The 139,826-nt window shown below is 42.7% G+C and overlaps 12 protein-coding genes and 2 long non-coding RNA genes across 20 annotated transcripts; 4 read left to right on the plus strand and 10 right to left on the minus strand.

Annotated features, from left to right (window-relative positions):
* The first annotated feature begins 807 nt into the window (after window positions 1-807).
* On the plus strand, window positions 808-2,138 carry LOC144384530 (uncharacterized). Its single transcript, XR_013451319.1, has 2 exons — window positions 808-916; window positions 1,518-2,138. It is a non-coding gene; the product is annotated as an uncharacterized LOC144384530 (long non-coding RNA).
* A 1,375-nt stretch (window positions 2,139-3,513) lies between these two features.
* On the minus strand, window positions 3,514-7,445 carry LOC120818460 (uncharacterized). Of its 3 annotated transcripts, XM_078083761.1 has the most exons (6): window positions 6,953-7,445; window positions 6,125-6,195; window positions 5,869-6,031; window positions 5,511-5,666; window positions 5,331-5,423; window positions 3,514-5,190 (listed from the first exon to the last, which is right to left on the minus strand). In XM_078083761.1, exons 3-6 carry the CDS (start codon window positions 6,019-6,021, stop codon window positions 4,927-4,929), a joined length of 666 nt encoding a protein of 221 aa, XP_077939887.1. In that variant the 5' UTR covers window positions 6,022-6,031; window positions 6,125-6,195; window positions 6,953-7,445; the 3' UTR covers window positions 3,514-4,926. The 3 variants fall into 3 exon arrangements, with proteins under 3 accessions (XP_077939887.1, XP_077939889.1, XP_077939888.1); XM_078083763.1 differs by lacking the exon at window positions 5,869-6,031 and having other exon boundaries at window positions 6,953-7,091; XM_078083762.1 differs by lacking the exons at window positions 5,869-6,031; window positions 6,953-7,445 and having other exon boundaries at window positions 6,125-6,789.
* LOC144384529 (uncharacterized) lies at window positions 7,366-10,911 on the minus strand. Of its 2 annotated transcripts, XR_013451318.1 has the most exons (2): window positions 8,480-10,911; window positions 7,733-7,949 (listed from the first exon to the last, which is right to left on the minus strand). XR_013451318.1 is itself a non-coding variant. In XM_078083760.1 (1 exon), the coding sequence occupies exon 1, from the start codon at window positions 9,977-9,979 to the stop codon at window positions 8,711-8,713; it is 1,269 nt and encodes a 422-aa protein (XP_077939886.1). In that variant the 5' UTR covers window positions 9,980-10,911; the 3' UTR covers window positions 7,366-8,710. The 2 variants fall into 2 exon arrangements, 1 of the variants encoding a protein (XP_077939886.1); XM_078083760.1 differs by having other exon boundaries at window positions 7,366-10,911.
* An 11,675-nt stretch (window positions 10,912-22,586) lies between these two features.
* Window positions 22,587-27,458, minus strand: LOC144384528 (cytochrome P450 2K1-like). Its single transcript, XM_078083759.1, has 9 exons — window positions 27,204-27,458; window positions 25,998-26,160; window positions 25,025-25,180; window positions 24,786-24,946; window positions 24,460-24,639; window positions 24,227-24,368; window positions 23,571-23,755; window positions 23,330-23,471; window positions 22,587-23,252 (listed from the first exon to the last, which is right to left on the minus strand). Exons 1-9 carry the CDS (start codon window positions 27,393-27,395, stop codon window positions 23,065-23,067), a joined length of 1,509 nt encoding a protein of 502 aa, XP_077939885.1. The 5' UTR covers window positions 27,396-27,458; the 3' UTR covers window positions 22,587-23,064.
* A 7,856-nt stretch (window positions 27,459-35,314) lies between these two features.
* Window positions 35,315-38,871, minus strand: LOC120827637 (cytochrome P450 2K1-like). Its single transcript, XM_078083764.1, has 8 exons — window positions 38,713-38,871; window positions 37,710-37,865; window positions 37,471-37,627; window positions 37,163-37,346; window positions 36,928-37,069; window positions 36,294-36,478; window positions 36,052-36,193; window positions 35,315-35,974 (listed from the first exon to the last, which is right to left on the minus strand). The coding sequence occupies exons 2-8, from the start codon at window positions 37,822-37,824 to the stop codon at window positions 35,772-35,774; spliced, it is 1,128 nt and encodes a 375-aa protein (XP_077939890.1). The 5' UTR covers window positions 37,825-37,865; window positions 38,713-38,871; the 3' UTR covers window positions 35,315-35,771.
* An 8,494-nt stretch (window positions 38,872-47,365) lies between these two features.
* LOC120827644 (cytochrome P450 2K1) lies at window positions 47,366-58,272 on the minus strand. The gene is given in 8 exon segments (XM_040190708.2): window positions 47,366-47,703; window positions 47,781-47,922; window positions 47,991-48,175; window positions 48,286-48,336; window positions 57,227-57,379; window positions 57,643-57,805; window positions 57,994-58,110; window positions 58,112-58,272. Coding segments are annotated over 8 exon segments (1,086 nt in total). The 5' UTR covers window positions 58,187-58,272; the 3' UTR covers window positions 47,366-47,503.
* On the minus strand, window positions 53,380-55,962 carry LOC144384531 (uncharacterized). Its single transcript, XR_013451320.1, has 3 exons — window positions 55,832-55,962; window positions 55,547-55,609; window positions 53,380-53,469 (listed from the first exon to the last, which is right to left on the minus strand). It is a non-coding gene; the product is annotated as an uncharacterized LOC144384531 (long non-coding RNA).
* Window positions 58,273-59,021: 749 nt separating the features above from the next.
* Window positions 59,022-63,302, minus strand: LOC120827649 (cytochrome P450 2K1). Its single transcript, XM_078083772.1, has 9 exons — window positions 62,937-63,302; window positions 62,566-62,728; window positions 61,840-61,995; window positions 61,594-61,754; window positions 61,208-61,387; window positions 60,794-60,935; window positions 60,499-60,683; window positions 60,289-60,430; window positions 59,022-60,211 (listed from the first exon to the last, which is right to left on the minus strand). The coding sequence occupies exons 1-9, from the start codon at window positions 63,126-63,128 to the stop codon at window positions 60,009-60,011; spliced, it is 1,524 nt and encodes a 507-aa protein (XP_077939898.1). The 5' UTR covers window positions 63,129-63,302; the 3' UTR covers window positions 59,022-60,008.
* Window positions 63,303-66,296: 2,994 nt separating this feature from the next.
* LOC144384532 (cytochrome P450 2K1-like) lies at window positions 66,297-70,217 on the minus strand. Of its 2 annotated transcripts, none has more exons than XM_078083770.1 (9): window positions 69,866-70,217; window positions 69,393-69,555; window positions 68,535-68,690; window positions 68,296-68,456; window positions 67,947-68,126; window positions 67,678-67,819; window positions 67,322-67,506; window positions 67,111-67,252; window positions 66,297-67,033 (listed from the first exon to the last, which is right to left on the minus strand). In XM_078083770.1, the coding sequence occupies exons 1-9, from the start codon at window positions 70,052-70,054 to the stop codon at window positions 66,831-66,833; spliced, it is 1,521 nt and encodes a 506-aa protein (XP_077939896.1). In that variant the 5' UTR covers window positions 70,055-70,217; the 3' UTR covers window positions 66,297-66,830. The 2 variants fall into 2 exon arrangements, with proteins under 2 accessions (XP_077939896.1, XP_077939895.1); XM_078083769.1 differs by having other exon boundaries at window positions 69,851-70,164.
* A 6,846-nt stretch (window positions 70,218-77,063) lies between these two features.
* LOC120827634 (cytochrome P450 2K1) lies at window positions 77,064-80,966 on the plus strand. Of its 3 annotated transcripts, none has more exons than XM_040190699.2 (9): window positions 77,064-77,417; window positions 77,718-77,886; window positions 78,582-78,737; window positions 78,816-78,976; window positions 79,126-79,305; window positions 79,480-79,621; window positions 79,795-79,979; window positions 80,049-80,190; window positions 80,268-80,966. In XM_040190699.2, the coding sequence occupies exons 1-9, from the start codon at window positions 77,226-77,228 to the stop codon at window positions 80,468-80,470; spliced, it is 1,530 nt and encodes a 509-aa protein (XP_040046633.2). In that variant the 5' UTR covers window positions 77,064-77,225; the 3' UTR covers window positions 80,471-80,966. The 3 variants fall into 3 exon arrangements, with proteins under 3 accessions (XP_040046633.2, XP_077939891.1, XP_040046632.2); XM_078083765.1 differs by having other exon boundaries at window positions 77,090-77,417; window positions 77,718-77,848; window positions 78,559-78,737; window positions 80,268-80,598; XM_040190698.2 differs by having other exon boundaries at window positions 77,090-77,417; window positions 78,582-78,976.
* A 9,459-nt stretch (window positions 80,967-90,425) lies between these two features.
* LOC120827648 (cytochrome P450 2K1) lies at window positions 90,426-95,443 on the minus strand. The gene is made up of 5 exons (XM_078084734.1): window positions 95,263-95,443; window positions 93,329-93,396; window positions 91,020-91,208; window positions 90,832-90,973; window positions 90,426-90,754 (listed from the first exon to the last, which is right to left on the minus strand). The coding sequence occupies exons 1-5, from the start codon at window positions 95,441-95,443 to the stop codon at window positions 90,543-90,545; spliced, it is 792 nt and encodes a 263-aa protein (XP_077940860.1). The 3' UTR covers window positions 90,426-90,542.
* A 4,294-nt stretch (window positions 95,444-99,737) lies between these two features.
* Window positions 99,738-103,249, plus strand: LOC120827646 (cytochrome P450 2K1-like). The gene is made up of 9 exons (XM_078083773.1): window positions 99,738-100,045; window positions 100,518-100,680; window positions 101,358-101,513; window positions 101,597-101,757; window positions 101,924-102,103; window positions 102,236-102,377; window positions 102,544-102,728; window positions 102,798-102,939; window positions 103,017-103,249. The coding sequence occupies exons 1-9, from the start codon at window positions 99,854-99,856 to the stop codon at window positions 103,232-103,234; spliced, it is 1,539 nt and encodes a 512-aa protein (XP_077939899.1). The 5' UTR covers window positions 99,738-99,853; the 3' UTR covers window positions 103,235-103,249.
* Window positions 103,250-114,533: 11,284 nt separating this feature from the next.
* Window positions 114,534-122,197, plus strand: LOC120827639 (cytochrome P450 2K1-like). The gene is made up of 9 exons (XM_078083771.1): window positions 114,534-114,874; window positions 115,217-115,379; window positions 116,246-116,401; window positions 116,496-116,656; window positions 116,795-116,974; window positions 117,070-117,211; window positions 119,816-120,000; window positions 120,104-120,245; window positions 120,720-122,197. The coding sequence occupies exons 1-9, from the start codon at window positions 114,683-114,685 to the stop codon at window positions 120,920-120,922; spliced, it is 1,524 nt and encodes a 507-aa protein (XP_077939897.1). The 5' UTR covers window positions 114,534-114,682; the 3' UTR covers window positions 120,923-122,197.
* A 13,394-nt stretch (window positions 122,198-135,591) lies between these two features.
* LOC120827638 (cytochrome P450 2K1) lies at window positions 135,592-139,525 on the minus strand. The gene is made up of 9 exons (XM_040190702.2): window positions 139,205-139,525; window positions 138,964-139,126; window positions 138,616-138,765; window positions 138,164-138,324; window positions 137,297-137,476; window positions 137,063-137,204; window positions 136,634-136,818; window positions 136,150-136,291; window positions 135,592-136,056 (listed from the first exon to the last, which is right to left on the minus strand). The coding sequence occupies exons 1-9, from the start codon at window positions 139,394-139,396 to the stop codon at window positions 135,854-135,856; spliced, it is 1,518 nt and encodes a 505-aa protein (XP_040046636.2). The 5' UTR covers window positions 139,397-139,525; the 3' UTR covers window positions 135,592-135,853.
* Window positions 139,526-139,826: the final 301 nt, after the last annotated feature.

Here is a 139,826-nt window from a genome sequence, read left to right on the forward strand (position 1 = left end):
ATCATAGGGATCAAAATCGTTTAATTAAAGAAAATACACACTATTAAATGTGCATAATTTTAAGGATTTTTTTTTTAATTTTAGACGCATGCGTTTAAAGAAGGATATATGACGTCAACGGTGAACATTCAGGGTGTACTGATACATGAGGTGATTATTAACAGCAATCAAAGGAAACCCTTGATGAAAGCACAATACTTGAGAATGATCAACCTTTACACAGGTCAATCAATTATGCATGAGTTAATCTATATATGCACCGCCCAGTCTAGGTTTGTAATCACAATTTACCACACTCAGTAATTTTGACAAGTACAAAGTGCAAACTCCTCAAATAAGGACGGTTACTCAGTGTCACTTGGCACCTGATAGCAATGCACTAAGCTTTCCCAGTGAGCACAAGACGTAATTTCAACGTTGAAATATGGTTGAAATCGGGTTGAAATGAGGTCTGAACGTCTAGGACCTCATTTCAACGTCTTTTCAACTGGCTAAAAATGGGATAAAACATCAACGTGCGAGAAAACGTCAATTTGTTGACAAATGTGTCATGATGTAACGTTAGGTTGAAAGATAGACAATATTAACGTTAAGATTTTCATAATAATTAATGAACTGGTCGGCGAAATTTGGTCTACGCGAAGACGTAATTTCAACGTATTTACTATTTCGCTTAAAACTTCATAAATATGAAACTACGGAATGCGTGCTGTCAATAAGATGCGTTTAAGACATAATAATGCGGGCAGGTTCAAACATTACTTGTAAACACGTGACTCCGCTCACATCTGTAACGCGCATGCGCGAGTTCTTAGACGCCTGCAGAGCTCCGACCGGGTGCAGCACGAGGCGAAGTTACGGCAGCAGAGGGACATGAACGGGCTGATAGAACCACGACTACCGGCTCCAATGCTCTGTAAGTACGCGAGTGTTTGAATGAAGCACACATGGAACTATAACCGGGTGTTTTACTTGTGCTGCCGACTCGATACAGGAAAGACGGCCCTTTTTGTTACGCTAGTTAGCGTTAGCGCAGGTAGTTTGCTAGTTAGCATGCTAGCTTGCAGCATGCTAGCGCGCAGCATGATGACCTGGACCAAAAGTAAACATTCCAGACATTTTTGTGCGTGTTTGGTGTTACTAATGCGTTAGATTGTTGCTGTACCCATAAATATTATTGCATTTCACATTGAAAAAAATACGTTTTTAAAGCAATGGTGGCTAAGTTGCATTGCAAGGGTGAAGGGCTGAATTCAACAAGTTGTGCTCTGTAAACAAGAGGCCGAAACATTGTAAGTTACTGCTGCTTAAAGCATGATACTGTGTAATATACCTGAAAATGTTACTCCAGAAATACCATAAGTTGCAGATGAATTGTTATCTTGTTTATAATGTAATAAGTAAACCATCTATAAATGAGTGTTCTAACACAACTGCTGCTGTTATTATTATTAGTTTATTACTGTCATCATAAACCCAAATGACCAACTTTGCCTTTGTGCTTTCCCTCCTCACAGGTTTCTGCGGGTGGTGGTTGCATCTGATGGAGGTTACGTCTGATGATGGTTGTCCCTGCACTGGTCCTGCCTTACCCCTGGCTTAATAATCCACAATATTAGAATCATTTATGTTGTAGGAATCGGATGTACTGTACATCTTTTAAGTTGTTCACACCTTCTTCCCTACTGTTTTCCCCTCAGGTTTCTCCAGGTTGAAGGTTTTTTACATTTTGGGGTTTAGGGGATAGGGTGTTGCATGTTTACAGATTGCAAAGCTGAACAAAATAAAATGATTTGAATTGAATAAACACGTTGACCAGAAGAATCTGCTCCGTGCACTCTGACTCCCTTTACACAAAGAATCCTCAAGTGAGGATGAGGGAGATGCAGCTGATTTCAGGTATACTATCCTAACTCAAGTGAGCCACATCTTGTTACAGAATCTATAATGAAGTTACAATGATTCAGAAAAATGGTCTACAAACACAGAATTGTTGAACACAGAAATGTTGTTTCTGCACTTTTTATTCCATAATTTATTTTCCTGAAAAATATATTTTATTTCTGTATTGTTTATAATTAGCAAAAGTGCTGTTATATGTATAGTGTTATATTTATAATAAATACAAATCAATAAAATAATGTGTTTGTCCTTGTTAAGGGATGTTAACATGACAACTGTGACTAAGTATGTAACTTGTCCGTTTCCAGCGAGCAATTTATCCGTTGAAACAACGTTTAAAAGACGTCTATGGCCCGACGTTGAAAACGCGTTGCAAAATGGTTTAAAAGTGAAAGTTGTTTCAACGTCTATTCGTAGACGTTGAAAAGACGTTCGCGTATAGACCCGTTTTCAACGTGATTTATAATATCGGTGGTAAACTTACAAATGTGGACGTAGTTTCTTTTTAAACCTCTAAAATAATGATATAGCACACAAGAGAGGACGAAATATTACCGTATTAAAAAATCACGTTGAAATGTGGTCTAAACATAGACGTCTTTTCAACGTCTACAAATAGACGTTGAAACAACTTTCACTTTTAAACCATTTTGCAACGTCTTTTCAACGTTGGGCATAGACGTCTTTTAAACGTCTTTTCAACCAAAAAATGCTCACTGGGGTGTGGTGGAAATTGTGGATTTAGCCCGTGTGAGAAATCTAAAGTATCTAACACGTTTGTGATTAACTATTTATTACTAACTAGAATAAAGAGAAATCATGAAAAATACAGAAATCATCAACACAAGTTGTAACAATTAAAAACTGACAGGCTTGCTTTGCCACTAACAAAAGTGACAATAGAGGGAAACTTGAAGCTTCTGACCATTGACAAAGGCTGACGATTTTGAGCATTAGTTTTTGTTGAGTTGTGCATTAATCAATGGTTAATTGCTTATTGTAAGTTCCTCAGTGTTTCCCGGCTCCTAAAAATCTAGACGGTTGATAAGAATTAAGTTAATCAACTCTATAAGTTTGAAAAAGTTGATCCACGCTAGATGTTGATTAAATCAAGCTTGAGCAAGATGTCAATCAAGTAGGTGAGCAGAACAATCCTGTTCACTGAGCTGGGTTAAATGAGTGTCTGCACAGTTTTCATGAGGTCACATCAGTCTCAATAATTGCAAATGCACGCAGAATGACTCACAAATGCAAACCGGAAATGTGCCCTCATTTCCAACCAGTCACAAGAACGCGTTGTGAAATTACGTGCCAAATAATATGACTCCTGACCCATGTGGAGGCCTGTTCTCTATTTTATCAGGCCTTAACACACAATCAAAAAATATTCTTCTTTATTACTGATTCATGATTGGAATTAAGTTAAATTCAGTGCCGGGTAGAGCAGTGAAATTAAAGCACTGGAGGATGGAGGTGAAGAAGAGAAAGAGCCAAATAAAAGTACATTTTTGGGTCTGAATTCACAATTTGGGGTTTGTTGTGGAATATTTCAATAAACGCTCGGTAGAAGAGAATGATTTGTCTGATAAAACAGAGTCTTGATGAATGATCAAAGATGCAAAAAGTCCATTTATTGCTTGCAAGCACGAGGTCAAATACACAGGCACGTATCACGGTGCTCTGTGGAAATGGCGTCTCCGAGCACTAAAGACGCTGAGTTTTTATACACATGTGAAGAACATTCTCCGTGCCAGCTACGAGAAGCTGCAAAGCAGGTTGAGATAAGAACCCAGGTCTAGCTGAGGGTAGCACACACACACAAGATCCTTCTCAGTGGCCGCTGCAAATCATTATTACTTGACATGAAAGTAAAACTTGGATCCAGAACTTTCGTACCGAATAAGATATCAACCAAGGCCATGAACAGGAGTCCTTTGTTTTGAAGCTTCTATGAGATCGAGTCAACCGTCGTCCCTTCTCGGGGCACAGCTGCAAACTAACATTTTGTATCATGCTGCTCTTTGCACATCGGGGTCAAATACAGGACACTTGAGACACGGCTTTAGCACAAGACAACACTGAAAAAAATCTAACATTGGCTCAAATTAGAAAAATTGAGGTAATCAATCACAACTAATATTCTAGTGTTATACAATATAAATAATTCATTTGATTTGACCTGAAATATTTAACTTCGTGTAAACCCATTTCTGAAGGTTGAACCAAAGCAATTATTTCAGATTTTCCTAAATTAAAATAAATACATTGGTTTTATTGCTTAATGTAAATAATCTACTTTGTTAAACCTGAATATTTTAAATTCATTTAAACAACTTTTGAATATCGGAGAAAACTATTTTTTTAAGTTGTCTCAAATAAAAATTTAAAGTGATACTTTAATATTTATAGACCTGAATAAAAAAAAAGATATTATAATACATTTTGATTTAAACTCAGAAGCCATTCCTTTTCAACACATTTATTGTTGAATGAACATTTTTTTCAACATAGTCCCACCTTAAAAACAGTCCTTCTCAATGATGTCTTTTCCCCTCAAATACAACAGCAACATCTCATTGTATTAACATAAACCAGTGCTTCTCAACCATCACATCTCAAACACAAACAGTAATGAAGACATGCATTTTCAAGTAAACCAACAGCATTTGGGAACATTTTTCTCACTGAACAGTGACCATTTGAAAATGCAATGTAATACAGTCAGAGAGGAATTATTCCTTAAAATCAAAAGTGATGTGTGTGAACGTCCTCAGTTCCATAACTTGCAAACGAGTGAGGTAGCTCCTGATCCTCTTGGTCAGAAAATGCTGCAATAAACAAATCAGTGCTCTCCAGCACAATACCCACTTGTGCCTGTGAAACCTTAGGCAGATTATTTTGTCCATACTGTAGCAGAAATGTAGTTGTGCAAGTGTTTCAAACACCAACCCCAGATAAAACGGTACAAAGTCTTGGTTGTAGAAATGCCATTAAATCAGGCCTAACAGTGGAACTCTACTGTGCCTACTCTTGGCTGCCAAGCTGGGTACTCAGCCTATGAATTTTTGGGGACATATTTTTTCCACCAAGCTTCATCAGGACCTTTTGCACAAACTCAAGGGTATAGTGCAGATTTTTGGGATATTTTATGTTGAGAACATAGGTGAGCCCGAAGAACATAGCAACAGCCGTTGCTATTGTGGGCACCTCTCTGAGGACCTCTGTTCCGTCAATGACGATTTTAATGTCCTCGTTTCCACTGACGATTACCATGGCTGCTTCATTTTCCTGCACACACAAAAAAACAAGAAATGAGGACAATTGGAAAGAATTTTTCCTGAAGACAATGCATGTCAATGCTGAACATCATTGTTGAAGCAAAGTTGGTATATAGATATTGTTTGTGTTAGTGAGGGAGATGCCCTTACCTGGCAGTCTTTAATGAGATGATGAACAGGTTCACCCAGGTAGATCATCAAAGATTTGAAGATGCACTCTCTTCTAATTGTGATGTCCACGGTCTGAGGAAATATAGGTATTAATAAAAGCACATACACACCAACTATTCAACTATGGATCGCATTAAGAACCAATTCATAAATAGATACCTCATCTAAAACCTGCAAAGTTGCCTTGGTCAGCTCTTTCACACGCCCTCCCTTGCTCCTGATGACCTCCAGCAGTTTTGACGTGTGCTTGTCCAACTGCGCTAAGAACTTTGTCTCCAAGGGTACTGTTGTCACCCGCATGAACTCAGCATTAATCTGGAGAAACAATAACAGAGCACGCAGAAAGAACTTTTAAAAAGTGTATTAAATAAATTCTCCTCTGAAAAGACCTAAGTTTTTAAGGTTAAAAAAAAATCATCTTTCAAGAATGCTCATGAACACCATTGGCATTAACAAATATATTAAGTCCCTCTCCTCTCAAAAATAGGCTTACAGTGCCTTGCATCTGAAAACATACCTCTTCCATCTGAAAAAGTGCTGGCCATCTTGTCAACATGTCTTCAATGCTCGGCTGCTTATGCACTATTTCTTGTCTACGGTATCCAAACGTCTTTGCCATCTTTTCTTTTATTGTTTGACGGTTGTTTTTCTGTAGTTTACATTTCCACATACATGGATAACTGAGGAAAAATAAAAAGGCAGAGGAAAGGACGGTTTTAGGAGAGTGATCTAATTATCACAAATACACTCATGATATTGTACTCAGAACTTACTACAATAAGATGAGGGACTTCCAAACTGGTGGTTGCACAGCAGGAACACAGTGGATCTTGTGGCAGCTTTCCTTAAATTAAGAGAAAAAAACGTTTTAATGATGGATATTCTCAATGTTACATGAACTACATCTTAATACAGTTTAAAAATGACAAAACATTATTATGCCTTCTGTTCTTTTTAAATCGGATTTACTATGCCTATGAAATAAAATACCTGACAAAACATTATTTAAGTTGCTTCATTATTACACAGGTCAGTTTAGCTTTACCAAAACGAGAAAATACAGCACAGTAAGCAATAACACACAGTACAATAGCACAGTAAACACCACAGTACCAGTAATATTTATTCCACTATCCAAAAGTCACAAGAACATTTTTTTATTTTTACACCGGGAGTTTTAACTAACGTTAGCCCGTTAGCTACGTGCTAACGCCGTGTATAGTGTTAGCTAGCTAGTTAGCCACGTGCTAACGCCGTGTATAGTGTTAGCTAGCTAGTTAGCCACGTGCTAACGCCATGTATAGTGTTAGCTAGCTAGTTAGCCACGTGCTAACGCCATGTATAGTGTTAGCTAGGTAGTTAGCTACGCGCTAACGCCGTATATACGCTTTTCAGAATGTAAACGTCGACTGGAACACTGCCGCCATCTGCTCCCACCTCACTCGCCTCCCTCCCGAACGGCGAACCCCCTCCCCCCAGCGCCAACCCTAGCTGCACGATTAATTGCCCGCAAAAGCAAACACTTAAGACACTTAAGACAGACACTTTGTCTGCGGGCTAACATTTTCGCCCAGTCATCTTTAAAAATCGTAATGACTTACCTTAACGTTACCAAAATGCCGTGGGGTCTGATATTTTTCACAACGTCCTCTGCAATGAAAGATTGAGGTGGAAATAAGTTTCCGCCAGAACTTTTAAAAAATGCGCATGCGCGAATCACTCAATCTAATAAAAATGCTTTGATTAAAATAAAAAAAATCAGTTTGGTGCCTTGCAATCAGTTTACATTGTAGTAAAGTAAAAAATTCGATTAAACCCTAACCCATAAATAAAAAAGTTTAGTTTAATAGAGCAAAGTATTTTTTTTAATTCATTGGAATGAAAAAAAACACATTAAATGAACAACAGCTTTGTTACGCTTTTTTCAGTGAATGTTATAACATTTTTACCATTACATTCCACTCTTTTGATTATTCTTTAATCACACATAATATTGCAAAAAAAAAAAAAAATGTTTGTGAAACCATGTCTCGTGTTTAGCAAGCAAATGTAAACCACTCTTTAGATAGCTGATTACAAAAATCACAAAAAGATACTTAGATAATGAAACCGAAGCAAGCAATAATATGAATAAAACCATAGTGACACAAACGACTACTGTGTCTATGTGGAGGGGTCCTGGCCGTGTTCTTCTTGTGTTGGTCCGCAGGTACACGTTGGGATGTGGAGTCTGCCAACCTTCTTTCTTGTGAGGCATCCGCGTTGTAGACAGTCAACACAGATCACAATGCACTGTGTGTCTGTCGGTCAACTGCCCGTCCGTGGTCACTGGATCGGTGGTTGGTTGACACTTGTTGTGGGGGTAGGGTCGCCTGAGCCCACTGATGGTACTGGAACCTTCTTGCAATGGGACACGTGGACCCAAGTTGCCTTCTCAGCTACTTTGACAGCTGTTTGGGTGACAAGGAGGATCTGGAATGGTCCCTGCCAGCGTCGTGCTTTCCAGTTTTTTCTTCTGAAGTCTTTCACCACCACAAAGTCACCAGGTTTCAGCTTGTGGAGTGGTCCTTCAGCTGGTTTTGGGAGGGCGGCTGCAAACTGTTGTCGTATGTTAGACAGAGCAGAAGAGCGTTGTGCACAATATTTTAACATTTCATGTTCGCATAATGCGGTTGAAGGGGGTGGTGCCGTCGGTGCCTCGGTTCCTACGTGAGGAGGAAAACCAAACAATATCTCAAAGGGACTCAGGTTGCTTCGTGTTCATTTTCTCATGTGCATGTACATCGACACTAGAGGCAGGGCTTTTGTCCAGGGCAGACCTGTGTCTGCACAGCATTTTGCCAATTTGGTTTTGAGTGTGCCATTTTCTCGTTCCACAGCCCCTCCACTGGCTGGATGGTATGTGCAGTGTGTTTTTAAATCAATACCCAGGTATGCGCCTAATTCTGTAATGGCCTGGTTGACAAAATGAGAACCATTGTCACTTGATATTTTAGAAGGAATGCCCCATCGAGGAATGATTTCAGAAATCAGGGCCTTGGCTACTGTTGTAGTGGTTTGTTTGCTTGATGGAAAAACCTCCACCCACTTGGAAAACATGTCCACCATCACTTGACAGTGTTTCTTACCTTGTGATGGAGACAACTCCACAAGATCCATCATAATGTGCTCAAACGGGCGGGTTGGTCGTGGGTGTGCAGCCTGGCTGGACACGCCCACGGGCCTGCCTACATTGTGAGTAGAACAGGTGACACATGCAGAACAAAATTTTTGTGCATATGCTGTGAACCCTTTTGTAAACCACGTCTCATTAAGTGCACGTAACATTCCCCCTTTTGACACATGGTCTAACCCATGAGTCAACTTAGCATAATGAGCAAAATAGTGTTTAGGTAAACACGGCTTGCCGTCGGGTCCAGTCCAGATACCATTGGTGTAAACACAGCCAGATGTGGACCAAAGCCGTCTTTCATCAGGGGTAGAGAGTGACTGCATCGCTGTAAGAGAGGAGGGAACTGACTCCTCAGAGCACATGAGAGCACAGGTAGTGGGAAGCGGAAGCAGAGCACCAGCTTTTGCAGCCGAGTCTGCTCGAGCAGCATATATACATCATCCGTATTGGACGTGTGGGCTGCACATTTACAGACAGCAGTAGCTGTGGGTAGCAAGATGGATTCCAACGGTTCAGCAATAAGAGTGTGGTGTAGGATGGGCTTACCGTCCGATTTAAGGAAGTTCCTGTGTTTCCACAGCACCACAAAATCATGTACTACACCAAACGCAAAGCGAGAGTCAGTGTGAACTGTGACTGTTTTACCCGTAGCCAGTTTACAGGCCTCGGTCAGAGCGATGAGCTCGGCTGCCTGGGCTGAGAGGTGACATGGCAGAGGACCTGAACACAGCACACCAGAAACAACAGCAAAACCAACACGATTTTCACCAGACTGAGGATCGCGGGAGGCGGATCCATCCACATACATTACCATGTCGCTGTTAGTTAATGGAGTGTCCACTAGGTCAGGGCGAGGAGTGCACTGAGCTTGGAGCTCAGCCAAACAGTTGTGGTCCTCCCCATCCCCAGGAATAGGAAGTAATGATGCAGGGTTAAGGTTAGTACAACGTTTATAGTGACATTCGGCATGTCCAGGAGACACGTGTGGTAACGCAAATAGCGAGCCGCAGAGAGGTGAGATGATTTCTGTTCGAGGAGAATCAAAGAAACCGCGTGCGGAAGGAGCAGAGTGAGTGGTGCGTAACCCACTGTCACGTGAGGCAGTGAGCGCCTTTTCAGCCGCGGCCACAGCGCGCAAACATTGTGGCAGTCCTGCAGCGACAGGGTCGAGTTTAGCGGAGAAATACGCAACAGTGTACACAGTGAGTTCTGTGAAACCCTGTAGAGGCGGAGCGCAGAACGAGCGGATCGATTGTCTCCTCCCAGTCAGTGAGAGATTCACACTGAGCCACAAATGGTCCCAAATCCCTCCATTGGTCAAGGCGTCCTTTAGACAGTGAGACATGGGGATAGGAGCCGGGAACTTGAAACAGTTCTTTCTGTGTGGGAGACAGAGAAATAGAGACAGCAGATTTACAAGTTGACCAGTACAAAGTAGAACAGGCAATTGCATCATTGAGGGCCTCAAAAAATGTCTCTTCAAAAGAGCCGTCTGGACCCTCTGAGACACATGTTGTGCAATGCAGGTGTTCAGGGTTCATACGTCTGCATGAGGAGAAACCCGTGCTTCACCAGCCTGGCTCAGCCTCCGAGCATCATCGATCGGGATCCACCACTGATACACAAAAAGAGGATTAGAGGGAGCCTTTTGCACCATTTGGAGTGCGGCTCTACGCCTAACCACTTTAAGGCCGTCTGGAGATGACGTCAAACAAATACCACATGTACACATCAAGTCTCTGCCCATCAGATTTATGGGACAGAGTGAAGAGAGTAAAAAAAAAAAGTTTTACTTTTATGTCAGGGTTTAGGTCAGCCTCGTCAGAGTGTACACTCGTCATAGGTGCAGTAAATTTTTCTGTCACAGTCAAACCAGAAGCCCCTTGAGAATATACATATCGCCCACTCATTTTTTGATTTGGAAAAGGTTTTTCTTAAATTACTGAATGAGTAGCTCCGGACTCAACTAAAAACGTCAATTCTTTCCCTTCCACAATTACTCTTGTAGTTGGCATATCTTTGTATGCATCTGATGAAAACATAGCATACGTGAGTGGTGGTGGTGTGGATGTATTCTGTTGCTGTTGCTCTAAGTGAGAAATGATGCTGAGCAAAACAGCATGTTGTTCTGCAGTGTGTGTGCGAGGAAGCAGGTCTTCATTGCAGCATTGTGTGTGCATGTGTATGTGGGTGTGCGTGCGAGGAAGCAGATCTTCGTTGCAGCATTGTGTGTGTGTGTGTATGTGGGTGTGCGTGCGAGGAAGCAGGTCTTCGTTGCAGCATTGTGTGTGTGTGTGTGTGGTGTGTTTCACTTCCCTGTTTTGGAGAGGCAGCAGTAGTCATCCCTTCACAAGTGCAATCTCCATCCCACACACACCGTCAGTCTGAAGTGCCGAATTGTTGACCCCCTCTGTCAGTCCCGGAGTGGCGCTGTCGTCCACGTGGCTGACGTACCAGGTTTGAACGGGAGGGGCAGTCTTTGTACCAATGTCCTGTTTTGCCACAGAGGAAGCATTCATCGGGTTGCACTTCTCGTGGGGCCACTCCTTGAAAACGCCCTCTTCTCCCATGATTTATTCCATACGCTCGTCCTCTCTGTTGGTCCCTCCCATAAGAATTTCCAGATGGGTGGGGGTCTCGTCCTCCTTCACTTCTGTGAGCCTTGCATCTTCCAGACCCACGACAGAGTGTTCAGTGGCAGTTTTGACGTCTGGCAGAAGCCCGTTCATGAAGGCGTTCTTGAGATGAGTTTCCCACATAGTCATGTTGGTTATGTCTGTGGGCTCCTTGAGGCCGCTGTGAATTTGAAAGGCAGCCACAAGACGCTGATAGTAAAATGTTACATCTTCGGCTTTACCTTGTTTCGTGCTGTTGATGAGTGCCATGTTGACTGGGAAGGCCGCAACCACAGCAGCACAGATGGCTATTATGTCTTTGCATAACGTCAGGAACTCTTTTCCAAAAGCCACGCCATTTTTATGGTGGGCAGATGGGAGGCAGGTAGTCCATCCTGTGGTCCTGGAACTTGAAACATGGGGGCTTGAATATAAGATCCATCCAGTTTACTGTCCATGGTGGTGTTAGGACTAAGATTCTGCCGGCTGTGCCCCTCCAGGAGGATGGGTCGTGGATTGACCATGCAGAGTCCGGGGTGGACTGGGCTGTGGGGTCAGGTCTGAATGGGTTGAGGGGTGAATTGGATAACACGTGTTCAGGAGAGGACCGCCTGCCCCTGTCAGGGATGGATACAATGGAGAAGACACACATGGATTATTCTGTGTTTCAATGTCAGATTTTTCAGTTTTTAAACACGTCATTTTCTTCATCATTCGTTTTCTCTCCCTGCATTCACATTCCATTTCCCATTGTGCCAGACATGTCTGCTTTTTCTCTATTATTTCCAGGTCTTTAACTTTGATCTTTTTACCACTTTTCAATTTTTTTTATTTTTTTTTTAACCTTTCTTCCAAATCCCCTCTTAACATTTTAAGTTTAGCGGCACTCAACGAGCCGTTTTCTGGAAACCCAAACTCTTTTGTCCAGTATGGGAGACACTCTGTACATGTTTTCCCGTATTTCTGCTGCATCATTGCCACAATCGGACCCGACGTTCCGTGTGTTTTGCGGACTGGCCACCCATCTTTTACTGGTGGACCCTACCGGTTTACTTATTACAATAAGTCGTCACCGTAAGGCTTGGTTTCTTTACTCAAGGAAAAACTTTGCAAAAACCCCACTCAAAACTCACGCTTCGATTTTGCCACGATCTTGTTCTAAAGGTAATTCAGTAGAACTCACGTTTGGTTAACAATAACAGTGATATCGTTTTACCTGCTTCAGCATAAAATTCACGTAGGCCATTTCCACGATCTTATTCCACAGGAGGAATTCACGTTTGGTCAATAGCAACGGTCTTATTTTACCCGGGTAGTCAAGCGATCTGCGTCACGATCTCGGAGAATTTGTTCCGAGTGAAATCTTTACCGTAAGCAATCCTGTCTTCTACTTGTAGTTTAGCAATGTTACGATCTCGGAGAATTTGTTCCGAGTGAAATCGTATACGATCCTATCTACCTTCGCATAAAATGATGCATTAGAAATATCCCGGAATCATGTACTAAACAATAAAATAAAATAAAACCCCAAAATGTTAAAAAAAAAAAATAATGATAATAATTGTATTCCCCAGACTATAACAACCACTTGATCAGTCATCCGTTTCCGTTATGTTCAACTCTTTACTGTTACTTTATAATCGGAATTTCAACTTCTTACCCGAGTCTGTAGAAATTAATTCTTTTTCGCTGGATACACGTGACGTCAATCAGGACTCCTCTGGTTTCCGCCGGTCCTTTCTCTCTTGTCTAAGGAGGTATGAGGCAGGATCATCAGCTGGTGATCCTGGAAAGGGCCCTTTCCCCGGACGGTCCCCTGGAGCCTGACGGACGGTCAGTCAGGCCTGTTCGTGACGCCAAATTGTTGTGGAATATTTCAATAAAAGCTCGGTAGAAGAGAATGATATGTCTGATAAAACAGAGTCTTGATGAATGATCAAAGATGCAAAAAGTCCATTTATTGCTTGCAAGCAGGAGGTCAAATACACAGGCACGTATCACGGTGCTCTGTGGAAATGGCGTCTCCGAGCACTAAAGACGCTGAGTTTTTATACACATGTGAAGAACATTCTCCGTGCCAGCTACGAGAAGCTGCAAAGCAGGTTGAGATAAGAACCCAGGTGAAGCTGAGGGTAGCACACACACACAAGATCCTCCTCAATGGCCGCTGCAAATCATTATTACTTGACATGAAAGTAAAACTTGGATCCAGAACTTTCGTACAGAATAAGATATCAACCAAGGCCATGAACAGGAGTCCTTTGTTTTGAAGCTTCTATGAGATCGAGTCAACCGTCCTCCCTTCTCGGGGCACAGCTGCAAACTAACATTTTGTATCATGCTGCTCTTTGCACATCAGGGTCAAATACAGGACACTTGAGACACGGCTTTAGCACAAGACAATGTTATAACATATTTTTACCATTACGGGTTCTATCCGACAATAGCTATATTTTACTTATTGTTTAAACTAACTCTCAGACACATGCTCACAGACACAAAAACACACACACACACACACACACACACAAAAAACAAGAACGATCTACGAGCTCTTGTTTCAGATTTTGTGGACCAGGTGCGAGACAAAACAGGGGATCACCCCACGGAAGCCTGGGTCCTCCTGAGGGTCATTAAGAGAAAGTGGTCGGAGCCGCGGTGGACAGGACCATACCAGGTGAAGGAGAGAACTTCACATGCAGCGAGGCTGAGAGGGAAAGGTAATACCTGGTACCACTGGAGCCAGTGTGCCACTGCAGAGGAACCAGCTCGCACTCTCCAGGACGTCCTGAAGGATCAGGAGAAAGAGGCGGCAACGGGCACCGGAGGGTCCCCAAACGCACTCTTAACGGGCAGTTGACCGACAGACACCCAGAGCCTGGTGATCTGTGTTGACTGTCTACAAACAAGAAGACCAAGAATAAGTGTATAACTATCCTCACCTCTGTTCTATCTTTCTCAATTCTCCGCATTAGTTTAGCAAAAAAAAACAAGAACAAGACACAATCCCGTTATCGGCCTGGAAAGGAGGCAAGATGAGGAGGCTGATCCGGCAGATGTTCTCCAGTAGCTGGGGTGATCTCTGAAGAGATCAAAAGGGGGAATTGTGAGATGCATGTACTGGTAAAATATATTATAACATTGTTTTGTGCTAAGGCCGTGTCTCAAGTGTCCCGTATTTGACCCTGAAGTGCAAGGAGCAGCATGATACAAAATGTTGCTTTGCAGCTGCGCACTGAGATGGGAGAGCGGTTAACTCGATCGTAGAAGCTTCAAAACAAAAGTCTTCTGTTCATGGCCTTGGTTCATATCTTATTCGGTACGAAAGTTCCGGATCCACGTTTTTGCTCTTTGTCAATTAATAATGATTTGCACCGGCCACTGAGGAGGATCTTGTGTGTGTGTGTGTGTGTGCTACCCTCAGCTTCACCTGGGTTCTTATCTCAACCTGCTTTGTAGCTTCTCGTAACTGGCACGGAGAATGTTCTTCACATGTGTATAAAAACTCAGCGTTTTCACTGCTCGGAGACGTCATTCCGCCGAGCGCTGAGATACGTGCTGGTGTGTTTGACCTCCTGCTTGCAAGCAATAGTTAGAGCCAGATATCTGCGGAGAATTGCTCATGTAATCTTTTACTCTTCTAAATAAATGTTAACTTTTTGACTTTAATTGATCAACGTGCTGCGATTCTTCTCATCAACCAACTCGGGGGGATTGGAGATCCTGACAATTTGGGGGCTCGTCCGGGATGAAAGGTTTTCCTGCACAGGCGAATTTGATCCAAAACGCTTACACCTGCTGAACGCGACGTACTCCCAGGTCGGCCTCAAAATAAGGTAAGCAGAAACCTGTTACATCTAATTCTGCATATTGAATAAGCTAAAGTAAGGAGTACGTTGTGGATTGGTGGTGTACGAGCCAAAGTAATACTTGAGCAATTCTCTAAAAAGAAAAAAGAAAAGACATAGCTGTCTGCTCCGGTAAAATACATACGAACTGGTTGACTGCTGTTAAATGGAAGGTGAATTTGATGGAGAAGTGGAGGACGGCGGCTGGGAGCCAGCGCCGGGGTATCGATGGAAAATAATAAATGACCAACTGAGGATGTGTTGGTGGCGGTGAGCGGAGACACCACTGAGAAAAAGAAACATGATGTTGTGGAGCACACGGGACGCGCGGTGAGAAAGTTGTTAGAGGAGAAAGGTATTAGTTTGGCAGATAGAGCGTCACTGACGCACATATTGTGGGAGAAGGGAGACTAGAGATTATAGACTGCTGAGAGTGTCATCTGAAATTAGACTTAAAACCGTAGGAAAAGATTGATTTACTAAAAAGAGGGGAAACAGTCATTGAAAATTAAGAGATGAGAAATAAGGAGAATTGTTCTGTATAGTGTCTGTTTTTTGTATTGATGTTTGTAGTTTTTTGAGTATTTTCCTGAACCCAGAGATAGGCTGTAAATTGTTGAGTGCTGCTTATTGAGTGTATAGTGCACGATACACTTGATACAGTATCTTGATAATGGAAGCAAATGTCTGATCAAAGGAACATTGATAGCAAAATGTGAGAAGGTGAATGTTTGGGGAAAAAGGAAACTTCACAAAGAAATTGACAAAATAGAGGACTTGAGGTCCGTATGGTTTTCGTTTTGGATAAAAAGTAAAGCCGTAGACAAAAACAACCCAGAACGGTGTAATTCGGAAAAACCACCTCCATACGAGGGTAGAGAAAAAAAAAAAAAAAAGGAGAGACTGATTCTCAACCAACAAGCCTGCTGCTGCAGAGCCATTTTTTTTTTTAAGATCTCCAAGCTATTACTACAATTTTGATTTAAAATTGTAGAATTGTAGACATGCATTGAAGAAAGAAAAAGAAGATTTAAAGTCTTTAAAGCAACAACGGCTAGAATAAGCGTAATAAATCTCTGTTGAAGCAGCGGGGGTTTATGGGAGTAAAAAGGTCACAGCAGTGAGAAGATGTGTGGGAGCAACGGTGGAGGCCAATAAGGCTGGACGAAGGTTTTATACCTCCTCACTTTAAGAAGCACACACACATACTGTTGAATAAAGTTAATCCTGAGTGCCATCATTTAGTGATATAATTAGGTTTATGCATCTTTCTTGAATACCATGATATATAAAGAATAGAGAGGATAAATGGTCCTTTTGCTTTTCAGTTTAGAACAATAAGCTCATCATTACTAGGCTTTCAAAGGTCTGCCAAAAAACCTTTACATGAACAAGCGGGTTGTAGAGGGGATTTTATGAAATCAACTAACAGGTTGATAAGACATTGCAACTTTTAGTTTCGCTGAACTACTTTCTTTTTAAGTGTAACACTTGAATCAAGGATTTAAAATATGCTGAAAAAATTATTAGAACAAATAGAAATAAACATGAAAACTAATTCAGTACAGCAAATTTTTTTGGGAGGGGAATAACACTACGCGCTTGTTTGGACGAATGTAAGGAAACATCGGTGAAACACACAGGTCATCACCCAGGGACTGCGGGAGGAGACGTCGTATGGGACAGCCCAAGGGGGTGGTTACAGGGGAGGCTATGGAGGTAACTGCTGTGGAGGAGCGTGTTGAGGAGGTCCATATGCAGGGGGAGGAGTAAGAGGCGGACGCAGATGGGGAAGAGTTTTTTTCCACTGTGGTATGGAGGGGCACCAGGTTAAAGAGTGTCCTGGTAAAGGAAGACAAGGGAGGGGTAGGTGTCCCACCCCAAGAAGCATGGGCTCCCAACGCACATGCTGCACCGCCCCCTAGAGGACAGTACCCCACACTGCAGGACTGGGGCTATGAGGCAGATGCCTCTCAGTGACACACCACCAGGAGAGACCTGGACAGCAGGGCCAGGGCGGACCCCATGCTGTCACTCACGGTACTACAACAACAATTGCCGTTTCTCGTTGACACCGGGGCCACAAACTCCACCATACAGGCAGCGGGCTCGTCTGCTATGTCCAGAGATAGCGTCAGAGCTGTGGGGTTCTCTCTGGTGTCACAGAAACTGCCTCAAACAGTCCCCCTACTGGTGAAAGTGGGCAATCGGACATTGACTCATTCTTTTGTTGTTTCGCCTCAAGTTCCAGTGAATCTTGAGTGATGGGAAGGGATCTTCTCATTAAGACGGGGGCTCCGATCTTGTGCAGCCCAGACGGACTAAGCGTCACCATGATGGATGGAACGGTTCTGCATTGCAATGACAATGGACAAATGAATGGTCAGTGGGTGGTGCAGCCACTGCAGCAACAACAACAATATGCTGACATTTATTGGGGCCTCTTGAAGCCTGAGTGTTCTGAAGTCCACTTCAGCGGAATCCTGTTTGGAGGCAACAGACACCGTCCTATGCCGGTTGGCCGAAACAGGTTTTAAGGTCAGTAAGTCTAAGTTGCAGGTCGCCAGAAGACAGGTTTCATTTTTGGGCAGAGTACTGTCGGGAAGCGGCTCAGGGCTCTCGGCCGCTCTCAGGGCTCAGTATTCTCCATCATCCACGTCCACAAAAACGTAAAAGAAATGCTTTCGTTTTGGGGCCTCGCAGGGTTCAGTAGACAATTCATTCCGCGCTATTCAACTCTCACCCAAATTCTGCGTGCAAAGGTAAACGAAAAAGGGATGCGAAATCTCACTGCTAATCTCGAATGGGACCAAGGGGCGGAGGAGGCGTTTATCAAGCTAAAAACAGAACTGGCACAGTACCGGATTACAGCGCACCGTTTTACCTGGATGTTTCCGAAACAACAGGGGTTGTAAATGGGGTTTTGTTTCAGAAAAAGTGGGGTGGTAAAAGGAAGGTGCTTCTGTATAACAGTATCATGTTGGATAACATGGAAAAACAACATCATGAATGCACACAACACGCAGCAAGGGTCGCAAAGCTTGTAACGAAAACAGCACACCACTGATTGGCAATTGTTCACTGATGGCAGCTGCTTTTGACATCCACAGAAGGGGTTGCAGTCGGGATACGCGGTAGTCAGAAGCCATGGAGCTGGGACAATGGTTAAGAGCAGGTTTTCTGACGGCTGGAGGAAAACCAATTGAACAGGAACAAGAAATGAAAGATTTGGCGGCAGCCTTGGCTCTACCGAGCACCGTGGCTATTATTAAGTGCAAAGGACATGAGAACTCCAACAGTATGGTGGCCAAGGGAAACCAGGCAGCGGACCAAGCTGCAAAACAGGCTGTAGGTTACCAAAGTGGGCTTCAAATGGTAAGTGCAGAAGATGAGGGACAGTTGGGGCCACAACTTAATGAGGAACGAATTAAGGAAGCCCAAAAGGGGGCGTCTCCTCAGGAGAAAACGGTGTGGAAGCAAAGAGGGGCTACAGAGGTTGGAGGCCTCTGGAGGTCCCCTGATGGTCGCCCAGTACTGCCGCCGGGCATCAGAAACAAGTGTTTACAGGAGTTACATGGGATGGCTGATTTGGGGCTGAAACACACGTTTGGTACAGTATATTATCCACAATCTCAAGGCAAAGTAGAACACATGAACCAAAACTTGAAACAAAAATTGGCTAAAATCTGTGCACAGACAAATTTAACCTGGGTTCAAGCGCTCCCACTCGCGTTAATGGCCATTAGAAGCTCAGTAAATCAGGGTACCAACTGACCAACGGGAGACAGTTCCCTGGATCCAGGGCCGGCCTGAAGGTTAGGCCCAACCCGGAAGCTCCGCCAGGTGAGTATGCATGTCGTATAACGATCTACGAGCTCTTGTTTCAGATTTTGCGGACCAGGTGCGAGACAAAACAGGGGATCAGAACACCCACAACCCCCCCACGGAAGCCTGGGTCCTCCTGAGGGTCATTAAGAGAAAGTGGTCGGAGCCGCGGTGGACAGGACCATACCAGGTGGAGGAGAGAACTTCACTTGCAGCGAGGCTGAGAGGGAAAGGTAATACCTGGTACCACTGGAGCCAGTGTGCCACTGCAGAGGAACCAGCTCGCACTCTCCAGGACGTCCTGAAGGATCAGGGGAAAGAGGCGGCAACGGGCACCGGAGGGTCCCCAAACGCACTCTTAACGGGCAGTTGACCGTCAGACACCCAGAGCGTGGTGATCTGTGTCGACTGTCTACAACCAAGAAGACCAAGAATAAGTGTATAACTATCCTCTCCTCTGTTCTATCTTTCTCAATTCTCCGCATTAGTTTAGCAAAAAAAAACAAGAACAAGACACAATCCCGTTATCGGCCTGGAAAGGAGGCAAGATGAGGAGGCTGATCCGGCAGACGTTCTCCAGTAGCTGGGGTGATCTCTGAAGAGATCAAAAGGGGGAATTGTGAGATGCATGCACTGGTAAAATATATTATAGCATTGTTTTGTCTCAAGTGTCCTGTATTTGACCCTGAAGTGCAAGGAGCAGCATGATACAAAATGTTGCTTTGCAGCTGCGCACTGAGAAGGGAGAGCGGTTAACTCGATCTCGTAGAAGCTTCAAAACAAAGGACTTCTGTTCATGGCCTTGGTTCATATCTTATTCGGTACGAAAGTCCCGGATCCACGTTTTTGCTCTATGTCAATTAATAATGATTTGCACCGGCCACTGAGGAGGATCTTGTGTATGTGTGTGTGTGTGCTACCCTCAGCTTCACCTGGGTTCTTATCTCAACCTGCTTTGTAGCTTCTCGTAACTGGCACGGAGAATGTTCTTCACATGTGTATAAAAACTCAGCGTTTTCACTGCTCGGAGACGTCATTCCGCCGAGCGCTGAGATACGTGCTGGTGTGTTTGACCTCCTGCTTGCAAGCAATAGTTAGAGCCAGATATCTGCGGAGAATTGCTCATGTAATCTTTTTCTCTTCTAAATAAATGTTAACTTTTTGACTTTAATTGATCAACGTGCTGCAATTCTTCTCATCAACCAACTCGGGGGGATTGGAGATCCTGACACTATCCAGCCAGTGATGGACTCTCACCACTCAAGAGATCAATATTGTCAAAGTGGAAGGAAAGTAGAGGCTGTCAGATACCACGGAGTGTTCTGTGACCATTAAGGCTCGGATATGATTTTTTTAGAGCCACTTTGGAATATTACATATTGGGATGTGATAATTATTTAATCAATCGACACTCTTGACAAGGTGAGCTCTTCAAACCTTCATGAAGCTGTGCTAGCTGTTATCTAGCTCGGCTAACGTTAACATCTGTTTGGCACAGATTAATTTACAATACGGACTCTTATAATTTTATCTATCCACGAAGTAGAGCAAATTGTTACATGTAGGAATTTAAACGTTTTTTCACAATTATTAATTAAACTAGAATAAAATGTGCAGTACAGTTCATAAAATAAAGAGTACAAAGTATCCACTTCCCCGTTGAATCTGCTTTAAATAATACTTAATCTGAAGCGTGTCAACAGACCTGGGTTGAATAAATGTTATGACCTGAACTGACAGGGTTAAAGTCTAAGAGCTGTAATTTTATCTACAACCGGTTTTCCTCAATTTGACCACTCATGACCCACTGTACCTTCTGGGTACCTCTGTGTCAAATATCACTAATTTAGTCTGTCTGGTGTGTCTAATTTACAATGGAGGTGGATCCAATTATTTTGGAAACCAATCTCCTTTCTAAATGGCAATGATGATCCTGTATCGCACTCTTGACACAAAAAATGGACTTCATAATTACTTTAGTTTAGAGTTTAGAATCTGTAATCTGTTGAAATCTATACACTATGGCTGGGAACAATGAACACAGTTTATTCAAGCGTCACATTATTTCTATTCGTTTTTAATAGCCAACCAATGATGGTCACACACAGTGTTTTGAGAAGCCTTATATTCTATGTAATGCGGGTTGGTATCAGATTAAACAATATTGTTTTGAATTGTCCCTTTATCAGAAACCATGGAAAAGTTTTCAAATAACTGGATTCCACCCCGAGTTGTTGGTTATATCTGCTGTTGTCATTACTGAGCTCAATCTCTTCTTCAAACTCTCCCAATTTGACTGTGATAATAGTGTATGTTATGTATTTTGGGATGTGAGCTGGAGTTAAATGCTCATATTTTGGTGGTTAGATACATCATATTGTCTTGCTCATTGGAATTTGGGTCTAAAACCACTACAGTGGATCCCAATGACTAAAGCACAACTTTCCTCACCAAACCACGTCAGCACACTCAATCTCTTCTTCAAACTCTCCCAATTTGACTCTGTCATAATAGTGTATGTTATGTTGTGGGTCGTCGTGGCGCAGGGGTTAGAGAAGGTGTGAGCACAAGGTTGGTGGTTCGATTCCAGGCTGCCCCATGTTCCATGTCGAAATGTCCCTGAGCAAGACACCTAACCCCTAATTGCTCCCCAGGCAAAATGTGAAAAAAGCCATGGGTTTAAAGTGTAATGTAAGTCGCTTTGGATAAAAGCGTCTGCTAAATGACATGTAATGTAATGTTATGTATTTTGGGATGTGAGCTGGAGTTAAATGCTCATATTTTGGTGGTTAGATACATCATATTGTCTTGCTCATTGGAATTTGGGTCTAAAACCACTACAGTGGATCCCAATGACTAAAGCACAACTTTCCTCACCAAACCACGTCAGCGGGATGCACACAGGCCCACTTCCATCAGTTCCTCCCCACATTCCATTCCATTTACCTTCCTAATTCCCCCACCTTTGATTCTCTTTGATTCACTATATAATACAATTACAATCCCTGTACTGGCCAATTGACCACACTTTCTCACAGCTAATGAATCAAAAGTATTAAAATAGCTTTTCTAGCAGTTTGATTGGTGCAGCTGTAAATTAGCCAAACGTGAGAGAGTAGTGAATTCATGGCTCAAGAGAAACTTTCTGTGATTAATTTGGGCAAGTGTATTGTGATGATATCTCAATGTTTTAGTCGGTGCTTGAATTCTAACTATTACTGTTTGCTCTTAACGTGGAAAAGTACCATTTGACACTTTGGAGGTAAGACCAATTTTGAGACCTACTTCATAGTTTGACCATTGTTCACTGATCTCAAGACGGTAAGAAGCTGATGGAGTGGAAAGAAAATCAATAGACAAATAAAAATAGTTTGTCGATACATGTAAAGGCCTTGGTAAGGTCTCTAAAACTAAACCACAATTGTTAATATTCTAAAATGACTGCCTCCATCGTGACGCACATTCCATTTTTTTTAAAAAAAAGCTTATCAACGAAGATTGAGACAAATTATTAAAATTTTCTATTAAAGTTCTTATCTTCTCATCCCACTGGAAGGAATCTGGGCAGCACAGGTGCGGGATCGACGTGTTCAAAGATAACAAAGAAAAGTGGCAACTAAAGGACCTGATATAATATTCATAAGAAATGTTTGGGAGGGATTGACCACATAAGTGCAACTTTGAAACCCTACGATGTGATTGTATTTAGCTCATTCGCTTTATTATCTTAAAGTAAAAGGAACAGTGATACAATTATCAATGAACCAGAAAAAAGTTTACAGAGTTTCACATTTTATTAATAGTCATAGTCAATAACAGCATATAGGTGACAGCAGTAAATGAAAAATTGAATCAATTGCATAACACAATATAGACAACATATGTAACAAGACTAAATAGATAAAAAGTGTTTTTTTTAGATTACGGCTGGGATAGCTTTTTGAATAGCCAATATTCTTCTAGCTACAGTTTTATTGCAATTACTTAGTGGTTTTCCCTTATAAGGGCTGAATGGACCCCCAACAGCCAATCAGAATCAGTGATCTTGCAGAGCATGGCAATACAGTAGTCAATACATTAATAAAGATAACATACAATATGTAAAATGAATCAATAGCAATCTCTACCCTGTGGTGACTTCTTTTGCAAACACATTGATGTTTTGCCAAATTATTCAAAGTAGAGTAAAGCTTTTCTTACAGCTTGAATTGTGCAGCTGTAGTTACTTTTTAAATAATCTACTCATTTAGAATTCACTCACGACTGACGGCACACAGCTCATGAGGTGAAGGGGCGAGGTTGAAGCCCACAACTGGAGTCAGATCCAGATCATCCTCTTTAACTCCAGGTGGAGGAGTGAAACGGAAGCGCTGAAGGAAGGAAGTGAAGAAGAGGAAGAGCTCCATCCTGGCCAGACTTTCTCCAGGACATGCCCTGCGTCCTGTGAGAGAACAGGCTTTAGACAATCTGAAAAGTGTAAATTGGTATTGGAAAGAAGGGTTAGCCTGGCTCACTAACCTGCACCGAAGGGCATCAAGGAGTCTCTCTTGACAAATTTCCCGTCCTTGTCCAAGAAATGAGCAGGATTAAAGGTGCGCGGGGTCTCCCACTCACTCTCATCCCACAAAACCGATGTCATTAGAGGAAACACGGTGGTCCCCTTGAGAAAGACACGTTAATCATGATTACAATGTTTTAAAATGAAGTATAAATTATTATTTTTAGATGCAGAATCCAGCATAAGCTTTAAGACTGTTACCTTTTTTATAAAATAGCCCTGGAAAGTCACATCTGTGCTGGTCTTGTGAGCAAGAGTGACGGGAAGTACATTAGCAAATCTCTGCGTCTCATGGATGACGGCGTCAGCGAAGGGCAGGTTCATCCGGTCCTTTGCCCTCACCTGACGGTTCCCAACCACCCTGCTCAGCTCCTCCTGGACCTGGTCTGGAAATGACAAAATAAAAAAAAGACAGTGACTACAAGCAAAGCAGCAGTGAAGCATTCTTTTCTCGCCAATTCTGCAGAAAGCCTAATTTTTTTGACCAAACTCCTAAATAACCAAGTCCTTTGAGTGAACACAGTTCACAACACGTTGCTATGGCTACATCCAAATACTTTTCTCATGGTGGATAATTACTGCACCAATGGTATTGTGTAACTGTCAGACCAGCTGATAGAACATTTCACTTTGGTAGTAGTAGCAACCTAAAGTTAGCATTTGGCCAAACATTCTAGAGTTAATTGTAGTTTCATGTTACTGTTTGGGAGTAAAAGGCAGGGTTGCAATCTTGAGAAACTGTAGAACTATTTTCCTGCGATCGTAGCTAGCAGTAGCCTACTAACTAAATCGAGCAGGGCCTCCCCGCGAAGCTGTATATATATATATATATATATATATATATATATATTACTTACCTTGAATATGGGGATATTTGGCCATGAGCAACAGACCCCATCTCAGTGTAGTTCCTGACGTATCAGTACCAGCCGCAAAGAGGTTGCTAACAGTCGACACCAGGTTCTCCATGTTGTAGTGTGAATCCGTAATCTTTAAATCCTTATCAACAGGAAAGAGAAATAATAGAGATATAATGAAAAACGTTTAAGAGTTAAACCTTTTATCAAGATACCATGATTGATTTTAATACCTCCAGCTTCTGTTTGTGTGCTAGAAACGAGTCCACAAATCCTCTGCACATGTGAACATTCAAGGTTTCCTGTAGACGTCCGATCAGCAGTTTTATTTGATTTCGGTTTTCAGCAACATTCCTTGTGAGACGCTTCCTGTTGCTCGTCCATTGAAATAACCACGGGTACATATCGAACAACTGTTGGAATTTAAAAGAGATTTTAAGCATGTTATTTGTTATCTTTATATTATGCATGCCCATGAACCCATGAGTCTGTAATTCTCATCATAACCCCAAAAAGGTACATCTTATAGTTTATTTAGTGAAAGGAAGCAAAGTGTTACCTTTACTGAAGGAGAACCTGCAAGCCGAATGTTGTCATTCACTCTGTCTACCATGAGTCTAAACTCTTCATCACTGTATTCAAATCTGCTGCCATAGACAATTGAACAGATGATGTTGGAGACTGCATAGTTCATTGACTGGCCAGTATTGAAGGGTTGACCTATAAACAAAAAAAATGAAAAAAAACACCAATAGGAAATACTTGTAAAGACATAATGCAATAAAGGAGACGAGTCACCTTGGTGTCTATCAAACACTTCGAACAGATACTGAATCTCCTCAATGATTTTATCCTCTGCTGCTTTCTTGCCCATCCCAAAGTCTCTCAGGTTGGTCAGAGCAAAATGCCTCATTTCTTTCCACGATTCCCCATTGCCAAAAGCTATTCCATTACCTAAAGAAAAAATGGTAACAATTTTTAATGCAAGATATTATTCCAACTATATTAAATAAAATCAACTTACAATATTCAGAGGTCCAGAGCGTCTGTTGCAATACAGTGAGCAAACATCTTGGTCTACTAGTCTACCATCATGTCTACTGTTGCTACTGCCTTTGTCCAGATAAAGATGTCCCCACAACCATTGTAAAAAATGAAATGATATTCTATTACAGCTGCTAGGGTCCCTATCAGCGTATCTCCCCCCCCCCCCCCTCTCTCGGGGGCCCAGCTACGGCTCATCCCGGGAATCACCAGTAGCTGGCATGAGGGCGTCACAGTCCCCAGGCCCGTCGCCAGTCCGTCCCAGTTCCCAGGCTGGTCTCAGGCACGTGTAGTCTATATTTTTGTAGTGAGTACACTGTGACTGCCGGCTATAGTTTATGTCATCTCCCGCGGTAGACCGCGCATGCGTGACGTCACTGCCTTCAGACGTGAATTTATGAATGACAGTTAGAACATTTTGTCACAACGATGTTGTTACGTATCATCTAGTTACACGGAAATCCTTGACTTTTCCCTCTGTGTATCCATCGTATACCTGCGCGTCACGTAGACTACACCACTGCTTCCCACGTCTTTTGGGAAATAAAGTCATTGTTTAAAAATCGAACTGCTGTGCGCGTGCGTTTGGGTCCACTAACTACATCACTTAACAATATCTGTATACTTTGAGCTGACGTCAACATTGTGATTTAATCAAGGTTGGGCGCCGCCTAAATCATCTTATAGTATGAGTGAGTATTACTAAAATCATCTCCGTTATACTTACTTAGTGAACCACTTAAGTCATGGCCAGTTGGACTGACATATCTCTCTCCAAACTCCACAGCATGGTTGACCAGTGCCTGCTTCACGGTCTTGTATCCAGCCAGAACCACCACTTTCTGGGGTCCAAGATGCACTGAGAACACGGATCCATATTTCTTGGAAAGCTATGAAACACAAGAAGCAGCATAGCAATTAAAAAAGACATGATAGTTACATCGCCACGACATTACTTTGTAAAATAAAATACTACAATAATTGTATGAATATGAATGCGCACAATTGTTATTAAATAACCTAATGGTATCTGCTACACCCGATCAGACAATTGTTACCAATACATGTGCAGTAACGGACCAATATCCAATATCAGTATTGGCGCATGTTTTTTTTCCTCTTAATTTAAGAAAGTTATAACACATTCATTTGTCAGCCCTGTGAGGCGGGGGACTTAAAATCTAACAAAAAAATAAGATACATTTATAAAAAAGGTACCAGCAACGCCAGAAAAGTTGCGGAGTCTAGGTCTCCATAAAACAGGTTCTTGTTCACCAGAGGAAGAACAGCATGGATCACAAGACTTAAAAGCGTGGTTTAAAAGGAGGATTTTATTATTAACTAAAAACCCATAAATAACTACAATATTAAAAGTCCAGCTGGAACAAAGTACTAAAAGGATTTAAGAATTCGACCAGCCACTGCTGCTGATCAGTCTTGCCCTTTCTTCTGGTTTCCGGTTCCGTTCCTTTCCTGGGTGAGGTGTCCAGTCGGTTTCGTTACTCTCCTCGTTGCACCCTGTCTGCTTGTCCGCTGTCCTGCCGTCCTCTTGCTTGATTTCCCGTGGCGTTTTTAGTGTCCTTTATAGCAGCTGTGTTAATTGGAGAGGGGAGGTCCTTTCATTGTGTAATGTGGCTGGCCAGGCCGCTCTGTAATTGATTAGTCCCTCCAGGTGCATGTAGTTTACTGAAAGGTGGGTTAATATGTAAAAAAACAAGCCACGCTAAAATGTAAAAGCAAGCCATGCTAAAATGCAAAACCAATAATTTACAGAAACCACAATGTCCCCCTGGTGACACATTAAGTTACTGAGCTTTTAAATTTTTTATAAATGTTGAAATGGAAAAAAATCCTAAATCCTAAATCCAAGGGCGATTCCTCACTTTCAACAGCAGTTATACATTACATAGCCAATTTAATATTGCTTGCTTACCTCATAAAGTGTCATGTGAAATGACTTCAGATTTAGCTGCAGCAAATTGCCAAACAGGGGCAGTGGTCTCGGTCCCGGAGGCTCCTTTCTCTTATGATCAAAGTTGGTCAAAAATACATACAGGAGAAGTAGGATCCCAACAGTTCCCAGTAGAATAGTTGTACTGTTAAGCTGCAGAAAAAGGTTTTCCATCACAGCCAGTAAGCCACACTTGCAACAAAGAGACGTTAGAGTGTTAGGCTGAAGCTTTGTCCTGATGTGGCTTGACACATCAACCTATATATCCCCCGAGCTGGCTAGTCAATCTTCAACTGTGCAATTGATTGGATTACAGGTCAGCAGACCTACTAGGTTTACATTAGCTTGAAGCTGTGACCTTTGAGTCTGGCTGCTAGCCCAAAAAGGGATATATATATATATATATATATATATATATATATATATATATATATATATATATATATATATATATATATATATATATTGTATACATATTTATATTTATTTCAGTTTTCGCGCAAATTTCCTCATTAATTAGTTAAAATCATAGGGATCAAAATCGTTTAATTAAAGAAAATACACACTATTAAATGTGCATAATTTTAAGGATTGTTTTTTTTAATTTTAGACGCATTCGTTTAAAGAAGGATATATGACGTCAACGGTGAACATTCAAGGTGTACTGATACATGAGGTGATTATCAACAGCAATCAAAGTAAACCCTTGATGAAAGCACAATACTTGAGAATAATCAACAGTTACACAGGTCAATCAATTATGCATGAGTTAATCTATATATGCACTGCCCAGTCTAGGTTTGTATTCACAATTTACCACACTGAGTAATTTTGACAAGTACAAAGTGGAAACTCCTCAAATAAGGACGGTTACTCAGTGTTACTTGGCACCTGATAGTAATGCACTAAGCTTTACATCAACGGACACCGTGAAAAAAACAATGTGTCATTAGTCAGAGCAACTGCATAGTTTAAAAAGCCAGTTAGTTAATGAGGAAACACGGGGCACGTACATTTCAAGTGAGAGCTAGTAACAAAATTAACGTTTAGTATATATATATATACATATATATATATATACATTATTTCCTTTAAGAAACACATATATTCGAACATATTCAAATATCTGGTTGCGCATTACACACGTCAATAACAGGAAAAATTGATACAACGAGACGTAACTACTTTTATAGGTAATTTATTTAAGTTTAAACATATTTAACAACAAATTATCTACATAAAAAATAAGTAAATGAACTAATGGCCAAAACCGCAGCTTTCTCTCTCTCTCTCTCTCTCTCTCTCTCTCTCTCTCTCTCGCGTCTCTCTAGCGTTAGCGTGTTTCATGTCGGTTTTTCGCAAATAATTGGCAGCTAAAGTCAACGTTGTGTACGCGTTGTGGGAATGTGCACTTTGAATGTATCTGCAGCGTTTCGGAGTTTGCAGGACGGCGTGCTGCACGCCGCCATGGATTTCGGCAGGCTGACGCGGAAGCACGGCGTGAGGATCGCGCTAAGCCCCTCGTACTCGGTGGAGGACTGCAGTCTGGCCGTGGGGAAGCTGGTGGGCCACCGCAGCGTGAAGTCCGCAGCGCGCATGAACAACGCGGTGGTCATCTTCCTCGACAGTGTGGAAAAAGCGGACGCGGTGGTGGTCAGCGGGATTGCGGTGCACGGCGCGCTCGTGCCCGTTCTGCCTCTCTCCACGCCGGCGGTGAGAGTGACGGTGTCGAACGTCCCCCCGTTCATCGGGGACGAGGCTCTGGTCAAGGAGCTGTCAAAGCACGGGAAGGTGGTGTCTCCCGTAAAGAAGGTCTCTTCGGGGTGCAAGTCCCCGCTGCTGAGACACGTGGTGTCACACAAAAGGCAACTCCTCATGGTCCTCAACGACAAGACCAAGGAGCTCAACCTGATGTTTGGAGTCGAAGTGGAGGACTTTGTGTATGTGGTGTTTGCCACTTCTGACAATATGAATTGTTTCAGGTGTGGCAGGAAAGGACATCTCGCCAGAACATGTCCGGGAAAGGACTCTGCCGAGAGTGCAGAAGAACGAGGTGTGGAGGATCGGGACGGTCAGGGAAGACAGGAGAAGACAAGTGGGGTACAACAGGAGGGAAAGGAGGCACAGGAAGAGACAGGTGGGATCAAGCAGGCGGCTGAGAACGGACAGCAGGGGACTGGTGGGATCCAGCAGGTTGGGGAGGCGAGTGATGGGGGCCAGGAAGGGACAAGACTGTATGGGGAGGGGACAAGTGAAGTCCATTGGGAGAGTGAGGTGTGTGAGAGGGGAGAAGATGGGGGGGTGTGGTGGAGTCCAGACGGCCTGCCAGGGGGGCGACAGAGTGACTGAGGGGCTGATTGAGGCCCAACAGGTGGGCCAGGTGAGTGTGGGGGTGAATGAAGAGACAGGTGGTGTCCGACAGCTCAGCCAAGAGAGAAGGGAAGGTGTGAGTGGGGTTCAACAGGTGGTTCTGGGGGGTGAGGAAGGGCAGGAGGAGCTGGAAAAAAGTCAGGAGACACGTGCTGAGGAAATGCGGTCTGAAAACAGCGCCGACGACATGGAGGGGGAGGAGGAGGAACGTAAAGCCCCTCTGAAGAGAAGGAAGACGAGGAGCAGCGGAGGAGCCTCTCGAGCCAAGAAAGGGTCAGAAAACAGAAGGAGAACAAGAGGGAAAGCGGGTGAACCCGGGTCCTCTGCTGACTGGGATTCCACTGACAGCGCCTCTTCTGGTGGGACAGTGACCAGCAGGTACGGGGTGGGGAGAGTGAAGCTCTTCCTAAAGGTAACAAAGAACATGAAGGGGGTGGACATGGAGGAGTATTTTTCTGACCTAGAGAAGTTCTCTCGCACTGCTCGGAACGGTGTGAGCAAAAAGGGTAGTGGGAGATACACCCAGCAGGAAGTCTTCCGCATGGGGAAGATCCTCCTGAAGATAAACAGGGGAAGCGAAGGTGCTTCTGTGGACTGAGAGCGGCGTCCATCCGGTGGAGGAGGTTCCTGGCCGGCTGACGCAAGAGGAGATGCTGGTGGGGAACGACTGAGGAGTGGAGCCAGCGTCCAAATCGACGGGCAGCTCAAGCTTTTGAATTTTTCAGCGTTGTCGTGTATGTGACATGTTTGTGCGTTTTAAAAGAAAATAAAGGTTTTTCAAAAATCTAAAAAAAATCTCTCTCTTTCTCTACTATACAGTTAGTAGTCAGGCGCGCGCCCGCCCGCAAAGCCGACGGTCGCTGCCGCTGTTGTTGTTGTTGTTTATTTTACATTCGAATATTAATTTTCTCATTCAAAATTGTGTTTTTAACAACTATAATATATATTCGAATTTAGAATATTCGTTCGACAGCCCTACTAAGTAGTGAAGAGTGTGGTGGAAATTGTGGATTTAGCCCTTGTGAGAAATCTAAAGTATCTAACACGTTTGTGATTAACTATTTATTACTAACTAGAATGAAGACAAATCATGAAGAATACAGAAATCTTCAACACAAGTTGTAAGTACAGACAGAAGTCAAATGACTACAATTCAGCTGAAAAGGGGCAGATGGTTCTTTCTCCATTCAGACCCTCCCTTAATGGGACCCAGTCAATCAATAACATTTATAAGGTCAGTCAGGACACGTATAGGTTCCAATGTGTCTTATCTCACCCTGACTGCCTTAGGTCACAGGCTCACATAAAAGGTCACATTCCTGAGAGCCTCATCCTACCAGGCTCAACAATTCCCCCCCAACAAAGAGAAATGTTCATTCAGTCATGTTAACGTCAACGCATGTTTAAATATTGATGTGCATTTGTTTCCCACGCCTAACTTCCTGTAAAGACGCGAGTTTAATTTGAAAAGATTATAAACATGACCATTGACGAAGGCTGACGATTTTGAGCATTAGTTTTTGTTGAGTTGTGCATTAATCAATGGTTAATTGCTTTTTGTAAGTTCCTCAGTGTTTCCCGGCTCCTAAAAATCTAGACGGTTGATAAGAATTAAGTTAATCAACTCTATAAGTTCGAAAAAGTTGATCCACGCTAGATGTTGATTAAATCAAGCTTGAGCAAGATGTCAATCAAGTAGGTGAGCAGAACAATCCTGTTCACTGAGCTGGGTTAAATGAGTGTCTGCACAGTTTTCATGAGGTCACATCAGTCTCAATAATTGCAAATGCACGCAGAATGACTCACAAATGCAAACCGGAAATGTGCCCTCATTTCCAACCAGTCACAAGAACGCGTTGTGAAATTACGTGCCAAATAATATGACTCCCGGCCCATGTGGAGGCCTGTTCTCTATTTTATCAGGCCTTAATACACAATCAAAAGATATTCTTCTTTATTACTGATTCATGATTGGAATTAAGTTAAATTCAGTGCCGGGTAGAGCAGTGAAATTAAAGCACTGGAGGATGGAGGTGAAGAAGAGAAAGAGACAAATAAAAGTACATTTTTGGGTCTGAATTCACAATTTGGGGTTCTATCCGACAATAGCTATATTTTACTTATTGTTTAAACTAACTCTCAGACACATGCTCACAGACACAAAAACACACACACACACACACACAAATAAACAAGAACGATCTACGAGCTCTTGTTTCAGATTTTGCGGACCAGGTGCGAGACAAAACAGGGGATCAGAACACCCACAACCCCCCCACGGAAGCCTGGGTCCTCCTGAGGGTCATTAAGAGAAAGTGGTCGGAGCCGCGGTGGACAGGACCATACCAGGTGGAGGAGAGAACTTCACATGCAGCGAGGCTGAGAGGGAAAGGTAATACCTGGTACCACTGGAGCCAGTGTGCCACTGCAGAGGAACCAGCTCGCACTCTCCAGGACGTCCTGAAGGATCAGGAGAAAGAGGCGGCAACGGGCACCGGAGGGTCCCCAAACGCACTCTTAACGGGCAGTTGACCGACAGACACCCAGAGCATGGTGATCTGTGTCGACTGTCTACAACCAAGAAGACCAAGAATAAGTGTATAACTATCCTCTCCTCTGTTCTATCTTTCTCAATTCTCCGCATTAGTTTAGCAAAAAAAACCAAGAACAAGACACAATCCCGTTATCGGCCTGGAAAGGAGGCAAGATGAGGAGGCTGATCCGGCAGACGTTCTCCAGTAGCTGGGGTGATCTCTGAAGAGATCAAAAGGGGGAATTGTGAGATGCATGTACTGGTAAAATATATTATAACATTGTTTTGTGCTAAGGCCGTGTCTCAAGTGTCCTGTATTTGACCCTGAAGTGCAAGGAGCAGCATGATACAAAATGTTGCTTTGCAACTGCGCACTGAGAAGGGAGAGCGGTTAACTCGATCTCGTAGAAGCTTCAAAACAAAGGACTTCTGTTCATGGCCTTGGTTCATATCTTATTCGGTACGAAAGTCCCGGATCCACGTTTTTGCTCTTTGTCAATTAATAATGATTTGCAGCGGCCATTGAGGAGGATCTTGTGTGTGTGTGCTACCCGCAGCTTCACCTGGGTTCTTATCTCAACCTGCTTTGTAGCTTCTCGTAACTGGCACGGAGAATGTTCTTCACATGTGTATAAAAACTCAACGTTTTCACTGCTCGGAGATGTCATTACGCCGAGCGCTGAGATACGTGCTGGTGTGTTTGACCTCCTGCTTGCAAGCAATAGTTAGAGCCAGATATCTGTGGAGAATTGCTCATGTAATCTTTTTCTCTTCTAAATAAATGTTAACTTTTTGACTTTAATTGATCAACATGCTGCAATTCTTCTCATCAACCAACTCGGGGGGATTGGAGATCCTGACACTATCCAGCCAGTGATGGACTCTCACCACTCAAGAGATCAATATTGTCAAAGTGGAAGGAAAGTAGAGGCTGTCAGATACCACGGAGTGTTCTGTGACCATTAAGGCTCGGATATGATTTTTTTAGAGCCACTTTGGAATATTACATATTGGGATGTGATAATTATTTAATCAATCGACACTCTTGACAAGGTGAGCTCTTCAAACCTTCATGAAGCTGTGCTAGCTGTTATCTAGCTCGGCTAACGTTAACATCTATTTGGTACAGATTAATTTACAATACGGACTCTTATAATTTTATCTATCCACGAAGTAGAGCAAATTGTTACATGTAGGAATTTAAACGTTTTTTCACAATTATTAATTAAACTAGAATAAAATGTGCAGTACAGTTCATAAAATAAAGAGTACACTTCCCCGTTGAATCTGCTTCAAATAATACTTAATCTGAAGCGTGTCAACAGCCCTGGGTTGAATAAATGTCATGACCTGAACTGACAGGGTGAAAGTCTAAGAGCTGTAATTTAATCTACAACCGGTTTTCCTCAATTTGACCACTCATGACCCACTGTACCTTCTGGGTACCTCTGTGTCAAATATCACTCATTTAGTCAGTCTGGTGTGTCTAATTTACAATGGAGGTGGATCCAATTATTTTGGAAACAAATCTCCTTTCTAGATGGCAATGATGATCCTCACTCTTAACACAAAAAATGGACTTCATAATTACTTTCGTTTAGAGTTTAGAATCTGTAATCTGTTGAAATCTATGCACTATGGCTGGGAACAATGAACACAGTTTATTCAAGCGTCACATTATTTCTATTCGTTTTTAATAGCCAACCAATGATGGTCACACACAGTGTTTTGAGAAGCCTTATATTCTATGTAATGCGGGTTGGTATCAGATTAAACAATATTGTTTTGAATTGTCCCTTTATCAGAAACCATGGAAAAGTTTTCAAATAACTGGATTCCATCCCGAGTTGTTGGTTATATCTGCTGTTGTCATTACTGAGCTCAATCTCTTCTTCAAACTCTCCCAATTTGACTCTGTCATAATAGTGTATGTTATGTTGGGGGTCGTCGTGGCGCATTGGGTTAGAGAAGGTGTGAGCACAAGGTTGGTGGTTCGATTCCAGGCTGCCCCATGTTCCATGTCGAAATGTCCCTGAGCAAGACACCTAACCCCTAATTGCTCCCCAGGCAAAATGTGAAAAAAGCCATGGGTTTAAAGTCCAATGTAAGTTGCTTTGGATAAAAGCGTCTGCTAAATGACATGTAATGTAATGTTATGTATTTTGGGATGTGAGCTGGAGTTAAATGCTCATATTTTGGTGGTTAGATACATCATATTGTCTTGCTCATTGGAATTTGGGTCTAAAACCACTACAGTGGATCCCAATGACTAAAGCACAACTTTCCTCACCAAACCACGTCAGCGGGATGCACACAGGCCCACTTCCATCAGTTCCTCCCCACATTCCATTCCATTTACCTTCCTAATTCCCCCACCTTTGATTCTCTTTGATTCACTATATAATACAATTACAATCCCTGTACTGGCCAATTGACCACACTTTCTCACAGCTAATGAATCAAAAGTATTAAAATAGCTTTTCTAGCAGTTTGATTGGTGCAGCTGTAAATTAGCCAAACGTGAGAGAGTAGTGAATTCATGGCTTAAGAGAAACTTTCTGTGATTAATTTGGGCAAGTGTATTGTGATAATATCTCAATGTTTTAGTCGGTGCTTGAATTCTAACTATTACTGTTTGCTCTTAACGTGGAAAAGTACCATTTGACACTTTGAGGTAAGACCAATTTTGAGACCTACTTCATAGTTTGACCATTGTTCACTGATCTCAAGACGGTAAGAAGCTGATGGAGTGGAAAGAAAATCAATGGACAAATAAAAATAGTTTGTCGATACATGTAAAGGCCTTGGTAAGGTCTCTAAAACTAAACCACAATTGTTAATATTCTAAAATGACTGCCTCCATCGTGACGCACATTCCATTTATTTAAAAAAAAACCTTTCAAGGAAGATTGAGACAAATTATTAAAATGTTTCTATTAAAGTTCTTATCTTCTCATCCCACTGGAAGGAATCTGGGCAGCACAGGTGCGGGATCGACGTGTTCAAAGACAACAAAGACAAGTGGCAACACTTGATATAATATTCATGAAAAATGTTTGGGAGGGATTGACCACAAAAGTGCAACTTTGAAACCCTATGATGTGATTGTATTTAGCTGATTCACTATATTTTCTTAAAGTAAAAGGAACAGTGCTACAATTATCAATGAACCAGAAAAAAGTTTTTACAGAGTTTCACAATTTATTAATAGTCATAGTCAATAACAGCATATAGGTGACAGCAGTAAATTAAAAAATGAAAAATTGAACCAATTGCATCACACAATATAGACAACATATGTAACAAGACTAAATAGATAACAAAACTGTTTTTTTTTTTAGATTACTGCTGGGATAGCTTTTTGAATAGCCAATATTCTTCTAGCTACAGTTTTATTGCAATTACTTAGTTGTTTTCCCTTATAAGGGCTGAATGGACCCCCAACAGCCAATCATAATCAGTGATCTTGCAGAGCATGGCAATAGTCAATATATTAATAAAGATAACATACAATATGTATAATGAATCAATAACAATCTCTACTAACTTCTTCTGCAAACACATTGATGTTTTGCCAAATTAATCAAAGTAGAGTAAAGCTTTTCTTACAGCTTGAATTGTGCAGCTGTAGTTACTTTTTAAATAATCTACTCATTTTGAATTCCCTCACGACTGACAGCACACAGCTCATGAGGTGAAGGGGCGAGGGTGAGGCCCACAGCTGGAGTCAGATCCAGATCATCCTCTTTAATTCCAGGTGGAGGAGTGAAACGGAAGCGCTGAAGGAAGGAAGTGAAGAAGAGGAAGAGCTCCATCCTGGCCAGACTTTCTCCAGGACACGCCCTGCGTCCTGTGAGGGAACAGGCTTTAGACAATCTGAAAAGTGTAAGTTGGTATTGGAAAGAAGGGTTAGCTTGGCTCACTAACCTGCACCGAAGGGCATCAAGGCGTCTCTCTTGAAAAATTTCCCGTCCTTGTCCAAGAAATGAGCAGGATTAAAGGTGCGCGGGGTCTCCCACTCACTCTCATCCCACAAAACCGATGTCATTAGAGAAAACACGGTGGTCCCCTTGAGAAAGACACGTTAATCATGATTACAATGTTTTAAAATGCAGTATAAATGATTATTTTTAGATGGAGAATTCAGCATAAGCTTTAAGACTGTTTACCTTTTTTATAAAATAGCCCTGGAAAGTCACATCTGTGCTGGTCTTGTGAGCAAGAGTGACGGGAAGTACATTAGCAAATCTCTGCGTCTCATGGATGACGGCGTCAGCGAAGGGCAGGTTCATCCGGTCCTTTGCCCTCACCTGACGGTTCCCAACCACCCTGCTCAGCTCCTCCTGGACCTGGTCTGGAAATGACAAAATAAAAAAAAGAAGGTGACTACAAGCAAAGCAGCAGTGAAGCATTCTTTTCTTGCCAATTCTGCAGAAAGACTAATTTTTTTTGACCAAACTCCTAAATAACCAAGTCCTTTGAGTGAACACAGTTCACAACACGTTGCTATGGCTACATCCAAATACTTTTCTCATGGTGGATAATTACTGCATCAATGGTATTGTGTAACTCTCAGAAGAGCTGGTAGAACATTTCACTTTGGTAGTAGTACCAACCTAAAGAAGTTAGCATTTGGCCAAACATTCTAGAGTTAATTGTAGTTTCATGTTACTGTTTGGGAGTAAAAGGCAGGGTTGCAATCTTGAGAAACTGTAAAACTATTTTCCTGCGATTGTAGCTATCAGTACTAGCTAAATCGAGCAGGGCCTCCCCGTGAAGCTGTATATTATATGTATTACTTACCTTGAATATGGGGATATTTGGCCATGAGCAACAGACCCCATCTCAGTGTAGTTCCTGACGTATCAGTACCAGCCGCAAAGAGGTTGCTAACAGTCGACACCAGGTTCTCCATGTTGTAGTGTGAATCCGTAATCTTTAAATCCTTATCAACAGGAAAGAGAAATAAAATAGAGATATAATGAAAAACGTTTAAGAGTTAAACCTTTTATCAAGATACCATGATTGATTTTAATACCTCCAGCTTCTGTTTGTGTGCTAGAAACGAGTCCACAAATCTTCTGCACATGTGAACATTCAAGGTCTCCTGTAGACGTCCGATCAGCCGTTTTATTTGATTTCGGTTTTCAGTAACATTCCTCGTGAGACGCTTCCTGTTGCTCGTCCATTGAAATAACCACGGGTACATATCGAACAACTGTTGGAATTTAAAAGAGATTTTCAGCATGTTATTTGTTATCTTTAGATTATGCATGCCCATGAACCCATGAGTCTGTAATTCTCATCATAACCCCAAAAAGGTACATCTTATAGTTTATTTAGTGAAAGGAAGCAAAGCCTGCGAGCCGAATGTTGTCATTTACTCGGTCTACCATGAGTCTAAACTCTTCATCACTGTATTCAAATCTGCTGCCATAGACAATTGAACAGATGATGTTGGAGACTGCATAGTTCATTGACTGGCCAGTATTGAAGGGTCGACCTATAAACAAAAAATTAATGATGAAAAAAACACCAATAGGAAATACTTGTAAAGACATAATGCAATAAAGGAGACGAGTCACCTTGGTGTCTATCAAACACTTCGAACAGATACTGAATCTCCTCAATGATTTTATCCACTGCTGCTTTTTTGCCCATCCCAAAGTCTCTCAGGTTGGTGAGAGCAAAACGCCTCATTTCTTTCCACGATTCCCCATTGCCAAAAACTATTCCATTACCTAAAGAAAAAATGGTAACAATTTTTAATGCAAGATATTATTCCAACTATATTAAATAAAATCAACTTACAATATTCAGAGGTCCAGAGCGTCTGTTGCAATACAGTGAGCAAACATCTTGGTCTACCAGTCTACTATCTACCATCATGTCTACTGTTGCTACTGCCTTTGTCCAGATAAACAACTATCTACAACTATCTCTACAACTATTGTAAAAAATAAAATGATATTCTATTAGAGCTGCTAGGGTCCCTATCAGCGTATCCCCCCCCACCCATGTACTGCCTTCGCCCCCCCCCTCTCGGGGGCCCAGCTGCGGCTCATCCCGGGAATCACCAGTAGCTGGCATGAGGGCTTCACAGTCCCCAGGCCCGTCGCCAGTCCGTCCCAGTTCCCAGGCTGGTCTCAGGCACGTGTAGTCTATATTTTTGTAGTTAGTACACTGTGACTGCCGGCTATAGTTTATGTCATCTCCCGCGGTAGACCGCGCATGCGTGACGTCACTGCCTTCAGACGTGAATTTATGAATGACGGTTAGAACGTTTTGTCACAATGATGTTGTTACGTATCATCTTGTTACACAGAAATCCTTGACTTTTCCCTCTGTGTATCCATCGTATACCTGCGCATCACGTAGACTACACCACTGCTTCCCACGTCTTTTGGGAAATAAAGTCATTGTTTAAAAATCGAACTGCTGTGCGTTTGTGTCCACTAACTACATCACTTAAAAATATCTGTTTACTTTGAGCTGACGTCAACATTCTGATTAAATCAAGGTTGGGCGCCGCCTAAATCATCTTATAGTATGAGTGAGTATTACTAAAATCATCTGCGTTATACTTACTTAGTGAACCACTTAAGTCATGGCCAGTTGGACTGACATATCTCTCTCCAAACTCCACAGCATGGTTGACCAGTGCCTGCTTCACGGTCTTGTATCCAGCCAGAACCACCACTTTCTGGGGTCCAAGATGCACTGAGAACACGGATCCATATTTCTTGGAAAGCTATGAAACACAAGGAGCAGCATAGCATAGGAATTAAAAAAGACATGATATTTACATCGCCACGACATTACTTTGTAAAATAAAATACTTAAATAATTGTATGGATATGAATGCGCACCATTGTTATTAAATAACCTAATGGTATCTGCCACACCCGATCAGACAATTGTTACCAATACATGTGCAGTAATGGACCAATATTCAATATCAGTATTGGCGCATGTTTTTTTCTCTTAATTTAAGAAAGTTATAACACATTCATTAAGTTACTGAGCTCTTACATTTTTTATAAATGTTAAATTTATGGCAAAAAATCATTAAATCCACGGGCGATTCCTCACTTTCACGGTGAACATTCAAAGTGTACTGATACATGAGGTGATTATCAACAGCAATCAAAGTAAACCCTTGATGAAAGCACAATACTTGAGAATGATCAACAGTTACACAGGTCAATCAATTATGCATGAGTTAATCTATATATGCACCGCCCAGTCTAGGTTTGTAATCACAATTTACCACACTGAGTACTTTTGACAAGTACAAAGTGCAAACTCCTCAAATAAGGACGGTTACTCAGTGTTACTTGGCACCTGATAGCAATGCACTAAGCTTTACATCAACGGACACCGTGAAAAAAAACAATGTGTCATTAGTCAGAGCAACTGCATAGTTTAAAAAGCCAGTTAGTTAATGAGGAAACACGGGGCACGTACATTTCAAGTGAGCGCTAGTAACAAAATTAACGTTTAGTATATATATATATATATGTATATGTATACATTATTTCCTTTAAGAAACACATATATTTGAACATATTAAAATATCTGGTTGCGCATTACACACGTCCATAACAAGACAAATTGATACAACGGGACGTAACTACTTTTATAGGTAATTTATTTAAGTTTAAACATATTTAACAACACATTACCTACATAAAAAATAAGTAAATGAATGGCCAAGACCGCAGCTTTCTCTCTCTCTCTCTCTCTCTCTCTCTCTCTCTCTCTCTCTCTCTCTCCCCCTCTCTCTCTTTTTTGTGCAAGCAATTTAAGGTTGCGGTTCTTGTCGGGCTTCATTTAGTGACAAATGTTATTAACATTCATTAATTAAATTTATTTAAAGATTTTAATTGAAGTTTTACAGTATAGAGCCAACATTGAACGCTCTGAGCGAGCTGTGCTGAGGTAAACATGGAATTTTTCCTTGGCATGAAACGGCAAATAATCAATCCGGTGCATGAAGCTGTTGTAGCCGATCTAGTCTATTTTATTCATAGAATATACAGTCAGTAGTCAGGCGCGCGCCCGCCCGCAAAGCCGACAGTTGCTGCCGCTGTTGTTGTTGTTTATTTTACATTCGAATATTAATTTTCATATTCGAAATTTTTTTTTTAACAACTATAATATATATTCGAATTTAGAATATTCGTTGACAGCCCTACTAAGTAGTAACGGGTGTGGTGGAAATTGTGGATTTAGCCCTTGTGAGAAATCTAAAGTATCTAACACGTTTGTGATTAACTATTTATTACTAACTAGAATAAAGAGAAATCATGAAGAATACAGAAATCATCAACACAAGTTGTAAGTACAGACAGAAGTCAAATGACTACAATTCAGCTGAAAAGGGGCAGATGGTTCTTTCTCCATACAGACCCTCCCTTAATGGGACCCAGTCAATCAATAACATTTATAAGGTCAGTCAGGACACGTATAGGTTCCACCTGTGGTTTATCTCACCCTGGACTGCCTTAGGTCACAGGCTCACATAAAAATGTAGTTTTTGTTGAGTTGTGCATTAATCAATGGTTAATTGCTTATTGTAAGTTCCTCAGTGTTTCCCGGCTCCTAAAAATCTAGACGGTTGATAAGAATTAAGTTAATCAACTCTATAAGTTCGAAAAAGTTGATCCACGCTAGATGTTGATTAAATCAAGCTTGAACAAGATGTCAATCAAGTAGGCAAGCAGAACAATCCTGTTCACTGAGCAGGGTTAAATGAGTGTCTGCACAGTTTTCATGAGGTCACATCAGTCTCAATAATTGCAAATGCACGCAGAATGACTCACAAATGCAAGCCGGAAATGTGCCCTCATTTCCAACCAGTCACAAGAACTTGTTGTGAAATTACGTGCCAAATTATATAACTCCCAGCCCATGTGGAGGCGTATTCTCTATTTTATCAGGCCTTAATACACAATCAAAAGATATTCTTCTTTATTACTTATTCATGATTGGAATTAAGTTAAATTCAGTGCCGGGTAGAGCAGTGAATTTAAAGCACTGGAGGATGGAGGTGAAGAAGAGAAAGAGCCAAATAAAAGTACATTTTTGGGTCTGAATTCACTAGTCGGGGTTCTATCCGACAATAGCTATATTTTACTTATTGTTTAAACTAACTCTCAGACACACACACACACACACACACACACACACACACAGAAACATGCTGTATTGTTATGATAATTTCAGGTGCACGTAGTGTGTAAATTAAGCTTTTATTGAATGCCTCAACACTCAAGATACTTTTTGCCTAAGTTTTGTTCCTGCCCCCCATAAACATACACAAAAAAGGAATTTACTGTTATTTTACGGTATAATACCGTGAACCAATTTTACTGTGAATTAACTGCAATTTACTGGCAGTCGACGCTAGTAACTGTTTTATTTACAGTGCCCTACTGTAATATACGGTTGTTGTCGTATATTGAATTACAGTTTGTTACCATACTGTAGCGTGCCTTAAGTTCATGAATGTATATGGCTCTGATTAATGTTACTGTTACGTAGGCCATTGTTGGGGTACCGCCCCTTCCGGGGAATGTGGGTAGTTTTCGGGGAGCACAGGAAGGGGAAGTTCTGTTCGGACTAAGAGGATGACCGGGTGTGGCTGTGGCCGACAACAGACAACAATAAACCCGAGCGATAAGAACCTGGCTCTTTATTTACACGAAACGTTACAACTGGTGTCAGAAGTAAACTTAAGTCTGATTTTGTTAACGTAGTCAACCGCTCAGGCGTGGGCGGACTACTGTTTGGTGGGCGCTTTTTCTGGTGGAGATGGAGCGTTCTTTTGGCAGAGGTTTTTGTGTCAAGAAGGAGGAGGAGGACAATGAGTACGGATATCCTCGTCCTGTTCAAGTGCTGGAAGGACAGCGTTTTTCCGTGGACGGGCTAGGAAGGGGGATGATACGTGAGTTACAGCCACCAACATCCGCTGGGGGTCCTGGCGTAGCGACGGCTAGCGCTGAAGCTAGCTACACGGCGCGCGGGGAATTGCCGCCCGGGAACGTGCATGGACAAAACGTAAACAAAGATGGCGGCGCCCAGGGACAGCGAGTGCCGGTGAGCATAAAAACGCCGAAATACGCGGGGAAGTCTGACTGGGAGGCTTTTCATGCTCAGTTCGAGCTTTTAGCTCGTGCAAACAGCTGGTCAGATGAACAGAAAGCCCTCCAGCTCGCCCTTTGTTTGACGGATGATGCACTGTCTTGTCTGCTGCTTTTGGACCCGAGTGAGAGGGGTAATTATGGAGCCCTGGCTGGTGCTCTAGGGCGCCGGTTTGGACAATGTTTTCGTTCGGAGCTGCTGCGCTCGGAGCTGCATGGACGTCAGAGGCGAACTGGGGAATCCCTGCGCACGTTGGCAAACGACATCGAAGGACTGACACGACGTGCATACGCGCATATGCCTACGCCAGTGCAAACGGAGCTTGCACGTGATCAGTTCGTCAGGGCTCTCTCTCCATCTGATCTGCGGGCTCACACTCAGTTGGCTCGCCCCCAAACCCTGACTGACGCACTGGAGTACGCGCTGGAGAGGGAGATGGTCATGAGCGCTGCACAGCACGATGCTTCCCCAATGGTCAGGGCGGTAGGAGAGACAATGTCGGAGCGGCCGCTGTGGGTGGACGAGGTGACCGAGATGATCAGGGGGTTGGCTATGCCCCCTGCCAGGCGTCAACAAACACAGGCCCCGGTGCGGCCACAACAACAGCCGCGCCTCTGCTGGGGGTGTGGCCAAGCTGGACACATGGTGAGGGATTGCCCAGCCTCGACTAAAGCTCTGGGAAACGGCAAGGGGACGCAGTAGACGGGACGCTGCGTGCCCCCACCCTTAAGTCCCGTTCGTCACTGGTTGTGGCCAGCAGCGCCTCTCAGTACAGCATGGGCCAGGGGCAGAATGTGGCTGTGGTGGGAAGGACTTCCATATCGGACTTCTGCCATATTCCCATATTGAATATTGCATCGAGGGGGTTTCCTGCACCGCCCTAGTGGACACCGGGTCAACGGTCACAGTGGTCCGGCCGGAGGTGGTGCCAGTGGGTACACAGCTGGAGGACACAGCAGTTCAGCTACGCACAGTAACTGGTGAGCTAGCACCAATGAAAGGGAGAGGGCAGCTGATATTGACTGTGGGGGGACGGAAAATGAGACACACTGTGTGGGTAGCGGAAGTACAAGATGCCTGTATTTTAGGCTTGGACTTTTTGCGGGAGCAGGGCTGTCAAATAGACTTGGGGAAAGCCACACTGAGCTTTATTGATGGGCAGGTGGTGCATATGAGACCGCTGGATTCCCAGCGCGCAACTACACACACAGCCGGACCTCACAGGTGCTGTGTGAGGGAAGGAAAACAGACAAAGGCTGCCATGTCGTACCTGTCGGAGCCTCGGCTAGGCCCTGAGCCAGCCACCCGTAGCCTGGACTCGCCGGTCAGGCTGATCCCATCTGCGGTGGAGGGCTGTGAGAGTCTGCAGGAGAGTGAAGCGAAAAGGATGACAGCTCTGCGCGAGGTCTGGCAGAGAAGTGCCGGGGACTTGGATTCTGAACAGCAGGAGCGACTATGGCAGCTGCTGATAGAGTTCCGTGACTGCTTTTCATGCGACGAGGAGGAGCTGGGACAGACCTCTCTCGTACAGCACACAATTGACACGGGTGATGCGACGCCTATACGGCAGCGGCCACGTCGCCTCCCCCTGGGCCGACAAGACGCAGCGGAGCGGGCTTTGGAGGAAATGCAGCGAGCTGGCATAATAGAGCCCTCTGAGAGCCCCTGGGCATCACCAGTCGTGATGGTGCCGAAGAAAGGAGATGAGTGGTGCTTCTGTGTGGATTATAGGAGGCTTAATTACGTCACTAAGAAGGACTCCTACCCCCTTCCACGCGTGGATGAATGTCTGGACCTAGTAGCTGGCTCTTCCTGGTTCTCGTCCTTGGACTTGAGGAGCGGCTATTGGCAGGTCCCCCTGGCCGAAGAGGCCCGGCCCAAGACCGCATTCTGCACAGGAAAGGGGCTGTGGCAGTTTAAGGTGCTCTGTTTTGGACTGTGTAATGCGCCTGCCACATTCGAACGCTTGATGGAGAGGGTGTTAGCTGGAGTTCCACACACGGAGTGCCTGGTGTACTTAGATGACATTCTGGCCCATGGCAGCTCATTTGATTCAGCTATGGCAGCACTGCGCCGAGTTATGGAGAGGATCAAAGGGGCTGGACTGAAGCTACACCCGGACAAATGCAGGCTGCTGTGCAGGGAGCTGACCTTTCTGGGGCACCGAATAGGCAGCGAGGGTATCGGCACAGTGGAGGAGAAGGTGCGTGTCATACGCAAGTGGCCCAGCCCGACAGACCAGAGGGGACTAAAAAGTTTTTTGGGTTTAGCTTCCTATTACAGGAAATTCGTGCGGGGATTTTCAGGCATTGCGGCCCCCCTGTACAGGCTCCTGCAGAAGGACCAGCCCTTTGTGTGGGCGGAGGACTGTGAAAGCGCATTCAACACCCTCCAAGAGGCTCTGTCAAGCGCACCCATCCTGGCAGCCCCTGACCCCGAAGTGCCCTGGGAGGAGGTGGCCGCTCTCTCCCCAGGGACAAAAGGGCTGTGGGCTAAATTTAATTCTTTGCAGCTGGCTGATGGGGTCCTTCAGCGGGCATGGGTAGAACCAGCGTCGTCGTGGCGCAGGGGTTAGGGGTTAGAGAAGGTGTGCTGGGAAGCACAAGGTTGGTGGTTTGATTCCAGGCTGCCCCATGTTCCATGTCGAAGTGTCCCTGAGCAAGACACCTAACCCCTAATTGCTCCCTGGGCAAAAATGTGAAAAAAGCCATGGGTTAAAAGTGTAATGTACGTCGCTTTGGATAAAAGCGTCTGCTAAATGACCTGTAATGTAATGTAAATGTAATGGGAGAGAAAAAGTGGCAGACCGTGGTACCCAGAGGGATGCAGGGGGCTGTTCTCGAAGCCATGCATGGCTCTGCAGGCTCTTTGGGGTGCAGACTTTGGGGTGACCAAAACACTCCGGCGGGTCCGTCAGGCCTTCTATTGGGGGCGGCTGAGGAGAGACGTTGAAGACTTTTGTCGGTGCTGTGATCTCTGCACTGCCCGCAAAGGTCCACCGGGCCAGTCCAGGGCTCAGCTACAGCAGTTTCCGGTGGAGGAGCCCATGCAGCGGCTGGGTGTAGACGTTCTGGGCCCTCTCCCACTCACAGACAGAGGTAATCGCTACATACTCGCTACTGTGGATTATTTCACTAAATGGCCTGAGGCCTATGCCATTAAGGACCAGGAGGCCGAGACCATTGTTGAGGCCCTAGTGGAGGGGATAATCAGTCGGCTGGGGGTGCCAGAGTCAATCCATAGCGATCAGGGGAGAAATTTCGAATCTAAAGTTTTTGCCACGATGTGTACACGTCTGGGCATCACAAAGACCCGTACAACACCGCTCCACCCCCAGAGTGATGGGTTAGTGGAAAGATTTAACCGGACTCTGGGCGAACAGCTATCTATCCTGACTGCCGACCATCAGCGCGATTGGGATATGCATTTGCCCCTGGTTCTGATGGCGTGTCGCACTGCGGTCCATGACTCCACTTCATGTACACCGTCCCTCCTCATGTTGGGCAGAAAGTTGAGAACACCAGCGGAACTGACCTTTGGACGACCCCCGGATGCGCTGCGGGTCCCTGCTGGCCCGGACTACGCCAGGCGGCTGCAGGACCGCTTGGACTCTGCACATGCGTATGCCCGCAGGCAAATGCGTAGTGCGGGCGTGCGACAAAAGAGGAATTATGACGTCCGGGCGAAAGGCCGACACTTTGCGGCTGGGGAGCTGGTGTGGACCTACACTCCTAAACGGAAGAAAGGCAGGTGCCCTAAGCTGGATAGCCACTGGGTGGGACCGTGTCTGGTCCTGGAGCGGCTGGGAGAGGTCGTCTACCGGGTGCAGATGCCTGACAGGGGGCGCCGGGTGGCGTTACACCGGGACAGGCTGGCACCATACCGGGGCATCGCCTCCCCTCAGACAGCTGGAGGAGAGGGAGAAACGCCTGGGGTGCCTGTCGTGGCATCACCTAACCGGGAAGTCGTCGCAGGTGGCCTGGGGGACATCGCAAGTGCATGCAGTTTGCCACCTGCGGCTTTGGACCCACCTGACCTGGGACACACAGGGGGGCAACGGGAAAAGTCAACACCCGCGGGCCGACCAAGGAGGAAGCGGCGGACGCCACTGAGGCTTAAAGACTTTGTCCTCGGGGACGAGGACTTAAGAAGGGGGGGGGGTAATGTAGCGTGCCTTAAGTTCATGAATGTATATGGCTCTGATTAATGTTACTGTTACGTAGGCCATTGTTGGGGTACCGCCCCTTCCGGGGAATGTGGGTAGTTTTCGGGGAGCACAGGAAGGGGAAGTTCTGTTCGGACTAAGAGGATGACCGGGTGTGTGAAATGGCGTGGCTGTGGCCGACAACAGACAACAATAAACCCGAGCGATAAGAACCTGGCTCTTTATTTACACGAAACGTTACAATACGATTACTGTTTCTGTGTTATAAATACCAGAATGTTACCTATTACTTCTAACTGTATACTTTTCCATTTAATTCCCCGCAAATTAAAGAAAGACAACCAAACTCATTTGGTCATAGTGGTTGGAGTTTATTAGATGCCTTTAAGACAAAAATGTTAGGCATTTGTAAACAAGAACAAAAACCATAAAATATGCCGCATGTATACAATAATAAAAAGATGAATCATAAAATCGTTAGGCACAAGCTAAACTAACTGCAACAATACGCTATGGAACATTTTCAAATAACACCTAGCAACATTACTTGGACAGACGAGGCAATGAGAAACTCCTCCGATGTTGAACTGCACAGACTTTCTGGATAAACTTAGACTACGCGCCTGACGTCACGTTCAGGAGCAGTCGGTCACAACTAACACTCAAATGACTTTTAGGCAATGAACACTTTGAATAATACAAATATTTATAATCTTTACATTCCGGCCACTGAAATGACAGCGAAGGCGGCACATGCGATAGGGAAGGTGTGCTGTGCAGCGCAAGGTCGGCGGTTCAAATCCTGTCTGCTAATTTGAATAAAAGTGACAGCTGCATGTATAGCAATGTCCTGTAAGTCAAAGCCATCATCGTATCTCATGAGATACTAGCTCATTATGATGACTTACAGGACTTTTTTTTCAGTGGCTGACATGGGCTTCCATACATTAACCTGCAATAGATGTAGATGGATTGTGATTCACTGCACTTGTATGAGTATTTCCACCACTCCATAAAATATATGTAAGATGCAGTTCAATTACGATAGTCTGCTATTATTGTAATCTACTAATTTTGAATTCCCTCATGACTGACGGCACACAGCTCATGAGGTGAAGGGGTGAGGTTGAAGCCCACAGCTGGTGTCAGATCCAGATCATCCTCTTTAACTCCAGGTGGAGGAGTGAAACGGAAGCGTTGGAGGAGGGAAGTGAAGATGAGGAACAGCTCCATCCTGGCCAGACTTTCTCCAGGACACGCCCAGTGTCCTGTGAGGGAACAGGCTTTAGACAATCTGAAAAGCGTGAATTGGTATTGGTAAAAATCCTTAGCCGAGCTTGCTGACCTGCAGAAAAGGGCATGAAGGCGTCTCTCCTGATGAATTTACCCCCCGTATCCAGGAAGTGGGAAGGGTTAAAAGAGTTTGGGCTCTCTCATTCACTCTCATCATGATGGACAGAAGTAAGAAGAGGAAACACAGTGGTCCCCTGTGAACAGAATCAATCAGCAACATGCATCATTTGCATCTGGGTGTGGATTTTATTTGGCGACTCACTGCTCTGATAAAGAAGCCCTGGAAGGTGACGTCTTGGCTGGTTTTGTGAGGCAGGGAGAGGGGGAAGATGTTGGCCACTCTCTGTGTCTCATGGATGACAGCATCAGTGTAGGGCAGGTTCCTCCTGTCCTCTACTCGGACCTGACGGCTTCCTACCACCCTGCTCAGCTCCTCCTGGACCTGATCTGGATTTAAATCATGTTGGTTCAATATGAGTCTGCCTCAAAGTACAACTTCAACTAAGCTATGAAGAAGTCAGATCAGAACTTCAACTACTATCTTAAGTTTAACTTACCTTGAATTTGAGGATATTTGGCCATGAGCAACAGTCCCCAGCTCAGCTCAGCTCACAAGATGGCAATGTTGCATTGGATTCTGAAAAAGGGTTACTAGTGTTAAGGTTTCGGAAGGCTCTCGAGGGAGGACTCAATCCTTTGTTCTCGTCCCGGCCGGAAACGAGGACACGAATGAGTCAATTCGTTTAAATTCAAAAATCAAAAGTTATTTAATAACTGAACAACGTTTTGGGATTACAATTACAAAGTGAAATACTAAGCGAACAGTGGAATATTTCGCGAAATAGAGAATCCTCTGAGCAAGTCTGAAGTGACTTATCAACGCGGCTGCAGGAGAAATTCTAACAGTCTTTCCCCCGCCATGGTCCTTTGAAAACTCTTGAGGTGTGTCTTCTTTGGTGCATTTGAATGTCATTGGCCTCTTCTCCAAAGGGTCACCTCCTCCATTGTCCCTTCCACGTCGAGGTGTGAATCTGCAGCTGTAACCTGAAACCTCTCTGTCCTAGCTGTCCCTCACATTCCAATGCACTCAATGTAGATACATTCGGCTTTATGCCTCAATGAGTGAACTTAACAAAGCATACATCGTTTAAGTCTTCATCTTATAACTAGTACACTTTCATTACAACAACCCATCATTAATGATCACCGTTCATCACACTTCATCATAAGATCTAGGACAGTTCGTGTGGTTCAATTCTCAAGACATTTGCCTCAGTCGGCTGCCTTACATTAAGTTGTTCATTTATTACCTGACAGGAGAAAAAACTCCCAAAAAACCCTCTTTGGGGATAAAATTGGGAGAAATCCATAAAGAACGGCAATTGGCATCCGTCCCCAGGTTTTAACATCACATTGTGACAGAATGTTAATGTGTACAGTGTTTATATGATTTAAATGACTATGAATTGTGTTTGATTGAAATTGCATTCACTTCATCTAACATGTTAATGTAATAACTAATATCTAACATCACACAAACTATAATTCTAACACTAAACATTATTACACGTACTATAATTTCCTGACTAGGGGTGCACTTCTGGCTTAAATCCCTAACACTAGACACACTGATAAAGGTTTGGAAATGTTCATTGAAAACTGTCAGAAAGCAAGAAACTTGAAATGTAAGCAAGCTAAGAAGTCAATGGAGTTTCAGTAAGAGCTCATGAAATCAAAAGGGAATGCAAATGAAGTGCAATCTAACTTGGTTACATTAATCAACCTCCTGTAATGATGCCAAAAGAAGTCATGAGTCATTGGTGAAGTTACCATTGCCTGAAAATGAACTTGAAAAGCAAAATCACTGGTTTCAACAAAAAATGACAATTTTTGATGGTTTTATAGATGATGTAACTGTGTGGTTTTCAGAGGTTGGATGGCATGCGCATACCATTGCTGAAAATATAATCACAGATGACATTGGACCGGATGACAGTATTTCTAATGTGTCAAAACCCAAATCAAGCCACAAATCAAGTTCCTCATCACGTGCATCTTCAACATCCTCTGCTCGCATTAAAGCTCATGCAGAAAAGGCTGCTCTCATGGAACGGGTCGCCGCTCTGCAGAAAATGCATGACCTGGAGGCTCAGGAAGAACAACTGAAAAAGCAGGAAGAACAACTGAAAAGGAAGAAAGAACAACTGGAACTAGAGACTGAACTGGCAGCAACCAATGTAAAAATCAATGTATTTGAATCAAGACATAGCTCAAGAGTGTCAGACGGGATGAACTCTTATTTGGAAAAAGGAACTGTTCAAAGGAAAAGGTCAGTCAAAGAGAATCCACATGCAAACACCTATTTTCCCGATCAAGTGCAACAAAGACTGAATGTGCGGACGGGAACAGAATCTTCTTCCCAGCAACAGGTTGTTCAGGAAAGCGCTGATGGACCATCTGTTAGAGCTCAGGATATGACTCCTCTAACACAACCTGGATATAATGATCATGGCGATATCTATCGCGATATCTATCACATCATTCAGAAGCAAAGTGACATAACCACTCTTCTAGCTCAACACAATCTCTCTTCTACTTTACCACCAAGAGATATTCCCGTTTATGATGGTGATCCCTTATATGGAGTTTTCATCAGGGCATTCGAGAGAGGAGTGGAAAGAAAGACTGATGACTACAGTGACTGCCTGCATTTCCTAGAGCAATATACCAGAGGGTATCCAAAGGATTTAGTCCACAGCTGTCAACATTTGTCTTCGGCTGAGGGCTATAAAAGAGCAAAAGAACTGCTTAAAGAACATTTTGGTAGCTAACATAAGATTGCTACAGCATACATGGACAAAGCATTTGCCTGGCCAGCGATCAAGCCAGAGGACGTGAAAGCATTGCAAGCGTTTACATTATTCCTGAGCGGTTGTTGCAATGCAATGGAACAGCTCACCTATATGGAGAAGTTGAATGTCGCTTCCAATATGAAGACCATTCTTCTGAAACTGCCTTACAAGCTCAGAGACAAGTGGAGGAATAGGGCACGTCACCTCAAGGAACAACATGGACGTCGAGCTAGTTTCTCTGACTTGGTAGACTTCATGGAGAGACAAGTGAAGATATTGTCGGATCCACTTTTTGGGAACATCCAGGATGCTAAGACAACTACATCCGTCAAAACCTATGTCACAGCAAGAGAGAGGCCGAGACTAAGAGGAAGCAGTTTTGCAACTACTGCAACACCTGTGGAAATGCCAATACAAGAAAAAATGACAAGTGGAATGAAAAATGTATCCGTCACCAACCCTCAAAATTCCTGTTTGTTCTGTGAGAGAGATGGTCACGCGTTGGTGCTGTTTCCACAAATCAGGAAAAAGATGCACAGGGAAAAAATTGACTTCTTAAAGAAAAGGGGAGTCTGTTTTGGCTGTTTGAAGGTAGGACACATGAGCAAAGACTGCGCTAGTCGTTTGACTTGTGACATCTGTAACAAAAATCATCCTGAAATACTTCACATTGAACAAAGAGACATAGGAAGGAAAACCGAATTGGATGGAAAATCAATTGGGAGCAATGCTGTTCTCTCACCTCATACATTTGGGCATATTGGGGCCGGTGAAATAGCCTGTCTCTTCTCTATTGTGCCAGTACAAGTAAAGACCCCCAAGGGAGACACTGTATTGCAGACTTATGCGTTTTTGGACCATGCAAGCTCAGCCACCTTCTGCACAGAAAGCCTGATGAGAAGACTGAATGTAACAGGTGTGATGAGCGTCCCAAGCCCACATCAGCGTTGCCCTGGAACCTACAAGAAACACCTGCTCACCACTCATCACGAGCTGAGTGGCCACACCTGCAGCTCGTCAGCTCCGCTACATTTAAGCTGCAGGTTCAGAAGGAACAAGAAGGCCCCCTGGAGAAGACGTAAGGCTAAACCCTCTTGTGTGCCCTTGTCTCACTAGAAAGCAGCGAGTGACCCGGCGGAACCCCTGGAGCACTGCACCGACTCCCCCACGAGCGGATTCACCACGAGCACCAGGGTCCGCAGAACCTCGCAAGCTGGACCTCTCCTAATTAAACGGTTGTAAATAAACCTTGCCCTCCGGGGACTTCACTTGAAACTGTTGTGTAGTCTGTTCCTTCCACCCCGCCACACAGGACAAAAGACTAGTATTCTTTTACGTACAATGAACCAAGTGAAACCTGTGACTAGTCATCATATCCCAGGTTTAGAGATATCAAGTCTGGACAAAACTGATTTCATACAACTGCCCAATGTATTTACACATAAGATCACGCCTGTTTCCAAGCTCAACATTCCCTGACAAGAAGACCTGATGCAATGGCCTTACTTGAAGGACGTCAAGATTCATGAAATAGATTCTGGCATTGACCTGCTCATAGGCACAAATGCTTCTAAGGCATTGGAACCTTGGGAGGTGGTCAATAGCCAAGCCAATGGACCATACGCCGTGAGGACCCTATTGGGGTGGGTCATATATGGTCCTTTGAAAGGAGACAACAGCAGGGATGAGAATGGCTGCCCTGCTGCTGCTGTCAACCGACTGTCCATCGTGAACTTAGAGGAGCTACTGGTTAAACAATACAATCACGACTACAATGAAGAAAGCAGCAAGGAAACAGAGGAAATGTCCAGAGAAGAAATAAAATTCCTGGATATCGTGAATCGCTTATCAAAAATTACAGATGGTCACTATTGCATAGACTTACCTTTTCAAGCAAGAAAATCCCCGCATGCCAAGCAACCGTTGCATAGCAGAGCAACGCATCCAAAGCCTGAAACGCAAGTTTGTTAAAAAGGAGATGTTCCGCGAAGAATATACAACTTTTCTCAAAGAAATGGTTAACAATGGCTATGCGGAAAGGATACCAGAGGATCAACTGAATAGTACTGATGGGAAACTCTGGTACATCCCACATCACGGGGTGTATCACCCGAGGAAAGGAACCTTGAGAGTGGTCTTCGACTGCGCCGCTGGCTTCAAGGGAACATCGCTCAATGAACAATTGCTACTGGGTTGGTAAGTCCAGATCTTACCAACTCACTTATAGGAGTACTCCTCAGATTCAGACAAGAGCCTGTTGCCCTGATGGCTGACATCAAAGCAATGTTTCACCAGGTCAAAGTGTCAGACAACCATATTGACTACTTGCGATTCCTATGGTGGCCTGATGGTGACGTGCAGCAGGATCTCGTCGAAAATCGGATGAAAGTACACCTCTTTGGAGCCGTGTCATCGCCGAGTTGTGCAAATTTTGGCACTAAGAAAGACAGCTGAAGATAACCAAACTCACTTTCCAGCAGAGGTTATAGACACCGTAAAAAACAACTTTTACGTAGATGATTGTTTGAAATCCATGTCCACAGAACAGGGCGCTGTTATTATGGTAAGAGACCTGACCACTCTCTGCCAGAAGGGAGGATTCATACTGTCTAAGTGGATCAGCAACAGCCGTAAGGTATTGGCATCCATTCCACAAGAAAACTGAAGCCAGGAAATAAAAGAGTTGGACTTGGACAAGGACAACCTGCCGATGGAAAGAGCACTAGGATTGCACTGGTGCGTTGAGACAGACGTGTTCACGTTCAGAATGACTGCACCCTCACGAGCATACACCAGACGCGGCATCCTGTCCGTGGTTGGCTCTGTATACGACCCTTTGGGATTCCTGGCGCCATTTGTTCTGCCAGCCAAACTGATTATGCAGGAACTCTGTAGAAAACGCCTTGGATGGGATGAAAACATACCCCAAACCATTTCTCAACAATGGACACAATGGCTGACAGATCTAAACAACATGACAGAGTTAAAAGTGGACCGTTGCATGAAGCCCACAAACTTTGGTCAAATTGGACATGCACAGTTACACCACTTTTCAGACGCCAGCGAAAGTGGATATGGTACAGTTTCATATCTTCGACTGGAAAACAATGAAAAGGAGGTGCACATTGCCTTTATGATAGAGAAAGCAAGAGTAGCACCATTAAAGCAAGTAACGATCCCCAGATTGGAGCTCACTGCTGCAGTTCTAGCTGTCAAAGTTGATATATAATACTAATATTATTAATACTAATAGCGAATTACAGCTTCAGCTGAACAAATCCACCTTCTGGACGGATAGCACAACAGTGCTGAAATACATCACCAACGAAACAAAACGTTTCCGAACCTTCGTAGCAAATAGAATCTCCTTCGTAAGAGACGCTACCGACGTGTCACAATGGAGATATGTCAGCACAAAGGAAAATCTGGCAGATGAAGCCTCTAGAGCAGTGATTCTTAACCATAGGGCCGCGGCCCAAACTTGGGCCACCAGCGCCCCCTAGAGGGCCGCAAAAAACTTTCAGTTTTGCACCTGTGGGCCGCAAGGGCCGCGGGACTGCGTGCAGCTTTCGACCATGTGGTGGCGGTAATGCATCACTCGGTTGTTTAAAAAGCGCCAATACACAGAGAAGAAGACTGTCTACTTCGCAGCAAAAATGGATACGTTTTTAAAAAGAAAAAATGAAGACGAACGTCCTGCCGATACCCCCACCCAGAAGACAAAGTTTTTGCGGAAATACAATCTCGACTTCATTAAATACGGTTTCGTAAATGGAGGAACAGAGGCAGTGCCAAAAGCCCAGTGTGTGGAGTGTGGGCTAATGCTGTCCAACGAAGCTCTCAAGCCCTCAAAACTACAGCGGCATCTAGAGACCAAGCACCCGATGCTTGTGGGAAAGCCGGTGGAATATTTTAAGAGGAAGGAAATTGGGCTGCAGATGCAGAAAAGGTCTGTCGTGTCACTGACAAACAAACAACAATTTTTTTTGCTTGTTAAACAATAAGTGGATTTGGTTTATTATTGAATACAAATCAAACCGAGAGTGAAGTCAATTAAACCTATACAGTGTTAATATTTAATGGGCCCCGGGCCACTTTGTACTATAAAAATTGGGCCTCAAGGTCGAAAAGGTTAAGAACCCCTGCTCTAGAGGACTAACGGCAAACCGCTTCTTAAGCTGCAGATGGAGCTGGAGATGGATCAAAGGACCAGAGATTCTCTATCAACCAGAAAAAGAATGGCAGAAACCTTTTTTGGAATCCACAATCTCTGTCAATGATCCAGAAGTCAAGCAAGACATCGCAAGTAACCTCATTGTGAAAGGTCCATTGAACTCCACCAGCTCTTTGATGAGTTATTTCTCTTCCTAGAAAAGTCTAATGACAGCTGTAGCGTGGCTACTTAAAGTAAAAACAACTCTCTTACTGCTGACTAGAAAAAGAAAGGAGATCCAGACCGCTGTGAGTATCTTAAAAGACGAGGCCAGCCAACTAAAGGAAATGCACGCCTTTAAAGCAACACTCCAAAGACAATGTTTAAATCCCGAGAACCTGATGCATGCAGAACGTGCTGTTATCTCTTTCAGTCAAAGGCAAAGCTTTGAAGAGGAACTATCCACACTAGGGGCTGGTAAAAATGGCGTTAAAAGAAGCAGTCATCTGTACAAGCTGGACCCGGTGTTGGACGATGGACTTCTGAGAGTCGGTGGTCGCCTGAGTAGACTAGCGATGCCTGAAGAGGCCAAGCACCCAGTGATTCTCTCGAAAGACCTGCACGTATCCATACTATTGCTACGACATATCCACGAACAAATTGGCCATGGGGGAAGAAATCATATGCTGTCCCGACTCCGTAAAAAGTACTGGATTATCAAAGCTAACTCTGCGGCAAGAAGGATCATAACAAACTGTGTTGTGTGCAAACGACTGCGGGGAAGAGTTGGGGAACAGAAAATGGCAGACTTACCTCTGGAAAGGATTCTACCAGACAAGCCTCCATTTACTGATGTAGGAGTAGACTACTTCGGCCCTATAGCGATCAAAAGAGGACAAAGTCTTGTTAAAAGATATGGCGTAATCTTCACCTGCATGCCAAGCAGGGCAGTGCATCTCGAAGATGCATATGCTCTTGACACAGACTCCTGCATCCATACACTACGAAGATTTATTTGTCGGCGAGGTCAAGTGCAGTCTTTAAGATCAGACAACGCAACAAACTTTGTTGGAGCTGAAAGAGAATTGAGAGAAGCACTCAATGCCTTGAATCAGGACAAAATCCAGACGGCTATGCTTCAGAAGGGAATTAAATGGCACTTTAACCCCCCAGCAGGATCTCATCACGGCGGTGTATGGGAGCGTTTGATCCGCATGGTCCGAAATGTGCTGCGCTCTGTTCTTAGCCAACAAGTTCTGGATGATGAAGGATTGCAAACTTTAATTTGTGAAGTTGAATCAATTCTAAATGATCGACCCATTACCAAGCTCTCAGAGGACCCAATGGACCTGGAAGCACTCACCCCAAACCACCTCCTTCTATTGAAAACCAAGCCGATACTACCACCTGGACTCTTCGTAAGAGAGGACTTGTATCTAAGGCGCAGATGGAGACAAGTACAATACATGGCAGATCTCTTCTGGAAAAGGTGGACACAGGAGTACTTACCATTAATTCAAGAACGACAGCGGTGGTCAAAGGTAAAAAGGAGCTTCGCCCCAGGTGACATAGTTGTGGTGGTCGACTCCACTGCACCACGAGGCTCCTGGTCAATGGGTAGAATACTGGAGACGAAAGCAGATGCACAAGGCCTTGTGCGTATCGTCCGACTTCAGACAAAAACCAACATATCGGAAAGACCAATAACGAAGATATGTCTGATTAAAGAAACTGAGATTTAGTAAGGCCTGGTGGTAAGGACCAGATACCACCAGATACCAAGTTTTGGAGCCCCGGCCCCAAAAATGACTACTTCAAAAGAAGACTGAAGAATCACTGAAGAGGATTAATTGCCTTAATTAATTGCTTGCACATTCCCTTATTATTTTTTGGTAATTGTTATAAAAGACAATTAGGGGCCGGTGTGTAGGGGCCATCATGTGTTGTTGTTGGCAAAGTATATTTTGTTTGTTAGACTGTATTTATATTGACACTTTGGACACTAGGTGGCGGTGATTAGGTGCACCTGGGTGTACATAAGGGACATAGGTGACAGGAAGAGAGGGACAGGTAGGGGAGCACCAGACAGTTCTCACCAGACCACGAAGACAGACCACCATCAATAGGAGCACGTTCAACCGGTATGTTCATCTGTTTATACAATTGCCTGCAATAAATTACAAACCTCAACCACAATCATCGCTGGAAAATCTTTTGTGTGCGTCGAAACATCACTCCCACCTGTGCCTGATGGCAAAGAACAACAACGAGCCAGCTAAAGGGGCAGCAAACCTAAGATTGCCAATACACTCTTTATCACTGTATTCAAATCTGCTGCCATAGACTGAGCAAAGACTGCGATAGAAAGACTGCACGGTTTATTGACTGGCCAGTAATGAAGGGTTGACCTACAAACAAAAATGAATGATGAAAAAAAAAAACAATAGGAATTACTTAATAATGCCATATGCAATAAAGGAGACTAGTTACCTTACCGTCTTTCAAACACTTCTATCAGATACTGAATCTCCTCAATGATTTTATCCTCTGCTGCTTTTTTGCCCGTCCCAAAGTCTCTCAGGTTGCTCAGAGCAAAACGCCTCATTTCTTTCCACGATTCCCCGTTGGCAAAAATGATTCCATTTCCTACAGAAAAATAGGTAACAATCGTTTTTGTAAGATATATTATTTAAACTATATTCAAATCAGGTTACAATATCTCCAGAAAAATGGCAGCACATAGAATGATGACTACGTGAACCTTTTTTTGTTTCAGTGATCTTTGCACAAAGTGCAGAAGGAAAAGAACGTATTCAGGTAACGTGACTACACTTTCTTCAGTAGTTGAATTCTGTGAGGAACAAAGCATGCGTTGTCTTTCCACCTGGATCACAAATACCTATACTTACTCAGAGAATTACTTGTGTCATTGCCGAATTGAGGGATTTGTCTCTCTCCAAACTCCATAGCATGGTTGACCAGTGCCTGCTTCACGGTCTTGTATCCAGCCAGAATCACAATTTTCTGGGGTCCAAGATACACTGAGAACAACGATCCATATTTCTTGGAAAGCTATGAAACACAAAAAGCAGTAATCATTACAGCTTTAAAAAAAGATAGTAGTTAAATGCTAAACATGGACAAAGAATAAAGAATCATTTTAATTGCAAACAGGGATACAAATCTCATTTGATTGAAACACACGTGTGCCACCTGTCATTCAAATCTCGTATCATCTTGCTCACAAACACATTCCTCACATCAACAAGAGAGCGGTCCAGTCTCTTGAGATCCATCTGAAGCAAGTTACCAAGCAGGGGAGGAGGTTGAGGTCCAGGAGGCTCCCTCCACTGGTCTTTGGAGTAGAACAAATGAAGAGACAAGAATGCACATGAGGACCACCATCAGATCTACTGTAACGTAGGACTGGAAAAGATCTTCCAACATCATCATATTGTAACTTTTGGAACGCAGTCCTCCCAAGAAACCTTTCAGCTGAACAGCTTTGTGAAAAGTAAGCAGACGGGATAAATATATAATAGTTGTAGGCAGATCTTTTAGTCTTATGAACTCCAGTTTCCGCAGGGAAGTCCTGCCCCTTTAACAACAGCTGTGTGGAGGTCTTCATAAACTGTGAATGAGCAGGTCAGCCAACGATAGGTCATATGTGAACTAATGAATTACATTACACGTCATTTAGCTGACGTATTTATCCAAAGCGACTTACATTACACTTTAAACCCATGGCTTTTTCACATATTGCCCAGGGAGCAATTAGGAGTTAAGTGTCTTGCTCAGGGACACTTCAACTTTAAACATGTGGCAGCCGGGACTTTAACCACCAACCCTGCGGATCCCAGCGCACCAGACCCCCTGCGCCACGACAACCCCAATAACAAATACAGAAAAGAATCCCTTTTGAATCCCTTATTGGTTTAAGTAATTTGTATTTGTCCATTGTTTTTCTTTCCTCCCCATCAGCTTCTTACCGCCCTGAGATCAGTGAACAATGACCAAACTGTGAATTAAACCTCAACATTCAAAGTCCTATTCCATATCAACAGTTAACAGAAAATGTTAGAATTGGAGCACAGACTACTAAATTAAGATCACAATACATTTGCACAATAAATAAAGCAAGCTTTAAAATGTTGTTGGGTGTGTGTCTGTGTTTGTCTATATAGGATTAGCGGGACAATCCGGATTAAAATGAAAATGGCGTTTGTGATAGTGTATATGATTACGATATAGAAAACTGGCAGCGAGGCTCTATACGTGTTTCATAGAGTACTGAGGCAAACAATAAAGGCTTTAATAGAGTGAACAGCGTGTGGTGAGAGATAAACGTTTGACTTGTTGTAGCGTCAGCCTGACAAGTTCACAAACACACCCAACAACATTACACTTTAAAGCGTTCTTTTTTTACTTTGCGCGAATGCATTTTGAGAATATCTCAATTTTATTGTCTTTGCTCCAATTCTAACATTTTCGGTTAACCCCCACAGGTGCGGTATAGGCACGTTCAAAGATAAAAGAAAAGGTGCAACTTTGACCAAAGGATCTTGAAGACTGATACATTTATGGAAAATGTTTGGAAGGGATCGACCACAAAAGTGCAACTTTGAAACCCTATGATGTGATTTTATTTGGCTGATTCACTTATTATGTTAAAGTAAAGGGATTAATGATACAATTATTAATGAACCAGAAACACGTTTCACAGAAGAGGGGGTGTTGAATCGTATTAATGTTCATAGTCAACAACACTCAATACAGTTGACAGCAAATTGAATTAATTACAAAAACAAAAGACATAAAACAAGATTAGAAAACAAAACAGAATTGCTCCAAGACTATATCAAGTGGTTACATGTCAAGTGCAAAGGTGAAAAGAGTTTTTTTTTTTTTAGATCACTTTGTGTACTGCTTCGGGATAGTTTTCTAAATAGTGAATATCGCTCACGCTAGAATTGGAGACAGTTGCAGTACAACTACTTAGTTGTTTTCCATTATCAGAACTGAATGGAACCCCAGCAGCCAATCAGAATCAGTGTTCTTGCAGTGCATGGAAATACAGTAGTCAATACATTAATAAAGATAAGAAACTAATAATTTATATTATTATATATATGAATCAGTAAGCTCTACCCTGTGGTGACTTATTTTAAACACATTGATGTTTCACCAAATGAATCAAAGTAGAATACAGATTTTATAACAGCTTGATTTGTGCAGCTGTATAAAGAATTTTTACCCCATTTACTTATTAAATAATCTACTCATTTTTAATTCCCTCACGACTGACGGCACACAGCTCATGAGGTGAAGGGGTGAGGTTGAAGCCCACAGATGGAGTCAGATCCAGATCATCCTCTTTAACTCCAGGTGGAGGAGTGAAACAGAAGCGCTGGAGGAGGGAAGTGAAGAAGAGGAAGAGCTCCATCCTGGCCAGACTTTCTCCAGGACACGCCCTGCGTCCTGTGAGGGAACAGGCTTTAGACAATCTGAAAAGCGTGAATTGGTAATGGTAAAAATCCTTAGCCGAGCTTGCTGACCTGCAGAAAAGGGCATGAAGGCGTCTCTCCTGATGAATTTACCCCCCGTATCCAGGAAGTGGGAAGGGTTAAAAGAGTTTGGGCTCTCCCATTCACTCTCATCATGATGGACAGAAGTAAGAAGAGGAAACACAGTGGTCCCCTGTGAACAGAATCAATCAGCAACATGCATCATTTGCATTTGGGTGTGGATTTTATTTGGCGACTCACTGCTCTGATAAAGAAGCCCTGGAAGGTGACGTCTTGGCTGGTTTTGTGAGGCAGGGAGAGGGGGAAGATGTTGGCCACTCTCTGTGTCTCATGGATGACAGCATCAGTGTACGGCAGGTTCCTCCTGTCCTCTACTCGGACCTGACGGCTTCCTACCACCCTGCTCAGCTCCTCCTGGACCTGATCTGGATTTAAATCATGTTGGTTCAATATGAGTCTGCCTCAAAGTACAACTTCAACTAAGCTATGAAGAAGTCAGATCAGAACTTCAACTACTATCTTAAATTTAACTTACCTTGAATTTGAGGATATTTGGCCATGAGCAACAGTCCCCAGCTCAGCGTACTCGATGTTGTATCAGAACCAGCCGCAAAGAGGTTGCTAGCAGTTGTGACCAGGTTGTCTATGTGGTAGTAAGAGTCTGTAATCCCTGAATCCTTATTATAAAAGGAGAATATAAAATTAGTTTGAAGTTTTTCAAACCACTTGTCATCTTTCAGCTATTGACCATTGTCATAAGAGGACGTTTTATGAATTCATGAGTAATTGAAGAAACCTTGAAAAAGAAATTGTATATTGCCCCAACCATTTGTCACCTTCCAGCTATCGACCGCTGTTACATGAGCATGTTTTTAATGAATTCATGAGTGATTAAAGAACTTTTGAATTTTTTTTTAAGAAATTGTGATTTTACTTATGATTTTAATACCTCTAGCTTCTGTTTGTGTGCTAGAAACGAGTCCACAAATCCTCTGCACATCTGAACGTTCAAAGTTTCTTGTAAACGTCCAATCAGCTGCTTTATATGTCTTCGGTTTTCAGCAACATTCCTCTTAAAACGCATACGGTCGCTCGCCCATTGAAATATCCACGGGTACATGTCAACCAACTGTTGGAATTGAAAATAGAATAAACAGGTTCAGCATGTTATTGGTTAGCCATGAATATAATGATTATTTACATTTTTCATTTATCTGAGGCATTTGTCCAAAGAAACTTACAAGAAGTGCATTCAACCAAGAGTGTACAGACCCAGAACAACAACAATCAACAACATCTAAGAGTTTATCTATTAAAAGACAGACAAAATTTTACCTGTACTGAAGGAGAACCTGCAAGTCTGAAGTTGTCATTTGCTCGGTCTACCATGAGTTTAAACTCTTCATCACTGTATTCAAATCTGCTGCCATAGACAATTGAACAGATGATGTTGGAGACTGCAGGGTTTATTGACTGGCCAGTATTGAAGGGTTGACCTACAAACAAAAATGAATGATGAAAAAAAAAAACACCAATAGGAATTACTTAATAATGCAATATGCAATAAAGGAGACTAGTTACCTTCATGTCTTTCAAACACTTCTATCAGATACTGAATCTCCTCAATGATTTTATCCTCTGCTGCTTTTCTGCCCATCCCAAAGTCTCTCAGGTTGCTCAGAGCAAAACGCCTCATTTCTTTCCACGATTCCCCATTGGCAAAAATGATTCCATTTCCTACAAAAAAATAGGTAACAATCATTTTTGTAAGATATATTCCATCCATCTGCAAACCACTTATCCTGCTCACACGGTCACTGGAGTCTATCCCAGCAAACGTCAGGCAATAGACGGGATACCCCCTGGATTGGTCCTCAGTCAATGGCAGGGCTAACACGGAGACATACAACATTTCCTAACCTAATCCCCAGTGGATGTCTTTGGACTGTGGGAGGAAATCGCAGACACGGGGAGAACATGAAGACTCCACACAGAAAGGGCACGGAGCGGAGTCAAACCCAGGAACTTGCTGTGAGGCGACAGTGCCAACCACCACACCACCGTGCTGCCCTGTAAGATGTACTATTTAAACTATATTCAAATCAGGTTACAACATCGTCAGAAAAATGGCAGCACATAGAATGATGACTGCATGAAACCATTTTCTCTTTCAGTGATCTTTGCACAAAGAGCAGAAGGAAAAGAACGTATTCAGATAACGTGACTACACTTTCTTCAGTAGTTGAATTCTGTGAGGAACAAAGCATGCGTTGTCTTTCCACCTGGGTCACATATACCTATACTTACTCAGAGAATTACTTGTGTCATTGCCGAATTGAGGGATTTGTCTCTCTCCAAACTCCATAGCATGGTTGACCAGTGCCTGCTTCACGGTCTTGTATCCAGCCAGAATCACCACTTTCTGGAGTCCAAGATACACTGAGAACACCGATCCATATTTCTTGGAAAGCTATGAAACACAAAAAGCAGTAATCATTACAGCTTTGAAAAAAGATAGTAGTTAAATAACAGAATATCACACTGAATGCTAAACATGGACAAAGAATAAAGAAGAATATTAATTGCAAACAGGGATACAAATCTCATTTGATTGAAACACACGTGTGCCACCTGTCATTTAAATCTCGTATCATCTCGCTCACAAACACATTCCTCACATCAATAAGAGAGCGGTCCAGTCTCTTGAGATCCACCTGAAGCAAGTTACCAAGCAGGGGAAGAGGTTGAGGTCCAGGAGGCTCCCTCCTCTGGTCTTTGGAGCGGAGAAAAAAGGACACGAGAATGCACATGAGGACCACCATCAGTGCTACTGTAACGTAGGACTGGAAAAGATCTTCTAACATCATCATATCGTAACTTTTGGAACGCAGTCCTCCCAAGAAACTTTTCAGCTGAACAGCTTTGTGAAAAGTAAGCAGACAGGATAAATATCTATTAGTCGCAGGCAGATCTTCTACTCTTATGAACTCTGGTTTCTGCAGGGAAGTCCCGCCCCTTTAACAACAGCTGTGTGGAGCTCTTCATTAACTGTGAATGAGCAGGTCAGCCAATCACATTTATGATATAACGGTTAGTCATGAGCAATCTTCAATAATGGCGGCACGGTGGCGTGGTGGTTAGCACTGTTGCCTCACAGCAAGAAGGTCCTGGGTTCGATTCCACCCAGTGGCCTTTCTGTGTGGAGTCTGCATGTTCTCCCCGGTTTGACAATGGATGGATGGATGGATGGAATCTTCAATAATGAAAAACAAATACAGGAAAGAAGAACACATTATACTAAAAAACTGATTTCGCACATTGGTCATGGTCCATATTTCGATAGTCTGTTTTACTGTTACTTGAGTACATGCGGTTACACTTGTGTTCATCCTCCGGCAGGTAAGTGATGGCGCCGTCAGCTGCCACATAAGGGTGGTAAGCAAATGGCAAAGGCTCCAGGGATACTTTCACCTGCGGTCGAAGGTGGGCCAAGTCCAGTACTTTTATCACATGAGTGTTGAGAGCAACTGGTCGGTCATCATTGAGGCCAGACAGAGTGATCTGCTCAATGTATTAGTCTCTGCTTGACTTCTTACTCTTACTGTTCACGCTTAACGTGGAAGAGTACTTTGACACTTTGAGGTAAGACCAATTTTCAGACATAATTCATAATTTGATCATTGTCCGTTCATCATTGTGCGTAAGAAGCTGATGGAGAGGAAAAAAAATCAATGGACAAATAAAAATTAGGGAAACCAATAAGGGATTAGAAAGTAATTCGTTGATACATGTTAAACTGAAAAGGCCTTAGTAAAGTCTGTAAAACCACACCATAGTTGTTAATATTCTGAAATGACATTGCCTCCACCTTCATTCCATTAATACAAAAAAAAGAATATCAAGGATTTAGATAAATTATTAAAATGTTTCTTCATTGTGCCATTTGTTGTTAAAATGTTTCCTCCCTACAGCGATAACAAGCTCTTATCTTCACATGCCACTGAAAGGAATCCGGGCAGCACGGGTGCGGGATAGGCATGTTCAAAGATAACTGTCCCGATTTGGGTTTATTTCCTGCTTTGAATTGGTTTATTTCATTTTTTTTAAATCTAAGTCCAACTGTAGCACCATTGATCCCTGCATCTGTCACGGACAAGGTAGGACTCAAACGCAGAGTTTGACAATAAAAGGTACCTTTAATAAATTACCAAATCCAAAACACCAGGGGGGGGAAAACGCAGACACAGACCAGGATCTCACAGGGTGACAATATTCAGGGTAGAACATTCAATGACGCGGCAAAGGACAAAAGACGGAGGGCGGGACGGGCAGAAAACAGGTAACAGGGTGGGAGGTAGAGACAAGGGGACGAGGGTCGGGCAGCCAGGGGGACTCCGGCGGACGGAGGGCGGACGGGCGGCCTGAGAACTTCAGGGGGTCGGATGGAACGACGGGTGGGCGGCCGGGGAACCTCCGGGGGTCGGCCTGGCGGGGGGACATGAGCCGGGCTTGAGAGTGCCGGCGATGGGTCACGGGGAGCCGTGCTCGGGGCCCCCGGGTCATCAGCTTCTTACCGCCCTGAGATCAGTGAACAATGACCAAACTGTGAATTAAACCTCAACATTCAAAGTCCTATTCCACATCAACAGTTAAATTGTTAGAATTGGAGCACAATACATTTGCACAATAAATAAAGAAAGCTTTAAAATGTTGTTGGGTGGGTGTCTGTGTTTGTCAATTTAGGATTAGCGGGAGGATCCAGATTAAAATGAAAATTACGTCTGTGATAGTGTATATGATAACAATATAGAAAACTGGCAGCGAGGCTCTATATGTGTTTCATAGAGTACTGAGGCAAACAATTAAGGCTTTAATAGAGTGAACAGCGTGTGGTGAGAGATAAACGTTTGACTTGTAGCGTCGGCCTGACAAGTTCACAAACACAAACACACCCAAAAACATTACACTTTAAAGCATTCTTTATTTACTTTGTGCAAATGTATTGTGAATGTATTGGAAATAAATGTATTTGCTCCAATTCTAACATTTTTGGTTAACCCTCACGGGTTGCGGCATAGGCATTTTCAAAGATAAAAGAAAAGGTGCAACTTTGACCAAAGGATCTTGAAGACTGATACAATATTCATGGAAAATGTTTGGAAGGGATCGACCACAAAAGTGCAACTTTGAAACGCTACGATGTGATTGTATTTAGCTGATTCAGTTATTATTATCTTAAAGTAAAAGGATTATTGATACAATCCATCATCACCCAGGACCTCAAGTGGGAGCTGAACATCGGCTCAATCACCAAGAAGGCTCAGCAGAGGTTGTTCTTCCTGAAGCAGCTGAAGAAATTCATCCTGCCAAAGACGATGATGGTGCACTTCTACACGGCCATCATCGAGTCCTCTGATCCTCCATCACCGTCTGGTAAGCTGCAGCCACAGCCAAGGACAAGGGCAGGCTGCAGCGTGTCATCCACTCTGCAGAGAGGGTGATTGGCTGCAATCTGCCGTCCCTGCAGGACTTGTTCGCTTCTAGGACCCTGAAGCGAGCCAAAAAGATTGTAGCCGACCCCTCTCACCCCGGACAAAACCTGTTTGTGCCCCTCCCATCTGGCAGGAGGCTGAGGTCCTTCAGGACTACGACCTCCCGCCACACAAACAGTTTCTTCCCGTCGGCAGTCAGGCTCATCAACAGAGCCACTGACTGACTATAACATTCCACCGGTCACTTACTTTCATTCTGCACACGTCACTTTCACTTGTCACTCTGCACATTTGTCACTTCCTGTTCGCTAGTGCACTTTATTTAATTTTAAAATATTTTTAACTTTATTTTATTTTTAAATAACCCATAGCCTTATTCTACTAACCCATAGCATTAGCATTTTATTTTATTACTCGTACACTGCTGTCTTGCCGTCTATTGTCATACTGTCTACTGTCACGCACCAACCACCAAGTCAAATTCCTTGCATGTCTGACATATTTTGGCAATAAATGTTTCCTGATTAATAATGAACCAGAAACAAGTTTCACAGAAGGGGGTGTTGAATTTTATTAATAATAGTCAATAACACTCAATACAGTTGACAGCAAAGTGAATTAATTACAAAAACAATACACATATAACAAGACTAGAAAACAAAACAGAATTGCTCCAAAACAATATCAAGTGATTACAGATGGTTACATGTCAAGTGCAAAGGTGAAAATTGCTTGTTTTTTGGTCACTTTGTGTACTGCTTCGGGATAGTTATCTGAATAGCGAATATCGGTCACACTGGAATTGGAGACAGTTGTTAGTTGTTTTCCATTATCAGGACTGAATGGAGCCCCAGCAGCCAATCAGAATCAGTGTTCTTGCAGAGCATGGAAATATAGTAGTCAGTACATACACACACATATACAATGAATCAAAAATCTCTACCCTGTGGTGACTTGTTTTAAACACATTGATGTTTTGCCAAAGTAGAATACAGGTTTTCTAACAGCTTGATTTGTGCAGCTGTATAAAGAATAGTTATCTCATTCACTTATCTAATAAATAAATAATCTATAAATAATCTACTCATTTTGAATTCCCTCACGACTGACGGCACACAGCTCATGAGGAGAAGGGGTGCGGGTGACGCCCACAGCTGGATTCAGATCTAGATCATCCTCTTTAACTCCAGGTGGAGGAGTGAAACGGAAGCGCTGGAGGAGGGAAGTGAAGAAGAGGAAGAGCTCCATCCTGGCCAGACTTTCTCCAGGACACGCCCTGCGTCCTGTGAGGGAACAGGCTTTAGACAATCTAAAAAGCGTGAATTGGTATTGGTAAAAATCCTTAGCTGAGCTTGCTGACCTGCAGAAAAGGGCATGAAGGAGTCTCTCCTGATGAATTTACCCTCCGTATCCAGGAAGTGGCAAGGGTTAAAAGAGTTTGGGCTCTCCCATTCACTCTCATCATGATGAACAGAAGTAAGAAGAGGAAACACAGTGGTCCCCTGTGAACAGAAAAAATCAGCAACATGCAACATTTGGGACCAAGTTGTGTATTTTATTTGGCGACTCACCTCTTTGATGAAGAAGCCCTGGAAGGTGACGTCTCGGCTGGTTTTGTGAGGAATGGCAAGGGGGACAACGTTGGCCAGTCTCTGTGTCTCATGGATGACAGCATCAGTGTACGGCAGGTTCCTCCTGTCCTCTACTCGGACCTGACGGCTTCCCATCACCCTGCTCAGCTCCTCCTGGACCTGGTCTGGATTTAAATAATATTCATGTTCAAGTTTGCCTTAAGCTACAACTTCAACTAAACATTGGAACGTGTAAGAAAAAAAGAAAAAAAAAGAACTTCTTAAAAACTCATACTTATCTACTAGTAGTACTAAAAATCTTATTGGCATGCAGCAGGTCTACCCATGTCACCTACCTTGAATTTGGGGATATTTGGCCATGAGCAACAGAGCCCATCTCAGTGTAGCTCCTGTCGTATCAGAACCAGCAACAAAGAGGTTGCTAGCAGTTGTCACCAGGTTCTCAATGTTGTAGTTTGAATCCGGAATTTTTAAATCCTTATTAATAGAGAAGAGATTTAAACTTCATATAAATAAAATGGGGGTATGTGGTACATTTGTCAAGAGAAAAATGTTTTTTCAAGATATAAACCATATATCAAAATAGCACCCTTGTTTGTATTACCTCCAGCTTCTGTTTGTGTGCTAGAAACGAGTCCACAAATCCTCTGCACATCTGAACATTCAAAGTTTCTTGTAAAATTCCGATCAGCTTTTTTATTTGTTTTCGGTTCTCAGCAACATTCCTCTTGAGACGCATCCTGTTGCTCACCCATTGAAATATCAGTGGGTACATTTTGAACAACTGTTGGAATTTTACAGGGATTAAACACGTTCAGCATGATATTTGTTGTCTATAGGTCATGAATGCACAGCAAAAAAAAGGTCATATGCCTATTACCTCAGGAGTCTAATTCTCATTATAAACCAAAAAAGGTACATCTTAGTTTAGTTGATAAAAGACAAAGTGTTACCTGTACTGAAGGAGAACCTGCAAGTCTGAAGTTTTCATTTGCTCGGTCTACCATGAGTCTAAACTCTTCATCACTGTATTCAAATCTGCTGCCATAGACAATTGAACAGATGACGTTGGAGACTGCATAGTTCATTGACTGGGCAGAACTGAAGGGTTGACCTATAAACAAAAAATGAATGATGAAAAAACAATATGGAATCCTTTCGAAGACATAATGCAATAAAGAAGACGAGTTACCTTCATGTCTTTGAAACACTTCTATCAGATACTGAATCTCCTCAATGATTTTATCCTCTGCTGCTTTTTTGCCCATCCCAAAGTCTCTCAGGTTGGTCAGAGCAAAACGCCTCATTTCTTTCCACGATTCCCCATTGGCAAATGTGACTCCGTTCCCTGAAGTGAAAGCAAGTACACGTGTTTGTCAAATGTTATTTAGACAAAAACAAAACATTTTGTTTGATATTTTCAGGATAATAAGAGGTTGAATGATGAACTTTTATTTTTCTTCAGGGGGATTCACTTTGCACACAAATATCAAATGAATGTCAACAATCATTCATGACAGCATATAATGAAGTAAATGGATCATAAAAAATAAAATAAAAACACAAAACTTTGTTTTGGAAATCAATAAATTACTTCAGATGCAGTTAAAGAAAAAATTACACTATATTATCAAAGCCTGTGAAGCAGTTGAATGCTGTGTGGGACCAAGTGATGCCGCTTTCATCCTGGACCTCATGTACCTGCACCCTAAAGATCAAAGTGCACATTCAGGTCTCAGAGCGTACAGAGGGTCTGTTGCAATACTGTGAGCAAAGATCTTGGTTAATCTACTATCGTGCACATTGGTTCCCCTGTGTCTTTGCCACTCTGTTCCACAACCTTTCTACCGCTCTGTTGTTGCTACTGCTTTTGTCTGAACAACGATGTCCCTACAACTTATGGAAAAAAATAAAATGAAATTCTATTATACTGTAGCTGTATACTTTGAGATGTGTGATGTTAACATTCTGATTCAATCAAATGTGGGTGCCACCTAAAATATTTTATAGTATGAGTGAGTATTACTCAAATCAGCTGCGTTATACTTACTTAGTGAACCACTTAAGTCATGGCCAGTTGGACTGACATATCTCTCTCCAAACTCCACAGCATAGTTGACCAGTGCCTGCTTCACGGTCTTGTCTCCAGCCAGAACCACCACTTTCTGGGGTCCAAGATGCACTGTGAACACTGATCCATATTTCTTGGAAAGCTATGACACACAAAAAGCAGTAATCATTACAACTTTGAATAAAGTTAGTATTTAAATCCAAGAACATCACTCGGGAATTTTGAAACATGGACAAAGACGATAGAAACACCTCATAAGATCAGTTTCATGAACACTTATTCCAATTCTGCATTTAAAATGACTGTTGAGAAGATATTAAGTGTCATACACTAATATCTTGTGTTAAAGCAATAACATGTATTACAAATTGCAAATACCAATTGATTGAAATACACGTGTGCAGCCTGTCATTCAAATCTCGTATCATCTCGCTCACAAACACATTCCTCACATCAACAAGAGAGCGGTCCAGTCTCTTGAGATCCACCTGAAGCAAGTTACCAAGCAGGGGAAGAGGTTGAGGTCCAGGAGGCTCCCTCCTCTTGTCTCTGGAGCGGAAAAACAAGGACACAAGAATGCACATGAGGACCAGCATCAGAGCTACTGTAACGTAGGACTGGAAAAGATCTTCCAACATCATGATATCGTAACTTTTGGAACACAGCCCTCCCAAGAAACCTTTCAGCTGAACAGCTTTGTGAAAAGTACGCTGGCAGGATAAATATCTAATAGTTGCTGATAGATCTTCTAGTCTTATGAACTCAGGTTTCTGCAGAGAAGCCCCACCCCGTTAGCAACAGCTGTGTGGAGCTCGTCATTAACTGTGAATGAGCAGGTCAGCCAATCACAGCAATCAGTTTTTTGTCTTCTTCTTCTTCTTTCTTCTGGTGTTCATTGGCAGTTGGCAAAGCAACTTGAATTACCACCACCATCTGGACTGGAGTTTGGAACAGGAGTTTATGCGCGTGCACTAGAACAGGGGTTCTTAACCTTTTCGACCTTGAGGCCCAATTTTTATAGTACAAAGTGGCCCGGGGCCCATTAAATATTAACACTGTATAGGTTTAATTGACTTCACTCTCGGTTTGATTTGTATTCAATAATAAACCAAATCCACTTATTGTTTAACAAGCAAAAAAAATTGTCAAATAAAATGACATGATAAAATGGGATCATCACAAAGACTTTTATTAAACGTTTACATAAACCTGCACACATACATCAAGACACCGAACAGGCTGATAATTCATGGACCAAATCAAGCTGTGATAAGAAAAAATTTCAAGGATCAATTCAGGCTTTTTAATCATAATAAAAAAAAGACCAATAGTAGGATTTTTACTTTAAATTAATAAAAAATAAATTATATATATATAAATAAATCATGAAATCAATAAAAAGGGGGTGATAAAATAAATGCATTCAAATAATATAAATCTATAAATATAAATAAACTGTAAATGAAATTAAAGTGCAAAACTTTGTCTTCTGGGTGGGGGTATCGGCAGGACGTTCGTCTTCATTTTTTCTTTTTAAAAACGTATCCATTTTTGCTGCGAGGTAGACAGTCTTCTTCTCTGTGTATTGGCGCTTTTTAAACAACCGAGTGATGCATTACCGCCACCACATGGTCGAAAGCTGCACGCAGTCCCGCGGCCCTTGCGGCCCACAGGTGAAAAACTGAAAGTTTTTTGCGGCCCTCTAGGGGGCGCTGGTGGCCCAAGTTTGGGCCGCGGCCCTATGGTTAAGAATCACTGCACTAGAATGCGTGTGCATGTATGGGGTTACATGTGTCAGCACTTTTTATGGCTGCGCGTGTGTGTGTGTGCGTGTGAGGGGGGCACAACCTTGCAATATGTTAAGGGGTTTGTGTGAGTAGTAATAAAACAATAAAATGGTTAGAGACAAGATGACCAGGCACATACGTGTTATCAGAAACAAACAATTGTCTGTGACCCTTTAATGCAAAGGGTCAAAACCATTGTAGGAAGGATGCCGTTTCATATAACTGTTATCAGAAAGTGTTTTACGATGGGGGTGTGAGAGTGTGGCAGAGCACCCCCCTGCTACAGAGCAGACACATTTTTACTGGAAAATACCCAGGGCCCAATAGGTTTATAGTTCACTTTATGCAAAAAGTGTATGTAACCACTCCCACACAAAAGCATGTATTTAAGTATTTGGGAAGTATTTTCAAGCAACTTTGTTGCAGTACGTGCCTACAGATAGTTTAAGACACTCTTGTCTACCACGATCCTATTTTTCCACCCTGAGCGACGATGGAACACTTTGGTGGTGAGTAATGTGTTTTATTGTTGATTACATGTTTTAGTAAAACAAACATTATATATTATATATACAATAAACAATGTTTTGAACACACCCATACAGCTCGATGCCAAAGTGGTGAAAGAAAAAGGGTCAAGCTGCGTGCATTCTAGGAATGTTATACGTGATGAATGGAGCATGCTCGCCGCAACACCTCTACACCATTGACACAGTAGCGGCTCCAGCTCTGCCTGGAAATCTAATTTTTTACCACCTCATGAATTAAATTTTTTCAGTGTCACACATCTCGGCGTACCCATAGTAAGACGTCAGCGTATTTGCCAACATAGTATTCATTCGTCCCTTGTGTTGAACTTGTGTGGAAAATTATGGGGCGTCAACATCATCATATGAAAAAAAAGAATATTCATATGTCACTTTTTCTAACATTTAGAGAGAAATTCAAGTACATTCATGCAATAGCTTTTCCATGGATAATGTTTGGCAATAACACAAAGATACATAACATAAATGTTGAATGTAAGTACTGTGATGTCACGAGAGGCTGGGTCTTGGAAGGGAGATACGCTCACCGGAGATGGCTGTAAGTGCTATGGCTCCATCTGCCGGTGGAGTTAGGAACCCCACCCCGTAACTCAGAGAATCCCCCTCACACCTGAAACTCATCAGGGTATGACGACCTGAAGGCCTTCATAGGGGCGGGAGACACACCATTGAGGAAGAAGCGAGAGACGAGCTGCAGGTTGTGCCTGCTGCAGAAGACCACACCAATGCAGGAGGATTCCTGAGACTGAGAAGACGGTATATTCTCTTGAGGGAGGTGGAGTTCCGATTCCCCTCTGAAGACGAGGCATTATTCAAGTTTTACCGGCGAAGATCGACCGAAGCCTGAGTTACCCGTTTTGACTACTGTTTTCTGTTTAATCCGAAGGACGTGAATTATACCTTTTGTTTCAGCAACATGTGTCGATGTTCGGGATTTCTCTCACTGCCCAATAGATTACATTTGATCGCGTGAGGACAAGGTTTGACTGTTCTCACAGCTAGTGCTTCCCGATCAAATAAACCTTGGGTCAATGTAAGATTAGATGTTCCTTTTTATAAGTCCCAAAGCAGGGACGTTTACACTGCAGCAAAGGGGGTGAAGTGCACACGCAGTATACGTATAACCATCCACTTTCAAGATAAGAGATTAGTTCCATAAACATATTGCAGTACTTATATTTCTTCTCAATGAAGGTGTCCTCTTGAAGACCATGATGGGAGAAAGGTTTTTAGGTTTTGCCACGTACCCCTTGTGGTATCAAGTCATTTGAATAGATTCAACAAGTGTCACTTCTCAAATAACTTAGACCAGGCACTGGTTTTTGCTACAATTTGCATAGAGCATTATTTAACTAAAAAATAATAGCCGCACATATACAGTTGTTCATTTTTATGGTACATATACAGAACACAAGGATGTAATTTCCCTTTTTTATATACGATGAATCAGATTTCAACAGAACTTAATCCTTTTGATAACAGCAGAGCAAATGTTTCCATTTCTACGTAATTAATACTGCAATTTATTTAATTCACACATGTAATGAGTAAAACAAGTGGAAATAAATGAGCAAGGGTAACAAAAGTTTGAATCCTAAAAATACTTATAAGCCACATATCTATAACTCCCTGGAATGTCGGTCTCTACTTTCTCTTCACAGAAGCAGTGTGAATCATAGAAAGCTGTAAATAAAGTGGATTACAGTAGTGTTTTTTTCTTCCACTCAGACAGTAAATGCATTCGTATCACTTGAATTGTAAAATGCATATGTAAGTGGACCGGTGAGGCACTAGAAGATCTGCACAGATTGGGATGTTTTCAGGACTGCTACTAACAGTCTAGATGAGTTCACAGAGAATGTGACTTCTTACATTGACTTCTGTGAGGACCGCAGTGTACCATCATGCACCAGGGGGAGTTTTAACAACGACAAGCCCTGGTTTACAGTGGAACGAGTTCTACTGCAGGTTTAAAAGAAAATGTCCCTCCGGAAAGATTTACTATCCTTATCCAGGAAGTGGGAAGGGTTAAAAGAATGTGGGGTCTCCCATTCACTCTCAACATGAAGGACAGAAGTAAGAAGAATAATCATAGTGGTCCCATGTAGCCAAACGTATAGAGAAAGTCACACATCAATGATAATTATTATAATTTTCAGCTTTAAAAAGTTGATTAACATTTCCTTAGTATTATTTTATATTTATTGATTGTTCTTGTTTTATTCATTTGACTGTTCTATCAGTTTTTACCTCCGTTTGTGTTTGCTTTTGTTCAACTTTCTGTTGTTATACTGCTTTTGCTCGCTATCAAACTCACTTACCAAGTGATTACTGCTATCAAAGATGACCACTCAGGACATAAAATCTGTGTGACGTGTATGTCCGGTGTCCAGAAGGACACTCGGTGTCTCATGATGTGTCCCAAGAAGATAAAGGACACAACGGTACAATGAGATCATTGTGCGTGCGCAGAACCTCTCTGTTTATCAAATGTATGTTGTTGCTGAAAAGGAAAACCTTTGAGTAGCCTTAGCGCATGACTCCTGTGTGTGTGTGTGATGTGTGTGTGTCAACTATCTCTCCTGTTTGCAAACATGACATATTTAAGAGGTACTATAACTTAAAAGAACAACATTGTAAATTGCCAAAAGACTCTGCCTGCATTATCATTTTCAGAACAACATGTAAAGCTTCTTAAGTTCATATTTCATGGGGTATAATTCCCCAGGTGGGAGGGAGTGTGAGATGGATAGTATGAAGCTAGCAGCAAAGTTACGTCCTCTAACGCTGCACGTGTATGTATGTACTACTTTGTTGGTGATAGAAATTTCACCAGTTTCACAAGTTCTCAAGACTCAAAGGTGACCTCGGCTTTGTTTTCAGTAGAGTAAATATGTATTTGTCGTCAGTTCAGACGGTCAAGTCTGTAGTGGTGGATTTAGGCTTAATACAGGTCAGTTTTACAGAGCAAAAAGTGGTTTACTACATTAAGGTGTGACCTCTTTCAGGGCCGGCACGGGGCTCTCTTCACTTTCACTTTACACTAAAAGATTTTACATCACAGAAGTTTGTTTGTTATGTAAAATACTTTACACAGTACTGGACATTGCTGGCAGGAATACAACAAGACAACAACAATTAAACACTTAATATTTTACTGGACAGGGCTACTGTCACGATCCTTCGCTCCCCTTCCCCGGAGTACTGAGGCCTTCAAATCTGGTCCCAAAACTCCCTCCTGTTCACTGTCTCGTTGGTCTGTCCCGTTTTGTGTTGGTTTGTTCAATCGTGCGTCTGCCTGTTGTGCACGCCCACTCACACTTGTGTCTGGTTCCCTCTCTAGCTGGTCTGTGTATATATACCCCTTATCACTCTGTGTACCTTGCGAAGTCTTGTGTAGTTACCATCACGTTCGGAGCGTTATTTGGATCTCCTGTTTTGTACTCCCGATGAAGACTCCTTGTTTGTTCCAGACCTCGTTGCCTCCTGCCTGATCCCGGTCTGTACCTTCGCCTATCTCCTTGCTCCTGGATTTTGACCTCCTGTCTACTGGATACCACTAAGCCTACTCCCTGTGTAACTATTGTTCATTAAAACTGCACTCTGCGCTTGGGTCTACTCCTGTCTCCTGTGATGCGTTACAGCTACATTTCACACACACACACACACACACACACACCGTTTGCCTTCTTGTTACTCAAACATCAAGGGGCTGATAATCAGTGTCGTGGTCCTCGTACAGTTAACTGCACAAACATCACTATTAATTAAATTGATGATGTACTTGAATCTTTTCTGTGTTTCTAGATTAATGGTGATTAACCTCATAGTATTATATGTATACAATATAGTGATCAATGAGGCTACACACCGTAAGATAGATGACATCATCATTAGTGATTAACGTCATAGTATTTATTATCTATGATGCAGGGAGCAATGATGCTACAGTTAGATTTACACATTTTCAAGCATATGCAAGCAACGACCATAACTTACATAGAAATATACTTTGTATGTGGAATATATTTATTATCAAATAATAACAATATTCATTATTACTATTATTATTATAATTCAGAGCTTCAGAGTTTCTTTGAACTTGATGTCCTGCTGCCGGTTTAGAGCCTCTATGACGGTCTACCCATGTCCTCTAATTAAAACACTGTTAGTTTGAATGCACAATGATAGACAATGTTACGTTCCCCAGTTTCTGTGTCTCACCCACTCACCCTCGGAAGGATATATAAGGATTACATTTGTTGTGGTTCACTCTCTCTGGTGTCCTGTGTGGACATAACCAGAGGTGATGCTGTGATTTTTGTTCTGTGTTGCTGTGAGAAGAGTATTTTTAGTTTTATGTTTACCCATCTTTTTTTTGTTCCCAGGGAAAAGGGGAAGTGGGAATGTGCAAGGTTCCCATGTGCCTACATCACCCATAGTTAGCCTCCTGTCTAGAAACACTAGGCAAGACCTGGGCGGACCACCCCTCTGTATTTTGGTTAGTGAGCCTTGCTAGTGCTGAAAGTGCTAGGTTAGTGGGTGGGGGGGGGGGGGGGGGGGTGTTCCTGGTCAAGTAGGCAAAAGGGACTGTTTTGTTTTGTTCTTTGTTTTGGTTCCGTCCAGCCGCTTTTCCCAAGCAACCTGTGTATGTATGTGTGTGTGTATATATATATATGTATATATATATATATATAAATAAACATTTTTTTTTACGGGTTATATGTGTTTTGGTCGTCAGTGCGTCCACACACACCGCACCTTTTTCCTCCATGCTGCATAGAGGTCATGAGCGGCGGGTCGTTGCGTTTCCTCCCCCAAGAGGCAACGTAACAGACAATAACAAACTCTGCCCTCAAACACACGTAACGTCACCGGTGAGCAAACATCAGTCTCTGACAACATATTAAAGGTTATAAACACACAGCCTAGTTGTAGTATAGTCATATATTATGTATAACCGGTACGGAGACCAGCGGAGCATTTCACGAAAGACTTGCCGAAAACAGGCTCCCCTCTGCGGGCTGAGATGAGGCTGACTGTTAACTACACGTCACATCAACATCCACGGAGCAGATTGTTACCAAGGCTGAATGTTGACAAACAGACTGCAAAAATGTTGCTTAAATAACTTCTCATCTGAAAAAGTCCTAACATTACATTCCGTTACTTAAAAATTATATATTTGTAAACTTTATGAACTTTGACTTACAGTTGTGTTTATTTTCCTCTGTTGTTGTTGAGTCACATCCGGATCTTATGACCGTTTTAGGACAGATGCGGACTTTAGAATTGGAACAGTACTCTGACTGCGGCTGATAACGTTTCACAAGCCCACGAGAACAAAAGTCCACACAAGAACGCATATTGAGAAAGATCTGCCTGCAACTATTAGATATTCATCCTGCTAGCATACTTTTCACAAAGCTGTTCAGCTGAAAGGTTTCTTGGGAGGACTGCGTTCCAAAAGTTACAATATGTTGATGTTGGAAGATCTTTTCCTGTCCTACGTTACAGTAGCTCTGATGCTGGTCCTCATGTGCATTCTTGTGTCCTTGTTTTTCCGCTCCAAAGACAAGAGGAGGGAGCCTCCTGGACCTCAACCTCTTCCCCTGCTTGGTAACTTGCTTCAGATGGATCTCAAGAGACTGGACCGCTCTCTTGTTGATGTGAGGAATGTGTTTGTGAGCAAGATGATAGGAGATTTGAATGACAGGTGGCACACGTGTGTTTCAATCAAATGATATTTGTATGCTTCTTTGCAATTTATAATACATGTTATTGCTTTAACACAAGATATTAGTGTATGAAATTTAAAAAGCAGAATTGAAATAAGTGCTCTTAGAACTGATCCTATGAGGTGTTTCTGTCTTCTTTGTCCAGGATTGGAATTTTGAGAAATGTTCTGTGATTTAAATACGCTATCCTTTTTCAAAGCTGTAATGAATACTGCTTCTTGTGTGTCATAGCTTTCCAAGAAATATGGATCCGTGTTCACAGTGCATCTTGGACCCCAGAAAGTGGTGGTTCTGGCTGGATACAAGACCGTGAAGCAGGCACTGGTCAACCATGCTGTGGAGTTTGGAGAGAGACGAATCCCTCAATTTGGCAATGACTTGATGTTAAGCGATTCATATAGTAAGTATATTGCATAGTTGAGTCAAAACCACTCACAGAATAGGTTTATCCAGATGATACATACAGTGCATTTCATTTAATGATATAATCTATAGACATAATAGTTGATTTTATTACGGTTGGGGGTGTTTCAAATGCGCTGTAATGCAAATGTTATGTAGTTTAAAATGAGTTGATACTGTTGCAGGGTGTGATTGGCCTTGGAGGTTTGTGTGTGTGTGTGTGTGTGTGTGTGTGTGTGTGTGTGTGTGTGTGTGTGTGTGTGTGTGTGTGTGTGTGTGTGTGTGTGTGTGTGTGTGTGTGTGTGTGTGTGTGTGTGTGTGTGTGTGTGTGTAAAGAACTTGCTGGGGGGATATTAGGCACTCTTTTAGTGGCAAGAATAACGAAGCAGCCCCCTTTAGGAGCCTCGAGTCATTCAGGCTGACGATGGATTGAGAGACGTAAACAGGCTTTTTGACACAGGTGCAGGAGGCCCAGGAGGAAAGATGAACACATGCTTTGTTCCACGGTAGAAAAAAAACTTTATTCACGTGATCTGAATAGCTGCATTTTTCTTTTGTGCTCTTTGTGCAAAGTAAAGATCACTAAAAGAAATAATTCATTCAACGTGCGGCCATTTTTTGGATGATATTTTAACACAATTTAAAATATTCAAATGATATTTCACAAGAAATGTTTACATGATTTTACTTTAGGAAAAGGAATCTTTTTTGCCAACGGGGAATCTTGGAAAGAAATGAGGCGTTTTGCTCTGAGCAACCTGAAAGACTTTGGGATGGGAAGAAAAGCAGCAGAGGATAAAATCATTGAGGAGATTCAGTATCTGATAGAAGTGTTTGAAAGACATGAAGGTAACTCGTCTCCTTTATTGCATTATGTCTTAGAAAGGATTCCATATTGTTTTTTCATCATTCATTTTTTGTTTATAGGTCAACCCTTCAGTACTGGCCAGCCAATGAACTATGCAGTCTCCAACATCATCTGTTCAATTGTCTATGGCAGCAGATTTGAATACAGAGATAAAGATTTTAAACTCATGGTAGACCGAGCAAATGAAAACATTCAGCTTGCAGGTTCTCCTTCAGTACTGGTACCACTTTTTCTTTAATTAAATAAACTTTGAGATGTACCTTTCGTAGGTTATGATATGAATTACAGACTCATGGGAATCCCCACTGACATGATATATAGACAACAAATAACATACTGAACGTGTTATTCTCTTTTCAATTCCAACAGTTGTTCGACATGTACCCGGGGATATTTCATTGGGCGAGCAACAGGATGCGTCTCAAGAGGAATGTTTTTGAAAACCATAAACGTATAAAACAACTGATCGGACATTTACAAGAAACCTTTAATGTTGAGATGTGCAGAGGATTTGTGGACTCGTTTTTAGCACAGAAAAAGAAACTGGAGGTATTAAAACCATAAGTAACTTTACAATTTATTAAAACGTTTTTTAAAGTTTCTTTAATCACTCTTGAATTCATTAAAAACATCCTCATGTGACAACGGTTGGAAAGTGACAGATGATTGGTGCTCCTTATAAAAAGAAAACTGATTTTATAAACCCCTCTATTCATGAATAAGGATTCAGGGATCACAGACTCTTACTACAACATAGAGAACCTGGTGTCAACTGTTGGCAACCTCTTTTCGGGTGGTACTGATACGACATCAAGTACGCTGAGATGGGGACTGTTGCTCATGGCCAAATATCCTCGAATTCAATGTAAGTGATATGTTTAGACCTTCTGCATACGATTTAGTAGTTTAAGATTTTTAGTACTTTTAGTGTTTAAGTATGAGTTTTCAGAAGTTGTTTTTTTTCTTACATGTTTCATAGCTTAGTTGAAATTGTACATTGAGGCAGACTCGTATTGAACCAACATGATTCAAATCCAGACCAAGTCCAGGAGGAGCTGAGCAGGGTGGTGGGAAGCCGTCAGGTCCGAGTAGAGGACAGGAGGAACCTGCCGTACACTGATGCTGTCATCCATGAGACACAGAGACTGGCAAACGTTGTTCCCCTTGCCATTCCTCACAAAACCAGCCAAGACGTCACCTTTCAGGGCTTCTTCATCAAAGGGGTGAGTTGCCAAATAGAATACACAACATGGTCCCAAATGTTGCATGTTGCTGATTGATTCTGTTCACAGGGGACCACTGTGTTTCCTCTTCTTACTTCTGTCCATCATGATGAGAGTGAATGGGAAAGCCCAAACTCTTTTAACCCTTCCCACTTCTTGGATACGGAGGGTAAATTCATCAGGAGAGACGCCTTCATGCCCTTTTCTGCAGGTCAGGAAGCTCAGCTAAGGATTTTTACCAATACCAATTTATGCTTTTCAGATTGTCTAAAGCCTGTTCTCTCACAGGACGCAGGGCGTGTCCTGGAGAAAGTCTGGCCAGGATGGAGTTGTTCCTCTTCTTCACTTCCCTCCTCCAGCTCTTTCGTTTCACTCCTCCACCTGGAGTTAAAGAGGATGATCTGGATCTGACTCCAGTTGTGGGCTTCACCCTCACCCCTTCACCTCATGAGCTGTGTGCCGTCAGTCGTGAGGGAATTCAAAATGAGTAGATTATTTAATAAGTAAATGGGATAACAATGCTACAGGTGCACAAATCAAACTGTTGTAAAAGCTGTATTCTACTTTGATTCATAAGGCAAAATATCAATGTATTTGAAAGAAGTCACCCCAGGAAAAAGATTGTTATTGTTATGTTTATTAATGTATTAACTATTATATTTACCGTGCTCTGCAAGAACACAGATTCTGATTGGCTGCTGGGGCTCCATTCAGCGCTGATGAGGGAAAACAACTAAGTAGTTGTGTGTTGGCGGGCGTGGTTTTGCTCAGCTGCAGAGGGGACAGAGAAGGGAGTGGTTCGGGGAACGGTGCCAGGGGGAGGCATAATTGGCCCCAGGCGGGTTTAATCAAGGGGTGTGTTTGTCCTGCTTGTAAGTAGGAGAGATACGGTGACGGCGAGAGAGTGTTGAGCGGATGAGGAAGCCGGAGCCGATCGTGTTGTATTTGTCGTAAACGACTGAATAAAATTATACATAATGGACCCAACTGCTGCGTGCTCGTCATTCCGAGACCCCCCCATTAGACGAACCTGCCACAAGTTGTACTACAACTGTCTCCAATTCTAGCGTGATAATATACTTTTCAGATTGCCTAGCACATCCTTATTGGATATTATGAATCTGTCTTTGTTGACAGGACATGTACCACAGTCCTTCAAGGTAGCTGTAATTAAACCTCTTCTTAAGAAACCTACTCTTGCTCCAGAGGTGTTGGCTAACTACAGACCTATCTCTAATCTTCCCTTCCTCTCTAAGATCCTTGAGAAATCCGTCGCAAATCAATTATGTGACTTTCTACAAGACAATGCTTTGTTCGAGGATTTCCAGTCAGGATTTCGAGTGCATCACAGTACAGAAACAGCACTGGTGAAAATTACGAATGATCTTTTACTTGCATCGGACCAAGGACTCATCTCTTTTCTTGTCTTGCTGGACCTCAGTGCCGCATTTGATACCATAGACCATTGTATCCTGTTGCAGAGACTAGAACATTTAATTGGTATCAAAGGAACTGCACTCAGCTGGTTTAAATCCTACCTATCGGACCGATCCCAGTTTGTGCTTGTAAACGGTGAATCTTTGCTGTGGAAAGACCACCAATGTTGGTCACGGAGTCCCACAAGGTTCTGTACTTCGACCGATCTTATTTACCCTCTATATGCTTCCTTTGGGCGATCTTATCAGGAAACACCGCATAAACTTCCATTGTTATGCAGACGATACTCAACTGTATCTGTCGATCAAGCCAGAAGAGACGGACCAGTAAGTTAAGACTTCAAGAATGTCCTGGAGACATCAAAACTTGGATGACCGGCAACTTCCTGATGCTAAACTCAGAAAAAACGGAAGTTATCCTGATAGGCCCAGCGCCTTCGAAGCCAGCTGTCACGTGATACAGTTTGTATGGATGGAATTGCTCTGGTACCCAGCAGCACCGTCAGGTATCTGGGAGTTCTCTTCGACCAGGATATGACCTTCAACTCGCATATAAAGAAGACTTCAAGGACTGCCTATTTTCATCTACGTAACATATCAAAAATCAGGAACTTCCTGTCTCAAAGTGATGCAGAAAAATTAGTTCATGCGTTTGTCACTTCCAGACTGGACTACTGTAATTCTTTGTTATCAGGCTGCTCTTGTAAATCTCTTAAGCCTCTCCAGTTGATTCAGAATGCTGCAGCACGTGTATTAACAAGAACTAAGAAAAGGGATCATATCACTCCTGTATTAACTTCTCTGCACTGGCTCCCTGTTAAATCAAGAATAGATTTTAAGGTACTTCTCCTCACCTACAAGGCACTTGCTGGTGAGGCACCGTTGTATCTTCAAGAGCTTGTATCACCGTATTGCCCTACAAGGCAACTGCGCTCCATAGATGCTGGGTTACTTGTTGCTCCTATGGTTTTAAAAAGTAGGCTGGGGGCCAGAGCCAGGGCCAGAGATTCGGTCAGCTCTTTTAAAGTAAAACTTAAAACGTTCCTCTTTGATTCTGCCTATAGTTAGGGCTGGCTCAGGTTAGTCCGGACCAGCCCTTAGTTAAGCTGCTATAGGCTTAGACTGCCGGGGGACTTCTTAGGACACACCGAGCTCCTCTCTCACGCTCTCGTTCTACCATAATTCAAGTTTTATTAATGCACATGACTAATTCAGCTTCTTTCCAGGAGTTTTTTTGTGCTTTCTTCCCTATCAGGTCTCCGTAGATCGTGGTTCCTTCGGGACCCTGGTCCTGACACCTACCGTGGCCATGCTGACGCCTGCTGCTGCCATCATCATCATCATTATTTTAGATATTAATCATATTACTTTACTCATAAACCGACATTACCCTCTCCTAAAATCTCTGTGCTCTCCCTCCCCACAGGCTTCTGTGGATTGTGGTTCTATCTGATGGTGGTTGCCCCTGCAGTGGTCCTGCTGTGCGCCTGGCTTACTACTCACAACTACTTCATTACTATCATTTCTGTCATAGGAATTGTATGTATTATACATTGTTCATTCTGTACACATGGCATCCATTGTAGTCTGTCCATCCCGGGAGTGGGATCCCTCCTCTGACGTTCTCCCTAAGGTTTCTTCCCTTTTTTCCCTCTTGTAAGGGTTTTTTCATTTTTTGGGGAGTTTTCCCTGTGCCGATGGTGGGTTTCGGGGCAGAGGATGTTGTATGTGTACAGACTGTAAAGCCCTCTGAGGCAAATTTGTAATTTGCGATAATGGGCTATACAAAATAAAATGACTTGACTTGACTAAAGCCTGTTCCCTCACAGGACGCAGGGCGTGTCCTGGAGAAAGTCTGGCCAGGATGGAGCTCTACCTCTACTTCATTACATTACATTACATTACAAAACATGTCATTTAGCGGACGCTGCCTTCTGAGTGAGAAGGGGACGTATTCTCCTGATGTTGTAGAGCGTGTATCTACAGGATCGCGTTGTCGCGGTGATGTTGGGAGTCAGGGAGAGTTGGCTGTTGAGTGTGACGCCGAGGTTCTTAGCGGTCAAAGTAGGCGTTAGCACGGAGTTCCCAAAGTTCACTGTCAGGTCATGTGTAAGCGAATCTTTTCCGGGAAAGAGAAGTAGTTCAGTCTTGTCGGGGTTGATTTTCAGATGGTGGGCGGACATCCACTGGGAGATGTCAGTTAGACAGGCAGAGATCCGAGCCGCCACCTGGGTGTCCGAGTGAGGGAAGGAGAGAATTAGTTGGGTGTCATCGGCAAGAGAAGCCATGCAAGCGAATGACAGCGCCAAGAGAGTTAGTGTAAAGCGAAAACAGGAGGGAACCCAGCACGGAACCCTGAGGAACTCCAGTAGTAAGAGGACAAGGTTCCGACACAGATCCTCGCCAGGTTACCCGGTAGGTGCGGCCGTCGAGGTAGCACGAGAGAAGGGAGAGAGCAGAGCCTGTTACACCAAGTTCCTGAAGGGAGGAAATAAAAAAAAGAAAGAAAGGATCTGGTGGTTGACCGTGTCAAATGCAGCAGAGAGGTCCAGAAGGATGAGGACAGAGGAGAGAGAGGCGGCTCTAGCAGTGTGGAGTTGCTCTGAGACAGCAAGGAGAGCAGTCTCTGTGGAGTGGCCTGCCTTGAAACCTGACTGGTGGGGGTCAAGGAGGTTGTTACAGTGGAGATAAGAGGAGAGTTGATTAAAGATAGCACGTTCAAGGGTTTTGGACAAAAAGGAGAGAGACCGGTCTGTAGTTGTTTTCTTCAGATGGGTTGAGGGTGGGTTTCTTCAGGAGAGGGTTGACTCTTGCCTCCTTCAGAGAATTGGGAAAACAGCCAGATAACAGAGCGTTGTTGATGAGACAGGTGAGGAACGGAAGAAGGTCAGGTGCGATAGATTGTAGAAGATGTGATGGAATGGGGTCAAGAGGGCAGGTGGTCGGACGGGCAGAGGTTACTAGGGTAAGAATTTGGTTAGGAGAGAGGGCGGTGAAAGAGGAAAGTGAGTGCGAAAGAGGTGAGGTCGGTGGGACGCGAGAAGTAGGAGGTGGGTTTGAGAAGGAGGAGCGTATGTCAGCTATTTTCTTGTTGAAGTTATTGACAAAGTCTCCCGGAAGAAGGGTGGATGGGGGAGGAGGGGTAAGGGGTTCGAGGAGATCGGAGAAGATCGGAGAAGATCGAGAAGAGTTTTATGGGGTTAGAGAATGAGGATTCGATTTTGGATTGGTAGAAAGAGCTTTTGTCAGCAGAGATAGAAGCAGAAAATGAGGAGAGGAGAGATTGAAATTCAAGCAGGTCGTCAGGTCGATTATGTTTACGCCATCTCCTTTCCGACGCTCGCATGGCGGCTCTCACAGCCACGGAGCCGGAGGGGATTTGCCAGTCCGTCGTGTCGTAAGAGGGCAGAGAGAGTCTAGAGAGGAGGAAAGAGTTGAGAGGAGAGTCTCTGCAGCAGCGTTCGGATGCAAGAGTGAGAAGGAATCAGTTGAAGGGAGGGCTGATAGAACAGAGGATGCCAGCGAGGAGGGAGAGAGGGAGCGAATATTGCGACGAGCCGGTATAGAGTTAGTCAATGAGGGAGGTTTGTTAGTTATAGAGAGTGGAAGGGAGTAAGAGATGAAGAAGTGATCAGACACATGAAGTGGAGTTACAGAGAGGTTAGTGGTAGAGCAGTTTCTTGTAAAGATGTAGTCAAGGTGATTGCCGGCTTTGTGAGTAGGAGGAGAGGGACTGAGTGACAGAGCGAAGGAAGAAAGTAGGTGTAAGAGGTCAGATGACTTCTCTGTCTGGATGTTGAAGTCACCCAGGAGGATGAGCGGAGGTCCATTTTTGGGGAAATTAGACAGGAGAATGTCCAGTTCTTCCAAGAAATGACCTAAGGAGCCTGGCGGACGGTCGAGGACAATGATGGTTAATTGTACCGGGTGAGTGATTGTTACAGCATGGAATTCAAAGGACAATGGGGTGGATGGTGGTAGAGGGAAGAGAGAAAAGCTCCATTTGGGTGAAATGAGTAGACCTGTGCCACCACCCCTACCAGTGGGCCTGGGAGTGTGGCTGAAGGAGAAGGCGGAGGAGAGAGCGGCTGGGGTGGATGTGTTCTCAGGTGTGATCCAGGTCTCGGTGAGAGCGAGGAAGTCGAGTGACCGCTGGATAGCAAAGCCGGAGATGAAGTCAGCCTTGCGAGTCGCTGACTGGCAGTTCCAGAGACCTCCTGTGACGAGGTGCTGGACATGTGTGGAGCGGGTGGGATAGGTGAGAGAGGAGAGGTTGCGATAGAGAGCAGATCTAGCCCGATGCCTGTAGTATCTGCGGGAAGAGATTCGAACAGGCACGGGTAAAGGGGTCAAACACATTATTAAGAATAGCAGAAGGCGCCGTATTCAGCCGCCCCGAAGACACCACGAAAGACTCCCTGGTCTTTGTTCTGCTCGTCTTCGTGCTGCGAGGATAAGCTAACGCTTAAGCTAACGCTTCCCACGATTTCTAGTAGTCTTTCTAATACTCCCTCGTTAGTGGAAGTCGGCTGCGGCTGCGCTGACCGCTCCCCCGTCGTTTAGGAGACAAAAGGTCGATTGGCCTCGACAGAAACTCCTCAAAATGCAAAGCACCAATAGCTTGACACCCTAATCAGTGAACAATCACCATGTGGTGTTTTGACAAAATGAGAGTTTAAGGATACAAGTCTTATTTGCTTCAGAAAACAAGGCAAAAACAGACTTAGATCAGGTTAAAACCTAGCAGAGTTAGGAGGGCACACTGGCAGTTAACTTAATAGTAGAATCTAGAACACAAACTGGCAGTAAAAGACTGAAAGAGCTTGAGCAAACTAGTAACCAAGATAATTTCAAACAAAGAGAACTGGCCGTGAGATGACAAAAACTAAAGCAAATCAGCAATCAAATTAACTTAAGACACTAGAATCAACAACAAATTCAGCAGACTAGCTTGGTTTAAAGAAAGAGATACTTAGTCCGATTTCAGGTCGCTGGATGTCTGGTGGCCTTGTAGAAGAGATGCACACAGTCTTAGTCTCAGTCACAGATTTAGTCTTAGTCTCATTCTTCAGACGAAAAATGCATATTCGTTTAGTCACGTTTAGTCATTTTAATTCTTAGTTTTGGTCTAGTTTTCGTCGACGAAAACAAATTACTAAAATGTAATTAGTTTTAGTCACATTTAATCTACAACTTGTCTAAAACTGCATAATAGTCTAGCTTGCAGTGGTTGGTGGTCCATTAGATGTCCCTCCTAGGACAGGTCTATAGCAGGGGTCAACAAATGTTTTGACTCGCGGGCCACAATGGGTTGTAAAATGTGACGGAGGAGCCGGGCCAAGAACAAATGGTTGAAGTGTTTGTGAGCTAATATAAATGACATGTGAAAAATAATCATATGAAAGGATTTAGATTTTAACAAATAGCATTTATTTGCAAGGCAATTTAACAAATTGGCAAAGGTGTCACAACTTCATGAGGACCGGGGATCTAAACGCAACACGTTGTCTTTGTCGGTTTACTTGCAATGCTTTTGACACGGCCACCTGTCACGTGTGTGGCGCCTCTATGTTGTTTAGTGACCAACGTACGGTGGCCGAGACGGTCTAACAGAGTCTTCTCACGATGTGGCGCGTGAACTGTAGTTGAAATGCGTGAGGCTTCAGAACCTGCAAAGTTTATTACGTTAGACGTGTTTGTGACGGAGCGTCTCATCCACCGAGGAAACGCTGCCTGCCGTCGCCAGAGAACAGAGCAGAAAGGTCCGACAGTCTTTAAACGAGTCTTCATGTTTCAGTGAAGCAGCCTTCAGCCTGCTAACAGTCAGCTAAACCGAGACAGCTGAGCTAAACTAACGAAGCCACATTCAAACTCGCCGAAGCGTAAAATAGTGGTCGCGGTCCGTAGTCGGTGCACAAGAACCACCGCTGCACCGCTGGCGTTTTGGGTTCGTCGATGACGTCATCATGACGCGTTAATAACCCACGTACTTTGCCTGTTTGTTGTCTATTAGCTGCGTGCGAATTTAGGGGGAAAAAGTATCGTGACTTTGTCAACCACCAACATGTTCGTCTTGTCTTGTCTCGTTAACGAAAGTTGGAATAGATTTAGTCATAGTTTCTATTTTTTAAGATCGTTTTCGCCACGTCTTCGTCTTGTCTTAGTCATGGAAAAAAAGATTCGTTAACGAAACACTTTCATCATAGATTTCGTCGACAAAATGAACACTGCTTCAGCGCTTTCGTTTCACTCCTCCACCTGGAGTTACAGAGGATGATCTGGATCTGACTCCAGTTGTGGGTGTTGCGCCAATCTCCGGTCACAAGTGTAATGGGAAAATGATATGTGACCCTTTTAAATGCTTCATTTGTATAACCAGTTTATTAGTTCCAAGTGCTTAGGTCACAAAGGCACTGACATAAGAACTGATGTCTCCCACTTGGACTGGGCGTTTCCAGCGTCATAGCTGTAGAGATTGAACAAAGTGTTTGTTATGTCTATGACCACCTTTGTTTAAGCATGTTGGGAGAGCAAGGATACGGTCAAAGAGCTGACGTGTCTTACATGGATAAGATGTTCCCAGTACCCTGGCTGTAGATACTCAACAAGATGTTAACGGTTTCTGTTGACGCCACCGATATCTAAATTTGGGTATAAGAACTGCCTCGATGTGTTGGGAAGAAAAGGAGGTTCTTGACAGTCTACTGACCACGTAGCTGTTGTGACCCTTTTTCCCTTGCAAGGAAATAAACGGAGAAGAGACATACTTGACTCAGAGCCTTTGATTCTTACTTAACGATTGTCTGTGCAAAATCTTCCACCACACAAACCGCACAGAGCACTCAAGGCCCATATCCACCCCGGACAGTCGGAGCGCACCCAGACTGCAGGGGGCGACGATGCGGCTAATGGAGATTCCACCCACAGGAAGTGCCTGAGTACGAACAGGAAGCGCATGGCATAAAATGTTTGTGGAGAGGTCAGATGGCCCTCTCACTCGGTCCTGAGGAAAAAGACACTGTGGCCACAGCTCCTAATCTCCCAGAAACGCAACTGGTAGGACAGTATGATTTATTGATTGTTCATACTTTGCTTTACTTAGTAAAATGTGTCATTTAAATTAAGTAATGGAGACTTATCCTCGGTTTATCTGAATAATTTTCGATTGGTTCGAGAATTCAGCCGCATTTATTATTACTTTAGGAAAGTGATTATCGAAGTGTACTTTATTAATTCATGGGTTTTGCTTTGTGTTTGAAAGGTTATCAACCTGCTCTGTTCTTTGTCTGATCCACCAAACCAGCCCTAAGAGAAATAAAGGATCATAAAATCAACAGTTCTCGAGTTGTCCTTTGCGTCCACCGGAGAGAAAGCTCTTCAAGTTTTGGCAGAGCCGTGGTTCAATCCAAAAAAACACACTAAACTTGACAGTGGGCTTCACCCTCACCCCTTCACTTCATGAGCTGTACATCCATCGGTTTTCAAAGTAATTTGTGCTAGTAGTTTTTAAGAAGAGTACTTTTACTAAAGTATTAACACACTAGTACTTTTACTTGTAAATGAGTACAATTTGAGCAATGTGACAGTACTTGTACTTGGGTACAAATTTTGAGTACTCTTTTCCCCTCTGCTCAATAGACAATAACTTGTCACAGGGGAGATTCAACGTCTGGTGTGATTAAACTCCAGCAGGCTGCCAGGGAGTCCCAACTCCCATTGATCCAACCACATGTTGACGTCCCATCACATCTGTCCCAATACCGGTTTACCACTTTAAGTTGTCTATATTCAAGTAATTTGTATTCTTGTATTCTTTTGGTATGTGGATGGATGCGATGTCTCCCGGCAGACAGGACTTCAGAGTTTTTGTTCTTTTAGAATTCAATTGGAGTGAACAGCTTGTGGTGAGGAATAAACGTGATGAGGAAGCTCTCGAATGTCTTATGGGGTTTTATTAAACAGTAACATAGAATAATTCTGCTTAATTGTCAAAGCTCTTTCTGCTGGCATGGTTCTGTTGTCTAGCAACAAGTCAACGTTTTGCAGAGTACCTGCTCCACATATTTTGCACCTTTAATCTTTTCTGCCCCCATTGCCGGCGTTCTCCTTTTTCGGATGGCGCTTGACGCTGAGGCCGCGCCCCAGGCCTTTGTAGGTGCTGCTTCTCCTGCCGTTGTGAGAAAGGGTTCATTTGTCAGCTCTCAGGCCGACGCTACAACAAGTCAAACGTTTATCTCTCACCACATGCTGTTCACTCTAAGCCTTTGTTTGCCTCAGCACTCTATGAAAGGCATATAGAGCCTCACTGCCACTTTTGTTTATCGTAATCATGTACACTATCACAAATCCATCCATCCATCCATTGTCAAACCGCTTGTCCTGCACACAGGGTTGCGGGGGGGCTGGAGTCCATCCCAGCCAACTTCGGGCGATAGACAGGGTACATCCTGGATTGGTCGCCAGCCAATCGCAGGGCTAACACAGAGACATACATCCATTCACACATCTACCGGTAATTTAAAGTCCCCAATTAACCTGATCCCCAGAGCATGTCTTTCAACTATCACAAATGCCATTTTTATTTTGCTCTGGATCTTCCATATAAACTCAAGTTCACAAACACACACCCCTAAAAAAATACTTTAAAGCATTCTTTATTTACTTCTGATAATATCTCAATTTTATAGTCTTTGCTCATAGGCATCTTCAAAGATAAAACAAAAACGTGCAACTTTAACCAAAGGACCTTAAAGACTAATATATTTGGGGGTTGTCGTGGCGCAGGGGTTATAGGTGTGCTGGAAAGCACAAGGTTGGTGGTTTGAGTCCAGGCTGCCCCATGTTCCATGTCGAAGTGTCCCTGAGCAAGACACCTAACCACTAAAGGCTCCCCAGCCAATCAAAATCAGTGTTCTTGCAGAGCATGGAAATAAAGTCAATAGATTATAGATATAATATATGTGTGTGTATATATATATATATATATATATAAAATGAATCAATAACAATCTTTTTCCTGGGGTGACTTATTTTAAAACACATTGTTTTGCCTAATGAACTAAAATAGAATACAGCTTTTATAACAGCTTGATTTGTGCAGCTGTATAAGGAATTTTTATCCTAGTTATTAAATTATCTTCTCATTTTGAATTCCCTCACGACTGACGGCACACAGCTCATGAGGTGAAGGGGTGAGGTTGAAGCCCACAATTGGAGTCAGATCCAGATCATCCTCTTTAACTCCAGGTGGAGGAGTGAAACGGAAGCGCTGGAGGAGGTGAGTGAAGAAGAGGAACAGCTCCATCCTGGCCAGACTTTCTCCAGGACACGCCCTGCTACCTGTGAGAGAACAGGCTTTAGACAATCTGAAAAGCATAAATTGGTATTGGTAAAAATCCTTAGCTGAGCTTGCTGACCTGCAGAAAAGGGCATGAAGGAGTCTCTCCTGATGAATTTACCCTCCGTATCCAGGAAGTGGGAAGGGTTAAAAGAGTTTGGGCTCTCCCATTCACTCTCATCATGATGGACAGAAGTAAGAAGAGGAAACACAGTGGTCCCCTGTGAACAGAATCAATCAGCAACATGCAACTATTTGGCGACTCACCTCTTTGATGAAGAAGCCCTGGAAGGTGACATCTTGGCTGGTTTTGTGAGGAAGGGAGAGGGGGACAACGTTGGCCAGTCTCTGTGTCTCATGGATGACAGCATCAGTGTAGGGCAGGTTCCTCCTGCCCTCTACTCGGACCTGACGGCTTCCCACCACCCTGTTCAGCTCCTCCTGGACCTGGTCTGGATTTAAATCATGTTGGTTCAATATGAGGTTCAATATGAATCGGGGTTGTCGTGGCGCAGGGGTTAGAGAAGGTGTGCTGGGAAGCACAAGATTGGTGGTTCGATTCCAGCCTGCCCCGTGTTCCATGTCGAAATGTCCCTGAGCAAGACACCTGACCCCTAATTGCTCCCTGGGCAAAAATGTGAAAAAGCCATGGGTTTAAAGTGTAATGTAAGTCGCTTTGAATAAAAGCGTCTGCTAAATGACCTGTAATGTAATGAATCCTGATTCCTGAGTCTGCCTTGAAGTACAACTTCAACTAAACTATGGAACATGTGAAAATAAAAGACTGACCTTTTTAAAAGCTCATACTTCAACTACTAACTTAAGTCTGACAGTTGGATCTTATCGGCATGCAGCAGGTCTAAACATATCACTTACCTTGAATTTGTGGATATTTGGCCACGAGCAAGAGAACCCATCCCAGTGTTGTTTCCTGTCGTATCAGTACCAGCCGCAAAGAGGTTGCCAACAGTTGACACCAGGTTCTCTATGTTGTAGTAGAAATATGTAACCCCTAAATCCTTACTAATGAATGGGGGGGTGATCGGTTGGAATTTTCTTTTTTATGAAGGCACTCCAACCATTTGTCACCTTCCAGCTATTGACCGATGTTACATGAGGATGTTTTATGAATTCATGAGTGATTGAAGAAACCTTCAGAAATGTTAAGAAAATGTCATATTCATATGTCATATATATTATATATTATATATATATATATATATATATATATATATATATCAATTAGTATGTAAGCAATATAATTTAAAATACCAGCAAGTGCTTCCTACTGCATGTGCAGTTCATGGCAGTCATGAGGACTTATGTGAATTGTTTGAATCTGGAATGTGGGAAGTGATTGTGCTTTTGGACAGGTTTGTTATGACATATTGAGGTGCTTGTGGACACGAGATGGGGCATGAAATTATTATTGATTTTTATTGAGGAACACAATTTTCTCCACAGTATTGAGGTTGAGTCGGTTTCTTTTTGTAGAAACTATTTGCCCTGCTTTAGAAAAAACGCGCTCACACGGCACGGATGAGGCAGGAATGCACAAAAGATTACGTGACAACACAAATAGATCTTGCATTAGGCCTAGTAAATGCTTTCCCAAAATTCTGGCCGTGTCATCCGTCAACTGCCTTTGTTTTGCTGCAATTGTGTGCCGCAACATCTTGACCAAGGGTACTATTTTTGAACCATACACGTGCTTCTCTGCAGAAAGCTCGACTGTTGCTTCTTTGACCGGGGCCAAAAGTGCAATGCACTGACCAATACTGGCGTACTGGTTTGAGGTAAGTGGTGAAAGATCTGTTTGCAGATAGGCCAAGGCTGCACCCACTGGCTCTCTGCTCATACAGCCTTTGCAGCATGTCCAGGGTGCTGTTCCATCTCGTTTCCACCTCTTGAATGAGTTTTGCACATGGAGCACGCATTTGCTTCTGAAGACAGAGAAGGCGCTCTCTAGCCACAGTGCTGGTTCTGTGTGGCAATATCCCTCGCCTTAGTGCGGACCTCCTCCAGACCAGGTGTTAATTTCATTGATTTCTTTACAACTAAATTCAATGCATGTGCAATGCAGTTGCTGTGCCTGATCTCCATCATGGTACTACACAAGGTCATGTTAGAGGCCCCATCTGTTGTTAGGCGCATAACTTTGGATTTGGGGATTCCCCATTCCTCCATTATGGACCCTTTCACAGAGGCAATATTTGAAGCCGTGTGCCGCTCCCCAAACTTGGCAACTGCAGGCAAAACAGTAGCCAACCTGTCCTCTTCATCCACAAAATGGCAAGTGAAGGCCAGGTACGAGTCCATGTGGATGGATGTCTACATATCAGAGGTCAAAGCCACAGTAGTAGCCTTCTGGACCTTTTCTTTGGCCTTCTGCTTCTCCTTGTGATACTTGGCCTCCACCATAGATTTCAAGGTCTGCCTTGAAGGAAGGACAGGTGGGGTCCAAAAGAGACACCAAGGCCCTAAGGCCTTGATCTTCCACAACCTAAACAGCAAAATAAATGTTACTATGGGTTTTACACAAATACCTCAATGTATGTGGCAAATAAATATCATACCTTGAAGGGCTGCGAATCCTTGACAATCATGTTCACCAGTGCCTCGTCAATCTTGGCCTTCCTATCACCTACAATACAACAGGCCATGGATACATAATATTATTATATTATAATAATACTTTTTAATGAGTAAATGTTGGAATAAAATGAATGTATGAACATATATTATATATTTATAACATTAAGATTACATGTAGAAGGGACCTACTGAATTAGAGGAATTGTACCCACCATGGATGCTTGCTGCAGCTTGACCAGCCTCATGCTTGGCACGAAAGTGCCTCAGCATGGATGAGGTGTTATTTTATAGGCCAATTGCTGATGGCAAACCAAACATTGGACCTGACAACAGAATTTACAAAAGCACATTTTTCACGAATAAAATAAAAAGGCACATAGTTTGACTACAAAACCCAAATAAAAATAAACATCCATAATTACACAATACAAATGACAGACTTGGCCTGCCTATTACAAACCTTGTTAGAGGAAATCAAATTGAAGTGCTCCCACATCTCGGAGCGACCTCTCTTTGCCACAGGTTCCATTGTAAATTTGATCTTTGCTACTACTGCTACAACACCGACTTTGACTGTATCAAACAGACAAGCCCCAACCCGGTTTTGTGCCCATTTGAATCAATTCGAAGCGGTCACGTTACTGTGCGCCGGAACGAAGCTTCAGACGTCACTGAGGACGTGATCAGCAGCGAACGAACCAAGCACCGATACATTTGCTTCACCCTGCACTGGTTCATATTTCGACACAAGCTTCGAAGCAGGAGGATCGGAGGTAACAACACTACCATTCAGCGCCAGATCGTTCTGTCGTCAGAGTGGTAACTACGTATTCATGCCATTTGGCTATTAGGCGCTGTCTTTGTTCACCTTGTCCTGTTTTTTGCCAGGTTGATGCCTTTGTGCTAAAAAGGGTCCTCTTTTAACATTCAACACTGATTCACTATAAAGCGGAATTATATTCAGTGTTGGTTTCTTTGAAGTCATTAAAGCGCAGTTAAACACAAGAAGGCAGTGAAGGTGTCTCTGCTCAAGCAGTGCATCAATCTAACTTTGCCTTTGTTTCTGTTTTTGGGCTACAGAGAGGATGATCCCAATCCGCAGTGAACACCTGAGGCTACAAGTCCCCAAGCACAAGGTCCCGAACCACTCCACTTCCTGGATCTTGATTTACAATAAGCTTTATTTAGTATTTCCTGATGTTGACTGAAATATATGCGAACCAATTGTAATACATTATACCTTATTTTTTTGCAATGGAATTCCGGCAAATACAGTTGCCGGCAACAAAACTGTAAGTTACCGTAAATTTCACGCATTTCCTTTTACGGTGTATCCGTTTTTCTAGTAGTGGTTTTCCCTAAACAAAACGGTTCACAACTGTGAATTTTACAGGTGCAAAAAACGTACCGTAATGTCTTATACGGTATACGCTTGGTGTGTGTGTGTGTGTGTGTGTGTGTGCGCTGCGTATGCAGCTAGTGACGGACGCTCCGTCACACCACAGCTGCCAGTAATTTACCGTATATTTCACAGATTTCTTTTTACAGTGTGTCCGTTTTTTTTAATGATTATTTACTGTAAACAAAGCGGTTCTCACCTGGGAATTTTACGGGTGCAAAAAAACATACCTTAATGTCTTATACGGCGTCACTTTATTTTTTATGGTAAACCTCTGGCAACCACAGCTGACAGTAATTTACCGTATATTTTACAGATTTTTTTTTTCAGTGTACCATGAGTTCAAATTCTTTATCACTGTATTCAAATCTGCTGCCATAGACGAACAGATGATGTTGGATACTGCATACTTCATTCACTGTGCAGTACTGAAGGGTTGACCTATAAAACAGAAAAATGAATGATGATTTTTTTTTTTTTTATAAAACCATAATGAAATAAAAGGATGCAATTTACCTTCATGTCTTTCAAACACTTCTATCAGATACTGAATCTCCTCAATGATTTTATCCTCTGCTGCTTTTTTGCCCATCCCAAAGTGTCTCAGGTTGCTCAGAGCAAAACGCCTCATTTCTTTCCATGCTTCCCCGTTGGCAAAAATGATTCCATTTCCTAAAGTAAAATTGAGTACAAACATTTTTTGTGAAATATTAGTTGAATATTTAAATCGGTGAAAAAATGGGAGCACGTTGAATGATGACTAATTCAAACCATTATTTCTTATTTCCTAAAGGGTGCTGCTTTTTTATTCCTGCCACTAAAAGAGTGCCTAATATCCCCCCCCCCAGAAGGAGAATATTGTCCCAGCTGCATTCTTTGCACACACTCTTTCGAGGCCAATAACATTTGAAACACCACGACCGGTGGAAAAAAAATCAACCATTATGTCTGTAGATTGTGAGCTGTGTGATTTTAACATTGTATCATTAAATGAAATGCACTGTATGTGTCATCTGGATAAACCTACACTGTGAGGGATTATCACGCAAATCTGCATTATACTCACTATGTGAATCACTTTACATCAAGTAATTGCTATATTGAGGGATTTGTCTTCCACAGGAGAGGGGAACGCAATGCTAATGACTTGTTTGGCAGGTTGACCTTCAGATTGTCATCTGTTTTTGGCATGAGGAGACCCAACGGGAGGGTTTTCAGGTTTAAAATTGTTGTGACATGAAGATAATGAAGATGATGTTCGGGATTTCTCTCACTGCCTAATAGATTAAATTTGATTGTGTGAGGACAAAGTTTGACTGTTCTCACAGCTAGTGCTTCCCGATCAAATAAACCTTGGATCAAGGTGAGATTAAATGTTTCTTTATGAGTCCCAAAGCAGGGATGTTTACACTGCAGCAAACAGGATGAAGTGCACACGCAGTATACGTATAACCATTGTGGTAACCCAGGGGGAGTGAGGCCAGATTCGGGCGTAAAATAAGAAACTCAGACAGCAAATGCAAACAAAAAGGGTCCTTTTAATGACAAAGGTCAATAACTACGGCTCTTCCAACCGGCTTCCAAACTGAAATATGTGGCGTCTCCTCCTACGTGGCGCCCGCTTCCTTGTCCTGTTAGGAGCAGAGTAGAGTAGAGCGGTGAGTCCTGGGGTTACCTCCTCTCCGACGTCTCCCCCCGTCCGGTCTCTTCTCCTCTCCTTATCTAGGGTCTGCTCTGATTACCAGATAGGCCGCAGGTGTGACCAGTGCCACGTTCCCAGTGGCTGGAGCACCTGCACAGGATAATAAATCCCCCTTATCACCTCCCCCAACCGGAGCTTGGGGCTCCGCCCCAAGTGCTTTGTTCCTCCCCCTGGTTTGCCACACCATCCACTTTCAAGATAAAAGATTAGTTCCATAAACATACAGCTGTACTAGTAGATATTTGTATTTCTTCTCAGTGAAGGTGGCCTCTTGAAGACCATGATGGGAGAAAGGTTTTTAGGTTTTGCCGCGTACCCCTTGTGGTATCAAGTCATTTTAATAAATTTCAACAAAGGAGTAAAGTGTCGCTCATCAAATAAATTAGACCAGGGACTGGTTTTTGTATTATTTAATTTGAAAATAATAGCCCCACATATACAGTTGTTCATTTTCATGGTACATGTACAGAATGACGTAATTTTACTTTTTTAAATATGATGAATCGGATTTCAACACAACTTAATCCTTTGATATCAGCAGAGCAAATCTTTCCATTTATATGTAACTAACATTGCTATTTATTTAATTAATACTTGGAATGAGTAAAACAAGTGCAAATACATGAACAAGTGAAACTAAAGTTTGAATTAGGTCAAGTCCTTTAAAGACTTAAGCCACATATCTATAACTGTCTGGAACGTCGGTCTCTACTTTTTCTTCACACACACACGTCTGGTGAGATAAACAAAGCAGTGTGAATAAGACAAAGCTGTAAATGAAGTATATTACAGTCGAGTGCTTTTTTCTTCCATTAGGACAGTAAATACATTTGTTTCACTTGTGTTATTAATGAGTAAGGATGTCATTTGAATCCTCAGGTTTTACACAGTGTAAAATGCATAGCAAGAATAATGATACACATAAGCAGGGCTGTAGTGGAAGTTAAACGCACGTAAATGCAGTTTACGCATCTCTGGAATTTTGGAAATAGCATTTAGGCACCTCTAAATAGCGTTTACGCTCCTCGAAGTTCCCTGCGCCTTGCATTTTTCCGTTGGAACATTCCGAAATAAATTTGGTGTCATTTTAAAACACCTAAGACTACGTTTCATATTGTTGAACATATAAATGCTGTAGTCTGAATAATTTTCATCTGCGCTGTCTGGTCTGTGAGTCTCCAATCAGCGCCTTGCGGCTGCGGCGGCAACACCAATCAGGATGTAAACACATACACGTTGTGTATCAGCCCACCTGTTCGGATGGATTCATTAGTTACGTTGACTTTTTGAGCTTTCTCTTAATGATTAAGAAGCAGGGGAAGTGTTAACTTGCAGGATGGCTTTTTTTCATATTACATCGTTCAGCTGTAACACTCTTGAGAGGCCTTCATTTTTTTAAGCTCCTAATAGAGGTCCTTTCTTTTGTCTTTCCCTCCACCCCCTTTGTTTTTTTCAGATCAGAGTTGTTATACAGTCAAACATCTTTTTAAAGCCGATGAAGAGGAGCAGCTGTAGTTTGTTGTGCTGCTGAACTTTACTGAATTAAAACTGACAAGTGTATATCTAATTTATATTCATATTGGACTGAAGAAACACAAAACGTTACTGAGGGGAACATTTAATTCAGGGCTTTTGTACTACATCACACTGCATTAGCTTTATAAAGGTTTTATAAAGTAAGAGGAGGTTGGATACAGTAACAATAATTAAACAGTTAATATTTTACCGGACAGGGTTACATTCCACACACACACCTACCGTTTGTCTTTTTATTACTCAAACATCAAGGGGCCTTAAATCAGTGTTGTGGTCCTCGTACAGTTGCACAAACTGCACAAACATCACTATAAATTAAATTGGTGATGTACTTGAATCTATTCTGTGTCTCTACATTAATAGTGATTAACCTCATGGTATTATATGTATACAATATAGTGATCAATGAGGCTACATACCGTAAGATAGATTACATGATCATTAGTGATTAACGTAGTATTTCATATCTTTGATGCATCAAAGGTGCTACAGTTAGATTTACATTTTCAAACTATTAAATAAATAGTAACATTTTCAAGCATATGCAAGCAGCTGAACAGACATTAAATATCTTACAGAGAAATATGCTTCATATGTGGAAAATATTTATTCATTATTATTACAATTCAGAGCATCAGAGTTTCTTTGAAGCTGACGTGCTGCTGGCGGTTTAGAGTTTCTATGAAGGTCTCCGCATGTCCCTTTAATTAGTTTGAATGCACAATGATAGACAATGTTACGTTCCCCAGTTTCTGTGTCTCACCCACTCACCCTCGGAAGGATATATAAGGATTACATTTGTTGTGGTTCACTCTCTCTGGTGTCCTGTGTGGACATAACCAGAGGTGATGCTGTGATTTTTGTTCTGTGTTGCTGTGAGAAGAGTATTTTTAGTTTTATGTTTACCCATCTTTTTTTTGTTCCCAGGGAAAAGGGGAAGTGGGAATGTGCAAGGTTCCCATGTGCCTACATCACCCATAGTTAGCCTCCTGTCTAGAAACACTAGGCAAGACCTGGGCGGACCACCCCTCTGTATTTTGGTTAGTGAGCCTTGCTAGTGCTGAAAGTGCTAGGTTAGTGGGTGGGGGGGGGGTTCCTGGTCAAGTAGGCAAAAGGGACTGTTTTGTTTTGTTCTTTGTTTTTTCCCTTTAATTAGTTTGAATGCACAATGATAGACATTAACAAGCCCGCACACTCTGGATACAGACACAACGTTAAGCAACGTTTAAATTTAAACATGTAAACTTTGCCCTCAAACACACGTAACGTTACCGGTGAGCAAACATCAGTCTCTGACAACACATTAAAAGTTATGAACACTCAGCCTTGTTATAGTATAGTTATATCTTATGTATAACCGGTACGGAGACGTGAATACCAGCGGAGCATTTCACAGGAGACTTGCCGAGAACAGGCTCCTCTCTGCGGGCTGAGATGAGGCTGACTGTTAACTACACGTCACATCAACATCCACGGAGCAAATTGTTACCAAGGCTGAATGTTGACAAACAGACCACAGATATGTTGCCTAAACAAATAACTTCTCGTTTGAAAAAGTCCTAAAATTACATTCCGCGACTTAAATATTATATATTTATAATCTTTCTAAACTTCGACTTACACTTGTGTTTAATTTCCTCTGTTTGTGTTGAGTCACATCCAGGTATTCTGACCGTTTTAGGACAGATGCGAACTTTAGAATTGGAACAGTAATCAGACTGCGACTGATAACGTTTCGTGAGAACACCAAGAACGCATATTGAGAAAGATCTGCCTGCGACTATAAGATATTTATCCCGTCAGCTTACTTTTCACAAAGCTGTTCAGCTGAAAGGTTTCTTGGGAGGACTGCGTTCCAAAAGTTACAATATGATGATGTTGGAAGATCTTTTCCAGTCCTACGTTACAGTAGCTCTGATGCTGGTCCTCATGTGCATTCTTGTCTCCTTTTTTTTCCGCTCCAAAGACCAGAGGAGGGAGCCTCCTGGACCTCAACCTCTTCCCCTGCTTGGTAACTTGCTTCAGATGGATCTCAAGAGACTGGACCGCTCTCTTGTTGATGTGAGTAATGTGTTTGTGAGCGAGATGATACAAGATTTGAATAACAGGCTGCACACGTGTGTTTCAATCAATTGGTATTTGTAATTTTTGACTGTTTGCAATTTGCAATACATGTTATTGCTTTAACACAATATATTAGTGTATGACATTTAATATCTTCTCAACAGTCATTTTAAATGCAGATTTGGAATAAGTGCTCATGAAACTGATCTTATGAAGTGTTTCTATCTTTTTTGTCCATGTTTGGAATTCTGAGTGATGTTCTTGGATTTAAATTTAGTGAGCAAGATGATACGAGATTTAAATGACAGGTGGCACACGTGTGTTTCAATCAAATGAGATTTGTATCCCTGTTTGCAATTAATATTCTTCTTTATTCTTTGTCCATGTTTAGCATTCAGTGTGATATTCTGGTATTTAACTACTATCTTTTTTCAAAGTTGTAATGATTACTGCTTCTTGTGTGTCATAGCTTTCCAAGAAATATGGATCGGTGTTCTCAGTGTATCTTGGACCCCAGAAAGTGGTGGTTCTGGCTGGATACAAGACCGTGAAGCAGGCACTGGTCAACCATGCTGTGGAGTTTGGAGAGAGATATGTCAGTCCAACTGGCCATGACTTAAATGGTTCACTAAGTAAGTATAACGCAGATGATTTTAGTAATACTCACTCATACTATAAGGTGATTTAGGTGACACCCACATTTGAGCTCAAAGTATACAGCTACAGTATAATAGAATTTGATTTCATTTTTTCCATTAGTTGTAGGGACATCGTTTTTCAGACAAAAGCAGTAGCATCAACAGAGCGGAAGAAAGGTTGTGGAACAGAGTGGCAAAGCAACAGGGGAACCAATGTGCGCGATAGCAGATAGTAGATCGACCAAGATCTTTTGCAAGAGACCTTTTGTACGCTCTGAGACCTGAATGTGCACTTTGATCTTTAGGGTGCAGGTACATGAGGTCCAGGATGAAAGCGGCATCACTTGGTCCCACACAGCATTCAAATGCTTCACAGGCATTGATAAAATAGTGTAAATTTGTTTTTAACTGCATCTGAAGTACTTTATAGATTTCCAAAACAAAACATTTTGTGTTTTTTTATTTTTATGATGCATTTACTTCATTATATGGTGTCATAAATGATTGTTGACATTCATTTGATATTTGTGTTCAAAGTGAATCCCCCTGAAGAAAAATAAAAGTTCATCATTCAACTTCTTGCTGAAACTATCCTGAAAATATTAGACAACATTTTTTGTTTTTGTCTAAATAACATTTGACAAAAACATGTGTACTTGATTTCACTTCAGCGAACGGAATCTCATTTTCCAATGGGGACTCGTGGAAAGAAATGAGGCGTTTTGCTCTGAGCAACCTGAGAGACTTTGGGATGGGCAAAAAAGCAGCAGAGGATAAAATCATTGAGGAGATTCAGTATTTGATAGAAGTGTTTGAAAGACATGAAGGTAACTAGTCTCCTATATTGCATATTGCATTATTAAGTATTTCCTATTGGTGTTTTTTTTCATCATTCATTTTTTGTTGATAGGTCAACCCTTCAGTACTGCCCAGTCAATGAACTATGCAGTCTCCAACATTATCTGTTCAATTGTCTATGGCAGCAGATTTGAATACAGTGATAAAGAGTTTAAACTCATGGTAGACCGAGCAAATGAAAACTTCAGACTTGCAGGTTCTCCTTCAGTACAGGTATCACTTTGTCTTTCATTAAGATGTACCTTAAGTGGGTTATAGTGAGAATTACAGACTCTTGGGGTAATAGGCATATGACCTTTTTTTTGTACTGTGCATTCATGACATATAGATAAAACAAATAACATGCTGAACGTGTTTAATCTCTGTAAAATTCCAACAGTTGTTCAAAATGTACCCACTGATATTTCAATGGGTGAGCAACAGGATGCGTCTCAAGAGGAATGTTGCTGAAAACCGAAAACAAATAAAACAGCTGATCGGAAATTTACAAGAAACTTTAAATGTTCAGATGTGCAGAGGATTTGTGGACTCGTTTCTAGCACACAAACAGAAGCTGGAGGTAATACAAACAAGGGTGCTATTTTTGATACATGGTTCATATTTTGAAAAAACATTTTTCTCTTGACAAATGTACCACATACCCCCATTATATTTCTACATTGTAAATCTAAATCTCTTGTCTATGAATAAGGATTTAAAGATTCCGGATTCAAACTACAACATAGAGAATCTGGTGTCAACTGCTAGCAACCTCTTTGGGGCTGGTACTGATACGACATCAAATACGCTGAGATGGGTACTGTTGCTCATGGCCAAATATCCTCAAATTCAAGGTAAGTGATATGTTTAGACCCTCTGCATGTCAGTAAGATTTGTAGTACTACTAGTAGATAAGTATGAGTTTTTTTAAAGTTTTTTTTTTTCTTACACGTTCCAATGTTTAGTTGAAGTTGTACCTTAAGGCAGACTTTAAAGAACATGAATATTATTTAAATCCAGACCAGGTCCAGGAGGAGCTGAGCAGGGTGGTGGGAAGCCGTCAGGTCCGAGTAGAGGACAGGAGGAACCTGCCGTACACTGATGCTGTCATCCATGAGACACAGAGACTGGCCAACGTTGTCCCCCTTGCCATTCCTCACAAAACCAGCCGAGACGTCACCTTCCAGGGCTTCTTCATCAAAGAGGTGAGTCGCCAAATAAAATCCACAACTTGGTCCCAAATGTTGCATGTTGCTGATTTCTTCTGTTTACAGGGGACCACTGTGTTTCCTCTTCTTACTTCTGTCCATCATGATGAGAGTGAATGGGAGAGCCCAAATTCTTTTAACCCTTCCCACTTCCTGGATACGGGGGGTAAATTCATCAGGAGAGACGCCTTCATGCCCTTTTCTGCAGGTCAGGAAGCTCAGCTAAGGATTTTTACCAATACCAATTTACGCTTTTGAGATTGTCTAAAGCCTGTTCCCTCACAGGACACAGGGCGTGTCCTGGAGAAAGTCTGGCCAGGATGGAGCTCTTCCTCTTCTTCACTTCCCTCCTCCAGCGCTTCCGTTTCACTCCTCCACCTGGAGTTAAAGAGGATGATCTGGATCTGACTCCAGTTGTGGGCTTCACCCGCACCCCTTCACCTCATGAGCTGTGTGCTGTCAGTCGTGAACAGTGCTGTACTGGTAAAATTAGAGGTGGGTAAACTCTGAATTTTGTGATCATACAGACCTTGACGCGATGCGAAGCAACGCAACACAAAGCGTTGCGACTCTGAAAGGCTGTCCTGGCTATATTGCATTATGTTATCAGTAAAAGTCATATACAATCAATGACAATGAATACATGTGTTAGTAGTTTGTAGTTCATTAAATTTAAGAAAACAGTAAAGTATGTCAAAGTATGTCAACACACACACAACACAACAACACAATTGCAGATTAAGAACTATCTACATACGGAGTCTCCTTTTTAGAGTAGTGCCCAGAGGGCCTCCTTGAACCCCAGAACACGCGTTCTGGGGTTCATGGCTCCTCTGTGCTTTCCTCTCTCTATTCGACCTACTGTTTCTCCTCTCCCTGTGCTCTCTGCATCATTGCCTGTCCTATCACTGCCTGAAAAAATATGTTGACTTTAACACTCATGTACTATGTCATCATAAATAGCCTATACAGCATGGTTTTTTTTTTGAGAACTGACTTGTTTTCTAATCTACGCATCACCAGGCGTTTTTCTTGTCCTTTTACCGTGCACGACCAGCGAACACAGAGCGCGCGACTACTACTACACCCCCCCGTCGGACCTTCTCGACCGGTCCGCGAAATATTGTCTGACAGGAAACCGGTCCGTGAGGTAAAAATCCAGTGAACGTGTATGTCTTTACACACCTCCTGGATCCTGATTGGTGTCGCTGATGCAGCCGCAAGTCACTGATTGGATGGTCACAGACCGTAATACAGCGCAGATGAACATGATTCAGACTAGGGCGTTTATATGTTCAACAATAGGAAACGTAGTCTTCGCTGTTTTAAAATTACACCAAGTTTATTTCGGATTATTCCAACGGAAGAATACAAGGCGCAGGGAACTTTGAGGTGCGTAAACGCTATTTCCAAAATTCTAGAGGTGCGTAAATGGCGTTTACGTGCGTTTGCCCTCCGCTACAGCCCTGGTCGTGAAGAAATTCAAAATGAGTAGATTATTTAATAAGTAAATGGGATAAAAATTATTTAACTACAGCTGCACAAATCAAGCTGTTAGAAAATCTGTATTCTACTTTGATTCATTTGGCGAAACATGTGTTTAAAACAAGTCACCACAGGGTAGAGATTGTTATTGATTCATATATAGATATATATATATGTATATATATATATATATATAATGTGTGTGTTATCTTTATTAATGTATTAACTACTATATGGCCATGGTCTGCAAGAACACGGATTCTGATTGGCTGCTGGGGCTCCATTCAGTCCTGATAATGGAAAACAACTAAGTAGTTGTACTGCAACTGTCTCCAATTCAATCGTGAGTGATATTCACTATTCAGAAAACTATCCCGAAGCAGTACGCAGAGTGACCAAGAAACAAGCAATTTTTACCTTTGCACTTGACATGTAACCATCTGTAATCACTTGATATTGTTTTGGAGCAATTCTGTTTTGTTTTTCTAGTCTTATATGTGTCTATTGTTTTTGTAATTAATTCAATTTGCTGTCAACTGTATTGAGTGTTATTGACTATTATATATAATAAAATTCAACACCCCCTTCTGTGCTTGTTTCTGGTTCATTATTAATCAGGAATCAGGAAACATTTATTGCCAAAATATGTCAGACATACAAGGAATTTGACTTGGCAGTTGGTGCGTGACAGTAGACAGTATGACAAGACGACAAGTCAGCAGTGTACGAGTAATAAAATAAAATAAAATGCTAATGCTATGGGTTAGTAGAATAAGGCTATGGGTTAGTTTAAAATAAAAGAATAAAGTTAAAATTATTAAAAATTAAAAAAATAAAGTGCCCCAGCAAACAGAAAGTGACAAAAGGGACAAGTGAAAGTGACGTGTGCAGAATGAAAGAAAGTGACCGGTGGAATGTTATAGTCAGTCAGTGGCTCTGTTGATGAGCCCGACTGCCGACAGGAAGAAACTGTTCGTGTGGCGGGAGGTCTTAGTCCTAATGCACCTCAGCCTCCTGCCAGATGGGAGGGCACAAACAGTTTTTGTCCGGGGTGGAAGGGGCCAGCTACGATCTTTTTGGCTCGCTTCAGGGTCCTAGAAGCGAACAAGTCCTGCGGGGACGGTAGATTGCAGCCGATCACCCTCTCTTCAGAGCGGATTACACGCTGCAGCCTGCCCTTGTCCTTGGCTGTGGCTGCAGCGTACTAGACGGTGATGGAGGAGCAGAGGATGGACTCCACGATGGCCGTGTAGAAGTGCACCATCATCGTCTTTGGCAGGTTAAATTTATAGCAGTATAACTGCAAAAAATTCAATCACCTTTTTCTTTCAAAATCCGATGACACAAATTTACTTCCATAGGTGCCCTTCCGTTGGAGTACCTGACACAGTTGTTTGGTACTAAAGGGTGGAACGTTGATTGGTTGAAAGAGTGTCGTCATTTGCGCGTGCCGCAAGGGAAAAGACAAAACACGAGTCGCCATTTTTAAACTACAACACCGTCGCAACAATGTTTCCGCGCAGCATTATTACTTTACTGTGGTTAACCCAGGAGGTGCAGACCTTCTCAGGTATCATCGGTGAAGAAAGGGTGCAAATGGAACTCGATGAGAAACAAAAAGGTTTTTCAGCATGTTTCTGAGAGGATGGCTGTCGAGGGTTACCAGCGGACATCCGAGTAGTGCCGCATTAAATGCAAGAAACTGCGGAGCGACTACCGTAAGGTGAAAGACCACAACAGCCGGAGTGGTGTTCACCGAAAAAATTGGAAGTGGCTGGATATGATGGACGCAATCTACGGACACAGACCGGCAAGTTTGAGAAGAGAAGGAGGCATCAATACGGCCACCTCGTTGCTGGAGTCGACGGTGGAGCCTCCCGGTAAGTTTTTAATTGTGAAATATAGTAAGATCACGAGAAAGCGTACTTTCAATGCACAATTTTTGTGCAAGTTTGTTGTTTGTCTGTCAGCCAGCCAGTGTGCTATCAACCAATAATTTGCAAGCTAGCAAAACGCTAGTTTATTAGCACGTTGTGGACGGAGTGCATGTCCAGTAATGTTACTTGTACAGATACCCTGATAAAATACAATTATTTCACTGCTAAAGATATTCTACTAAAAATATATTAAAGAGAGATGTGTCTAATCATAGAGCTTAAGGTAAGAGTCTGAAAATAATTATGAAATATCAGAGAAAGATGTGAAAATGTCCACATTCAATAGGCTTAAACAGTACAGTAATGTTGTGGGGTAAAAAGTACAATATTATGCTTTGGAATGTAGTGCAATAAAAGCTCTTATAAAATTATAGATACTTGAAAAAAATACTTATGTAAAAATGCTTTGTTTGGCTATGCACTTGACTAGTTTGGCTAGACATTGGCTAGCCTACATTGTATGTTCTGTATTTATCTCAACCGCATTGTCGCCGTTTGTGTAATTAACGTGACTTGTGTAACTTTTCAGTTGAGCATCCTAGCTGTCGGGAGGAAATGGAACCCGAGGTACTTGGTGAAATTTCCACCCTTGAAAGCGCTAGTTCGCCTGCCAGGACTTCAACACCGACACGACCACCACCAGAATCTGCTCCATCAACTGCGAGTGAACATCGGCGTATTACAATTGGTAAGACATGAACACCAGAGTGAAAAGAAATTTAATAAATATTTATTATATTATTATATATTCTCCCTAACCCTAATGCAATGGGGGAATATTTGCGGGTCCTGATAATTGCAAATTGCAGAATGTTAAGCATATTCGTCTAAATTAATTCAGTATTTTCAGCTTCAGAATCATGAATATTTTTATTCTAGTGCCACTATTGTCCTTGGGTTACAAGCAGCAAGTCCAAGCCTATCCGTTTAAAACTACAATGTAATATTAAATTTAGCATTTAAATCAACAGTACATTTTTTGTTAACCTTCTTGTAGAAATCACAAGGATCAAAAGGCTTCGCTAAACAAACCAACATTACTGTCTCTTTTGCATACCAGGCAAGAGGAAAAGGGGGCAACAGGATGTTGTTGCGGCCCTGGCTGAGATGCAGGAAGCTGATGAGAAGCAGCAGGAGTGGCTGGAAAAGATGGAGGACCGCCGTGACCGGCACTTCGAACTTATGATGGAGGATGCCCGTGAGGCAAGGCAGCATGAGGCTGCTATAACTCGCCAACATATGGAGCAGTCTGCGAACTTTAATCAGGCCTTCCTCGGCACCGTCACTCAGCTGGTGCAGGCGTTTGTTTATTTACGGCTTTGTATGATTCACACAGCTTTGAAATCAGATTCATCAGATTGAAAAAATGGAAATGACTTTGTGTTCTGTACATGTACCATGGAAAAGAACAACTGTATATGTGCTGCTATTATATAATAAAATAATGCTCTATGCAAATGGTAGCAGAAACCAGTGCCTGGTTTAATTTATTTGATAAGTGACACTGTACTTCTTTGTTGAATCTATTGAAATGACTTGATACCACAAGGGGACGTGGCAAAACCTAAAACCTTTCTCCCATCACGGTCTCCAAGAGGCCACCTTCACCGAGAAGAAATACAAAAATCTACTAGTACTGCAATACGTGTGTGAAATTAATCTTTCATCTTGAAAGTGGATGGTTATACGTATACTGCGTGTGCACTTTACCCCCTTTGCTGCAGTGTAAACATCCCTGCTTTGGGACTCATAAAGGAACATCTAATCTCACCTTGATCCAAGGTTTATTTGATCGGGAAGCACTAACTGTGAGAACAGTCAAACCTTGTCCTCACACAATCAAATTTAATCTATTGGGCAGTGAGAGAAATCCCGAACATCACTTTCATTATCTTCATGTCACAACAATTTTAAACCTGAAAACCCTCCCGTTGGGTCTCCTCATGCCAAAAATAGATGACAATCTGAAAGTCAACCTGCCAAACAAGTCATTAGCATTGCGTTCCCCTCTCCTGTAGGATCTATTGTTCATCAGCGAGTAAGCAAGCTAAAGACGCAGGTAGACAATTGTTAACCCAGCCTCTTGTGCCACTGTATTCCAAGTCAATAACAACTGAACTGAAGTTTTGGTCCGACTGCAGAACTGATGTGTCAGGGATAAGGGGAAGGCACAACTCAAACACAGACTTTGAGAAAACAAAAAGACTTTAATAGTCGAAAAGCAAAAAGGCAAAAACGCACACAGGATCTAGGAACATCCAGAACTGTCACGGTGTGGTTTTATTTCCTGTCTTATTTTGTAGTTTTCTGCTTCTTGTCTCCCTGGGTAACTTCACTTCCTGCCTGGTCCTGTCATCGTCTGTGATTGTCTGATTGTTTTCACCTGTGTCCAATCACCTGCACCTCCCTCGTGTATTTAAGCAGTGTGTGTGTGTCTCCTGTCACTTGTTGCGTCATTGTCTATTGTTCCGGATGTTCCTTGTCGTTTGTCCTGGATGTTTCTTGGTCCCTCCCTGTATTTTTCCCCCGGTTCCTGTGTGCGTTTTTGCTCCTTGGCCTTTGCTTTTGCCTTTTGACTATTAGTCTTTTGTTTTCAAAAAAGTCTGCATTTGAGTCCTGCCTTCCTACCCACCCCCTGACAGGAACATTCGAAAATGACGACACACACGACTTAAATACACTAGGGAGATGCAGGAAATTGGACACAGGTGGATCAGGTGTCAATCAGACAATCACAGGGGATAGCAGGAAGTGAAGTTACCCAGGGAAACAAGAGGCAGAAAACTACAAAATAAGACAGGAAATAAACCACACCTTTACTGTTTGCTTCATATTATTATTATTTTTGTCTCTGTCATTTCACAGGGAAACCATTCGATACAGCAAGCTCGGTAAATTATGCCACATCCAACATAATCTCTATCGTGTACGGCAGCCGGTTTGAATACAACGATCCCCAATTCATGAGCATGGTGGAGAGATCCAATGAAACCATAAGCATTGTGGGCTCTGCACAAATCCAGGTGAACTTCATATTGGCTTTGGAAATTTCTGCAGCATTAAGGGCTTTGCACACTATGGCAATGGTAGCCGTCAAAGGTTGTGTTGAATGGTGAATGGCACCAGTTTGTTATAGCAACAAGGAAAGTTTTATTTGAATAGCATAATTTAAACAAGGCAATTCAAGGTGCTTTGTTACGATTTGGGTTCACATCTTGTTTTATTTTGTAGTTTCATGCCTCTGGTCCTCTCTGCTCCTGGGTTAACAATCCCCTGTGATCTGCCGTTTCTGCCGTGTCAATGATTGTTTCTACCTGTGTCCAGGTAGGTTCACCTGCACCTTCCCAGTATACTTGTATATTTCGTACCTTGGTGATTTTCAAACACTTCCATCAGGTACTGCCATTCTTCCAAGATGTTATGCTCAAAGAGTTGTTTTCCCATTCCAAAGTCTCTGAGGTTGGTGAGGGCAAAACGGCGCATCTCTTTCCAGGATGCATCTGCGTCTTTACGCACCGCTGTGTCGACACACTCGTTTGAATTCATGGTTCTAAAAGGCTTGCGAGTGTTGCAGAGCAATTCACCGCCAGAACAACAGGCGGAGTAACGTGTTTCTGTTGAAGACGACCTAGAGAGTCACTGGTTGGTTTGTTTATTTATTTATCATAGACTTTATTGCCTCGTGCATCGCCACTGCTGCTTTTCATTGCGGACACATTTGTCCCGTATTTTCCTCCACAACTTTGTTCCCCTCGACCGGCAAACCGGCGTTTGCAAAGATCTCCCCCCATGAATCAGAGGCCGTCCTTATAGTCCGCCAATGACGGCTTGTAGAAGTGGTCATATTTACGCATTACGGAAATGTGAGATTTCGTAAAAGATGCAGTTAGCAGACCAATCGCAGCCTTGCGGGCTGCAGGAGGCTTGTGTCAATTTTGACGCAAGTCTAGAAAAATGGGTTGACGCACGCAAGGAGGTGTAAAAAGGCACGCAAGGGACACGAAAGGGGCTCTGTATGTCCTTGCGTCTCTCTGAAAAGGCAGAAACATAAACTAGGCTTTAGCAAACAGAATTCCTTTTGAGGATGAAATGCAAGTTTCTTTTAAACCGTACTAGTCATTTGGATGTCATACATACAACGCTCATCAGTCACACGCCTAAATAAAACTAAGTACATAAGTAAGCACTGATTGACACTATCACTTTATTATTTGGTTCTGTGCTAAAAAGTAAATATGTTATGTATTAAAGAGTATTTAAGGATAAATCTATGGTTCACCAGAACTTCTTTGACTGCTTTGTATCATGATGAGTTATACAATTACAACCTAATTTTATACGTTTTCAGTCCTCCAGCTCAGGTTTTTAAACCCGTTCAACAAATTGTAAATTTCAACAGGTTTAATGAATTGAATACCGTGAGTCAAAATGAAGTTGCAATAACTGCAGTTCCTCAAACAGAAACTTTTAAAAGCGATTCAATTTCCTGCATGTTAAATTGTCACAATTATCTACAAAGAAATACAAATGCATACATTCTGCTACTAAAAAACGGGTTTGTTTTTTTACTGTTTATTGTGTGACTTTTTGATAATCCATTTAAATTTTATTGAGTCTTGAAGTTTTGTGTACCAGGTCACAAACTGCGAGCTGTCTGTCCGCTCAGCTGCATCACCAAACCAATGGAAACATCAGATGGCGAACTAACCTAAAGCACGTGGTGGATTAATACATTCTGAACACCGGATCACGAACGGCCCCATCACGCAGTACATCGGTTCTTCGAAGTGGCGGATGAATATCGTTAACCATCGAGACGATGAACGTGAGTCGATGTTTGAAAACCAGAAAGGCGACAGCAACATTCATGTGTCACGATGTGAACAAGGAAGGCTTCTACTCTCTGGTCCTTTATCCAAAGCAGTTACGAGGCCGGCTGGACGCAGTCGTTGATGACCTGGTCTGAAGGACGGCAGAGGTCTACAAAGCTGCATACATTTTGAACTGCCTTGAGAAAGATGTATGGGGTTGGTAATTATTTGTAAAATGAAGGCCATTTTATATTGACTTGAGAGGTTTTTCTGTCTGAACTTTTTGTGAATATTCTGTTTTACTACACTGAATATTTTGTTTAAATACAGTATAGAAGTAGTCGGCTATCTGGATGTTAAAATGTAAAAACTATTTATTTTTGTGGGAGAAATAAATGTGATTTTTGCAACAAGACATGGTGTTACTCATAACTATAAATTGTCATCTGTCCTGCTGTCAGGGCACACGTCCGACTAAAGCTCCTAAGTTCAACTGTTATTGACTTGGAATACAGTGGCACAAGAGGCTGGGTTAACAATTGTCTACCCGCCTCTTTAGCTGGCTTACTCGCTGTTGAACAATAGATCCCACAGGAGAAGGGAAAGCAATGCAAATGACTTGTTTGGCAGGTTGACTTTCAGATTGTCATCTATTTTTGGCGTGAGGAGAGCCATAGGAGGGTTTTCAGGTTAAAAATTGTTGTAACATGAAGATAATGAAGATGATGTTTGGGATTTCTCTCACTGCCTAATAGATTAAATTTGATTGTGTGAGGACAAGGTTAGACTGTTATCACAGTCAGTGCTTCCCGATCAAATAAACTTTGGATCAAGGTAAGATTAGATGTTCCTTTATGAGTCCCAAAGCAGGGATGTTTACACTGCAGCAAAGGGGGAAGTGCACACGCAGTATACTGTGGCAAGCCCATAGGTGGGGACTTCCATGTCACGGTTTCAAGGACTCAAGCCAGTCACAGGGAGCAGTGGAACACAGTTTATTGGTCATTAATTGAGTGTGTGGGAGGATACGCTCGACGTCATATCACTTCTCTTCTTCTTGGTTTCCCTTCTTGTGCTCCCCTTGATGAGATAATTGCTTCCACCCTCTCCTTGTTAGGCCCGGAATATCGCAATATACCTCCCCTCTAACACCAACCCCCTCACCTCTCCCTGTAATCTACCACAATAGGTATAACCATCCATTTTCAAGTTAAAAGATTAGTTCCATAAACGTATTGCAGTACTAGTAGATATTTGTATTTCTTCTCGGTGAAGGTGGCCTCTTGAAGACCATGATGGGAGAAAGGTTTTTAGGTTTTGCCGCGTACCCCTTGTGGTATCAAGTCATTTTAATACATTTCAACAAAGGAGTAAAGTGTGGCTCATTAAATAAATTAGACCGGGCACTGGTTTTTGCTAACTGGTTTTTGGATTATTTAATCATAGCCCCACATATACAGTTGTTCATTTTCATGGTACATGTACAGAATGACGTAATTTTCATTTTTTAAACATGATGAATCGGATTTCAACATAACTTAATCCTTTGATATCAGCAGAGCAAATCTTTCCATTTCTATGTAACTACCATTGCTATTTATTTAATTCATACTTGTAATGAGTAAAACAAGTGCAAATACATGAACAAGTGAAACTAAAGTTTGAATTAGGTCAAATCCTTTAAAGACTTAAGCCACATATCTATAACTGTCTGGAACGTCGGTCTCTACTTTTTCTTCACACACACGTCTGGTGAGATAAACAAAGCAGTGTGAATCATACAAAGCTGTATATAAAGTATATTACAGTCGAGTGCTTTTTTTCTTCCATTAGGACAGTAAATACATTTGTTTCACTTGTGTGATTAATGAGTAAGGATGTCATTTGAATCCTTAGGTTTTACACACAGTGTAAAATGCATAGCAAGAATAATGATACACATAAGCAGGGCTGTAGTGGAGGGTAAACGCACGTCAATGCAGTTTACGCAGCTCTGGAATTTTGGAAATAGCATTTAGGCACCTCTAAATAGCGTTTACGCTCCTCGAAATAAATTTGGTGTCATTTTAAAACACCTAAGACTACGTTTCAAATTGTTGAACATATATCTGAATCATTTTCATCTGCGCTGTCTTGTCTGTGAGCCTCCAATCAGCGCCTTGCGGCTGCGGCGGCAACACCAATCAGGATGTAAACACACACACACACGTTGTGGATCAACCCGCCTGTTCGGATGGATACATTAGTTACGTTGACTTTTTGAGCTTTCTCTTAATGATTAAGAAGCAGGGGAAGTGTTAACTTGCAGGATGGCTTTTTTCATATTACATCGTTCAGCTGTAACACTCTTTAGAGGCCTTCATTTTTTTTAAGCTCCTAATAGAGGTCCTTTCTTTTGTCTTTCCCTCCACCCCCTTTGTTTTTTTCAGATTTTTCAGAAAACGTTACTGAGGGGAACATTTAATTCAGGGCTTTTGTACTACATCACACAGCATTAGGTTTTATAAAGTAAGAGGAGGTTGGATACAGTAACAAATTAAACAGTTAATATTTTACTGGACAGGGTTACATTCCACACACACACCTACCGTTTGTCTTTTTATTACTCAAACATCAAGGGGCCTTAAATCAGTGTCGTGGTCCTCGTACAGTTAACTGCACAAACATCACTATAACTTAAATTGGTGATGTACTTGAATCTCTTCTGTGTCTCTACATTAATAGTGATTAACCTTATGGTATTATATGTATACAATATAGTGATCAATGAGGCTACATACCGTAAGATAGATGACATGATCATTAGTGATTAACGTAGTATTTCATATCTTTGATGCATCAAAGGTGCTACAGTTAGATTTACATTTTCAAACTATTAAAGAAATAGTAACATTTTCAAGCAAATGCAAGCAGATGAACAGACATTAATCAGAGTTTCTTTGAAGATGACGTGCTGCTGGCGGTTTAGAGTTTCTATGACGGCCTCCGCATGTCCCTGTAATTAGTTTGAATGCACAATGATAGACAATAACAAGCCTGCACACTCTGGATACAGACACAACGTTAAGCAACGTTTAAATTTAAACATGTAAACTCTGCCCTCAAACACACGTAACGTTACCGGTGGGCAAACATCAGTCTCTGACAACACATTAAAAGTTATGAACACTCAGCCTTGTTATAGTATAGTTATATCTTATGTATAACCGGTATGGAGACGTGAATACCAGCGGAGCATTTCACAGGAGACTTGCCGAGAACAGGCTCCTCTCTGCGGGCTGAGATGAGGCTGACTGTTAACTACACGTCACATCAACATCCACGGAGCAAATTGTTACCAAGGCTGAATGTTGACAAACAGACCACAGAAATGTTGCTTAAACAAATAACTTCTCGTCTGAAAAAGTCCTAAAATTACATTCCGCTTCTTAAGTATTATATATTTATAATCTTTATAAACTTCGACTTACACTTGTGTTTAATTTCCTTTGTTTGTGTTGAGTCACATCCAGGTATTCTGACCGTTTTAGGACAGATGCGGACTTTAGAATTGGAACAGTTATCAGACTGCGACTGATAACGTTTCACGAGAACACCAAGAACGCATATTGAGAAAGATCTGCCTGCGACTATAAGATATTTATCCCGTCAGCTTACTTTTCACAAAGCTGTTCAGCTGAAAAGTTTCTTGGGAGGGTTGCGTTCCAAAAGTTACAATATGTTGATGTTGGAAGATCTTTTCCAGTCCTACGTTACAGTAGCTCTGATGCTGGTCCTCATGTGCATTCTCGTGTCCTTTTTTTTCCGCTCCAAAGACCAGAGGAGGGAGCCTCCTGGACCTCAACCTCTTCCCCTGCTTGGTAACTTGCTTCAGGTGGATCTCAAGAGACTGGACCGCTCTCTTGTTGATGTGAGGAATGTGTTTGTGAGCGAGATGATACGAGATTTGAATGACAGGCTGCACACGTGTGTTTTAATCAAATGAGATTTGAATTCTTGTTTGCAATTTGTAATATACGTTATTGCTTTAACACGACATGGGATCTCATTACGGAGTTTAGTCTTTTGTATGGAATATCCTTTCTCCTCGACAGTCATTTTAAATGCTGAGTTGGAATAAGTGCTCATGAAACTGATCCTATGAGGTGTTTTCGCCTTCTTTGTCCATGTTTAGCATTCAGTGTGATATTCTGGGATTTCACTACTAGCTTTTTTCAAAGCTGTAATGATTACTGTTTCTTGTTCTTCATAGCTTTCCAAGAAATATGGATCCGTGTTCACAGTGCATCTTGGACCCCAGAAAGTGGTGGTTCTGGCTGGATACAAGACCGTGAAGCAGGCACTGGTCAACCATGCTGTGGAGTTTGGAGAGAGAAATTTCAGTCCAATTTGCAATGACTTAAGTGGTTCACAAAGTAAGTAAAACGCAGCTGATTTTTGAATACTCACTCATACTATAAGATGATTTAGGCGACACACACATTTGATTTAATCACAATGTTAACATCACACAGCTCAAAGTATACAGCTATAATAGAATTTCATATTATTTTTTCCATAAGTTGAAGGGACATCTTTGTCTGGACAAAAGCAGTAGCAACAACAGACCGGAAAAAAGGTTGTAGAACAGGGTGACAAAGTAACCGGGAACCACCATGCATGATAACACACTAATAGACCAAGATTTTCGCTCACAGTATTGCAATAGACCCTCTGTTTGTTGAGACCTGAATGGGCACTTTGATCTTTAGGGTGCAGGTACATGAGGTCCAGTATGAAAGAGGCATCACTTTGTCCCACACAGCATTCAACTGTTTAACGGGCTTTGATAATACAGTTAGAATTTGTCTTTTAACTGCATCTGAAGTCCTCTGAAGATCCTTTCCAACAGTTTTGAGGGCATCTTTTAGCTGAAGCAGTCTCTTGAGGTGAACGCCATGAGCAATGAGTGCTGAAAGGCAGCTATTTATTTCTTATTAATAATGTTCCTCGAGGCAATACTTCAATAACGTTCCAGTTTAAGGGTGTTGTTAGGCCCGACAGGTAGCGGAGTGGACAAAGTACAGTTTCTGGTACCTTATTGGTTAAATATGCTGTCATATTTATCGTATGAGTATTGATTTTCTTTTGATATTTGTGAGCAAAGTGAATTCCCCCAGGAAAACAGGTCATCATTCAACTTTAACATCTTGCTGAAATGTTTCTTAAAATGTTAGACAAAAAAATAAGTCTTTGTCTAAATAATATTTGACAAAACCGTGTGTACTTGATTTCACTTCAGGCGACGGAGTCTTATTTGCCAACGGGGAATCGTGGAAAGAAATGAGGCGTTTTGCTCTGAGCAACCTGAGAGACTTTGGGATGGGAAGAAAAGCAGCAGAGGATAAAATCATTGAGGAGATTCAGTATCTGATAGAAGTGTTTGAAAGACATGAAGGTAACTAGTCTCCTATATTGCATTCTGTCTTTGTTTTCATTTGTTTCAGGATTCCATATTGTTTGTTGTTTCATCATTCATTTTTTGTTTATAGGTCAACCCTTCAGTACTGCCCAGTCAATAAACTGTGCAGTCTCCAACATCATCTGTTTAATTGTCTATGGCAGAAGATTTCAATACAGTAATAAAGAGTTTAAACTCATGATAGACCGAGCAAATGACAACATTCGGCTATGCGGTTCTCCTTCAGTAAAGGTAACACTTTGATTCTTTTCTTTTTATATTCTTTTTATAATGAGAATTACAGAATTGTTGTCAAATTATGAGCATGCAATGCATATTGACAGATAACAAATAACATGCTGAACATGTTATTCTCTTCAATTCCAACAGTTGTTCGATATGTACCCACGGATATTTCAATGGACGAGCAACAGGAAGCGTCTCACGAGAAATGTTGCTGAAAACCGAAATCAAATGAAACAGCTGATCGGACGTCTACAGGAAACTTTGAATGTTCACATGTGCAGAGGGTTTGTGGACTCGTTTCTAGCACACAAACAGAAGCTAGAGGTATTGCAATCCAGCACGATATCTTGATTTAAAAATATTTACAACATATCCCCATTACATTTCTATGACAAAGTTTAAATCTTATCCCTGTTAAGGATTTAAAGATTAAGGATTCACACTACAACATGGACAACCTGGTGTCAACTGCTGCCAACCTCTTTGTGGCTGGTACTGATACGACAGGAACTACACTGAGATGGCTTCTCTTGCTCATCGCCAAATATCCCAAAATTCAAGGTAATATGTAATAAGTAATATGCTTAGACCTGTTGTATAGAGATGCAGTCCCCAACCGTTGTACTCAACACTGTAGTTCAAGTTGAAACGCATATATTAAGGCTGTCAGCATAAACACGTTAATCTATGCGATTAATGCGACAAAATACTTTTATGTCTTTAATTTACCTTTGTTGACTTCCGATTTACTTCCAGTGGAATTCTGCCTCCCAAGATTATCAAATGTGTATAGTTTTGGGTTTAAAATAACATTAACAATTGAACAACAATATCTAAAATTCACATTTTCTAAAGTGATTACTCATTGTAAGATTTAGTCTCATTAAAAAGAACATTGTAGCAACAACATTCATTAATCGCCATGAATGAATTTCAAAATGTGTCATTCATTATTTTTAATCTATTGACATCACTAATATACTATATATATACTCTCTCTCTCTCTCTATATATATATATATATATATATATATATATATATATATATATATATATATATAGAGAGAGAGAGAGAGAGAGAGAGAGAGAGAGATTTTTTTATTTTTAGAAAATCTTTATTTTACATGAAAAAAAAATTACAGTCATTACAGTCGTTTCATTTCATTTGCATTGGCCCGTCTTCCCGCTCAGGATCCTCCTCCGCCGGTCAGACGCCTCACTCAGCCACATTTCCTCCATCCCTGGTGATCTTGAGGTTGATCTTCCGTAGTCGGAAGACCTCCCGCTGGGTGTAGTCTGCAGCACCCTTTTTCGTGCCGCCGTGTTGAACGGAGCGAGCAAACTTCTCCAAGTCGGAGAAGTAGTCCTCCAGCTCCACTCCTCTCTGGTTCTTGGTGGCCAGCAGGAACAATTTCATCTGCCCCACCCCGTGCCTGCTGGTGACCGTCCCACCTGAGGAGACGCTGTTGTCAGAGGCCCACCCTGAAGAGGACCCTGACTCCACACCTCCCACCTTTCCTCTGCGCCCCCCCCTTTTTGCCCGAGAGCCTCCCCTGTTGGCCCTCGTCTTCCTCTTCAGGCAGGGGGCCTTAAAGTCCACCCCCCCTCTTCCATATATTCCTCGCTGTCCGAGGTTCCACCTCATTCAACCATTCAACCCCCCATCCACTCTGACATTCATCCCCTCTGACCCCTCATCCACCTGACCGACCGGCTGGCTCTCACCCAATCCCACACTCTCCCCCTCATTCACCTGGTCGCACGGCTGGCCCTCACCCAATCCCACACTCACAAAGCCCGGCGCGAGCTTCACGCCGTGCTTCCGCGTCAGCCCCGTGAGGTTCGACATGCCGACTGGCTACAAACACGCACAAACTAACACAGAAAGAAACAAAAGACACACATAAACACCACCACGCATTCACCCCACAACACACACCAGAAACCACACCGAAACCCCCCCGAAAATACAGATAGAAAACGCTGTCAAACAGTTCACCTCACGCTCCGTACACTCAGCACTCCTTCCGCTCAGAGAGAGAGAGAGAGAGAGAGAGAGATTTTTTCCGGGGTTTTTCACGTCCTTTTGAGTTGGTTGACTCAGACAGGAAAGCGGGAGATAAAAGCCACGAACGTGTCGTTTTGCCCCCTTTATAATTTTCAATAATTCTATTTTTAGAAACGATACATACACATAACAAGGGAACCACGAAACAGTGAACTACAAACATATGGTCAGGGTATGGGATGGTGGGTGGTGTGTGCGTTCCCGAGCCCTTTTGAGATGAAAAACAAGAAGGGCAAATTAAATAATAATTGTATAAGTGTGCATGGGGTTCAATTGGTTTTCAGGCAAAAAATAAATAGGTGAACAAATACAATAACAATAATAATAAGTTTTAATATCAATAGGATGGCGAGTAGTAAAAGATGACCAGATGGAGTTGTGTTCTGTTTTATTATAGATTTTCTATTGAGATATAATCCAACATCACGTTTCTCCAAACTGCAATACGTGGGTTTTTCCTTGATTTCCAATTCATGAAAATAGTTTATTTGCTCACTGAAACAGACCAATCAAATGCAGCGATTAAACAATCTGGCGTCTGTGACCATCAAAGAACTGCACTGCACTACAGTAGCACTCAATGATCGTCAACAGAGTACTCCAAAAACTGTTAGCTTCACAGGGAGGCCCTGCTAGATTTAGCTAGTACTGCTACTTTCAAACATAGGAAAAGAGTACGACTCTACTGTTGTTCATTTCTCAAGATTGCCTTTTTTCCCAAACAGTAACTTGAAAATATCAATTTTAGATTAAATTACAGATTGAATTTGTTCTGCGCCATATAAATGCTATTACACATGGGAAAAGAATGTTTGGCCAAATTGGAAAAATTGTCTTAATTTCTTTAGGTTGGTAGTACTACCAAAGTGAAATGTTCTACCAGCTCGTCTGAGAGATACACAATAGCATTGATGCCGTAATTATCCACCATGGGCAAAGTATTTGTTGTTCACTGTGTTCACTCAAAGGATTTCTTCTTCGTGAGTTTGGTCAGAAAGTACTGTAATCATGTTCTTCCTACAGAATTAGCGAGAAAAGAATGCTTCACTGCTGCTTTGTTTTTAGTCACTGTCTTTTTTTTATTTTGTCATTTCCAGACCAGGTCCAGGAGGAGCTGAGCAGGGTGGTTGGGAACCGTCAGGTGAGGGCAAAGGACCGGATGAACCTGCCCTTCGCTGACGCCGTCATCCATGAGACGCAGAGATTTGCTAATGTACTTCCCGTCACTCTTGCTCACAAGACCAGCACAGATGTGACTTTCCAGGGCTATTTTATAAAAAAGGTAAACAGTCTTAAAGCTTATGCTGAATTCTGCATCTAAAAATAATAGTTTATACTGCATTTTAAAACATTATAATCATAACGAGTAACGTGTCTTTCTCAAGGGGACCACCGTGTTTCCTCTAATGACATCGGTTTTGTGGGATGAGAGTGAGTGGGAGACCCCGCGCACCTTTAATCCTGCTCATTTCTTGGACAAGGACGGGAAATTTGTCAAGAGAGCCGCCTTCATGCCCTTCTCTACAGGTTAGTGAGCCAAGCTAACCCTTCTTTCCAATCAGGAAACATTTATTAGCCAAAATATGTCAAACATACAAGGAATTTGTCTTGGCGGTTAGTGCGCGACAGTAGACAGACAAGACAGCAGTGCACAAGTAATAAAATAAAGTGGAATGAAATGCTAGTGCAATGGGTTAGTAGAATAAGGCTAAGGCTATGGGTTAGTATAAAACAAGGGAATAAAGTTAAAAAATTTTAAATATTAAAAAGTTAAAGAATAGTATTAAGCATAAAGTGCACTAACAAACAAGTAACAGACAAGAGACAAAGTGACAAGTGACAAAGTGATGAATTGCAGTTAAAGTGGCATGTGCAGTATGAGGGTGAGTGACCGGTGGAGTGTTATAGTCAGGCAGTGGGGGACCACTGTGGGGGACCACTTCATGGACCAATACCATGAATTCACACTTTTTAGATTGTCTAAAGCCTGTTCCCTCACAGGACGCAGGGCGTGTCCTGGAGAAAGTCTGGCCAGGATGGAGCTCTTCCTCTTCTTCACTTCCCTCCTCCAGCGCTTCCGTTTCACTCCTCCACCTGGAGTTAAAGAGGATGATCTGGATCTGACTCCAGTTGTGGGCTTCACCCTCACCCCTTCACCTCATGAGCTGTGTGCCGCCAGTCGAGAAGGAATTGAAAATGAGTAGATTATTTAATAAGTAAATTGGAAAAGTCTTTGAACTACAGCTGCACAAATGATGACGTCATCCACGAACCCAGAAGCTTTTCATAATCATGTTCAACCCACAGAGACTGGTCCAAAATATACTGGTAGGCTATGCGAAACATATATATATATATATTAGTGATGTCACGAGAGGCGCCGCCGCTCTCTCCGGGGTAGTTCAAATAGTGCGAGGACACCGGGTTCAAAATGTAAATAAAAGGTTTTAATTTCCATCCTTCAGGTTCAACAGAAAACAGGGGGTAACTCAGGCTTCGGTCAATCTTAGCCGATAAAACTTATCTGAACGGAAATCCACTTCTTTAAGGAGAAAAACACCGCCCTCCCGGTCTCTCCTGCCTCCTACAATCTTTATGGCTTGGTCTGCTCTTCTCAGCTCGTCTCCCCCCTCAACGGTGTGTCTTCCACCTTTATGAAGGCCTCCCGGTCGTCACACCGTGATGGGTCTCAGGTGTGAGGGGAATGCCCTGAGTTTCGGGGCACCAGCAACTAAGTAGTTGTACTGCAACTGTCTCCAATTCTAGTGTGAGCAATAATCGCTATTCAGAACACTGTCCCAGAAGCACTACACAAATAAGATTAAATACACATTTTTAAACTTTGCACTAGACATGTAATCATCAAGATTCATTTTTGTATTTTTTTATCACTTTATTTTTGCATTTTCAACACAGACAGGGTACATACATACATACATACATACCCATAGGCACAAAGAGAAATGGGGGAACGGGAAAGAAAAGAAAAAAATCTTTGTTTTTTTATTTAGCCTTGTTATATATACTGTCAATATTGTTTTTGTAATTCATTCAATCTGCTGTCAACTGTATGCAGTGTTATTGACTATGAATATTAATAAAATTCAACACCCCCTTATGGAGCCAAATCCAGGTCAAAAGTTTTGGTCTTTTGAAAATCAAATGTGAACCTGAAAGTTTACGTTTTGTTGTTGAACATTGAAAAATACAACAATGTTGTTGTTTTTTTAATTCACTGTTTTTTTAATTTCACAAAAATATTTTTCATCCACATATTTTGATTTTGAATACATTGTTGTATTTTTCAATGTTCAACAACAAACCTTTCAGGTTCACATTTGTTTTTCAAATGAACAAAACTTTTGACCTGGATTTGGCTCCATACCCCGTCCTCTGTGAAACTTGTTTCTGGTTCATTGATAATTGTATCATTAGTCCTTTTTCTTTAAAATAATAAAGTGAATCGCACAATGAAGAAACACTTCAATAATTTATCTCTTGTGTTGCATGGAGTACTGAGACATGCAATACAGACTTATACACTACAGACTTTTACATACTACATGGCCTCACACACCACGGGTCCTCGGCGGTCAGTAAACATACTCAATAGCAGGGGTGGAAGTAACGAATTAAAAATACAAAAAAATATTTTTTAGGTACTTTTCTTTGATTGTGTAATTTTACTCATACTTACGGTGGCCCTGAAGTGCAAAACACAATGGCAAAGATGAACGCATAACGCAAATAGGAAAGCACAGCGGCAAATAGGAAAACCCAATAGGATTGGACAGACAGACTGTCTGTCTTTTAACAGGAAACAGGGCTCTTAAGGGTCACGCATTGAGCGAGACAGTCCCGCACTCAAGCCACACATCCAATTCCTCACGCCAAGGAATCGGACTCACCGGTTTCACATCTCTGTCCAGCAACGGGGTTCCTTTTGAATGTGTTCTTAACCGGTTTAACTACTGAGCAAACACATGATCTTTCTGCCGAACAACAGTTTTTAACTCCACAACCTTGAATAGGCTGGACCACAAATCTATACCAGGGTCGTTGACATAAAGGGGTTTCCCTTTGACCAGAAACAACTGGAAAAAATTTCCAACAGCAATCACACACACGGGGAATCGACAGATTGTTTAATCTGTCGTAACCTGCCATGGATATAAGCCAAGAGTTTATGATCAACCATGGAGATTTTATCAATTATCACAACGCGCAAGCTACTGTATTTAGCACGCAAATAATTGATCTTTTCTTCACCTAGGGGCGTGTAAGGCAAGCGTACATCTTTCCCTAATGCTAAAGGCGCTGTGTATAGTAGCTGCGTGTAAATTGTATGCAGCTATTACGGCCAAGTGTTTAAAAGACATAAAGGACATTAACTTTCTTCTCCGTCGGTTGATCTCCCGTAGTCCATCCATTATCACACAGGTCGAGACCTCCTAGTGGCCTGGCGAACTTCCACTGTGTTTTGAGTGAACTTGCATGTGTCGTTTTTGTGATTGTCGCATTCTTCTCCTGCAGCCTTTTACTGTTGGATTTGTCTTGCTGTTTGCAACGCGTTTGCACTTGTCGGCCACTCTAAAATCAGCTGTAATTTTTGTATATTGTTTGTCTGAGAAATGTGCTATAAATTTTATACATAGAATGTCTGCTATTGACGATGCAATAAAACATAAAAGTAGTTTGTACTCTAAGTAGTTTTTGAGAAGAGTACTTTGTACTGTAGTGATTGGAGCGGCAGATTGCGTTAGGCTGCGCTGGTAGGCGCCTTGCATTATGGGACAATCTTTGGATTCATTTAAATCCCTATCTGTTGTGTTCATGTTCTAGTGTTTAAGTTTATGTGTGTTTTTCTAGGTTCTGTTGTGTTGTGCTCAAATGTTACTGTTAGTTTAATGTGTAAGAGTGTGGACACCACGACCCCTTAGTATGGCTGTGGTTCAAGTCCTGTGTTCAACACCTTAAAAAAAAGTGTCTATCTCCTGGGGTCTTGCAGTGTATGAAACACAGGAAAGACAATGAGAGTTAATCAAGTCTCCTGTTTCATTCATCTGGCCAAGCTCGCCACATTGGTGTCAGAAGTGTGATATAGCTACTAGAATGCAGATGGAGATTGAAGAGCTGGAGAGGGGCCTAGAGCAAGTGCTTTGTGACCTGGCTTCAGCGGAACAAGGGAACCTACAGGCCCTAACAATGGCGTTAAAGAGGAGATTTGGACAGCGGCTTCTTGTAGACCAGAGCAGGGAGGAACTAGCTAGCCGCCGCTGCCAAGGAGAAGAAAGTTTGGGCACCTTCGCAGCAGATGTGCAGCTACACGCTCGACTGGGTTACCCGCACTTCCATTGCCATTCCAAGCAGCGGCGCAAGAAGAACTAGCCCTCCACGCTTTCCTGAGAGGACTTGGACCTGAGCAGTTGCGTCAGCATGTTGCTCTCGTGAGATCCCAGACCCTCGATGATGCACTCCATGAGGCTGATTGAGCAGAGTGAGTACTCACCACATGGCCCACCCAGAAAAGAACTCTCCACCAACAGCCATGTGTCAGGCTTACCGATTATGACCAGGAAGAAGAAGCAGAAGAGGCCTCCACCACAACGGATGCAGCCCTGGCCTCCAGCACCCAGGCGGCACCCCCCCCCCCCCCCCCCCCCCCCCCCCAGCCTACTGACCGCTGCTATCGTTGTGACGAACCGGGTCACATAGCCAGGAATTGCCCAGCCCCAACTCCCAAACCCAGAGCCGCTCCACCAGCGGGAAACGACAGAGGAATGGTGTAGCGAGGGGTAAACCATTCCGGCCTCCAGTCCCCCTCCATGGCCGATGCACTTTAGAAACACTTTAGGAACGAGTTGGCATGAGAGGGACCAAGGCACTGAGTCCAGGCTGGGGTCCAGGAGCTGGTGCACAAGTTCTGGCTTGCTGACATTCGGCACCCATATATCATCGGCTTGGACCTGCTGACCCGCTGGGGTGCTTGCGTCAATGTGTTAGGAGCAACCATCACCCTTGGCACAGAGATTGTGGAGCTCCAGTTCGGTAGGGCCGCACCACCACCAATGCCGTCCGTCGCCAGTGGCCCTGCACAGGCCACTTTGGCTGCCTCCATTGCACCAGCTGTCTCATCCTCTGGTGAGACGGTGGAAGCCGTCCGTGATTTATGGGAGCGCAGGAACAGCAGCATCAGTTGAAGTGCCTTCTGGATAATTATACAGACATATTTGCGGGCAAAAGACAAAGACTGCACGCAGACGGGGTTGGTCCAACATTCCATCGATACCGGTTCTGCACAGCCCATCCGTCTGCAGCCCAATCAACTGGCCCTCAGTAAACAGCAAGCTGCGGAGGAGAGAATTCGCGAGATGGCGGCTGCAGGAGTAATTGAGCCCTCGGACAGTCCAAGGGCAGCCCCGGCCGTACTGGTAAGGAAGAAGGACAACAACTGGCGGTTCTGTGTGGACTATAAAAGACTCGTACCCCCTACCTCGTATTGACGATGAGTCCAGTATATATTGTATACCTTGACAACCTGCTGGTACATGCCAATGCCTTCAACAGAGCCCTTATCAACCTTCAAGAAGTTCTCACCCCCATCCGCCATGCCCGGTTGCGACTCAACCCTGCGAAGTGCCGACTGCTAACAAGGGAAAGAGCTTTCCTGGGCCACATTGTCAGTGCTTGTGGTGTAGCTACAGAACAAGGAAAGGTGACTGCAGTAAAGGACTTGCCAACCCCAGCTAAGGTCAGTGAGTTGAGAAGTTTCCTGGGCCTGGGGTCATACTATTGGCGCTTCATCCGAGATTTTGCGTCAGTGGCGTTGAATCTCAGTGTACTTGAATCTCTTCTGTGTCTCTACATTAATAGTAATTAACCTTATAGTATTATATGTATACAATATTGTGATCAATGAGGCTACATACCGTAAGATACTGGGAAAACACTCAGTTGCTCGTGCCAAAAAGCCGCCGGGAAATGATCTTCCAGGCGGCTTACTATAACCAAATGGCTGGTCACATGAGATAAAAGAAAACGCTAGACCGGATAATGACCCGATTTTATTGGCCAGGCATCCAGGACCTCATCGGGCCGTTTCACCGGAGCGCACGCGGATATCGCTTTGTGTTAGTTCTCGTGGATTGCGCAACGCGTTATCCGCAGGCAGTGCCGTTGCACAATATCTCTGCAAAGAGCGTTGCGCAGGCTCTGTTTCAGGTCATCTCCCGAGTTGGAATCCCTAAGGAGATTCTAACTGACCAGGGCACCTCGTTCATGTCGCGCACACTAAGAGAACTTTACGGGTTACTGGGCATTAAGTCCATTCGTACTAGCGCATATCACCCACAGACGGACGGGCTGGTGGAACGCATGAATAAGACTCTGAAGTCCATGATCCGTAAATTTATTAGCGACGATGAACGTAATTGGCATCACTGGCTTGACCCTCTGTTGTTTGCAGTGCGGGAGGTCCCCCAGGCCTTCACGGGATTTTCTCCCTTTGAACTTTTGTTTGGCAGGAGGTACGGTATTTGGGGTACCACATGGGGGGCGGGCAGGTGCGCCCACAGGCGGGTCACCCCCGGCTTCGCGGACCTGACTAACCCCTTGACCGACCTGACCCCGGAAAGGTCCATCAGATCTGGTCCAGTGGTCGGAGCAGTGCTAGCAGGTGTTTGAGAAGGTAAAGCAGGCTCTCTGTGGGGAACAGCGCCTTCATACTCCTAACTTCTCTCTGCCCTTTATTCTGCAGACCGACGCGTCAAACAGGTGTCTGGGGGCCGTTTTGTCCCAGGAGGTGGGGGGGGTGGACCGCCCCGTGGTGTACATTAGTAGGAAGCTGTCTGAGAGGGAGGCCAGGTACAGCACAGTAAACAATAGTGCCTGGCCATCTAGTGGGCTGTCGAAAATCTATAATACATTACCCTTGGCATAATTTATCCATTACGTTGACGCAGATCAGTATGGACTGGTAACCTGGACATGTATTAGAACACTTCCAAATGTATGGCCTCAGGTTTGTCTTTTGTATTTAGTTTTTTCCTATAATATTATATTGTATTCTTAATAATATTAATATTTTGTCATATGCATTTAGATGTCACTGCAATGAATTAAACTTGCAAGTCCAAATTAGAAAATGCATTTCCTGCTGAAAATGTGTTGGAATGCTAAAAGCTGAAAGCTGAAACGAACTTCAGAATATTGCTGAAATTACAGAAAGTTGAAGGGAATTTTAATACATTTGCTGAAATTACAGATATTAGAAAAGCTTAAATTAATTTGAAATTGCTGAAAATACAGAAATGGGAGAAGCTGAAAGGAATTAAAATAGATTTGATGAAAAAGCAGAAATGAAAACTGCTGAAATGAATTTGAAAAATTACTGAAATTATTTTAAAGAACTGCTGAAAATGCAGAAATGGGAGAAGCTAAATTGTAGTAGATTTTCTAAAAAAATACAGAAGTTGTAGGAGCTTAAATGAATTTAAAAAAATACTGGAATAACAAAAGCTGAGATGAATAAAAAGAGGTTTTAAATTGTTTGTAGTAATATTAGTAGTAGTATTAGTTAAAGATGTAATTGTGGTATTCGTAGTACTAGCAGTAGAAGTAGTAATAGTAGGTTTAGTATCAATAGCAGCAGAAAAAGCTGTAATACAAATACTATTAGTCATAGTAGTATTTGTAGTAACATTAGTAGTAATTGTAGTATTGATACCAGTAGAAATACTAGTAGTACTTTTTCCTAGTAGTGTCAGTTGCAGAGTCACTACTAGAAGAAGTAGTATTTTAGTACTACTAGTCATTTTAATAGCAGTATAAATACTAGTAGTAGTAGTGATAATAATAGTAGCATTTTAGTACCACTAGTTGTAGTAGTAAAAATAGTAGTTGTTAAAGTATTAATAGCAGTAGTAATACCGGTAGTATTAACCGGTCGGTAAGATATTACCAACCGTTCAGTAAAATTAACGAGTCTTTTTTTTTGAGAGGACTCTCGAGTCCTTGTAAGGATTCGTTCAAAAAGAACGAATCGTTCACGAACGACACATGACCATTAAACACAGATCTATTTTTAGGCTATATTGTGGTACATAGACAGTCATTGAGGCAAAACAATAGTTTTCTGGTTGAATGTTCAGCTCAAGTCTAGAAGGCCCCACAAGTCATGAGCAGATGAACATGAATCAGAATAAGTTCAGACATACCACCCAAAAATACACTAGAATGCATGAAATAACATCTACTTAAACCAAAATGTCCTGGGGGTGGACCATCAGCTATGTCTTTGCTTCACAGAATGTAACCAATGTTGTCCATCTCCAGTAGGCTGCCCTTATCAACGACTTTGGGCCCTACAAACCACCAGAATGCTCGGGTGACCAGACGTCCTGTTTTACCCGGACACATTTTTTAGTTATAGATGCGCCGTTTAGATGAACCAGCACAGTTGTTGTTTTTTGCCTAATAAATTGGATGTGTGGCGTGAGTGTGTGAAAACATGGAAACACGCGTGTCACACGGGGAAACCGTGAGAGTTGGCAGCCCTGTAGCTTTGTTGGGTAGCTTGACAACAACGTTCCTAACACAGTTAAACATCATCAACAACACAAGACAAAGCAAGACCTCAAATAAGTTCCTGAATAGTCCAGCAGAAATATAGAAATGCAAAATAACCTACAATTTCACTCATGTGGGCCTATATGATCATGAGGTCAGAATGCACACAAAATTGTACCAAATAATACACACTTGATGCAATAAGCTACATGCTTGAGGAGCCTGCTGGTGGATCTTCAACTAATCCTTTTTTTTTTTTTAGTTAAGGAAATATGAATGTGAGAATATCAAACTATGCAAGTAAATAAAGCATTGTTCATACCACAGACAGTCAAACAGATACCAGTTAAAAAAAAAGGAACCTTACAGATGTTTTATTTATTACTATAGATAAATATATTCCATTATCCTATTTGTAGTATTGTATCAATAGTATCTTGTACCGTAATATTTTGGCAGGTATAGTATATAGTATCGACCCTATCAACCCTAGGTCACCCCCGACAAAATCTCACTCCAAGGTTTTTTGAAAAGTTGGCAGCTCTGGACTACGTAGGGGAGCAAGAGTGAGTGCTGTCAACGAGGCTGTGTGGTCGTCATGGAGACGGCGCAGCTGCTGTTTTCTGGTCACAGACCGAGCAGAGTAAACGGATTTTACCAAGAATCCACACTTTAAACAAGTGTCCTCTAGCACAAAACTATAACAGCTATTTAAAAAATAAGAAGTTTGTGAGAGGCCCATGTTGACAGGTAGGCTTATTTATTCGGCCTACCTGCGCGGCGGAACAATGATTTCCGGAGAATGAACGGACGTCCAGGCGTTTATCTCTTTAGCCATCCGACTCGTGGCATTCTTTAATGTAAGCAGAACATGCTCAACTGCCCGCTCACGGGAGTGACGGGTACACACAGAGAAAAGGGGAGGGAACACTGCCCTTATATGGGAATGGTGCTCTTGATATCACGACCCAGGAAACAGTTACAGGTACATGCATTCATACACTCTTAACACTCCCACTTATGAATGACATGTATACTGTGCAAAACTTACATGACCAAATAAACAAAAAAACAGAACAAAAACATGGCATAGTCAAATATCAACATTTTATACACCAAACATGATTTCCCCGAATTTCTTTAACTTAAGTTTGGAGGCAGGCTTTGTCATAACGTCTGCGACCATGTTGTCGGTGGGACAGTAAACAAGGGACATCTTGTCTTCCCTTATGGTAGACCTGATGAAGTGATATTTTATGTCCACATGCTTAAACCGTTGTCTGCACACCGGGTTCCTAACAAGCGCAATTGTTCCCTGGTTATCCTCGTAGACAACCGTTTTCTCATACACATAGGAATCCATCCCTCCCAGTAGTTGCTCCAAGTGAATACACTCCTGTATTGTCAGAGCTAGAGCCATGTACTCGGCTTCGCATGTGGAGAGTGCTACTGTGGGTTGCTTCTTGGTTTTCCAAGATACTAATGAACTACCTTTACTCATACTCACACAATACCCGGTGGTACTGCGTCTGTCACTAACATCCGCAGCCCAGTCTGCGTCGCTATATGCTTGTATGCCTAGGCTTCCTTGGCTTTTTGTGAAACAGAGCTGTTTGTCTGCAGTACCTCTGAGGTACCGCAAAACATGTTTCACCGTGACCCAATGCTCATCTGTAGGGTCAGCAAAATGTTGTGATAACTTGTTCACTACGAAACATATGTCTGGGCGTGTACAGGTTGTCAGGTAAATGAGGCTGCCGACAGCCTCCCTGTACTTCTTCACATCAGAGATTTTAGGCGCACCTTCAGAGTATTCTAGCTTTGGTTCACATGGGGTTTCTCTAACCCTACACTCCTGCATGTCGAAACGATTCAGTAGTTTTTCAACAAACCTCCTTTGTGACACTTTTACCCAGCCGTCAGACTGGATGAAGTCCATGCCCAGAAAATACTTCAACCTGCCTAGGTCCTTCATCTTAAATCTGTTAGAAAGCATGTTTTTCACCCTCTCCAAACTCTGGGTGTTGCTGGCTGCGATGATCAGATCATCCACCCAAATGACCACTATTACCTTCCCTGTCTCTGTAGACTCTTTTGTGTAAACACAGTGGTCTGTCGGGTTCTGAATAAAGTTGTCATCTACTAGGCAGGTGTGGAGCATCTCATTCCAATTTCGCCCCGACTGCTTCAGGCCGTAGATTGACTTCTCTAGTTTACACACCAGCTCATCTCCCTCCTTTTTGTAACCTTCAGGTTGTTCCATGTAGATGTCTCGATCAATAGGGGCATGTAGGTAAGCGGTTTTCACATCCATTTGATGCAGAATCAAATCGTCTTGGGCTGCCTTCTGCATCACTACACGAATACTTGTCAGATTTGCTGTCGGTGAGAATGTCTCGCCATAATCTATCCCTGCTCTCTGGCTGTATCCTTTCGCTACAAACCTAGCTTTGTACTGGTCGTTTCCGTCAATGTCTCCCTTAATCGAATATACCCATTTTCCTCCCACTGTCTTCCTGCCCTCTGGTAGCTTAGTCAGGGTAAAGGTTTGGTTGTCTTCTAGGGACCCCATCTCCTCGTCCATTGCTTTCTTCCACTTTCCTGACTCAGTTGATGTCATGGCCTCTTTAAAGGTCAGAGGCACACCACAAACTGCTCGGTAGCAATAATCTACACTAGTTAGCGTACTGTCGTCATCAGCATCTTCCAGAGAATAATCTCTTAGATACCCCGGGGCTTTACGCTCTCTGGTAGGGTATCTCCCACTGTCGTGTGGCGTCTCCCTAGGATGCTTCTCGCAGTCGTCCTCTGATGCGGATTGTGGATGGTCAGTCAATACATCGGTGTTCGGTACGCTAGGCTGTGAAGTCTCTACTCCCTTATCACAACCCCCTTTGGGATCCAGTCCTAGCTCCTGAGTCTGAGTCTCATTTTCACAGGTTGTCTTGGTGACAAACTTTACCAGCCTGTGCTTCTGTACTTTTCCTTTGCCCGGGTAGTAAACTAGGTAGGCGGGACTGCCCTTGTCGTGCCCTACAAAGAATCCTCTGTCACACCTAGAATCTAGTTTGCCTCTGTCTTGCTGGTAGGCATAACACTCGGACCCGAATTTATGCATATCGGCTAAATTGCACTTTTTACCTGTCAGTGCTGTGTATGGGGTAGTGCCTGTGTGCTTGTTGAAACACCGGTTCCTGGTATAGGCTGCTTCCTGGATGGCATAGTGCCAAAGGCTCTTAGGTAAGCCACTGTCAATGAGCTTACATCTGGCCATCTCGAAAAGAGTTCGCCCTTCCCTTTCAGCTGTCCCGTTCTGGTGCGGAGAGTAAGGACAGGAAGTCTCGTGCCTGATTTTGTTCTTTCTCAGTAGTGTCTGAAACTCTCGGTTAGTAAATTCAGTCCCGTTATCTGATCTGATGCACTTCACAGTGCCGTAAGGCGCCACATCTGCCAGGTACTTCTCTGTAGCCTGAACTGCATCGCTTTTTGCTTTCAGAAAATAGACCAGCACTGCCCCCGTACACACGTCTGTGAAAGACTGCATGTATTTAAAACCATCTATGGACTCATTGTTAATTGGGCCGGTTAGGTCTGTGTTCACCAGCTCAAGCGGCGTCTTTGCTCTGTTAGTCGGGTCTCTGTTTCTCGTCTGCGTGAACTTCCCCTCTATGCATACTGCACATTATTTATCAGGCCTGCGCTTTGGACCTTTAATGTGCATGCCCTCTGTCACGTCCTGCAATTTCAAGATATCGTCGTAATTACAGTGACCCATTACCTCATGCCATGTCTGAATATCATAGCTGACGTGACACACATCATCTAGATCACACTCGGTTTGCAGGTAGTACATTCTCTTACATACATAGATTTCAAACCTTGTGCCATCCGTTGACTCTAGAACGTCTTTTCCTTCATCGAAAAACACTTTGGCACCGTGGGCGGTAGCAGACTTCACTGAGAAGAGTTCTTGAGGGTACGAGGGAATGTAGAGAGCGTTCTTTAATGTGCTTATGAGACATACCTGTGCGTCTCCCCTGCCTTTCACCACACCGACAGTACGCTTCCCATCTGCAAGCTCCATACTGTGTCTCTCCGGCCTGAAGGTGCTGTCAAAGCTTTTGAACTTGCTTCTATCGTTGATGATGTGGGACGACGCGCCCGTGTCCACGATCATTCCCCTTCTCTGGGTCTGCAGCATTTTCCTTGAGAGACTGGCATCTTCTGTTTGTGCCCTGAAGGTGCGGTCTTCTCCTCCCGCGGCTCCCCGGTCGCCGTCTGGTTCACACCCGGGCCTACGGCCACCGCCGCCATCTTGTACACATGCGCACCGGGCGCCCCGCTCACGCTCCTTCTTTGTGCACGCTTTGTCGGTGTGCCCCCTGCTTCTGCAAAAACTGCACCAAACTTTCTCTGTGCAGTCATCCCTTCTGTGGCCCTTTTCTCCGCACCGCCAACACACCATCTCCACTAGTCCAGTCTTTTTCCTCGGCGCCGCTTGCGCCCTCAGCACCCTTTCTCCTGCCTCTTCTAGGACTGGGTCTGCGTCTTCTGAAGCCTCAAAATTTCTTAGCTTTGCCTTGAACTCTCCCAGTGTCATGTCAGCTGAACCATGCGTCACCATCAGTGTGAACGGCTTGTACTTCTCCGGTAATCCCCTCATGATCATCGCCATCATCAGTCCCTCGCTCGGTGCTTCGCCTGCGCTCCTGAGTGCTGTAATGATCTGCTCAGCTCTGATGATGTATTTGGTTACGGTCTCGTTGTCAGCTTTCTTCAGCGCTGTCATTGTTATGTACAGGGAAACAATCCGGGGCCTACCTTTTCCGATGTAGTGTTCTTTTAACACTCTGAGACTCTCTCGGCCCTTGTCCTTTGTGTCTCTGAATATCAGCCCCAAGCTCGTGTTGTCAAGCAGCGGCGCCAATGCACAGTAGGCGTCCGCATTCAGCTTATCGTCTTTAGCCCTGTCTTCCTCCGACAGTGGTTCAGCGGGCTCTGTCAGGATTGTCTGCTTCAGCCCCACCCCGTGCATGCAGCACAGCATCCTCTCTTCCCAGAGCTCATACTCTTCTGCCCTCCCGTCAAAAGTGGGCCACTGGCTCTTGCTTCGGTTTGCCATGGCTGTTTGTAGTTCGGTTTAGCTCCCGTTTATTTAGCCTAGCTTTAGCTTCCCGGTTCTCCCGATGCTAAACTAGCTCTTTTGGATACTTCTGTATGCTAGCGCGGTCATGCTAGCCATCGACGCGCAAGTCCGTCAAACTTTGGAATCATTCCCGGTTCCTGGGCCCATAACCTGTTGACAGGTAGGCTTATTTATTCGGCCTACCTGCGCGGCGGAACAATGATTTCCGGAGAATGAACGGACGTCCAGGCGTTTATCTCTTTAGCCATCCGACTCGTGGCATTCTTTAATGTAAGCAGAACATGCTCAACTGCCCGCTCACGGGAGTGACGGGTACACACAGAGAAAAGGGGAGGGAACACTGCCCTTATATGGGAATGGTGCTCTTGATATCACGACCCAGGAAACAGTTACAGGTACATGCATTCATACACTCTTAACAGCCCAAGACTCTACCAAACGCAAGGAGGTAGTTTTTATGTCTGTCCGGTGATAAATACGGCTCCTATGGCAGTTTACAAAACATGTACCTTCTGGGGTTTTTGAGTAATATGTCGGCAGATTTGTATTGGAGCCTATGGGGCTTTTGGCAAAGGTTGGGTGACTGTTGGTCTCCTGAGGCCAAAACCAAAGAACTCTGGGATTCCATAGCCACATTAATCCAATCAGCACAACCAAGCCATCACTTTCACCTAAAATGAAGTCTCAAAGTGTATACTTTGGCTCTGAGGGCAGAAGTTCCATATTTCTTTAACCAGATTCTGACGCTGCCCCACACTCTAGCCCTTCAGGTGTCACTCTATGAAACGCAATACACACTCATCTAAAACTCAGAAACAGAGCGAAGAACTAGTGAAACATAATCAGTGATTATGAAAAAAGTAGAATAGATATCAACCAGCAGTATTCATAAAATAGTTGAGACTTGTGTCAACATTTGAAAGTTTAAATGGTGTCTGTAGATGAAGATGAATGAAGAATGAAGAAGCTGAAAAAGCTGAAAGTTTAAGAAGGTTAAGAGGATTTGAAAACAAACTCCATTTGAAAACCATGTTAAAATATTGATGATTATTGATTTATATAAATTCAAGCATAAAAGGTAGAAAGCTGAAAAGTCATAGCCCCCCTCTTCTGAATGAGCTGAACGTTTTAATATTTGAATGGTTTTAATAGCTGAAAGTGTGAAGTAGTTGAAAGGTTGCATGGAAGAAAGAGAAGATGTTGGAATAAAGATTCGAAGAACAATACTTTTATTGCTTAATGCATTCCAACAATTATGCAGAGCATGTGGCGCCCAGGAAACCAGTTGTTTCAGATCCCCTACACCAGAAGGTTTCCTCCATACTGCTTTAACTTAATTGTGACGCGTTGGTCTGTACATGTCTGTACAATCTTTATTTACGTTTTCCACACAACACCCCTCCAGCTTCCTCGCCTGGCTGAGTTCCTCGCTGTCGCCGGATTTCTCCTTAAGAACAAAACACACATCCAAATTAATCCCACATGAGGCCTTCCCCTGGCACCGTTCCCCGAGCCACTCCCTTCTCCGTCCTCTCTGCAGCTGAGCCAAACCATGCCCGCCACCACATTAATATATATTAATAACACCCACTACCATTTGCCAGTACAGCTTTGTGGCACAGTGTTCAGATTGCTAAACAGCCTAGTAATTTTGTGTTTTTCCCCAATGGGTTTGAATCCTGGTCAGATCAATCTTTGTTGAAGTTTGTTTGATTTGATGCAATAGCAAGCCCAGTTTCCAGAATGTCAAGACGACAGGTTTGTTTTTGTTCAATTTAAAAAAAAAGGGCAAAAATGATGTAACCACGTCACCTGCGGATATAGACACGCAAGACACATGAGCAGGAAGTATGCGAACAGTAACGGTGTAAACGAGAGCCGGGGAATTAACGCCCGTGGATATAAATCAAACTGTGGTCTGGTATTTAAACCCACATAACGCAAACACTTCAAATACCCGCGGAGCAATTCACAGAAGACTTTCTGAAAACAGGCAAACGTTTATCTCTCACTACACGCTGTTCACTCTTTTTAAGCCTTAATTGTTTGCCTCAGTACTCTATGAAACACATATAGAGCCTCGCTGCCACTTTTGTTTATCGTAATTATGTACGCTATCACAAACGCCATTCAAGTTGGCAAACACAGACACAAAAAAACATCATTACATATTCTTTATTTACTTTTTGCAAATGTATTGTGATGTTAGCTCAATTTCATAGTCTTTGCTCCATTTTTTAACATTTTCGGTTACCCTCATGGGTGCGGCATAGGAGTGTTCAGAGATAAAAGAAAAGATGCAACTTTGACAAAAGGACCTTGAAGACTGATACAATATTTATGGGAAATGTTTGGAAGGGATTTACCACAAAAGTGCAACTTTCAAACGCTACGATATGATTCCATTTACATATCAAATAATCTACTCATTTCGAATTCCCTCACGACTGACGGCACACAGCTCATGAGGTGAAGGGGTGCGGGTGAAGCCCACAGCTGGAGTCAGATCCAGATCATCCTCTTTAACTCCAGGTGGAGGAGTGAAACGGAAGCGCTGGAGGAGAGAAGTGAAGAACAGGAACAGCTCCATCCTGGCCAGACTTTCTCCAGGACACGCCCTGCTACCTGATAACAAGGAGTTACAGCAGATTTTTAGGCATATTAAGAATTGTTATACATCTTTAGGCATTAAAAAGCAACATCTCAACAAAGTTGTACCTGCAGAAAAGGGCATGAAGGCGTCTCTCTTGGTAAATTTACCCTCCGTATCCAGGAAGTGGGAAGGGTTAAAAGAGTTTGGGGTTTCCCATTCACTCTCATCATAAAGGACAGAAGTAAGAAGAGGAAACACAGTGGTCCCCTGTAGGGAAAGATATAGAGAAAGGTTTATAAAGTAACATAATGATGATAATCATAACCATTTTCAGCTTTAAGAAGTTGAGAAACTCATTAGTGTTATTTTTTAATTTATTGATTGTTTTATTTATTTGACTATTTTATCGGTTTTGACATGTTCACCTCAGTTTGTGCTTGTTTTTGTTGGACTCTCCGTTGTTATACTGCTTTTGCTTGCCATCAAACTCACTTATAAAGTGATTACAGCTATCAAATCCCTTTGTACGCTCTGATTTTAAACATATTATTATGTATCATTACCATTATAATTATTACCAGCAAAACACAATGAATGTGAGCAATTCACCGCACTGATGAAGAAGCCCTGGAAGGTGACGTCTCGGCTGGTTTTGTGAGGAATGGCAAGGGGAGCAATGTTGGCCAGTCTCTGTGTCTCATGGATGACAGCATCAGTGTACGGCAGGTTCCTCCTGTCCTCTACTCGGACCTGACGGCTTCCCACCACCCTGCTCAGCTCCTCCTGGACCTGGTCTGGACTCGGGCATGAACAAATAAAAATGATGTGTCTGCATCTAGACCAGTTCGCAGTCCTTTCTGAATATGTAGCCTACTCCCCTGTAACTGCTAATGTCTGCATAGGAACATGTTCACAATTATTTATATTTCCATCAAAAAGTTTATGCTATGGGACTTTTCATTTGAACTCGTCTTTGACCAGTAGGCTTGACAAGTGGAAACATTAATACACACCGACAAGACGCATCCCTCTTTTTACCTTGAATATGTGGATATTTAGCCATGAGCAGCAAACTCCATCTCAGAGTAGTCGCTGTGGTATCAGTGCCAGCTGAAAACAGGTTGGTCACTGTAAATATCAAGTTCTTCTCATTGTAGTGAGTGTCCTTAACACAAGCCTCCTAAGAGAAAGAACATCCACATATCATTACCTATGCAGGACATTAGCTCTTTTGGATGAATGAAAACTGCAAAACAAAAAAAACTGTCTTACTTCGTCCTTCTGCATCTGGATGAGAAAACAGTCCACGAGGCCTCTGCAGAACTGAGGGTGCAGTGTGTCTTTCAGATGCAAGATTAGTTCTTTGACATCTCTGACAGTCCTCGTCAGATTATTTAATAAAAGCTGCCGTTTTTTTGTCCAACTGACCAGCCTGGGAAACATGTTGTAAAGCTGTGACGTAACAGTGAAGGCAGGAAAGATTAGTGAAGACGATGTAAAGCAAACAACAACCCAAGTAGAGTTGATTTGCTAATGAAAACTAATTTAACAGCAAGATGTTTTATATGTGCCTAATTACGCACAATATATGTAATCATAAACTAGCATTTAAACACACTTTTGATCAGTTTAAATTTATTATTTTAAATCTGACTGCACTTAAAAAACACTGTCACTTCAAAGCCCAAAGTTAATGCGACTTCCCACCATGTAAAGACACAAATGATTCAAACAGCACTCTGTTCTGTTGGAGTATAGAGGTCTACATGACTACTTTACACGTTTTACCAACAATCTTTTTGGGACTTCCACCCTTCAAACTCCATCACACACTCGCCCCCCTCGTCCCACCTCTTCCCCATCCCCCTTCACTGACTGCATGAAAGAATCGGTCGTAGTTGGAAGCAAACTCACTCCACGGCCCACTTTCTCTCCCACAATCCCCCCCCAAAGTTTGTTTGTTTCTAATGTTTTTACGTGAAGCACCTTGAATTGCCTTGTTGTTACAAATAAAACTGCCTTTCCTTGTTGCTATAACAAACTGGTGCCGTTTACCATTCAGCACAACCTTTGACGGCTACCACTGCCATAGTGTGCCCTTAATACTGCAGCCATTTCCAAAGCCAATATGAAGTTCACCTGGATTTGTGCGGAGCCCACAACACTTATGATTTCATTGGATCTCTCCACCATGCTCATGAATTGGGGATTGTTGTATTCGAACCTGCTGCCGTACACGATAGCAGAGATTATGTTGGATGTGGCATAATTTACCGGGCTTGCTGTATCAAATGGTTTCCCTGTGAAATGACAGACAAAAAAGGGAATTATTAAGCAAAAGGTAAAGTGTTGTTTTGTTCTATTATAGGAAACTTCTGTATGACTTGCATTGAAGGGTACTAAAACAACTAAAAAGTGGGGGATGATTCCAGCACAGAGTAACATTTCTGGGTATTAAAGGTGTGCCGAATACGCAAAATGACAAACTCTGTGGAGGAATTGTCACTCACAATTAAGATGTGACCTTCTCTTATTTGTGTATATCTTAAAACTATGTCCTGCAGTTACACCTGTATATATAAACTCCGTACCTTGGTGCTTTTCAAACACTTCCATCAGGTACTGGCATTCTTCCAAGATTTTATGCTCTGAGAGTTGTTTTCCCATTCCAAAGTCTCTGAGGTTGGTGAGGGCAAAACGGCGCATCTCTTTCCAGGATTCTCCGTTAGCAAACAGAATTCCTTTTGAGGATGAAATGCAAGTGTCTTTTAAACCGTACTAGTCAATTGGATGTCATACATACAGCGCTCATCAGTGACACGCCTAAATAAAACCAAGTAGAAAAGTAAGCACTTATTGACACTATCACTATATTATTTGGTTCTGTTCTACAAAGTAAATACGTTATGTATTAAAGAGTATTTAAGGGTAAATCATACCATGGCCGTGATTCAAATCATAGAAGATAGGGGAGATATCTCTGTCTCCAAACTCTTCTCTGTGGTTCACCAAAGCTTCTTTGACTGCTTTGTATCCCGCCAGGACCACCACTCTGCTGGTTCCAAGGTAGACCGTAAACACGGACCCATGCTTCTTTGAAAGCTGAAAGAAAAACACACATTTAGGCAAAAAGATTGTCCAATAAAGATCAAAATGGATTTGTTTTGCATGAAGACTCACCTCACACAGGGTGACGTAAGGTCTCTTGAGATCGAGCTGCAGAAGGTTGCCAAGCAGCGGTAGAGGACTGGGACCAGGAGGCACCTTCCTGAGTTCCCGGCGGGTCAAACTGTTGGATATCAGATAGAGGACGAGCAGGAGAACAACAGCCCCTAAAAAAGTGCTGGTACTGGAGCAAAAGTACACAGACATCTGTTCTGCTGTCAGGGCACACGTCTAACTAAAGCTCCTAAGTTCAACTGTTATTGACTTGGAATACGGTGGCACAAGAGGCTGGGTTAACAATTGTCTACGTGCCTCTTTAGCTCAATTACTCGCTGATGAGCAATAGATCCCAAAGGAGAGGGGAACGCAATGCTAATGACTTCTTTGGGAGGTTGACCTTCAGATTGTCATCGATTTTTGGCATGAGGAGACCCAATGGGAGGGTTTTCAGGTTTAAAATTGTTGTGACATGAAGATAATGAAGATGATGTTCGGGATTTCTCTCACTGCCTAATAGATAACATTTGATTGTGTGAGGACAAGGTTTGACTGTTCTCACAGTTAGTGCTTCCCGATCAAATAAACTTTGGATCAATGTAAGATTAGATGTTCCTTTGAGTCCCAAAGCAGGGATGTT

Source organism: Gasterosteus aculeatus, chromosome 11 (genome assembly GCF_964276395.1).
Source record: "Gasterosteus aculeatus chromosome 11, fGasAcu3.hap1.1, whole genome shotgun sequence".
NCBI lineage: Eukaryota > Metazoa > Chordata > Actinopteri > Perciformes > Gasterosteidae > Gasterosteus > Gasterosteus aculeatus.

Excerpts from the sequence above, each read along its gene's own strand:
- LOC120818460 (XM_078083761.1), bottom strand. The coding sequence starts at position 6,021 with ATGTGGAAATGTAAACTACAGAAAAACAACCGTCAAACAATAAAAGAA. Across the intron at positions 5,424-5,510 it reads CTTTGCAGGTTTTAGATGAG|ACCGTGGACATCACAATTAG; the intron begins GTATCTATTTAT and ends ATATTTCCTCAG. Across the intron at positions 5,191-5,330 it reads ATCTCATTAAAGACTGCCAG|GAAAATGAAGCAGCCATGGT; the intron begins GTAAGGGCATCT and ends TTGTGTGTGCAG.
- LOC144384528 (XM_078083759.1), bottom strand. The coding sequence starts at position 27,395 with ATGGAAAACCTTTTTCTGCAGCTTAACAGTACAACTATTCTACTGGGA. Across the intron at positions 24,947-25,024 it reads AGTGTTTGATAGACACCAAG|GTCAACCCTTCAATACTGGC; the intron begins GTGACTCGTCTC and ends TTTTGTTTATAG. Across the intron at positions 23,472-23,570 it reads AGGGCTATTTTATAAAAAAG|GGGACCACCGTGTTTCCTCT; the intron begins GTAACAGTCTTA and ends GTCTTTCTCAAG.
- LOC120827649 (XM_078083772.1), bottom strand. The coding sequence starts at position 63,128 with ATGATGATGTTAGAAGATCTTTTCCAGTCCTACGTTACAGTAGCACTG. Across the intron at positions 62,729-62,936 it reads TGGACCGCTCTCTTATTGAT|CTTTCCAAGAAATATGGATC; the intron begins GTGAGGAATGTG and ends TGTGTTTCATAG. Across the intron at positions 61,388-61,593 it reads CAGGTTCTCCTTCAGTACAG|TTGGTTGACATGTACCCGTG; the intron begins GTAAAATTTTGT and ends CAATTCCAACAG.
- LOC120827639 (XM_078083771.1), top strand. The coding sequence starts at position 114,683 with ATGTTGATGTTGGAAGATCTTTTCCAGTCCTACGTTACAGTAGCTCTG. Across the intron at positions 116,402-116,495 it reads AGTGTTTGAAAGACATGAAG|GTCAACCCTTCAGTACTGCC; the intron begins GTAACTAGTCTC and ends TTTTGTTTATAG. Across the intron at positions 116,975-117,069 it reads CACACAAACAGAAGCTAGAG|GATTTAAAGATTAAGGATTC; the intron begins GTATTGCAATCC and ends ATCCCTGTTAAG.
- LOC144384529 (XM_078083760.1), bottom strand. The coding sequence starts at position 9,979 with ATGATGCAATTGCCTGTTCTACTTTGTACTGGTCAACTTGTAAATCTG.
- LOC120827646 (XM_078083773.1), top strand. The coding sequence starts at position 99,854 with ATGATGATGTTGGAAGATCTTTTCCAGTCCTACGTTACAGTAGCTCTG. Across the intron at positions 100,681-101,357 it reads TGACTTAAATGGTTCACTAA|CGAACGGAATCTCATTTTCC; the intron begins GTAAGTATAACG and ends ATTTCACTTCAG. Across the intron at positions 102,940-103,016 it reads CTTCATGCCCTTTTCTGCAG|GACACAGGGCGTGTCCTGGA; the intron begins GTCAGGAAGCTC and ends GTTCCCTCACAG.
- LOC120827648 (XM_078084734.1), bottom strand. The coding sequence starts at position 95,443 with ATGTTTGTACTCAATTTTACTTTAGGAAATGGAATCATTTTTGCCAAC. Across the intron at positions 93,397-95,262 it reads AGTGTTTGAAAGACATGAAG|GTGATAGGAAGGCCAAGATT; the intron begins GTAAATTGCATC and ends GTTGTATTGTAG. Across the intron at positions 90,974-91,019 it reads AGGGCTTCTTCATCAAAGAG|GGGACCACTGTGTTTCCTCT; the intron begins GTGAGTCGCCAA and ends TTCTGTTCACAG.
- LOC144384532 (XM_078083769.1), bottom strand. The coding sequence starts at position 70,054 with ATGATGTTGGAAGATCTTTTCCAGTCCTACGTTACAGTAGCTCTGATG. Across the intron at positions 69,556-69,850 it reads TTGATGTGAGGAATGTGTTT|CTTTCCAAGAAATATGGATC; the intron begins GTGAGCGAGATG and ends TGTGTGTCATAG. Across the intron at positions 68,127-68,295 it reads CAGGTTCTCCTTCAGTACAG|TTGTTCAAAATGTACCCACT; the intron begins GTAACACTTTGT and ends AAATTCCAACAG.
- LOC120827637 (XM_078083764.1), bottom strand. The coding sequence starts at position 37,824 with ATGAGGCGTTTTGCTCTCACCAACCTGAGAGACTTTGGGATGGGCAAA. Across the intron at positions 37,347-37,470 it reads CTCGCAGGCTTTGCTTCCTT|ACAGTTGTTCGATATGTACC; the intron begins TCACTAAATAAA and ends TTTTAAATTCCA. Across the intron at positions 36,194-36,293 it reads AGGGCTATTTTATAAAAAAG|GGGACCACCGTGTTTTCTCT; the intron begins GTAAACAGTCTT and ends GTCTTTCTCAAG.
- LOC120827638 (XM_040190702.2), bottom strand. The coding sequence starts at position 139,396 with ATGTCTGTGTACTTTTGCTCCAGTACCAGCACTTTTTTAGGGGCTGTT. Across the intron at positions 136,819-137,062 it reads TAAATATCCACATATTCAAG|ACCAGGTCCAGGAGGAGCTG; the intron begins GTAAAAAGAGGG and ends GCCCGAGTCCAG. Across the intron at positions 136,057-136,149 it reads CTTCATGCCCTTTTCTGCAG|GTAGCAGGGCGTGTCCTGGA; the intron begins GTACAACTTTGT and ends CCTTGTTATCAG.
- LOC120827634 (XM_040190698.2), top strand. The coding sequence starts at position 77,226 with ATGTTGATGTTGGAAGATCTTTTCCTGTCCTACGTTACAGTAGCTCTG. Across the intron at positions 77,887-78,581 it reads GATGTTAAGCGATTCATATA|GAAAAGGAATCTTTTTTGCC; the intron begins GTAAGTATATTG and ends ATTTTACTTTAG. Across the intron at positions 80,191-80,267 it reads CTTCATGCCCTTTTCTGCAG|GACGCAGGGCGTGTCCTGGA; the intron begins GTCAGGAAGCTC and ends GTTCTCTCACAG.